Source organism: Electrona antarctica (genome assembly GCF_951216825.1).
Source record: "Electrona antarctica genome assembly, chromosome: 1".
Classification (NCBI taxonomy): Eukaryota; Metazoa; Chordata; class Actinopteri; order Myctophiformes; family Myctophidae; genus Electrona; species Electrona antarctica.
The window spans coordinates 34,924,630-35,046,525 of record NC_136806.1 but is presented as its reverse complement, the minus strand read 5'-3'; the positions used below and the strand labels follow the sequence as shown (position 1 = coordinate 35,046,525).

Genomic DNA, 121,896 nt, shown 5'->3' with positions numbered 1-121,896 from the left:
AATGTAGCCTACGGCGGGGGGGGGGTGGTTTTAGGTTTACAACATGCAGACGATTGTTTAAAAGAGCTCAGTGGGTGGTACCACGTGTTCGTATGTATTTGCGTCATTGTTCGCAGGGAATTATGGGTACTGTTACATTCGAGATGTTAACATTAAAGTATTGACTAAAAGAGTTTTCTTGTCAATGTGTTCACATTCACATTCAATGTGTGTTGTGTAAAGAGTAGCCATTTGAACCGTCCAAGTGTTCTTTCGTCCATTATTCATACCACCACTAGTAGCAACCGTTACTGCAAGCGACATTCACATGAATCACCTCTCGTTTGCACCCTCACTTTCATTAAGACTATACTTTCAGGGATCATTTCTATAGTTTTTAACTTGAGAGATGACTTTCTAAATTGTTTGGTCTCGCTAACCACGATGAAGAGTCGTGATATTCCCTTTTGAGCGCGAAGCGGGCGGCAAATAATGATTCAGTTCATACGTTTGCTGTCATTGATGACCGTTCTTTGCTTCCTAGTGGAGCATTGAGGAAGGGAATATTGTCAGAGTGGTTTTCTAAATTTGTCAAAAAATAAAAAGCTAGCGTTGACTGCTGAAATTCATTTTATCTCCTATGATGTTGTTGGTAAATCCCTTGGTAATGTTAAAGTAGGATCATCTAACAAAAAAGTATAATCCAAAACCGCATCAATCGATCCACTGGTTTTGAACAGAAGTTAGGTTGTTTTTCATCCTATTTTATGACGTGTATGTTTTAATCCTTATACTAGCTAATTGTCGTTATCATAAACTAGTTGTGACGTGGTTAAACGTGGAAAAGGCTGCTACTGAAGTAGCCTACAATAGTTGAGGCTCTCTGCTAGAGCTAGACTGTACATGTACAGTGTGATCAGAGCGTAGCGCTACTTTCTCATTACTATTCACGTTACCATGGCGACGGGGCAACGCGACGGCCCGGTTGGTCGAGCCGGCTGTGACGTGTGTCCGATCTGTGGGAATCCCGTCCCCTCGTGTGTGCTATAGGTGAATTGAGTTATCCACCAACTTAAACCAGAGGAGACACGTGAGACTGAAAGAGAGACCCCAAAGGCTCTGTTAGGGGAAGAAGAGGCTGTGTTGTGTTTCACTTCACACACACAGTCACACACACACACTGGCTGCTCAAAGTGTACAAGAGTGTAATGACAGAACTTGGGCGTGACGTGTCGCATTCTGACTCTCCTAAATAAGTCATCTAAAAGAAGTGAGGAGAGTAGGAGACAGACCAGACTGACAAGTTGACAACCCGAGCAGAGCACGCGCCGACGACCCGCATGTAAGTGACATTTGAATAAGTAAACATTGTAGTGAAGTTTATGGTAGACAGTGAGGGTGGACTATTGCAATTTGCAACTCCTGTTGTTGGCTGATGTACAAGATGTACTACTGCGCCGCCTGCGCGCATTACATGTCGAACGAAGAAAAATCATGTTTGTGGAGCTTTTCTTGACGGCCTATTCGCCCTACTGTGTTAAAGTGGACATGTAAAGTTACAGTAGGCCCATGTATGGAGATATACTGAGGTGGGACGATATTTAGTAAACAAACACATAGTGATGATTAATGACTCAAATATAAGCACTGCAGCTTTGTAGCCAAGCCGTAGAACAGGAAATGCATGTAATATCACAGCCAATAGCTTTGATACTTTTGGAGATATTAATTAGGCTAATACATGGTCAATGATGTACATACAATTACATACATTGTTACATTACATCCATTAATCCGTATTATTATTTTTGTTTTGTTTTGTTATTTCTTACCAGAAACACTGATAACAAGGTCAAAATGCAGGGTAAACAAACACTTTGTTTAATTTACCCAGGTGTGTGATCACCTAGTTTAAGTGTGCATAAGTGAAAATTATTAACTTAGTCTGCTCCAATTCAGCTCTCACAACTTTTGTTCAGTTATCTTATGTAATTATTTATTTCAAACCATGACCTACAATTTCTCTATGGACAGTGCATACAAACTGTCCAAGCCTGAACCACAGCCACTACTACTACTTTTCTTTCAGTGAATGGTGACTCAGGGTCCGTTTGCTTGAAGCATCTTGAGTTATGTTTTCCCTTTCTCAAGTTCCTCCCAATAAACGTCTGTCAGGTTTGCACAACCAGGTTGAAATATAGGCTGTAAATATGAAGTTGTGTTTAGAATGCAGTATACAGTATATTGACAGTCTGCTTTAGCTGAACAAGGGAACTTTAGCTATTTGCTAGTGTTCCCAAAAAGTGCACAAAACTCATGCATACCAGACTTCACATGACAAAGAGTGGTAGAAGAAAATATCATTCTAACTATTGGTGCCAGTAGCACGAAAGCCCTGCAACAATAACTGCTTGTTTCATTATTATGACACTCAGTCTGCAGAGTGCAGAGCATGTGATGTGTGCCAAATGTTCTTATATTCTTCTGTCCCAGATTTCCACTGGGCATTCTGGATTGCACTTTTGTCTCATTGTCAGAGGTCACATTCCTAGTACCTTTCAACCTGGCGTCCCTATTTCAGGCATGCCAACACATGTTATTTATTTAAAACCTTCCTCCGAAAATAGCAGATCTGTGTAAGCTTGTTCAAATTATACTTTAAAGTAGGTCCATAATTATCATTAAAAAAAACAGTGATCAATCTTCCGGTTTAAACTTTAAATAATAATAATAATAATAATAATAATTTATTTTACTATAATTTTATAACCTAGGTTTTAATGTTTTAAACTTATCATAAAGGACTTGTAAGGTAGTTATGAAAAAGGAATCGTAGCCTGCAAGTCATAATACACAATGATCCTTCCTGGCAAGTAAACACAATTTGTATCTTGTAGATGGGTTATCTTTTCCCCATTCATCAGGCCCGATGAACACATCTCTACACTGTCCTTGACCTGGACTGTATGAAGAAAAACGTGGAATGTCCGCACACGATCTGGGGCTTTCTCAAGTTCAGGGGCGAAACGTTGTTGTATTTAGGTTGAAATAAAAATGACGGGAGCAGAATTATATCGTGTGCGGACATTCCACTTTTTTCTTCATTTGGTCACTTTTTGGGTCCAGCACGGTATTCGGAAACTGGGATGTGCATATCGTTTTCCTTCTTTACACTTGACCTGGACTGTCCCACTCCCCCAGAAGAGATCAGTGACAATCAGTGTTGCCATGTCTGCTTATTATAAGTGACTTTGGCCTTGTTTTTATTGCAGGTTTTTGGGCTTGTTTGCAAAATGATTCTTATTTGGGCTTGTTTCCTAATGCTGTTGAAACCAGTGGTTCTCAAACATTTTCATGTCAAGGAATCCCCACATTAATATTTATTGGTGCCAGATAAAAAATATTTTGTGCCAGGGACCATCATACCAGATTTAGGTTGTAAAAAATATTCGAAACATTTTCAAAATGTTTAGCTTTAAAAAATAAAAAAGGTTTTTATGTTTTTATTTCAAGATCTACAAGCTCTACACGATTTAGATGTTCACAACGTGCCGTGATGCGATGTGTTGTGAGCTTGTAGATCTGCTATTTTCAAATAAGCAATGTATATGTTTAAACTTTAAAGTGCTCATGTGGCATATAGTTACTTCTTTTGGGCTTGTTTTCATAGATGTGGTTGCTTATTTCTCTAGCAAAATCTGGCAACACTGGTGACAATGCAAGGATACGGCGGCGACTCAAATGTCACCCAGCTCTAAAAAGCTTCCAAACAGTTTGAGGCCACAGACAGGCCGTCCTAAAATAGATAAGCACTTAGAGTTGTGTGTGCGATACGGAGGGGGCCGCGACCTCTGAACAGAGTTTACTTCAAATCCCTGAGCTCAGAGGGTGATTCAGCAAAAATGCAAGTGTTTGCTTAATGGAGACAAAAGGGGCAAATTGACTTCACATTCAGCTAGGGCTTAAAATTATAATAATAATGCTTGCTTATTGCTTTACACTGTTGAGTTGACACCATTGGTGGGCTGGTGGCACAATCTGTTCCTAATTGCCATGTAGCCTACATACTGTGGTATACTTGACAATACTTTGCAACTGTGTGTGTGTGTGTGTGTGTGTGTGTGTGTGTGTGTGTGTGTGTGTGTGTGTGTGTGTGTGTGTGTGTGTGTGTGTGTGTGTGTGTGTGTGTGTGTGTGTGTGTGTGTGTGTGCGCGTGTGCGTGTGTGCGCGTGCATGTTTTCTTGGTGACAGATTGGCGTAACTTTTCCAAAGTGCAGTCATGTACCCTGATGCTCTGGAAGCAGCTGGTCGGGTGGAGGGCCTGCCCTTGTCCTCCCCACAAATGCTGCCTTACCCAGAGGAAGAGGAGGGAGACACGGTGGCGGGCAGAGGAGCCAAGAGGAGAGGACGCTACCGGCATAGCCTGCAGCTACTGAAGCCCTTCAGAATAACCCACAAGTAAGGCTGCGGGCAATTAACGGGAAATATGTTGAAACAGATGTTTAGAACCAACAATAACCGCACGGTGGTGCTCTGTGGCTCGGTCAGACAGACACAGCTAGATATTACCAGTAAGACGCCTGAGGGCGAGAAGCAGTCGGGTATGGCAACCGGAAATGGATCAGTGCTCGATACATAAACCTGCTCTCCGTCGCAGCCCTTTCTACTACGGGAGAACCTACACTTACACGTAGTGTCTACAACACCATGGCATAACCATGTTTATTGAAATTATAGCTGTCATACATTTACACCAATTGCTCCATCACCTCTCCTATGCTGTGTAATGTGTTGGCATGCCCTGAATGAAGAAATAACACTAAAACCATATGTCATATTAACCATGTTTATTAAAACGGTTTTAGAACAACACAGATTGCTCCATGCAGCGCCTTCCTCTTTCCACTGCTGATCATGTCCAGCGCATGTAAGAATTAAGCAATATCGGCAAGTTAGCTGACGCGCGATGTGGTGTTTTTAAAAAAAAAGTTTGACACATGCTGCATAGACGCGTCACCATGGGAACCAATGTCGCCGGTGCCGACCGCTGCTTGCTTAACACTTTTGACAGCTACGGCGACGGCGTCACAGCTCCCGTACTTCCGCCTAGCGGAGCCGTCCTGAAAACAGTCGTTGCTTAAAGTCCCTATTCTCTTGAGTGTACAGCGTTTGATGAGGGCCCAGGTAGGGCTGGGCCTTCATTTTCGGGCCTGTTGAGAACTCTAGTTTTCGCCGGGTGCCGGGCACGGCTGCGACCTGCGGTCGCAATTATTATTATTATTAATAAGGGTAATAATAATACACTTTATTTTTATTGCAATTTCCAAAAACGGGTTTACAAAGTCAAATATCCCAAACGCAAACAAACTCACAACCATCTGTGTGTTGCCGCCATAAAACTCAGCCCCTGGCAAATGTCAACAGGTAAGCTGTGTGCACGCACGCACGCACGCACGCACGCACGCACACACACACACACACACACACACACACACACACACACACACACACACACACACACACACACACACACACACACACACACACACGTTTCTTTGCATTTAAAGCCAATGTTTGCTACTGTAGGTTACAGCAACCAACTTAAACCATGGGAGACATGCATGGAAAGGTCAACAACGTCTCTTTTGTTTGAGGCAGCTTGCCAAATTTCAGGTTAATAAATCCCTAATGAAACTATACTACAGTGCTTTTATTGAGTCAGTTATCTCCTCCGCCATCATTTGTTGGTATGGAAACCTAAACATAAATGACAAAAACCACCTTGGTAGGATTGTGAGAACGGCCTCAAAGATTGCCGGAGTTCATTTCAGTAGTCTAGACCAAGTTGTTACAAATCATATGTCTAGGGGTAAAATGAGTAGGCAACATAAGAAGGGGGAGCAGGAAACCATGATCAAATACGAGGTTTTATTATAAATATATATATATAATAAACCGTAAATACAATAACGGCTCATAAACAAATAAACAAAAATACAATAAAGAAACAACGCCTTTCCGAAGGGCGTTCGGAACAAATGGGTTAAACAATAAGGTAGTTTTCACAGTTAGCAGTTATACATAGTAGCGGGTCGGAGGAAGACCATAGTGATGTTCCCCGGCGAGCTGTCAGACACAGACTGACTATGTAGAGAACAGTGCACTCATGGCCATCGAGTGTGCGTGACCGGCAGCCAATCAGGAAGTCAGGCGTTGATCAGACGCCTGGCTAGAGCCGGCCCCTCGTTGATGTCACTGACAAGGTAAACACAGTCAATCCAACCTGAAGTGGAACAGAACACATATATAATAGAAGGCGCTCTCTATTCCAATATATGGTTCATAACAAGTCTACTAGATGTATAGTTATATATATATATATAATAAGAGATATCACAGATAGGTCTATATATATATAATATACCACAACAATACCACCAGTTACCTCATAAATATATACATAATATTAACCAATAAATATATATATATACTACATCATACTACTCATAACAAAACTAATCATAACAAATAATAAACACACACGTGACCGCAGTCCACGTCCAAGTATTTAAAAAACAGGTGCTTAAGAAAACCAAGTCCATTTGTACGGACAACTCTCATCCCCTCAGCTCTGAGTTCAGTCTGCTACTCTGCTTCCTTCTGGCCTTCGCCTAAAGGTTCTAGGGGCCACAAGCAACAGGTATAAGTTCTCCTTCGTGCCTGTGTCTATCCAGGCTTTAAATACAGATAGGAGGAGGAGGTAACTTGTCGCTTGACTCACAATTCCAGCAATGCACACATTGAATGACCTTTGCTATACAGTACAGTACAGTACAAGCAGTCTTGCAACTCCTGTTCTACAAGATGTACTACATTTATGGTAGAACGTCCTCGACTCGGTGTGAGGCTGCTAAAAGTGAGCTTGCAGTGAGAGTTAGTGTTAGACTGCTGGCGAGTGCTGGGTTGTTTTGTCATCAACAGTATTTTTGATTCTCCTAAATTAGTCATACAAGAAGGCAAGTGAGGCGGTTAGATGTGGTGGTGAGATGTGGTGGTTACTGTTGCGATTTCTGCGACTCCTATTCCGCCAGATCTACTACTGCACACTTTCGCAATTTAATATACTGAAGAAATGCAGAGAAAGAGGACTGTCACACAGACAGACGGACAAATGGATAAGCAGACAGCCAGATGGACACTCACACAGCAAAGATGACAGGTCTGTTTTGTTGCTCTTAAAGCCAATGTCCTGGCTGCTATGTACTGTAGCAGAAAGCCCAGATACGGGAAGGGAACGTATCCCTCACAGTCAGCTCCTGACCTGTGTTTGAGCAGCCTGATAAATTCACCCCTGAACTTCTTTTTCGCTGCTCCCTCAGATTTCTATGAAGCGGGTGCAAATGGCTGTTCAAACATTGACATTTGTGGGCTTGATTCGTCTTCCATCGACCTGGCCGAGGAGAGGCTCGCACTTCTCTCCCAGGGGCCGGCGTGTCCCACCTGTCCTAACATAGCACCTCTGTGTGTCTGTCTGCAGGTTTAGGCGATTCACGCTGTTTTTCCTATAACTCTTTTCTCATTCCTAGGCATCAGCACCCAGTTGATAATGCCGGCCTATTCTCCTTCATGACACTACACTGGCTCTCCCCGCTGGCAGTGAAGTCCTACAGGGCATCCAGTCTGTCTATAGACGATGTCTGGGGGGTGTCCTGCCATGAAGCCTCCGAACCTAACTGCCAAAGGTGAGGTCACTCATGGCGCCATTGGTACTGTAACTGTTAAAAGCACATGACCCCTATTACAGTCTTGCACCGGAGCACATGGTAACCTTGTAGATCAGCTATTTTTTGCAAATGTGTGTCTTTTTATAATAACACAATTATTATGTCAACAGTAGGGATATTTTTTTTAATTGAATCCCCTGGCAAATAAATCGAGTGGTACTTATGGTTGGAGGCAATATTGCAATATAAGTTCAGCAATCATATCTTCACACTTAGGTTCATTGTCTCCAGGCCACAACCTGCATGACCTGCCCTGGTGGAGACCTGTGCCCTGAGGGGCACTTTTTCTAGTTGGGGTTTTTCCGATAATCAAATAGTGAGTAACCTACTTTGTCTACACCAACCCTACACAAACGTGGTGATAACGCTGCTCTAACATAGACAGCAGTCTAGCAGCAGTAAAACAGGTGTCTGGCCAAGGTTGAACGTTTAGTATTTGGGGCACTAGTCAGTGTGGGAATTTGATATGCTTGGGTGGGATTATCTTGTGTCGGTCTGTGTGTGTGTGTGTGTGTGTGTGTGTGTGTGTGTGTGTGTGTGTGTGTGTGTGTGTGTGTGTGTGTGTGTGTGTGTGTGTGTGTGTGTGTGTGTGTGTGTGTGTGTGTGTGTGTGTGTGTGTGTGTGTGTGTGTGTGTGTGTGTGTGTGTGTGTGTGTGCGCGCGCACCTGTGACCTGTGACCACCTGTGGCCTGTGACCACTCCCTGGAAGGTAGATCACTTTAGCCCTTTGATCCACTTTCTCTTAGGTGGGAATGTCCTTTGGGTGTGTCACGCAGGAACTAAACTCAAACAAAAGGCACAGGCTACAAGCCATCACCCCAGGGGTCCCGAGCCAAGAGACTTGAAGTGAAGACAAGCTCTCGGATCGACACCTCTGACAGGATGCATGAGCAAACAACACACATTACTTAGAATTATGGATTTCCAGACACACGTGTGTGTGACACCTGCTTTTGTGTCTGCTAGTCTGTGTGTGCTGAATATTTAACCCTGTGATGATCTGGCGTGATTATCCTCTTCTGTTTCTTTTTGTTATCAATTATTTGTATTCATCACAGAAACAATACAATTATGTAGTATGGCATTGTTACAACCCAATATGTCTAGGGGTAATTAAGTGTAACATTTAATGGATCGACAGGAAACCAGCTTCAAAATGCGAATATTTATTTACATAAAGATGAATTAAAGAATGAAATAACGAATGTTTTACAGAACACAAATCAAACTAAAAAGAAAAGATACCTAGCAAACAGACACAAATTAACACTACAACTGAAGAGCAAAGAGTCCTTTCCGAAGGGACAAAACTAAATATCAAACAGAATGGCAATTGTCCACAGTCAGTGTGGCGGCTGGGAGAGAGAGGATTCCGGCCTGTCTCCCCACCGCCTTCCAGGAACAGACTGACTGATATAGCATAGGTGAGTAGGGAGAGCCATGATCAGGAGCACTCCCACTCTAGACCGACATCCAGTCAGGGCCGATCACTCCCTGACAGACGGGCCAGCTTCTCTAGGTGTCAATCATCACTCAGTCCACCTGCGGAGGATTAGGGAAAACACAGGCAACTGGTACTGTGTAGCCGATAACAATGTGAGAACTCTATAGTAAATATAAATATGCCCATACAAAGGCTATTCATAATATCTCACAACAATAACACTCATATATGATCCCCGATCATCACAGGCATCATGAATAAAATAAACTAAACAAAAACAAGATACATTACATAGACTACACAATGTAAAACTAACACAACAAAAGATCAAGAAAAGAAATAAGGAAAAACAAACTGACCCACCCCTCCCAGGACCATCAATGTCACGAAAAGCAGGGCATACACATGTGCAAAGTTCTTACCACTGTGTGCGCACAGCTTAAATCATATCTTTAAGTTTATCTGCAATGCTAGACCATACTTTAACATTCTCCTCACTCGCTCCATGTAATCTTGCCGTTCAGGTTGACATTTCTGGATATACTATCCAAAAAGTTTAGTTAAAGTACGAGGATGTTTATCCTCTAATGTTACCCAACTACGTGTTCTTCTTCTGTACTCTCTTCCTGATCCATACCTGTATCTTTGCTTCATCCTTACTGTACTGCTGCTATGGCAACTGAATCTCTCTCGGGATCAACACAGTTCTATCATTCAGTCTATCTTATTTATTTGTGTGTGTGTGTGTGTGTGTGTGTGTGTGTGTGTGTGTGTGTGTGTGTGTGTGTGTGTGTGTGTGTGTGTGTGTGTGTGTGTGTGTGTGGGTGTGTGTGGGTGTGGGTGTGTGTGTGTGTGTGTGTGTGTGTGTGTGTGTGTGTGTGTGTGTGTGTGTGTGTGTGTGTGTGTGTGTGTGTGTGTGTGTGTGTGTGTGTGCATCCATACATGTGCATGCATTAGAGCTAATTGATGAACATCTTGTCTTTATTTCCCAGTACAGTGGAGGTGTGACAGGACTGGAGGTGAGGCTGCTAAGAATAGCAGGGATTAAAGCTTACAGTGAGAGTTAGTGTTGGACTGCTGGGCGGTTATGTCATTAAAGCTCTTCTTACCTGGCTGGGACAGACAGTGACAGGGACATTCTCAGTCACACTCAGTGACCATGCATGTACCAGTGTGAGGCCACATCAAGCCACTATACTTAACGTCTTTGTGCCAGTCTACCACCATGAGAAACGTCATAGCTCATAACTCCCTGTGGAAAGGAGTCAAAGGACTTATATTAATTAATATTGTCAGAGAGGTGCTATGAGACAGTTTCCTGTGTTTCCGGTGCCTTTTCCATTACTCACGTGCTGCAAATTATACAGACCCATGACTCTACAGCCCGAGGGGGAGCGGCCCCACGTTGGGGGAAACTCGCTTTTGTACTTGCCGGTGGTGACAGAGTTGTGAATGATGCTCTGTTTCACATCTCTGGCGAGAGGCCATGATGATACGTGTGACCCATGAGGAGAGGGGAAGGGGGAAAGAACATTGAGGCACAAACCAGTCAGAGTGGCATGGCCCGGGAAAGTGATGGTATGCATGAACAACACTGCTGAGTAGCTGTGGTGGTGGAGTGGGGAGGGTTTTTGTGTTTACATAGCAGGGGACAGTTATGCAACCCCGATGCAAAGTAAAATGGGCAGATGGGGGAGGGAGGGAGGGACGGACGGACGGAGGGAGGGAGGGGGCGGTTTGAAAATCCTCCTGGGAGAGTTGACACTTGAGAGTGCACAGTGAGGTGCGAGGTAAGAATGCGATGTACCCGCCTGGCTATAGCACTCCCTTGAAAACACCGCTTCGAGTCCAAGTCAGAGGAATTTGCTGTTGTGAGACAGCTCAAACCGTGTTTGACAGTGAAGCATTTCTCGTTTGGCCTCATACTGTACACACACGTCACACAAACACTCACACACTGAGATTGTTTGTGCAGCTTGCCCACATGCCCTTGATTGTATCTCTTGTTCAATCCTTATTTGTGTCCTGTGTGCTCTCTCTGTAAACACTGGTTCTGACAAAAACCTGGTTGTTAAAATAGCTTCATAAATACATATTTAACAACTTGAAACCTAGCTTCCCTGTTCCCGGGCAAACAGTTGGTGAAACCAGCAGACACTACAACGTGATGTGTTGTTGTGAGCTTGTAAATGGGCTGTTTTCAGCAAAGATATTTAGTGTAGAGTAAAACCATAGGGGACCTAGCCTAGTATAGAGCCCTGAGGGACTCTGGCGGCAGGCCAAATGACGTTTTTCAGACCATAGGGTTTAAGTTGTTAACATCTTAGGACTTGAACATTAAAAAAAAGTCAAGTCACGTTGCTGTTACCTCCACCATGGAAATCTTGCACCATTTTGCAATGTCAGTTTCCTGTGATTCAAGCTGTGCACTCAGACATTGGGGAAGTGATGGAAAGTACTTAAGTAAAGTACTTAAGCTAACCTTGTTGAGGTACTTTTACGTCGAGTATTACGCCGAGACACTATACTACTTTACATTTTGTATGCCTACTTTTTACTCCACTTTTCTGGCTTTTTTTCTTCTTTTGTTTTTGCTTTTTCTGCCTTTATTGATGGATGCATACGCAGCCTATGTGCCCTAGAGCCACATATTTACACGAAACCCTAGTCTATACTTAAAGGGCATTACCACAAATTTTCAACATTTTACTATGTCATCCATACCTTTTGAGCTGTTGTGATTCACAGTTCTAGGAAACACAGCTCTACACTGTACTGTACACCTAAACTTGTAGATCCTCTATTCCTGGAAGATGTTTGCCTATTACGACATGCCCAGGCCCCAGGGTAGGGACGCTAGGATGTATGTACTGTAGTAGTAATAGTAAGCCTTCCCGAGCCATGTTAGGGCAAGGAGCCTATCTCCTGTTTCTGTAGCGTGAGGCAGCTTGATGTAAAAGTACATCTCCTGGACATGATATTTGTGGCACACTCCCCAAACCCTAACCTAACCCTAACGTCACAGGAAGCGACGGGTGATTTTTAACCCGCAGCACAGATTAGTTTTAACTCACCACGCATGTCGGGAGCCACAGGCGATTTTTAACCCGCAGCACGGGTGATTTCTAACCCGCAGCAAGGCTTTGTCTGACTAATGACTGTAAGACTGTTGGTATGTCTAACCAACATATGCACCCGATGCAGAGTGCCAGCCAGGGAAGCATTGGCTTCCATTTTTTGTATGACCCGGCCGGGGATCGAACCCTGACCTGCAGCTCAGGGTGGACACTCTGACCGCAAGGCCACTGAGCTGGTTTCACTGAGAAAGATTCATGTGGTTAATGCTGGCTAACTAAGAGTGATTTGGATGCTAAAGGGTTCCCCTTCTCTTCTCCTCTCTTGCTGATCTCTGTCATCCCGGGCTAGGCTGGAGTCTCTGTGGCACGACGAGCTAAAAAGACGAGGGCGAGAGGGGGCATCCCTGACCAGAGTCGTTCTGAGGTTCTGCCAAACCCGCTTGCTGGTGGCCATTTTCTCCCTCCTCCTCACCATGGTGGCAGGCTTTGTGGGGCCCGTGAGTAGCGCCCAAATCCTCCTCTCTTTTATTTATCTTTCTGCTGATTCGGCTAATGCGCCTTTTCAGCGCGGACGGCTGGCTCAGACTCTGAGTCCCAAGTCCAAGTGTGATTTCTGAAAATCGCTTTATCCCATTTCACGCTGGTCTGGAAATTGAAATGAAAACACAGCGTAGCATATTTCCCTCCTAAATTGCCCTCGTGCCACCTCAGACAGTCGAGAAATGAACAGAGCTTGAAAGTACCAATATGACTGATATACAATATGATATGATTTCTTTAATCAAATCAAAATTTAAGTTGATTGGTAATTATGTTTGGACTTCTCCTGTCGGAGCATTATTGGGTTAGTCCCATTGTTCCTCTCACCCCTGGCTGTTTATTTTGATGTGTGAGTGCTGCACGGTACGGGTGCGAGCAGCTTCCCAGATCTAATAGTATTAACTGGATTTACTTGTTACACAATTCAATGGGTACCGGTATGCTGACTGATAATTCCTGGTATAGATTGCTCTGTAATCTATTATATAGATTTAATCTAATCGTAATCCTACTGGACATTTTACACAAGTTGTCAACGTTTCTAGTGCTTTTGGTCTTTTTTCATAGGCCCTAATCTTACTTCAATCTTCACATGCCTCTGTTATTAATTCAGATCACATCTGATATGCTTCATCATCTCCCTGTCAGTGCCATCTTCCTTAACCCATTAAAACCGTTTAAGTGTCATTTTACATTTGCGGCCAAATTCATGTAATTTTGAGGGTCCTTAGTCGACATGTTAATCCTTCTCCTTTTCACCTCTTCATTTATCTCCTTCTACGAGTGTTCTTTCCCTACCTCCCGGTCCCCTTTCCCCTCCCTACCTCCCCCTTTCCCCTCCCTACCTCCCTTGCCACCATACTGCCTCATTGCACCTTCCCCATGCAGGCCCTGCTGATCCGGGCCCTGCTGGAGTATTCTCAGAGCACGGAGAGCTGGCTCCCGTACGGCCTGTCCCTGGTAGCGGGGATCTTCTCCACGGAGTTGATACGCTCCTGGTCGCTGGCCTTCATGTGGGCCATCAACTACCGCACGGCCGCGCGCATCCGTGGGGCCGCGCTCACCTTTGCCTTCCAGAAAATCCTCCGTCTGCGCAGCACCAAGGACGTCAATGTCGGAGAGGTGGGTGCAGAACAGCACTGAGTGCTCCAGAATCACACCGGATCATTCCATCCTCACCAGAGGGCCGGGGGTGCATGTATAGCTTTTTGTAATGGTAGAGCTTTCATTGCATATACTGTTAAACCACTTTCTAAGGTATATTAATGACATAGTAAAATGTTGAAAATTAGTGATATTCCCCTTTAAGTATAGTATACCTAATAAGTATATATTTGTGTAAATATGTGGCTCTAGGGCACATAGGCTGTGTATGCATTTGTATTTGAAAATAGCCAATCTATAAACTCAAAGCGTGTTGCATCGCGATGCATTGTGAGATTGTAGAACTGCTATTTTCAAAAAGATTTGACAACATTTGGAAGTACATTTACTTTTAACACATTAAGTACATTTTGATGCAAGTACTTTTGTGCTTTTACTCAAGCAAAATGTTTAATACAGGATTTTTACTTACATTTTCTACATTGTGGTTTTGCTTCTTTTACTTAAGTAGCAAATATGAGTACTTCTCTCACCACTGCATGGTGGTGCAGTGGATCTTGACTTCTCAGATTTAGTTTGAATGCAAGTAATAGTAAAATTATAAGTGTATGGGTGAATCTAGATGGTTTAATGTTCTTGCAATCTTTAATAGTTTTTTATTTATAAATCCATTATGGTGTAAATTAGTTTCTGCAGTTGCTCTATATGGAATCATTACCAATGATGCATTTGGCATAAAGATATTTTACCCTCTTTCTAGGGGCGTTATATAGTGCTAAAAGACAACATTAACAGATCTTTAGCATGATTGATAGTGTAATTATGTGATCATTTGTCAAAAAATGAAAGACACATGACCGTTGTTGGTCTCCCTTATGTAGAACTATTTACAACCATGTCGTTTTGCATAATAGGCATAGGCTAATTATGTAAATATCTTGCAATAGTGTGCTTTTGGTTTTCTTAGTTCAGTCCTGCTAGTTTCAGCTAGACTTACAGACTGTAAATCTGATTAGACCATCATCATGCATCTCCTAATTTAAAGGAAGGTAATAGTACAAACCATGCTGGTTTCACTTATGATAATTTTGCCCTTTGCAAATGCAAATCTCTCCGTACAGTTAATCGGTACCCCGACAGCAGGTTGCATAGAATTCATGTCTGAAAGAGGGTAGAAAAAAGTTTGACCGACTGTTAACTCTCATCATTCATTATAATGAAGTGAAATGCTGCTGTTAATGACTTTCATTTATACATGAATTTATACAGCTCATGAAGCTTAATCGTTCTCACGGTTCAACCAAAGATTTCTCTTTAGCTTTACAGCTGCAGTAATACTGCATGATATGTATACTGGCAGTGGCTGCATCTGAATTCAGAAAGTCAGAAATCTAAATGCATTAGGATTAATTGAGGAATTATTGTATGTTGCCTATTATGTATAATGCTGATTCACGCTACTATACACGTGTGTATAGTATAGCCTACCTTTGTAATGTTGCCTTAGTGATAATGTCATGGTGTTCCTGTAAACGTTTTAACCACTTACCCTCTACAGTAACCCATTAAGGCCGATTTTATAATAGCAGATGTTCCTGGGGTCCAAGACAACAATAATAAATAAATAAAATGTATTACACAAACTCAAAATGTCATTATTCAAATTAGGGAATTGATTTGAAAAAGAAAAAGTAAGTAAGGTACACCCACCATAAATCTATCATTTAATCTAAGATGCTATTAATGTCTTGTTAAAATGTCCTGAGTGTAAGACGTCGCAGCTTCCTTTTTAAAAACAGCCTTTCCTTTGCCCAGGGTTATAATGTGGTTACGGGGGGCTATATCCCTCTGGTTAACAGGGTTAATGGGGTTCCGGGGGCCATATCCCTCTGGTTAAGAGCAGATGTTTGCTACATATGTTGAGTAAATGGTGTGTGTCGCTGTGTGTCTTTTCCACCTAGTTGATCAACATCTGCTCCAGTGACGGCCAGCGGCTGTACGAGGCAGTGTCGGTGGGCTGCCTGCTGGCCGGGGGTCCGCTGGTGGGGATACTGGGCGTGTCCTACACCGCATACTTCCTAGGACCCACTGCCCTGGTGGGGTCAGCCATCTTTATCATCTTCTACCCGGTCATGGTGAGCACAAGGAGGAGGTGACCTGTGTTAACCCATTTAGACCATTTAGAGGTTTTCGGAAAAACGTACGTACTGTACGTACGTCTAATATTATTAAAGGACCACTTCACCACTTTTCAACGTATCTTCATATAATTGCCACAATTTTGTTCTACTCAGTTTGTGTCTCATAGGAGGGCCATGGGCAGTTCAGAAAACCCGTCCACCAGTGACATCATCAATGGGGAATCCAAGCTAATAGAAACGGCAGGCTTTCTATTCCTGAAAAGTTGAAATTCAATAATGGAAGCCATCTATCTATATTTAAAAAAAATCTTGTTAAAAAACACTGCCTACCGATGATGTCACTGGTGGACGGGTTTCTGAACTGCCCACAGCCCTCCTATGAGACACAGACTGAGTAGACAATAATTGTGGTATTTTATGATGGACATTAGTGAGGACCAATAATATGAAGATACGTACGTCTATAATCCACGTAACTCGAGAACCGTTCTCCCCACCGACTTCAAATTCGTCACAGGGAGTGCAGTGCCTGGTATCGAGTCCATCGGATACACCGTTGACCAGAACCAGCACAAAAGCCTCTGCCCGGGCTCAGGATCTGACATTTTGACATCTGCATAGACTGGGCATGCCTGGCTGACAAAGAACTTCATATATGGGCATAAAAGGGGCACAGATATATTAACTGGGTGGGCATGCATTTCCAACTTGCATCGTTCCAAGTAGGCCAGTGCCCACGGGCACCGCTCTAGTCTATCCTTAATTACCAGAGAAAATCATGTAGCCTTGTTTATGCTCTTTGTATTCTATTCTTAGTTAGTTACAGTATAGCTTTGAAATTTGGAAAGGCAGAATGTTGATCAAAACAGTCGTGTTTTGTCTTCAACTACTTTTGTCTTTGAGTACAAGTCTTTGCACTAGTCACCCTGATGAAGGCATTGTTGCCGCAACATGTTAGTGTATTTATTTTTCTTCTATTAAAGGCTATATAATTTGGCATGGTCTCTTCTCTCTTTTGCAAATCAATTGTATCACCCATTTGTATCAAAGAGCACTTTGTCAGGGATTTTTACTCCAGCCTCACAGATGCGCTCCTTTCTCTCTTTTTCCTACAAATCTTCATATTATTTTGAACTGTCTGAAAAGAAAAAATATATATATGTGAGTTTTAGAGGCAATCAATCTCGGCTCCTTTTAAATACCACCCAGAATCAGCCAGGGAGTGAGAGTCATAGACCTTGGTATTGATGAGAAAGGCATTCATCCCTCCTGGGCAGGTCAGAGACAGATTAGTTGATCTCACTGTGTCTGCTCTCATTTCCCCACCAGACACTTCATTTCTTTTGTGTCATCATTCCCCTTTTCTTTCTCGTCTGGACAGATGCTTGCGTCGCGGCTGACAGCGTATTTCCGCAAAAAGTGTGTGACGGTGACCGATCGGCGCGTGAGGCTGATGAACGAGATCCTGGGGTGTATAAAGTTCATCAAGATGTACTGCTGGGAGGACGCTTTCGCTCACAACATCCAAAGTGAGTGGCTGCTGTTTCGCTGCCAAGGCCATTGAACTCAGCAATATCATGACACACAGTGACACAATACTTGTTTCCTGTTTTGTGGTGCGGCCTGCAGTCATACCGCTTATTATTGCTTTTATTAAGTTCTCCATTGTTTGCATCCTCTGACTTGAGGGTCTGCTTTAATTTGGACCTCCTGTCATTGTAGCAATTTAGTGCTAAATCATCAATTTATCACATGAAATTAGACTTGTCCCCAGAGTGAGCCGACAATGCTCCCCTGACCCTAAATCCATTTGTATCTCTCACTGGTTAAGCCTTCCCGTTTTCCACAATCTTCCACTTTTTAAACATCTTTGAAATTAGCCAGGTGGCTCATTACACCACAGTTCTGGGATTACCAATTATTATGATATGATAATTAATTGATCATTTATCTTAAGGTCCAGCAACTCTGGAGAGTTACAGTGCCTTCTTCAATTATCTTTAATTGCTCAGATGACCATATTATACCCCTGCTGATTGAATGGACCGTGAGACTGTTGTGCACCGGCATCCAAGCAGTAATGCACATAGTCTTCAAAGGCGGTCTTATGTTGGAAACGTGTTAGGAAGGAGTCGGATAGTTCAAGTTCACATTGCTGCCATGTGGTGACTAAAACGATGCATTGAGTTTGGTCCGGTGAACTGGGGGAACAATAATAAAAATAATAAATAATAATAATAAATAATAATAATAATAATAATAATAAATAATAATAATAATAAAACTTTATTTGTATAGCACCTTTCATGACATGAAATGCAGCTCAAAGTGCTTTACACAAAAAAGAAAAGAAAGGCAGGGCATAAACAATACAGTGAGGACATGAATAACAATAATAATATTTTTTTTAAAAAGACAAATAAATCAATTAAAAGCAAGGGTGTAGAAGTGGGTCTTGAGCTGAGCTTTAAAAATGTCTACAGAGGCTGCCTGTCGAAGGTACAGTGGGAGTTTGTTCCACGCCGTCGGCCCGTAGAAGCAAAAAGCTGCTTCCCCGTATTTTTTAGTTGCCATTTTTTTTAGGCAAAGCGAGCAGGCCAGCAGTGGAAGACCTTAGGGGGCGGTTTGGGACATATTTCGGCAGGCAGTCATGTAGGTAGGAAGGTGCGAGACCATTGAGAGCTTTATGCAATGCAATGCAGCCAGCACAATGTATTTGGGACTAGGGCTGCAAAACGAATCGAATGATATCAACCAGTAAGACGCCTTAAAGGGGAAAACCACCCATTTTCAACATTTTACTATGTCATTAATATACCTTAGAGCTGTTGTGTGGAAATAATAAAAAAGTCCCCCCATTTTGTATTTCCTAGAACTGTAATTATGAAAAAAATGGTGAAAAATGGTGAAACACATCTTGATGACATCATCAAGATGTGTTTCACCATGTTAATGATTTTTTTCAGACCTCTAGTTCTAGGAAACACAGAATGGGGGAACTTTTTTTATTATTTCCACACAACAGCTCTAAGGTACATTAATGACATAGTAAAATGTTGAAAATGAGTGGAATGCCCCTTTAAAGCCAAGGCGAGAAGCGACACTCTACCGGAATAATGTCACTTCATTATGTCAGCACTACAGCGGAGCGGACAGACGGTGAAATCTCTACCGAAGTCCTGATGTCACTCGCTCATCCCCTGCCTGGTCCAGGGCCGTAGAAGTTTCATTTTAAATGATCTCATATAAGCATTGTTGTCCAAAAATAAATAAACTATCTCAGCGATATTAAATGTCCCGAAACATTTAACCAATATCGGCCGTGTGTGTGTGTGTGTAGTGGCGTGTCGCCCGTGTGTGTGTGTGTACACCAGCAGTGGTGTACATGTAGGAAGTGCACTTGAAAACGTGTGAAGTGGGACATTCTGCATAATGATAACTTTCTACTTTTGGTACTTTAGGTACATTTTGATAATGATAAAAAATGTGTCCGGTAAATTTTGAATTCCAGACTTTTTCTTGTAACTACATTGCACTACATTGCAGTATTGATACTTTTACTTAAGTAAAAAGAATATATATATATTTTTTCCATCACTGACCACCCAGACCAAGCCAGTCAAAGTCCCCTTCTCTTCACACCGTGAACAGCCTTCCCGGGTGCAACCTGCTGCTATTCCGTCCACTGTGTGTTTGTTGATGGTGGCTCTAATGTTGTTGCTGCTTGAAGAGAAGTGGGGAATGCTTACAGAGCCACTTAAGCTGCATTTTGCAAAAGTCTTGAAAATCACAAGGCCTGATCATTGATACAAGATTTGGGGGTCCAGTGCGAGTCCTAAAACGGCAATTACCAATGTTTTGAAATATATTTGGAAAAAGGTTATATTTCTATTTCTAAAAGAGAAAGCGAGAAGCAAATAAAAACATCACACTCGTGTGAAGTGATATGAGGTGTGATGAACATGTATGATGATTTGTGTATCCATAAACATGGCTACACACATGACGTCATGGCCGTAACACACAAAGCCAGGCATTGGAGGGGCTAGCGCCCCTCAATAAAATAATATATAAATATATGTATTGATCAGTGTGTGCTTGTGGTGGCCAGTATCGTATTTCCATTACGTAGGCAGGTCAGGAAGCCGTGGGTTGTTCTCCCATTTGTGCACGGAGGTAGGAGGCTCGCCAGACAGTGAAATGAAGTGAGAACAAAACAAACGCAGAACGTAGCAATCAGTCTGTATTCCAGGCTATTGTTTTCTCTGTCTTTGTACAGAATGTTGTTTTAAAGTCCATCTTTAAGCTCTTCCTATAAGACTTGGGGCTCCTGTCACTGTACCCTTGCCAGCATTATTTGGAAAAGTTTGATAATCCCTCTTTAAAATCTACCCCAAAGGGCCTAATCAAAGCAGTCTGCCTGCCAATAGTAGCTTGGTTGTTTGAGTTGTCTCAGCTGGTGCAATATTTTGTACAAATTGAAAAATCTTGAAATCAATTTGAAAAACTTAGATTTGATCAAAGTTTCTATTTGAGAACATTTAGCTTATGAGCAAACTGAACTGAAATAACCTTTTCATAGAATTAACCAAAACCAATATATCAGTAGGTCTCTAGAGAGGTGTCACAGTGGAGGGCAAGAGAGCCCTTGTTTAGAAATACAAAGGGCTTGTTGCGTAATTCTCCTTGTTATTTTCTCGGTGCCACCTATCGAACAATGCAGCTTTAAAACCTGTGTGGGTGCATTGTTAGGTCATTGTTTTTCCCAATCACGCATGAGGAGGGCAGTCCTTGCCAAAACGGTGGTAAAAAATATAACCCATTAAAACCGGGAAAGCATCTGTGTCATTTTAGATTTCAGCGTTGGCTATTCAAAGATAACACGTATACAAGCTCACAGCGAGTCACTTCGTGCCTCGCTGCAAGCTTGTACATCTGCAATTTTTTTGAAATTTTTGGACACATCTTGAAAGTGTGAGAAGTACTGATTTGTAGAAGTGTTTTTATTTTTTTAAAGCAGAAATAACATGCCTTTTAAAACTGTTTTGTAATATTTAATATCATATTGTCTATGTCCCTCAAACTTATTTCTAATGGTTTAAGCCTCAATCACCACTCTGATATAACCAGTCCTTGTCATTTCTTTCTGGACTTTGAAAGCAGTTTTAGCTGCAATACAATACAATGTCCTGAGGTGATGGGGGTGCTGATATGCAGATTATTTAATATTTGAGTCATTATAATACTGATGCTAGATAAAACCAGGCTTGTTTCCATTCCATGCCAGCTTGGAAAATCAACAATGGCGGACATTGTAAACAAAGTGGAAATGCGAATTTGGAACTGAAGACTGAAGAGAGGGATGAATTATACAAAGTAGGGTGACATTGATGACATCACAATGAGGCCAAAATCAGTTGAGCTGTTCCTGAGAGCAATTTCCATTAAAACACCCATATGAAAATTGGTTATTTGTGGGGATAGAAAACACATATGGGAGCCCCAAAAACACAAAAGAAAAATCGTATCGTGAACCTCATATCGTGATACGAATCGTATCGTGAGTTGAGTGAATCGTTGCATGCCTAATTATTACAAGACATACATTACCCACTTCAGCCCTATATACATTTTGGCCATTTGAAAATAGCAGATCTACAAGTGAGGACGCTGGCGTCGACTGTTCGCCGCTTCACCTCCCAATGTATGAATGAACGAACCATTGTAAAGCGCTTTGAGCACTTGGAAAGCGCTATGAAAATGCAATTCATTATTGATCCTTTTCCTTCTGTCTCTCCCCCATACCAGAGGTGCGTTCAGAAGAGAAGGGTGTACTGGAGAAGGCTAATGTGGTCCAGTATTGATCTATTTCCTCCTGTCTCTCCCCCAGAGGTGCGTTCAGAAGAGAAGGGTATACTGGAGAAGGCCAATGTGGTCCAGAGCCTCACAATTGGCGTGGCTCCAGTTGTCGTGGTGATAGCCAGCGTGTGCACCTTCACCTTACACATGGCCTTGGGCTATGACCTCACTGCAGCGCAGGTATTTTACATTTATATAAAGTATAAACCTAACGTTTTTTAAAGTTGAACACCCCTGCACTAGAGAGGAGCATAGCATTCAATTATTAATGGAAAAAAGAATCGTACGACTTTGACTTTGACTTTTGAAATATCGTTATTTTGATTTGTTGTAGAATGAAAAAAGAGCATACCCAAGTACAAGTAGGCTACAGAGGGTGTAAATTGTTAATCTGGCTTTCTCGCATATGTACCGTATATCCTGCTGTGTTGTATATTCATGTTTTTCGGACTCCATCCCAGGCTTTCACCGTGGTCGCAGTTTTCAACTCCATGACCTTTGCCCTCAAGATCACACCCTTGGCGGTCAGATCGCTGTCCGAAGGTGCAGTGGCGGTCAAGCGATTTCAGGTACGACGAGCAGATGAGTGCTGATACGGTCATTTCCTGGGTGTATAGCTGACATTTCGGTAAAGGTCGCATGTTAGTGTGAGACGTTTTTTTTTCATCCTGACGAGTCAGTCAGCCACAGCCATGAGTCAGCAAGCCTCTCTGCCAAGGTCAGAGCAGAGAACTCTCTGCATACCGCTACCGTGTGTGTGTGTGTTTGTGTGTGTGTGTGTGTGTGTGTGTGTGTGTGTGTGTGTGTGTGTGTGTGTGTGTGTGTGTGTGTGTGTGTGTGTGTGTGTGTGTGTGTGTGTGTGTGTGTGTGTGTGTGCGCGCTGTCAGGCAGTAACCTTGTATCTCCATATTTCAACTTGATATGTTTTTCTTAAATAAATGCCTCACTTTGTCATATAAGAGACAAGAGTGTTGCCCCAAAAGTAGCGAAATTAGCCGATCTACAAGCTCACAACACGTTGCATTGCAAGATCTGTCTAGATCTACTATTTTAGCTATTTCTGAAATATTTCAAGTCATAGTTTTTCCATAGCCTGACTGGCGTATAATATAATTATGCCTGTGTCTCCGCAGAGGCTCTTCATGATGGACGACCGGGAGGTCGTCACGGCCAAAACGGAGGACCCGTGCAACGCGCTGGAGTTTCGGGACGCCACGCTGGCGTGGGAGAAGTCCCGCCCACCTCCTGCGGCGGCGAAGGCCAACCCGCCACCCAAGAAGCCGTTCAAGGCGGGCGGCATGAAGCGGGTGCTGCGCAGGGAGAAGCTCAGCCTGTACATCAGCGCGGAGGAGGTCAAGGGCAGCGGCGAGGGCCCCAATGGCCAGAGCCTGCTCACCAACATGGAGCAGGAGAGTCCACAGAGCACCATCTCATCCACGCAGAGCATGCGGCCGCCTCTGCACAAGACGCTGCACCGCATCGACCTGCGCATCAAGAGGGTATTTATTGTAGTTGTACAATAAAGCAGAGGGGCATACATTTTCTGAAGCCATTAAGACCTGAGGCAGATTCTACAAAATGTCTTCTAAATCAGTTTCAAGATTTTTTGAAAATGTTCAAAAATGGCAGATGTACAAGCTTGCAGCTTCCACAAGTGACAAGCTGTTAGCTTGTACATCTGGTTTTTTTTAACATTGAATCTTGAAAGTGTTTAACTTTGAATCACGTGACATGCGATGAGCTTGTAGACTGACTATTTTCAGCATGCAAGGGTAAAATCAGTCATTACGGCACCATCAAGGCACCGGCAAAATACATTTTATTCGACTAAATCAATTGTATATTCAGTCAACTAAATGCTTATATTTAGTCGACTAAAACTCAAACATTTCATATGACTAAAATTTGACTAAAACTAAATGGAATTTTATTAAAAATACTAATCAAAATGTGCCGTCAAAATCAACACTACTGCACACTACCAAGGTACTGGCATTATAGCTGGACTTGGTCCCTGCATGAGCGTTGCACGGTGGCTGCTCACTGCTCCTCAGGGCATGTTAAATGCAGAGGACACATTTCTCCAAAGGGGACAGTAAAATAAAAATCTAATTAATTTAATCCAATCAGATCATTATGTACAAAAAAACACATCAGACAGTCTACATTTTCCCCAAAGCAAATGTATGTATTTAATTAAGTCTGGCCAGAAGCAAGGATAAATGACCAGATGAGGAGATATCAAAAGCAGATGCATAGATCCCCCTCAGAAAATGAAACCCTGCAGATAACCACAGTCCCATGCTAGGTGCACACCAAGCAGTGGGGGAAAAGTACTCTGATTTTTTACTTAAGACGGGAACCCCTTTTGGGGTTTTACCTTTCAAGACAGGAACCCCTATTGGGTATAGCAACATAATGTTTTTGTAATTTTTTGAATAAATACGTTTTTCAGAAAACTTTAGAAGGCACTTTTGGAATCAGCCTCAGGTCTAAATGGTAGTAAGTAAAAGTAGCTGTGTACATACAGTACATGATCATCTACTGACGCCTCTTGAAACATTGATGTTCCTGGAGTCATCTTTCGACATCACATGCCCTCTTCCAGTCTCTGTACTCTGTTACAAGTCCAGAACTTTTATTTGAGTAAAAGTACAAAAGTATAGGCATCGAAATGGACTTGAAGTGAAATTTATTTGAGAATAAAATGTATCGGGCTGAAGTGGTTATTGCATGTAACTAAAGTTTGAAATAATTGTAGTGGAGTAAAAGTACAATATTTGCCTCTGAGATGTAGTGAAGTATAGGTAGGCTAAAAGTACTGACAACTGGATATACCGGTACTCAGGTCCTCAAAAAATCCTCAAAATTGTACAGTATTTGAGTAAATGTACTTACTTACTTTACTTTACACCACTGTGCACAACAAGTACACTTTTTGCAGAAACACTGCTTCTGCCTCACTCTCTTAAGACAACTTCTGGGTTTCCTTTGCACAGGGAACGCTGGTTGGAATCTGTGGAAGTGTAGGAAGTGGAAAGAGCTCCCTTCTATCTGCCCTTCTGGGACAGGTAAGATTCCATGCTACTGCTACCTTTAAACGCATTTTAAATCTGAACCTTTTTTGTATAGTATTTCAATAGTTTTGAGACAAAATAGTGAAAATACTGCTAATGGTCCCAAAGGCACTGCAAAGGATGCCTACCATTACACACAGCGTTATACCCTGTATATACAGTATAACATGCATAACGACGTAATGTGACATAGCTCTGTTTACACAGTGCTGTACCCACTCCAATTATATATACTTTCCCCAACTGTTTTTATTATATTTTGACACATGCTTTTTCTCATTCCAATAAAACTCCCTTGAATTGAATAGAATTGAGTATACTACTGTCACTCTAGTCTAAAGGGTTTTAGAAAATATGAAATTGATCTTAATTCATCTGGAAATCAGTTATTTTCAGGCAACAACAAAGAATAAATGTAGCTTTATTCTGCTGTAGTCTGTCCTTAATTCTCCTTCTGGCTCTGGGAACGTGGTGGGAAAGAACCTGAAAAACCAGCAGCAAAAGTAGAAAATCCGAAAATCTGTTATTTGTGCACAAGCAAAGAAGCATAAATAAGGCTTTATTCTGTGTTGAAGGGGTTTGCACTCCTTGCCGATTACAGCTAGATTACAGAGTTCTGTACTCGGCCGTGTCTCTCTCCGTCTAACTTTCTCCGTCCGTTCCAGATGACCCTGCTGGCAGGAAACGTGGTGGCCAGCGGCACCTTCGCCTACGTCTCCCAGCAGGCCTGGATCCTCAACAACTCCCTGAGAGAGAACATCGTGTTTGGACGGAAGTACGACCAAGACAAGTAAGATGATGATGAGCCAGCATTATTAGCTTGTATTGAGGCAGAGTCGGTGTACTGGTCGCCTCATTAAAGTCGACGTCCGTGCTTCTTCCATCCCCAGATACAGTGCTGTCCTGGAGGCCTGCTGTCTCGTCCCTGATCTGGCAGAGCTACCGTACGGAGACATGACTGAGGTACCCTGAGGCTAATTGCACGTCAGTGGGGTTGTTGTTGTTGTGTGGAGCAAACACTTTGTTTCTCAGCATGCAGGTGCTGTTATTTAGTACAGCTTACAGTTTTACAATGAAAACAAAAATTAAACAAAAGATGATGAGCACAGGAGATTCGGCGTGCAAGAATTTGAATTGTCAGCTGAAGTGCAAAGTGAGGATTGTCTCTAGAGTTGTTCCAATACTGATACCAGTATCGGAAAAGCTGCCGATACTGACTAAAATGCTGGTATCGGCGAGTATGGGATTCTATGCCATACCACGTCATTTATCACATGATGATATTTAATTTACAGTCATATGATTGCCTCAGTTGATGTTGCGCAAGTGTTTTACAAGAGTAAGTAAGCCTTGCCGAGCCATGAGGCCCATAGGGCAGGAGCCTATCTCCTGTTTCTGTAGCATGAGGCAGCTTGATAAGTACACCCCCTGGACATGATTTAGCCCCAATCTGAAACCCTTGATGCTGAGTGCCAAGCAGGGAGGCACTGGGTCCCATTTTTCACAGTCTTTGGTATGAACCCCGACCTCCCAGTCTCAGGGCGGCCAAACCAGTGTTTTATAAAGTTTGATTTGTTCCTAGATCAGTGGACCAAGTTAAGGGTCCATTTGGTTCCATTTGTACACTCTCAGAGTTAGACACCTGTAACCAACTCGAGGAACGCAGATAGAACCTCTGCCCTAGATTTTTATAAATTACACAGTGGTATCGGATCAGTACTTGGTATACTATCGACCGATATGCAAGTTATGGGTATCGGAATCGGTATCAGGAAGGCGAAAATGGTATCGGTACATCTCTAATGGTCTCTTCCTTCTAACTCCCCAGATCGGAGAGAGAGGTGCCAACCTGAGTGGCGGGCAGCGTCAGAGGGTGAGCCTGGCACGCGCCCTGTACAGCGAGCGGCCCATACTGCTGCTGGACGACCCTCTCAGTGCCGTCGATACCCACGTGGGCTCCCACCTCTTCCACAACGCCATCCGTGGAGCCGCCAAGGGCAGGACGGTGCTGTTTGTAACACATCAGCTACAGGTGAATGGATGATCCTCTGAAATTAGCCCTTTAAGACCTGAGGCCGATTCTGCAAATGTCTTCTAAATCCTATAACAGTTTTCTGAAAGACTCATGTTGGCGCTCAACTACTTCATGTCAAGTAAACCCCAAAATTATATTTCTTGGCTGCTGCTCCCATCTCAAAATGTTGTTGTTTGTTCCAGGGACACCCAGGAAGCAAAGATTTGAGTTAAAAATGTTTGCTTTATAAAATATATATATTAAAGGATTTGCACACATTTTCATGCTTTAATTTTTTTTACAGATCTTAGTTCATATGTTGACATACTGTAGTTCATAAGTTGTTCATTCAGCATCTACCGCTTTATTCCCAGTATCTTTCGGAGTGCGATGACGTCATTCTGATGAAGGACGGGCAGATTGCCGAGCATGGCACCCATGCCCAGCTAATGGGCAAGGATCGTGACTACGCCACCCTATTCAACAGCATGCAACAGGAGGTAAGGCCAGGGGCACACCAGGCACCAGGCCAGCTCTTTGTGAATTAGCTTGCCAATCCACCCCCACCCCTTTCACAATAACATTGTACATTACAATGCTGAATAATTCATAAGCCTGGAGAGGCGAGGCCGATGGCTGGGAAATGTTAATGCATATGAGGCCTTTCATTATTTATGCGCTCATTGATTTACCGGTGTACCCGCTAAAGACCCTGTCACCGATATCTCTGTTCGAATGACTTAGTGGCCATTGTTAACGGACGTCCATGATTTGTGACTGGGGGTCCCCCCCTTTCTTGTGACACTGGCTCTGTTCCATCCTTCCTCCTCCTTCTGGCTCCTTCAGAACCTGGTGAGAAAGAACCTGAAAAACAAGCGGCAAAGGACAGAACAAGCAGAGACCAATCTGCCTGTTGCCACGGTCACAGGACCACAGGTGGAGAAGAAGAAAGGAGGTGAGAGCCACCCTGCCAACCACCCACATCCTGCTGTGAAGCATGTTTCCTTTTTTTTCGTGCCAAGGACCCCCACAATTATATGTATTATTTGACTGCGGACCTTCCACCTGAAAATATATATATATAGAATATTCAACACTTTCAAGCTTTTTAAAAAATGTTCAAAAATAGCACATGTAAGAAGTGGCATGAAGTGACGTGCTGTGAGCTTGTATATTTGCTATTTTTGAGAACCACTAGTTTTCTGAAAAAACATGACACAGACACTTTTCCGGTTTTAACGGGTTAAATTGCAAAGCATGTGTGGGGATTTTTTTGATGTACAATTAAAGATACAGTATAGTCCTACTAGAATAAACTAGAAATGTGTAACAAATAACAATCCTTTCTTTCTGTCTTGCGGTCTATCATTGCCTTCATGTAGATCAACTGATGAAAGCAGAGGAGAAAGGCTCTGGCGCTGTGGCCTGGTCAGTGTACGCTGCCTACATCAAAGCTGCCGGAGGCCCCGCGGTCTTCGCCGTCAACATCTTCTTCTTCCTCGCCACCACCGGAAGCATAGCCTTCAGTAACTGGTGGCTCAGCCACTGGATCAAGCAGGGCAGTGGGGTGAGTCAGGCTGCTTACACCAGTGCTTTGCCCAAAGGGCACACCCATGGGCCGTAGTCAGAATCTCAAAGCACGCCTGTATTCATAGCGAAAATGCCAGATCTACAAGCTCACACAAGCTTGTTGTTCAGTTATGTTTACAATGTATTTATTTTTTAATTAGTGGGCGACGACAGGTTGAAAGTAATTCAAATATATTGAAAAGAATTTCCCTCCCTGTACTATTTGGAAAAGAACATAGGCACTTAAAAACTTATCCCATCTAATTTCTCATGTTGCTTTAATGTTTCTTTTTGTTGTTCTAACATACACAAAGTACTTATATAGCACATTAAAACAATATTCATAATGTTTTGTATAGTATACAAAACAAGAAATTATATTATTATACAGTATATTGTAATATTAATAGTATGTAAGCTCTATTTGTATAGAACCTTTCAAGAACAGTGTCACAAAGTGCTTGACAGAAGAATCCACAACACAACGATAATAATGTGTGTTTGGCACAAACTCCCAAGGCACACCTGGGTTTGTTTCACCACACGACAGTGTGCCGACTGGGGTTACATACATTTTATTCTGTAAATGGCTCCAACAAGAAGAATAACGACTATGCGCCAGTGAGTCTGCGGCTACCAACTGAGCATTACTCTGAACATTGCATGATTAAAAAAAAGTAACGCATGCCACAGTAAACGTAATTAAAAACAAACGCGAGCAGCAGAGAGTCTGCTTTTTTTTTTTTTTTTGGAATGGCAAACCCGACTGACTGCTTTTTTCTGACGCTGTAGCATTGCTTTCTCTAGCTCATTAGAGACAGAAATCTTATTTGGAAAGTAGTGTATTGTTTGTTTAGTTTTCCTTTCTCCATCTACCCCCAGAACACATCATTAATCTTAGTGAATGAAACGGCGGCGTCAAGCAACAGCATGCGGCTCAACCCTCACATCCAGTACTATTCATGTGTTTACGTCCTATCCATGGGGGCTGCTCTAATCTTCAAGACCATAAGAGGGCTGGTGTTTGTTAAGGTAAGACGTTGTTCCCCCTCGCTGATGCTCCACCCAAACCCAGGCCTGGTCCTCCTATCTCTGTCCCTGTCTTGTCCTTTGTCGGCTTCGCACCACCATGTCCTCTTAATGAGAAATGGATCCACTGATGGACTCTGGCCTTTGTAGGGAAAATAAGAACAAGTTGATGTTGCTGTTGTTGTAAAGCCTTGCAGCACTGCTCCCTAATTGTCTGCTCTGTCATTTGTTCAGGTTCTGACAGTTTCAGTGTTATAATTGAAAGTGCCCGTGGGCCAAGTCCATTTATCTTTCCACTGCCCTGACTCACAGCTTTAGAGGGACACAGTGTGTGTGTTTGATGTGTTTGTGTGTGCGTGCGTGCGTGTGCGTGCATGTGCGCGTGAGTGGCCGGCGACAAACCAGCGACATGGTTTGTGAATGCACGTCGCTGCCCCTTTGGGTGCATGTCCCCTTTTCCCAGCTAACCCTTTGTGACAGCGCATTACAGAGGTTAGCTCCTAATGTTCTAGTGTGCCACTTGAAATAGCTATTTTTTTTAAAAGATGGCTCAACGTTTTCTCACCCCTAGCTGTGATGAGATCTATGGGCTTGTGTTGAATATTCCATTAATAGAATTAATGTGTTCTCTCCTGCCAAAAGTGATTTCTATCCAATTGGCGAGCTGTCTGTCGTGCATTAGCTTTATGACCTTTACATGTCAGCCTGCCTAAACCTCATTACTATGAAGATTTGACAGCTTGCCTGACACAAGAAACATTCTTCATTTTAACTTTAGCAAGATGGGAACTATTCATAGTGAAAAAAGTCTTGGTTGTGTGAGGTCAATGTAATATTATTGTATATGTATCGCTTAACCCATTTATTTAGACCTGGTTCCGATTTTAAAAAAGGCTTCTAAATCCCGACTGTATTCTGAAAAACCTATGTTTCTGGTTCTCAAACTATTTTTGCTATTATTTTTGCGAACCACTGCATTTGGCCGCTGACCCCCATCTGAAAATATGTAGTTCCAGGGACTCCCCAGAAGCAAAGATTTGAGTTATAAACGTTCACTCTGAAAGAATATATCTTCAAAGATTTGTGCCACATTTTCAAGATTTTTCAAAAATAGCTAAAGTAGGCCTATAACCTAATGCTTAAAACACCAAAAGGGGTTCCCGCCCAGAATGGGTTAAGTAATATCTAATCAAGCAATACATATTAATATTATGTTGACCTCACACAACAAACAACCTTTTCACTGTGAATAGTTCCCATGTTTAAAAGAATGTTTCTTGTGTCAGCGAAGGTGTTGCTGTTGGTCAGATACCTCCTATCTCCATATTCTAACTTTTTGTGTTGTTTCATAAATGAATGCCCTACTCATACTACAGCATCGCACAAATCCATCAAAGTAGCAGATCTACAAGCTCCAAACATGGCACAAAGTAACGTGGTTTTAGCTTGTAGATCTGCTACTTTTGCTATATTTGTACACACAGTTTTGGACACATGAGGTTTCCACCCGACAGAGATGATATTCCAAAGTATTAGTACGGTAATATCTGTGTAATCTATGCATGCATTGAACTTGTGAACTTGTGACGTGCGTTAACATTTATGACAGTCATTAAGTGGAATTGAGAGACATTCGTTTTACATCATGCAAAACGTAGAAGGAAGAGTGGCAGGAGTGAAGGGATCACATGGAAAAGGAACAGTGTATTTGACAGAGAGAGGCCCAGGGTATGGAATGTGTAAGCGGTCAGTCATATGGAGTCTACATGTACCTACTGTAGTCTCGCGTAGCCAGACAACTATTCCACAATCTCTGAATGCTATATAGTTTTGGCCGGAGTGAGGGGATGCGTCACATCCGTTTTATTGCTTACTCATGGAAAGAGCTTCCATTCTCCATATTCAGACCGCAGCCATCTTGCCAGCAAGGTGATACCTAGGTGACACTTCCCAGAGACAGCCCATTCATCCAAACAGAAAAGTCTTCTCTAATTGTATTAAACAACGTAAAAATCACCAACATTTCAGCTGTAGGGAAAGCTTGAATTATCCTCTTTCAATCTGTAAAGTGTTTGTTTCATAAAAATCCACCGTAGACATTTTATGAGCTACTTCCTCCTTGCAAATGATTCTTTTCTGTGCTGGAGTTTGGAAGTGCTCTTTAACTATCACTCAACGGCCCATGTGTACCACCTGTTTTGAATGTGAACATAATGCAGGAGGCAGCAGGAGATTGCTTTACTGATAATGAGCGCTTCCATACTCTGATACTTGTAATAATAAATAATCATCTGCAAGGAATTTCTTGACAGGAAGTAGCTCATAAAATGTCTACTGTGGATTTTCATTAAACAAAAACTTTACAGATTGAAAGAGGATGATTCAAGCTTTCCCTACAGCTGCAATGTTGGTGATTTTGACGTTGTTTAATATAATTAGAGAGGACTTTTCTGTTTGGATGAATGGGCTGTCTATGGGAAGTGTCACCTTGCTGGCAAGATGGCTGCGGTATGAATATGGAGAATTCTCCGGACTGTATGACGGAAACATTTGGAATTTGCGAGAGGCAACTGTACCTGACCATCTAAAGCAGGAACAATAGAGCACCAAAGTTTGACATTACTGCTACTAGAGGGCGCTATTGGAAATCCCACAGGGTAATCTTCATTCAGATCGTGTCATATAAGAACTGTGTTCCGCCTGGAGACTTTAAATATGGATATGAAGCAGTAAGAGTAGGAAAATATTTTTCTTTTTCAACAAACGCAGACGCTCTGAAATGTAACTCATTTCATAACGTCATGTGGTTTTGTCACATACCTGACAAAACCACATTTGTTTATTTTTGGAACACAGTTCTTATATGACGCAATCTGAGATTTGCCTGTGGGAAATCCAATACAAAAAATAACGCTGTGACTGCAGGGGTAGCGGGAGTGACGTCGGGACGTCGGGTACACAGTGAACTGAGTTAGTCATTTGGTGGCAGAGGTAAAGTCCCTATGTTGCAAGTACAAGTGAGTCTCAAGTCTCAAGTGCCATGTATCCTCTGTGTGGCTCCAAAATCAAACACTGCTCGTGGCTGTTGTCTGTGGTGACATTGCACAGTAAAGACTTGTTGCTCTTGGTGTGTGTGTGTGTGTGTGTGTGTGTGTGTGTGTGTGTGTGTGTACGTGCGTGCGTGCGTGCGTGCGTGCGTGCGTGCGTGCGTGCGTGCGTGCGTGCGTGCGTGCGTGCGTGCGTGATGTACAGTGCGCAGTGAAGGCTGCCTCTGTGCTCCATGACAAGCTGTTCCAGCGGCTCCTCCTCAGCCCCATGCATTTCTTCGAAACGACACCACTGGGCCGCATTCTGACCCGCTTCTCCAGAGACATGGATGAAGGTTAGTACAGACTGGTGCTCCTGGCCTGAACCCCACAGGTTTCTGAGTGAGCCAGTGAAGTCTGCATAGAAGGAGTCGTGTTGTAGCACACACAGTCACGGTGTGATTTGACAAAGGGCCTTTCCCCAAGAGAGCCATTCTGTTTTTTTGTTTGTTTTTTTACTCGTATATGTGTGTTTTTTTACTCACACATGTATGTGTGTTTCTGTCTATTGTTTACACGTTTTATGCGAGCAGACAACTCTTTGTGTACATCCTGCCCTACACAATGTGACTAAAGTAGCTTCATGAAGACTAAAGTAGCTTCATGTGGCTATTTAATTTAGGACTCAGGAGCCTATCTCGTGTTTCTGTATTGTGTGGCAGCTTGATGTACATATAGTCATGTACACCCCCTGGACATGACACTAGTATGTCACAGGGACTTAATTACCCCCAATCAAACCCTCGCCTGTCGCTGACCAGCCTGCGTGGGGGCCTACTGACGTCTAGTTACGCGGCTGAATCAATTCATTAATTTATACATTTAAAAAACACGCTTATTGAGTACTTAATTATCAAAAAAGTGATCAATAGAAATAATCACTCAGAAAACACCCGATAGTTTCAGCCCTAAACATCTGATACAACTCGATCACCTCTCCTCCCACAGTGGACGTGCGTTTGACCATGCAGTCTGAGATGCTGCTCCAGAACCTCACGATGGTCGCCTTCTGCCTGGGCATGTTGGGCATCGTCTTCCCTTGGTTCCTGCTCTCCATCGTGCCCCTGGGAGCCTTCCTCTGTATCGTCAACCGTGTCGCCAGGTCAGTCTTGAGCTCTTGTCAATAATGGGTGATGATGATAGTTTATGATATTGCTATTGATGAGTTTCATGCATCTATACTTTACATGGTGCTATTATATGGGCTGCATGAGCAGCCTATACTGACAGAAAAAAATACATTTTATACAGATATTTTATACTCAATCATGAACAGTCGTAGAATATTTATGCTTATTGCTTCTGTTTTTGTGAATAATTGGTTGTCATTATTTAGAGCCGTGTGGTAATATTGCATAATACCACTAATGTAAAGAGGAAGAACAGTGCACTGTATCTGAAGGTAGAGATAAATAAGTGCTTAACAGGTTGAATGCCGCCAATGTACGGTGGTGGTCTAATAGCCTCTAATAGACTAAGTGCAGAATTACCTTTGAACAACCACTGCACCAACCGCTGAGTTGCTTGTCATGAAAATCCACTTTAAAGCGGTGTAATCGCTTGTTGTAGTGTAGAAAAGTATTCCATAGCGGCGATCACAACAACAGCCCGCTCAGCGCACGGCTTGTTCCTCCGGCAAATTCGCCATTGTAAACAATGGGACTCAATTTCCTTTGCATGCCGGCACAACAGACCTTTTTGCGATGCCGTCATCAAAACGCGTCTCATATCCCATTTTGTCCGGTGACTATATGACTGATGCCCATATGACTGATTAAAAACGTGTACACACACACACACACACACACACACACACACCCCTGGCATCAATCACCCTCATGTCAATCGTCTTGACAGAGGATCAAATATCATGCAAAGTCACAAGGGCCCCTGGATTTTCGTGTGAAATCACCTTCTCCGAAAAGCGGCTTTAGTCAACGGTGAAGTGAAACTGCCTGGGGCATAAACAGTGCAACACAGCCTCAGAGTGAGGAAGAGTCATGTTCTCTCCTCTACTTTTATGAGAAAACGGGGATGATTCATGGAGCGATTGTTGGTCTCATTGCATCATCCATCCTATCTGTTGTGTCTAAAAGTAGAAAGCCACCACACCTTTTGTCAATAAGCCCCCCCCCCCTCCCTCTCTCTGTCCCTCTGTCCCTCTCTCACTTCCCTGTGGACCGGAGGTCTAGTGGCCTCTCTGGCTGTCCAGCGTATCGTGTGTCTGTGGGTGACGGTGCTCATAAGCTCGTAATATCACACATAAATCAGACGGTGCGCGGCGGAGGCCAGAAAATGGCTAGTGCTCTCTGCCAGGAAATGGCAGTTCTGTCCTCAACAGAATTACCTCCTGTCCCCCGCCTGCACCCCTGTCATCATTGTCCACTGGGCTGGCACACAACCACACCATCATTGGACTTAATGCCTTTTCCATGCCCTCATTCCTCTGCCCTTCAGCTAGAATGTCTGAACTCTTCCAAGAAAAGTAGAGATTGTGTAGTAGGAAGGAAGTAGTAATAGTTCATGTAATGTTTTTTTCTTTTTTGGCTTTTGGTAAAAATGAAATTGCTCCTAGAAAGGACAGAATTCTGGCCAAGTGGTTAGGGCGCAAAATGTCCTTGGTTCGATTAACGGACGGACGGACCATTTGCCGTATGTCATTGCCCTACTCTCTTGCTCTCCGCATTTCCTGTCTCTCTTCACTGCCTCTAATAAAACAACTTAAAATGCCCCCCAAAATAACTGTAAGAAATTGCATTTCTGACTAAATGTATAAAACATTGTTATGGCATGTAATGACAACTTTAAATACAAAGAATGCCATTTACTGTAACAGCTTAAAAAAAAGCGGTTAAAAATAAGTAAGTATTAGCGGCCGGCCTGTGTTGTCAGTGCAGGTAGGCAACAATGGAACATGAGCACACGTACATGTATGACTGTCATTGAGAATAAGACGCCTTGACAGCATTGCACGCTCACTGGCATCCTTAACGTACCCCATCCTGTGTGTGTCTCCACTTTTCAGGATTCTGATCCGAGAGCTAAAGCGCTTGGAGAACATCAGCCAATCCCCCTTCATCTCGCACATCACCAGCAGCCTGCAGGGGCTCTCTACCATCCATGCCTATGGAAGAGGAGATGACTTCCTCCAGAGGTCAGAACAACAAACCATTCACCCACAGATACACTGTTATCTACAGTATCTATTTCCTGTTTGTTGTCACAGAGACATAGTGAGATAGTGTGTTGTTAACCACTTAAACCCTTTAAACTTTGTTGACCAAAAACATATGCAGTAATCCTGGTCTCTAAACTGCCTCCCCCTGGCCACCCGGGGTGCCTGATGGAGGGGAAAGGAACTGGTTGGAATAACGTGTTCCTTCCACGTGCTATGTCCAACCAGGGAAACTCCCCCCTGTCAGGTGTAAAGGAGCAACTTGGACACTCAGGCATGAAGGAAGCATGAGTTCAAGTCCGTTGCTCTCCCCATGTCCCCCATATATGGGGACTAGGTTGGCGGAGGGTGTGTAGATCCCAGGATCACATTAGATAATTGACACAGGGGTGATTAAATGGGTTACAAATTTGTGGGATAAAAAAAAAAAAAAGACGTTGTTGACCAAGGGTCCCCCAGGGGTCTGTACACTTGGTCCCCCCCCCCCCTCGTTTTTCAAATATAACTGAATATTATAAACGACACTGCCAACTCCCTGACAGAATCGCTAGGCCACAACATTGTCGTGTCATTTCTATATTTTTTCCACCTACAGTGCCCAAAATAGGGATCCATTATTGTATAAAACTATCGATAACTTTCTTGATTATCAATTACTTTTTATAATGGATTAAGTGGATTGGTGTGATTCACTTTTTGCACCCCTATCTGTATCTATATCTGTATTTGTATCTTTCTGTCCAGGTACCAGGAACTATTGGACACCAACCAGGCGTCCCACTACCTCTTCAGCTGCGCTATGCGCTGGCTGGCCGTCCGCCTGGACCTCATCAGCATCACGCTCATCACGTCCGTAGCTCTTCTCATCGTCTGCATGCACAACCAGATCACCCCGGCCTACGCAGGCCTGGCCATATCATATGCTGTGCAGGTACACACTAAAACACACTACACATTACACCATATCATATTCTGTGCAGGTACACACTAATGCACTACAAACTACACCATATCATATGCTGTGCAGGTACACACTACTACAAACTACACCACATCATATGCTGTGCAGGTACACACTAAAACACACTACAAACTACACCACATCATATTCTGTGCAGGTACACACTACTACAAATTACACCATATCATATGCTGTGCAGGTACACACTAAAACACACTACAAACTACACCACATCATATTCTGTGCAGGTACACACTAAAACACACTACAAACTACACCATATCATATGCTGTGCAGGTTAGGCATCTAACGGTATTCCGTATTATGGTAATACCGCGGCAAAAACAGCCACGGTGTTGATACTGTGAAATTTCCGAGCTCACAGTAATTAATTATTTTTTTAATATGTGGCGCCGGTGCAAGTGCACGAGACGTGGCCTGGCAAACCATTTCACTTCACGCATGTACACAACATTAAGATGAGGTCAGTGGTCACCGGTCACTCGGTCTATAATTAAACATTTCACTTCACCTCCACATTAAGATAAGTGGTCAGTCACATAATCCAAATTCACAGTAACAGCCCTGTTTGGTTTTGATTTAAGAATCAGCTGCAGTAGATTGAATGGGAGTTTCCTACCCGTTTGCTGAAAAAAAGAAAACATTATTCCACTGCTGGCTGCCTTCTCTTGCTTTAGTCCAACCACCAGCACCCCCATTGAAAAAGGAAAGGTAACTACGAAAGATTCACACGGGTCTGGGTCCCTGTCTGTCAGAACAGCGCCCAGTCATTAGGTCCATACTTCATGGTACACACTAACACACTACAAACTACATTATATCATCTGCCGTGCAAGTACACACTAACCTTACTTTTACTAGATTTTAAAATATGTTTTCAATGTTGTTGTTTTTTTTTTAAATATATAAAATAGCTGATCTACAAGTCAAGCTTGCAACGTGGTGCAAAATGACGTGTTGTACGATTGTACATCTGCTATTTTCACTGGTTTGCGTCCCGGGCAAACGGTCTAGTCTTTCTTTTGGGTCTCGACCTGTAAGGTCTGGGAACCACTGAACTACACCATATGATAGGCCGTGCAGGTGCACACTACATTACATGCACTGTCGGGCGGAAACCTTATATGTCCAAAACCCAATACTTTTCAGTGAATGTTAAAAAAGAAACTGCGTTTCAATGAATCGTATTTATTATTTAGGTACAAATAGAAGTCCAATGCGCTTCAGTCAGTTAAAGGTAGAAGTGCTCAGTGCTCAGTGCTCAGCTCAGGGACAACTTGAATCAGGAAGAAAAATACCGTGGCACTTCAGAAGAGACTACCCAAATAGAATTCTGGAGCTCTCGACTGGTCTGCAGTATGTATTTATTATTTTGCAGGGCTGACTGACGTTTGGACTTGCGTCTTCCTCAAAGTCAAACAGGAGTTATTATTTAGTCACAGGTTCTTTGTTAATACTTTTCATTGGTTCAATATTTATAAAACTCATAGATAGACGTAAGCACTTTCAACCTGGCATCCCTATTTTGGGCATGGGAAAATGGTCAGACGTCAGAAGAATGCAACGTGTTCTGAGCTTGTAGATCAGCGTTTTGTTTTGCTACTTTTGCTACTTTTGCATCATATGATGATGTATAAAATTGGGCATGCCATTTATGAAGAAAAAAAACATAATATATGGAGATATACAGTACAAGGATTCTGGCAGTACATGCACGTATTCAAGTCAAGATGGGGGGGATGGGGGGGTGAAGTGTAAAGGTTACGGAAGAGGGCTTGTGACTGGAATGTATTTTGTGAGAAATCCCACATTAACTATTCCTAAGACAGAAGAAGAGAAGGACTTTCTACTCCCTCGATAATAACTTCCAAGGTGGCCTTGAATACGACATGTAACTGTACTCGTCAGGCAAACGGAACAGAAGGCTGTTGTTGTCGTTGTTGTGAGTGTAGCTGTACAAACACGAAGCAGGGCATTTCTGAAAAAGGAGTGAGCAAAACGAACGCTGCGTGCGTGCCAAGCAAAGACTTGTCCCTGCATAAATAAAGCTTTGAAGAACAGCATGCCCAGACCAGTGCTAAAAAGAATGCATCTTCCCTCTTTTGTTTGGCTCTTTGGGATTGGCTTTATTGTAGTTCTTGTAATGCTGTGTTTTGTTTATTATTTCATCCGTTGTTGAATTGCCGCGGGGTGCGGCATTGCCTTGAGAGCTGTGAATTGAAATTGATTGAATGCACGTTAAAAATGAGCCATGTCAGCAAATCTGCCCGTTGCGTTGTAAATTTTGATGGGTTTTACGGCTCGTTCATTGTGGGGCGTTACCGTGCACTTAGATGGAGAGTGTTTGGTAGTAATTGGGCTCGAGGGTGTTAATCATTAACCTCTCTCTCTCTGCCTGTCTCTCTTTCCTTTTCTATTGTTCTCTCCGGCTCTCTGTCACTGTCATTATAGTCAACAATTTTCAAGAATAGCAGATCTTTAAAGCTCACAACAACACAAGTCCCGATGCACTCATTGTAAGCTTGTAGATAGTGCTTTTTTCGCTATTTGTCGTACAACGAAGTGTACAGTATATAGGGCTTAACCACTCAATTTAAGTGGTTATACTCTATTGAGTCTCCTTGCTGGTCAGTTTGTTTGAGTGAACTTCTCGTTTAAAGGCAATGAAACAATGGGAATTAGTTAGGTACCGGTATAATAGTGGGAAAAAAACACACCTGTGTGAAGTGAGAGGCACTCTAATCGCCGTACATCATCATCAAGACTGGTGGTCCCTTATTGACCAAGGGTTCCCACCGACATACATAGGTAACAAGACAACTCACCCCTAAACTCACTTTTGGTGAGTTGTCCAGACAACTCACCCCTAAACGTGAAGACATCTCACCCCTGCTTTTTTAGGGGTGAGATGTCTTCACTTTCCGGGGTGAGATGTCTTCACTTTTGGCCACTTTCGGGGTGAGATGTCTTCACGTTTAGGGGTGAGTTGTCAGGACAACTCACCAAAAGTCTGACTGAATATGTAGCCTTTGAGCTATACTTTACTGAATATTTCACAAGAATATAACACAAGAGTCAAATGTACGGTCAAATGTAATGTAGTTTATTTAAAAGGTAAACATCAAAAGTTTAGAAAAACATCAGTTTGTACAAAAAAATATAGAAAAAAGTTAAGTATAGAAAAAATGTAAACTAAAAAATATAGTAAAAAGTTGTCATAAAAAAAAAAAAACATCAGTTTGCTACAAAAACACTAAAAAGTTGTCATATCTACAAAAAGAAAGAAAAAAGTTGTGCTGTGTGCAGTGCAGTGTGCGTGCTGTCCCATTTTGGTCAAAAGTTGTGCACTAAAAAGTTGTCATATCTACAAAAAGAAAGAAAAAAGTTGTGCTGTGTGCAGTGTGCTGTCCCATTTTGGTCAAAAGTTGTGCAGTGCAGTGTGCTCATCTCCACACTGGGGCATTCACTTCAGAAGCGAGAGTTAGCATGTCCATGATGTGTGTGTGTGTGTGTGTGTGTGTGTGTGTGAGTGAGAGAGAGAGAGAGAGAGGTCCCGCCCCCCATATCGGTGTGTGTGTGTGTGTGTGTGTGTGTGTGTGTGTGTGTGAGTGAGAGAGAGAGGTCCCGCCCCCCCATATCGGTGTGTGTGTGTGTGTGTGTGTGTGTGTGTGTGTGTGTGAGTGTGTGTGCATGACCAGCTCTCACTGCGGACTCGGCTACGCAACCGAATAGAACAGCGGTACATTAGACATGCACTGCGGGGATGAGAGCGCTCAGAGCGGGCAGAGGCAACAGCAGACAGTCCGTAGTCCCGCTGCGGGGCTCAGAGCGGGCAGAAGCAAGTTGGTGACCGGGGGAACGTGGGACTCGAGCCCGAAATTTGCGCTTGTGCTGCATTTCCCCTAAAAAAAACCCACGCAACCCTCAATTGCATTCTAACTAAGAGTTTCGATCGAAAAAATATTTTTTTGAATGACACTTTCGCCCAGTATGGAGCTAAACGTGACCTCAAAACTAGTAGCCTGAAGTGCGCTAGCCACCAAGAATGCTAAGTCGCAGCCTCGCAGGCAGTACCCGCGCCCCAGATACAAGATCAATTTTATTGGTCAGAAAGTGAAGACAGCTCACCCCGGAAAGTAAAGACATCTCACCGGGGTGAGATGTCTTCACTTTCCGGGGTGAGCTGTCTTCACTTTCCGGGGTGAGCTGTCTGGGGTGAGCTGTCCGGACAACTCACCCCGACATGTCAAAAAGTGAAGACAACTCACCGGGGTGAGATGTCTCGTATTCCATACATATGCCCGATTTGCTCAGACACATATGATGTAAATTCTCCATTCATTGTCAATAGCATTTAACCCATTTTGGGCGGGAACCCCTTTTGGTGTTTTAAGCGTAATGTTATACTTTAGCTATTGAAGAATCGTGAAAATGTAGTGCAAATCTTTGAATGTATGTGTTTCAGAGCCAACGTTTTTAACTCAAATCTTTGCTTCTGGGGTGTCCCTGGAACAACATATTTTCAGATGGGGGTCGGCGGCCAAATACATATAATCTTGGGGGTCCTTGACATGAAAATATTTGAGAACCACTGACATAGAAACATGGGTTTTTCAGAAAACTGCCAGGATTTAGAAGACATTTGTAGAATCGTCCTCGGGTCTAAATGGGTTTGTGTTCAGACAGAATCCACACTATAGCTGTTTATAGGAAGGGCTGGCTAGCACCCCTCAATAATTGGTACTGCCTGTCTTCCCCAGCTGACTGGCTTGTTCCAGTTCACCGTGAGGCTGCTGTCAGAGACGGAGGCTCGCTTCACGTCGGTCGAGCGGATCAATCATTATATAAAGGTAAGAGCAGCAGCGCGGCCAAATGTCATTCCGCCCTGTGGAATGAAACGCACCGTTGGCTATACCACAGGGATAGTATAGTTACTATAGTATATGGTCTCTGTCGGGTGGAAACCTCATGTGTCCAAAACTGTTACTTTTAAGGATTCAAATAAAAAAACGGCAGAAGTAGCAGATGGACGAGCTCAAACCGAGCTTGCGGCTCTGCTACTTTTGTGTGATGCTGTAGTGTGATCAAGTACGACGGTCATTTTACGAAAAAAAAGTTAGAATATTGAGATAGGAGGTTTCTGCCCGAACGATATGTACACACATATGCACACATGGCATGGAATAACACGCACGCACGCACGCACGCACGCACGCACGCACGCACGCACGCACGCACGCACGCACGCACGCACGCACGCACGCACGCACGCACGCACGCACGCACGCACGCACGCACGCACGCACGCACGCACGCACGCACGCACGCACGCACGCACGCACGCACGCACGCACGCACGCACGCACGCACGCACGCACGCACGCACGCACGCACGCACACACACACACACTGTACAGATTAAAGAAGGACTCAAGGAAGTCTCGGACAGCTGTGTGTGTGTGTGTGTGTGTGTGTGTGTGTGTGTGTGTGTGTGTGTGTGTGTGTGTGTGTGTGTGTGTGTGTGTGTGTGTGTGTGTGTGTGTGTGTGTGTGTGTGTGTGCGTGTGCGTGCGTGCGTGTGTGAGTGCGATAAGCCCAGCAGGAAGCAGATGGAGTCGAGTGTGTGCACACTTCACGGCACATGACAAGGCATTTTTCTCCTAACAGCCATCAGACCGGAAAAGTCGATCAATTTGTTCTTGCCAGGAGATGCTCCTCCTGGAAGGAGCAGATCTGTGAATTACTCTGTTAACACTGCAGGCAGTTGGAAGGGATATAAGGGGCCACTGTTCACTGCTAGGCCTGTCAAATTTATTAGATAATTGCCCGATGGTAATTATTGGAGATAATCACTTTCTCTTTCTTTCCTTCTTTCATTTTTTTTGCATAATCATCAGAATCCTTTTTCCATTCCTCTGTATAAATTCACCTGTTGAAAAATGTTCATCTTTCCACCTTTAAAAAAAGGCCATAGCCCAATGTAGATGCTCACGAGTCGACATTTGTTGTTTTGTTTCCACACTGTTTTCATCCGCAGCCTGACAGCGTGTCGCGTGTTTGAATCCCAATCACGACGACCTTTGCTGCGTGTCACTCCCCATCTCTCTCCCCATTTCCTGTCAGTCTACTGTCTATTACTCTAAATAAAGGCATAATCTTAAAAACGTGTATAATTATGAAATATAAGGACTGTATTTGGCCATTATTCATTCTGATTATTGGTACCGGTCATTATCAGTCATTGACTCATCTACAATCTACATTTAAATTAAAAGAGCAACTTTATTTGAACTAGTATGACAATGTTTCAATCCGCAGTGGAGGTTCTTCAGGTCAGTTTAGCCAGCATAAAAGGCAAAGACAAATTTAATTCGTATGCATGTGCTTCAATGTCCAATCCCAGAAAACACAATTCAATCATTAATCGCAGTTTCTTTTTGTATGACAATTGATTAATTGTCAAGTAAAATCTGCACGATTGTGACAGCCAGCCCCAAGTCCCAGCAGAGACCTCAGTCTGTCTCTCTCTCTTCTCCTCCCAGAGTTTGGAGAGCGAGGCTCCCAGACGGAGTCCAGAGCCGTCCGCTCCTGCCCCCTGCTGGCCTCACCAGGGAAGGATCTCCTTCCAGGACGTGGAGATGCGTTACCGTGACGACCTGCCTCTGGTGCTGAAGAAGCTTTCCTTTGACATCCAACCCGAGGAGATGGTCGGCATCGTGGGCCGCACCGGCTCAGGTGTGAATGAAGCGCCGCCACTAACGCCTTCCCATTCCTTCACGTTTTATGTTTCATGTCCAACTGGCCGCGTGAACTCTAGCATCCCTGTTCCAGGCATGTCACATTAGGCACGCATTCGCCGACAATGGCACATCCACAAACATGCGTCGTGAGCTTGTAGATCAGCTATTTTCGGCGAAGAGATACGATGTAGAGGGAAAAAAGGAGTATACAGTAAGTATTAGACCCTGATCAGCTGAAGTATATAGGGTTTAAGTGGTTAAGGTGAGCTTTATTTCTCACTGTATATGCAAAATAATACCAAGTACAGTAAAGAATAGTGCAAATCTTTTGTTTTCGTTCTTCAACATTGTAGCAGCGAACATAACAGTAAATAATAATATATTTATATAAATAAGTATGCACTATGCAATAAGTATGCACAGCGTAGTCATGGGTGGCACACCTTAATTGCGGTGGTGTTTCCCACTTCTAAAATATAATGCATTCTGTAAGAAAGGACTGTTTGTTTGTTTTTGTTTTTCTTTCCATTTTTTCCCTCACCATCTTCTCTAAATAAATGTAAAACTCTTCATCTCTGCATGGTGTTGACAGGGAAGTCATCTCTGGGCGTGGCTCTGTTCAGACTGGTGGAGCTGGCGGGCGGCTCCATTGTGGTGGATGGACTCAACATCGCCCACATGGGCCTAGAGGAGCTGCGCAGCAAGCTGGCCATCATTCCCCAGGAGCCCGTCCTCTTCATCGGCACCGTCAGGTTAGCACTCCACTGATGTGCACTGCTGGGAACTATACAAGTACATTTACTTAAGTACTTACATACAATTTTGAGGTCTTTGTACTTTACTTGAGTATGTCCAATTTCCACTAATTTTACTTCTACTCCATTACATCTTGTATGCAAATATTAGTGACTTTGTAGATTTTGATTATTATTACAAAACATACAGTACAATACATTAACCCTATACATTTCTGCCATTTATTACAAATAGCAGATCTACATGTTCACAATTGTGAACTTGTAGATTGGCTATTTTCAAAATATTTTTTTATACATTTTGAAATTGTAAAATGGGACATTCTGCAAATGACTACTTTTACTTTTGGTACTTTAAGCACATTTTGCTGCCAATTTTGTACTTTTACTCAAGTACATTCTTAATTCCGGACTTGATACTTTTACCTAATTAATAAATTGGAGTATTTTTTCCACCACTGCACTGATGACAACCACTGTGTGAAAAGAATTGATTGGCTAAGACGCCAGGAACGTGTGTCTGTAGGTTTTATGAATATTTAACATAAAACTAAATACTAACTACACTGGCTCCATTGGAAAACAGGTAAAAAAAATTCCAATTCCTGAAAAGTAGCAGCTTTGGATATACAAGGTTAGGTGTCCACCTGACAGAGATAATATTCTGTATATACAGCACATAATTCAAGATTTTGATTTGATTGATTTGATTTGAATGGTTCATAGACAGACCTTAAAATACAGCACTTGAGTAAACTGTACTTTGATACTTTCCACCATTGTTGTAACTTGTACATTGTTACTTAATTTACTTGGCACCAATTCCTATGTGTGCATTATTGATCCAGGTTAGCTGGATTAGCTGCTGTGGGAGAGCTAGGTGGGAGAGTTGTTGTTTTCTACAGATCATGATTCATGAATGTGAATTGTTTTCCAACAGGACCAATTTAGATCCATGGTCTCAATATTCTGATGCCCAGATATGGGAAGCACTGGAGAAGACCCATATTAAAGAGATGGTAGGTGGAATAATGGCTGAAAAATATCACATCTGCGTGATAATGTGATAATGTGTTTCCTTATAGGGTTGCGACACATTTTGGGTTGAGGTTGTGTGAAAATACCCGTTTTATTTAACCTTTCCTACAAACATTTATTTCTTTATTATTATTTTTCATATATATTTTTTCCAACATTTTTCTTTGGAAACTAGACAATTGACAAGCTCACAGTGCGTTGACGCGTTGTGAGCTTATTGATCGGCTATTTTCAGCTAAAGCTACAACAACAGACTATACACTTATATAGAGCCCTGAGGGACTCCAGTCAACCATAATAGTCTGGACCAGAAAGGGTTTGGGAACCCCTGGAGTAGTAGGAATGAGCACTGCTTGTTATAATAACCCCATTCACTCGTCTCCATGTCTCCACCATGCCACCCTCAGATCAGTCAGCTGCCACACTCCCTCCACTCCGAGGTGACAGAGAACGGAGAGAACTTTTCAGTTGGAGAGAGACAGTTGCTGTGCGTCGCCAGAGCCCTGCTGAGACACAGCAAGGTACCTGATGCTATTTGAACACATATGGATTCCACAAAACATCATTTTCAGATGTCTCACAATAACTTGGCTCCACCAAGAATTTGAGTTAAATTCTAGAACCCGGGAGAAGCAAAAAAATCACACGTGTGTGAAGTGAGGGGCGCTCTTATCATCATGCTGTACATCATCGTATATCATCACATTCCGGCCAATCACTTTTGGCGTCCTCACTTTTTTGTCCTCACTTTTTATCTTCACTTTTTAAGCCCTCAGCCAATCGAATCATCGCTATGAGGTACTACACAGACACACAAAGCTGGGCATAGGATCAAAAACATAGCCTAGTATCCACACAATTTAATGAATTCACATGGCACTGCTGTTCTAAGAGTCTGTGTGTGGCTTAACATTGCCACCCTATGGCTTACATTGTAACTTCACCTCAACTGGTTTGATAAGAGGCCAAATGTGGATCAATAATATGCATTATGGGCAGCCTGGGGTTGTTTTCCAATGTGTACAATACACTGTAATAGCATGATTGATCTTAAACAGGGCACGCGCGTGCACGTGTGTGTGTGTGTGTGTGTGTGTGTGCTGTTAAGTAGCTCTAGATTCGGACAGCAATCATTACTATAGTGTTTGTTCAGGGGTCTCCCCATCTCTCCAGCTCTTTAGCGAATACCAATTCTATCTGATCAGGAGAGAGAACAGGTTACACTAGGATAAACAAGTGACACTAAAAGTTATGCAACACAAAAGATGAGCATGCTAACATGGAACACACACACACACACACACACACACACACACACACACACACACACACACACACACACACACACACACACACACACACACACACACACACACACACACACACACACACACACACACACACACAATTATTTTAGTTCATTCATACCATGTACAGTAAGAACCCGCCCCCTCATTTCTAGATCCTGCTGTTGGATGAGGCGACAGCAGCCATTGACAATGAGACAGACCGCCTGATCCAGGAGACCATTCGTGATTCCTTTGGCAGCTGCACCACCCTCATCATCGCCCACCGCCTCAACACTGTGATGAGCTGCAACAGGGTCATGGTGCTGGACAACGGCCAGGTCTGTGTAAAAGTAACACTGGTTCCTAAATACAAGATACTCCCCTGTCGTACAAACTAATTCCCAAGTCAAATGGAACCCCCTCTGCTTTTCCATCCATCGCCTAAGTGATGGATCGAGTAAGACAGCACGTATTCAACTTCCATGGTCACTTGGCACTGGGGAGCAGAGCATTTGCAGTCTGAGTGAGGCTGAGGGCGAGTGTGGAACGTGAAGTGCATGCCAGTGACCTTGGTTAACATAAACTTGTCCAGGTTTTCTCTGCCATATACTTCAACATAGCCAGACACACCAAGGTCAATGTATTCCAGGCATTGAACCACTGCTGTTTACCACATGTTAACCACTTAACCACCTCCGATGCTTAGTTGATTATTGTCCCTCTACACCAAATCGCCGATCAGCTATTTTTTGGCGATTGTTCCCCAGAATAGGACTGCAAGGGTTCAAGTGGTTACGTCTTGTGCGTTGTTGCTTTTTTTGTTTTGTTTTTTATTATTTTTCAAAATGGGGATGCCATGTAGTTAAACTTCCAGTTGAATATTTGTTATAATTCAGATTCTTTATGCTGACATACATTTGTTTGATTGTCTTTATATCAACACAGATTTTGGAGTTTGACAGTCCTGCTGCGCTGCTGGCGGATGAAAATTCCAGATTCAGGGCCATGATAGAAGCGTCAGACACCGCACTGGAAACAAACCAGTGCTGAACCCGTGACAATATGGGAGAAAAATGGACGGCTACTGAGTTGCACAAACGTCCACCCAATCCTGCCATTGAGTGAAAGTGTCCTCTGGAAAAGAAAAAAACAATTATATATTTCTATAATACTGTATATGGCTACTGAGATTAATGATGTCTATTGATTTTAAAACCAAAGACTTTGTGGTGATCATGTTTCCAAGGCTGAAAAACGTGGTCGGACAAAACTAACTATGCAAAGAAGTACATGTTGGTCGTCTTTTCTTTGCAGCGGCATCACAATTTCACAAGTGTGTTTCTCGATTGCCAAAGGATTACCTTCAAGCAAGACAGAGCATTGGCTCTGACATCAGCACTTAATATTCTATGGATAATACATGGAAGTATGTTTGTTTACGGTGCTTCAAGGACTCCTACAGCAGCTATCTCCAGGATGTACTGTATGATAATCGACTCCCGTAGTCTCTGAATTTATTCATACAGTAGGTGTTTAACTGCTGGGACAGCGTGTGAATGTTGTGAGGTTATGACTTGGCCCGGTTTCCAAAGGACACCTCTTACACCATGGTGTAAGAGGTATGGTGTTGCACATGCTCAGTTGCCCTCTAGGCCGCACATGAAGCCTGTGAACATAGACATTCCGTGCATAGATGTGCCACGCAATGGTAGTAGGCCTCAGGTCTACCATTCTGAAATTTAATGTAATAATATTTGGACTGCTGGTCAGCTGACAGTAGGCTCTCTTCACTCTTAAAATGTTTTAATTTAATTTCTTTGATGCTGAAGTAGGCCTTAATATATATACGTTTTTATGTTTAAATGAGATGAAGAAAGTCACCACTCGCACCACACATTTCTCTGCGAATGGTTTTAATACTGCCACATGTCGACAGGTGTGTGTAGGCTAAAGAGGCTTTAGGGAAACAGGTTTGTGTATTCATGCAGGAGGCCTTACGTGCGCAATGAGGACAGGTATGGCTGTGCTCTAGTCTAGGTTGTTTATTTCTATGTTGTTGTGTTTGACAGTGTTTCCCAAAAAAGGACATAGTGTGTGATTGGCTGCCATGCAGCCGATTAGGCAACACACAGGCTTCATGTGCGGCCTAGAGGGCAACTGAGCATGTGCAACACCATACCTCTTACACCATGGTGTAAGAGGTGTCCTTTGGGAAACCGGGCCAATGGCTGGGTTTCCCAAACGCATATGGTGTAAGACTTGTAGTGCCGCACATGCTCAGATGCCCTCATAGGCCGCACACACAAGCCTGTGAACATAGACATTTCGTGCATAGATGTGCCACGCAATGGTAGGCCTCAGGCCTGAGGCCTGGTATGGTAGGCCTCAGGCCTGAGGTCTAACATTCTGAAATTTAATTTAATAATATTTGGACTGCTGGACAGCTCTCTTTACTCTTAAAAAATAATAATATATAATAAATATAATATATATTTATTATATTTCTGTGTGTATGTATATATATATATATAATATATATATATATATAAAAAATCACACCCGTGTGAACTGAGTGGTGTAATATAGCCTGTCTGACGTAATGAAATCATGTCTGACGTAATTAAATCACACCCGGGTGAACAGGGTGAACATAGCAACCATGCTCATTTTTTAAAATTAAATTTCAGAATGTTAGACCTGAGGCCTACCATACCAGGCCTCAGGCCTGAGGCCTACCATTGCGTGGCACATCTATGCACGAAATGTCTATGTTCACATGCTTCTGTGTGCGGCCTATGAGGGCATCTGAGCATGTGCGGCACTACAAGTCTTACACCTTATGCGAAACCCAGCCATTGGCAGTGCTGATCAATTATAGTTATACTCTATGGAAGTTTAGATTGGGGGTAAGTCCCTGGGACATACTAGTGTCATGTCCAGGGCGTGTTGTACATCAAGCTGCCTCACACTCCCAGAAACAGGAGATAGGCTCCTTATAGGCCTCATGGCTCAGCAAGGCTTACTTACTCTTACTCTATGGAGTAAGAGTAAATATGGAGCAGTGGCATTTAGAGTGTTGCAATGCTAACATTAATGATGAGTATCAGTCGAGAGAGACACAATACCTCCAAAACACCAGGTCATGGTACTAGTGAAGGTACCCATTCCACTGAGAATCAGTCTGAAATCACTGTCTGAAAACACTGAGTTTCCTCTTTTATACGCCTATTTGTTTGTTACATTAATGTGGTGTATTAATTTCTGCAGATGGAGTGTGTGACCAGCAGCCCTCCGCAGTTGCAAGTTGTTCTATTATAATGTAATGGAATGCATGTGTTTGTCATTTGAATGCAGTATTTCAAAATGGCACCTCTAAATATCAAATGCCGAAGTTTGAAATCTGCATATTTTTTTTAATCATGGCAATATCTGAAGTGTTCGAGTTCATGTTTTTATGTAGCAAAACAGTATCCTGCGGTGACATGATAACAGGTGAAATGATGGAACAAATGCTGTATATGGGGACCGTGAAGGAAATGGTACAGCTAAGCACCAAAGTTGAAATCCGCCTGGCCTGCCACAGTCTTCATAATATTGTTTAATAAAATGTAGGATTGTGAACACAGTAATATACTCAGTGATATTTTAGCCATGTGTAACTCTGAAACCGCACACATGTTAACCAAATGTTACATTTGTGTGCTTTCAGAGTTAAATTAATACTGAGGATTTTACCTGCCTTAGCCGATAATCCAACACTGATCAATCAAACAAAAATATGTGCAATATCTTTCTATTGCATCGATAGTCAAGATAGCTTTTGTACAAGACTTGAGATTGTAATTTCTGAATATATTTTTATTTGTAAATGTTTCATTTCTGTTTCAATAATTATTTTTCAATAAAGTATTTTTTATACAAGTCAATGCTCTAATGTTTGTGATCTTGTATATCATTTGTACAGTATAAAAGGGGAATGGAACTCTAGTGAGCAATCCTTTAATGTCATTTACAGGAAAACTAGGCTTGTATTCCCCTGTAAGAAAAGATTCAATTAAATGAAACAGGCTAGTCTCTCCCTTGGGCTAATAGATTTAGCAGTGTTTCTCAACCTTTTTTGGGCCAGTGGCCCCTATCCAATATCCAGGTACCTTACCTAGGCTACCGTGTCAGTATCATGGCCTGCCAGGGATGTCAGGCCCTGTCACATGATACTTAACCATTATTCTGACATAATCAGTATCATGGTCATTACCATGGGCCGGATATATTGTAGGCATGGGCACATCGGGGGGAAATGCCCTGACTGCCCCACCAAACATGATGGCATGCAAAAATCAAATTTTTTTAATATATTGCAAAGGGCTTATATGCCTATTTAAAACAATTTGAAACACTACGCTAGTACTAACCGCAACACCAGCAAAACCATTTCATCATCCAAAAAATAAAAAGTTCAGTCTGAACTCTGAATGTATTGTCACTGTCTGTATGTGACAATAAAGTTTATTCTGATTCCAACTAGCCCAGGGGTAACCAACCAGGGGTTCGGGAGCTACCAGTAGCTCGCACGAGCCATTCAAGTAGATCCCGGAGTGAGCGGGTGTCAGACTGACAGGCAGCCAGCCATCACTACCAATACACATAATGTGGATTTTGAATAGCTCACAGTGATGGCCCCAGACATGTGTATCGAGTCATCAACTGCAGAGTTTGTTTGTTCTCTTGTTTGATCGCTATCCGTTGTGAACTTGTGATGCACAACTAAAAACCCACAGAGCTAAACAGCCTCTCACTCACTACTATACCTACACAGGCAAGCAGTCTGACTATGGAAAAATACATTTGTCTTAATATTTTGGCATTGATTATCAGTATTTATTCTTATTTAAACTATAGTGTTTGTGTGCACATGCATTGAGCCTGTCAAAAAGTGTTTTTTTAAACATAGCCTATTTTAGTGGTAAATTATGGCTTACAATTGGGAATAAAATGGGCTCTTGTGCTTGAAAAGGTTGGTTACCACTGAACTAGCCTATATTGTTTACTTCAGGTAGGGAAACTCAGCTCTCAGAAAAATAAACACATCTCAATTAGCTTAACTAAGTATAGGCTACAGGTATATTTTAGAACCAACAGCAAGACATTGTGATGTGGAATGGATCAAGCACAATAATGAGAAAGGCAAGACTAAAAGTGTTCCTGGGAGCGTACCTAAAATACCCATCACTATGTTCCCCATGGTTCTATGTTCCCCACCCCACAAAAAAGGTTATTTGTTCCCCACTTAGAATAAACCTAAACCAGAAATATAACCTAGTAATTTTAGTAATTCTAGTAAGACAAAGTATTTTAGCAACTTAGTCTTACTTTTAGTAGCAAATTCAGATTTAAGCTCAGTCTTTGAACAATCCATTGAACTTTAGGCCTGCATAGGCTACTTAAACTATCTAGTCTTAGCCAACAAAAAATTAACACTGGCATAAACTAAAACATAATTGCTCAGACTCTTCTTCAACAAAGATTCTTCTTCTTCTGCAAACATTCTTTGTTCTGTACAAAACACTGAAGTCCTTAAAACCTAACGCTAACCCTAAACCCTAAGGTAAGTGGGGAACATAGAACCTGGGGAACATAGGGATGACCCTGTGTTCCTGCCTTGTGAAGATTGAACCTCATTGGCCATGAAACTTGATGAAAGCATTGTGCTCATTCACTCATATTTTGTAGCACATGTCCCATGGGATGGGTCCTGACTCCTGAGATAGCACAGATCTAGACAAATGCTCAAAGCATAGCGAATAACCTAGGCTGTGAGGTTTATGCCAAGTCTTACTTTACCTTCAGAGACAACACAGAATAACCTGTATTCCTAGATCAGGGGATCTCTCAAAGGGCACCTACGGACTAGCCTGGGTAAACCCACTCCCTCTGCAATGCAAATCTGGCGAGGGGGAGGGGTTTACCCAGGCTACCTATACGGACGGCTGCAATTCGAAACTGGCCCCCGTAAAATCTGAGTCCCCCCCCACCGCCCTCCCCCCCTTTTCCCCTCACTGTATAAGCTATGTCTCTTTTCCCTTTTTACCTCCTTTATGATGAATTCATGTTCTGTTCTTTGACTATATAGTAGTGTCTATCTGTACGTCTCTAAATGTTTTGATGAATTGAACATGGTGGACCCTCTTGTAAACAAGTGTAATGCTTAATTGGGTCGTCCACTCACAGTTAACAGTCTTTGTATTGAGTTTGTGCTTGAAATGTACTGTAATTCTGCAAACTGTTAATAAATATTTCAATCAATCAATCTGTGGTCCCTAGGGAGTTCGTGACCCCTAGGGGGTTCTCAGGGTTACTACAGGCGGTCCCCTAAAAATCTTTGTGTGATAGCTAGCCGAAACTTAGCCACAATTTGCAACTTTAGACTTTTTTTTAATAATGGGATGAATCTAGAGTTGCAATACCCATTGACTCCCAATTCATCCAATTTGCTTTTGCGATCTGCTTGTATTAAACGACGTTAAACTCATCAACATTGCAGCTCTAGCTATAGGGCCGGGCCACGCTTGAATGATCAATTATCAATTATCAATCTGCCAAGCTTTTGTTTCATAAAAATCCACCGTAGACAACATGTTATGAGCTACTTTCTGTCAAGACATTCTCTGCAGATGATTCTTTTTCTAATTGTAGGAGTTTGGAAGCACTCGTTTTTATTAACGGGTCGCGCTGCTGCCTCCTGCATTATGTGCAAATGCGAAACTTCCAATATCTCTCTCATATTAGGCTAAGGGGTCCTTTGACTGAAAAACGTTGAAGACCCCTAGTGTAGATTACTTCTGCAGCTAGGCCTGTATAGTGTATAATATATCCTGTGTGTTTGTGTGCGCGCCCGTGTGTGTGTGTGCGCGCGCACACCGTGTGTGTGTGTGCGCGCGCGCAATGGGCTGTGTGTTAACAACAACATTTTAATTTGTGTTAAATTGTTTATAAACGACAACAAAAAAATAACAGATTTTTGGCAACCGAGGTTCAATGTGGCTGTCTGTAGTGTACTCTGTAGCAGTGTGTAAAGTAAACTGTTTAAAACTCTTATTTTGAACGGAAGGGGCGTCCTGTCCGGAGCGGAAGCGGAAGCTGGATGGGTTGCTGGATGTGTTGCAGTAGCTCCTGCTTTGCTTTCTGGTAGTAGTAGTATAAGCTGTTCGGCTGTGATGCCGCTGGATGATGGCTGCTTTCGGGATCCTAAGTTACGAGCACCGGCCTCTCAAGCGGCCCCGTCTCGGTCCTCCGGACGTCTATCCTCAGGACCCGAAGCAGAAAGAGGTCAGAATGTACAGAATGTGTCGCCTAAAAAGGGCCTGGAAAGCGAGTTATTTAGCGACAGAACACATCGACTGTCTGTGTGGCACTCAGGCAGGCTGGGGCTGCGTAGCGAGAGGCCGTGCACAGAAGAAGAGCTAGCATTAAAATGCTAAGCTAGCCTGCATTACAACAACAATGAGCAGCACAGGCTGCTTGTCAGTCGGTGTGTAGCGTATTAGCATCGCGACATCACTTCCAAAACAACCACTTGGCTAGCTGTTTGTTTGCTGTGTTTGCTAGGTCTATCTAGGGGCTTTTAGCTGTGCCGTGTTGTTTAGTCGTGCGTGACTAACTAAGAGTAGTTTGATCTGTAAAAGGAAGATGCTATTAGTGAACTATCTATGGATTCTCTGCCACAGGTTTAAAGGGATCTTCGTGCTCTCGTGTTGTTAACCCTGATGTTAACTAGCTTAATGGAATCATCTAGATTAGAATGGACGCAAGTGTCCCTCTAGTCACAGTGTGGGGAAAAAAGGAAAACATTTAATACCCAACTTGAACTTAACCTTTGATACTGAGAGTTGGCGATTTTTCTTCTATTAGCATATATGTAAATGTGGTTGCTACCACGTAGTCATTTGCCATTTGGAGCGATACTTTGTCATAAATAGTCACTGGAAAGATCGCCCATACAAAAACAGAAATAGTTGCTATTACAGCTTCATTTCATTTGCCCAAACTAACTTGAAGAACCAGTAGAAAACCTCTAAAGAACCACACACAGGGGTTTGTGTGTTGTTAGATCAATATTGTTGTCACTGTCCATACTGGCGCTGGTACTGTGGTAGTACACAGAGCATTCAGTCATTTAAGGATAACAAATAAGACAACCACTTGGCTTTGTCAAACAAACTTGTGTTATAACAACAACACAACTTTCATTCTGACTTTCTTTGTTTGGAAATGGCTTGTTTGTGTTGGTGCGTTGTCGTCATGCATGGCTTACTGGCTTCATGGGCATCCGTTCTACAAAGCAGTGGTTCCCAAACTTTTTAGCCAAAGTGTTATAACAACACAACTTTAATTCGGACTTTCTTTGTTTGGAAATGGCTTGTTTGTGTTGGTGCGTTGTCGTCATGCATGGCTTACTGGCTTCATGGGCAAAACCAGTGATTCCCAAACTTTTTAGCCAAAGACCCAGAAGAGAAATGTGATGTTTACTAGTGAAAATAGCAGAAGCTCACAGTCACAACACGTTGCAAGCTTGCTGATATGCTATTTTCACTACTGCTTAGGGAATTTGTTCTTTATTTTGTTAATTAAATTATTATTTTTAAATGTTAATTCGTTTTCAACTCATGAAAATGCATGAAGTTTTGTGGAAATCTTTAGAACATCTTTTAAAATATAAATTAATGGTAAAATGTAGGAAATTGAAAATCCCACAAATGGGTCCCAGCCCAGTGTTTGGGAAACGGTGCTATAAACCAGTGACTCTTGTTGTTCCAGGATGAATTGACTGCTTTGAACGTGAAGCAAGGATTCAACAATCAACCGGCTGTATCTGGAGATGAACATGGCAGTGCAAAAAATGTCAACTTCAACCCTTCAAAGGTAAGCACTGAGCAGTGCTGTGCAGTCATACATGTTCCATTGCATGTTCTCTTTGCATGGCCTCTGGTTTTGTTTTGCCCCTAACACATCGCCTTGTTTACTCACATTGTTCCACAGATCAGTTCGAATTTCAGCAGCATCATTGCGGAAAAGCTGCGCTACAACACATTCCCAGACACAGGGAAACGGAAGCCACAGGTCAACCAAAAGGATAACTTCTGGCTCGTCACTGCAAGGTCACAGAGTTCCATCAACAACTGGTTCACAGACCTGGCTGGGACTAAACCCCTGACACAATTGGCAAAAAAGGTAAGGCCCCCAGCCCCTATTTACCAATCATGTGGCTTGGCTTTTGTCCACATGCACTTGCAATCTTATAGATTAGAAGTCAGGAAACAAGATCATGGGGGTATGCTGTGTACAACGCAGCTTTTGAATGATGCTTTCTATTGTTTTATGCTGTCCATGAAAAAATAATCATTAATTTTGACGTTGTGTATACGGTATATACAGTACATTGTGTCATTCATTGATTAACGTTAATCATTGCCATTGAAATCTATCTTTATGAAGGTGCCGATTTTCAGTAAAAAGGAGGAAGTGTTTGGCTACTTGGCCAAGTACATTGTTCCTGTGATGCGCTCAGCCTGGATGATCAAGATGACCTGTGCCTATCATGCTGCCATTACGGAAACAAAAGTCAAGAAAAGACATGTGATAGATCCCTGTATAGGTAAGCAACCACAGTTATTGGTACTACTGTTTTTAAGGAAACCTTGGATCAGTTTGTGGTGAAGTCTTGGTTAATAATGAGCCATTGTAAAACACTTGGGCTGTGTTCACTGCAATGGGGGGAGAGATAAGATTGTGTTAACTTAACTACACTGTGTGCACTGTGCAGCCATGCGCTAAAGTCCTATATACTCTACGCTTCCAAAATACATTTTGTGTGTGTGTGTGTGCGCGTGCGTGCATGGTGTCTGTCCACAGAATGGACCCAGATCATTACTAAGTACCTGTGGGAGCAGCTCCAGAAAGTGGCTGATTTCTACAGGCAGTCTCCCAGCCAGGGCTGCGGCTCCCCGCTGCCAGCCCCCCCTGCTGAGGTGGAGACGGCCATGAAGCAGTGGGAATACAACGAGAAGCTCGCTATGTTTATGTTTCAGGTCTGTTGAGTCGCTCCTGAGTCTATTATCTGTTTACTGGTGTAGCTTTATTATCCCTAAAACTCTCCCACGCCTACAGGTTTCAGAGCTACTCTGTGTCTTTTAAAAGAGAGCTTATCTTGTTTACATTTGTTGTTACAGGAAACAACAGGTGGTCCAGCAGTAAACACTGCAGGCAAAATATGCAGCTGACCAACTGGCCAACTGTATTTAACCGTTATTTCCCAAAGCCTAAGGGCAGCTAGCTACACACTAGCACTTGGTAAAGTGGTCAGGGAGTCGTCCAAACGTTAAGCATTTCACACTACACAAGTCTCTTTCTTGAAATCGGCAGTCATCATATCGCTGTGGTTTTCACACTATGATTGATCACCGGCAAGTGATCACACACTGCAAGATATTTCATAAGACTCATCGCCGAGAATAGAGCCCTGCAGTGGCAGCGGGGTACCGCGTTGTACCCACAGGTAACAATGCAAATCTTGGGGGCGCGGCCGGTATTTAAATAAGTTACTTGCGGTCAGGATTCGGGAACACTAAGGCCCCGCAAAATCCCGCACCGTGCTTTAGTAAGATATCAATATTATATTTACATTCAATCAGAGGGGACCATAATTTCCGTTACTGGGTAGCATACAGCATACAGGGTAGCATATAGCCTTGTGACTGTCTTTCTCTCCCCCCCTCTCCATCTCTCGTGTGTGCTCCACGTGTACAGCGCAGCATAAAGACAAACTATTTCTATGTCCAATTCCTCTCAAATACCCCCCCCCCCCCCTTGCATACACTCAATCACACTCTCATTCTGTTTTCTAATTTTATTTTTGGATCTCAATGGAAATAATGCAGGCTTATACAGGACTGGACGGTAATATTGGGGTAGCCTACTATGTGGGACTAAATGGCAAGATATGTTTTTGTTGTGGGCAGGAGCGACGGTCATGTCCAGCGACCCTCCCCTCGCCACCTGCTGTGTTCTCAATGGCTGTAGCACAGATTTGCTTGAGGCAGTGATTGCAAGCCCATTCATACTTCATGATGTCCAGTCGGCGACAAATGTCAAATCTGCTAGATATCTAGAAACGCTCGGGAAGGTATCACCGACCGCTATTGTCACGGCCGGACCTTCTCGCATTAAATCGAAACCTTGACAAGCAAAGTTTGATCTTGTGTCAGATCGGGGGTTTTGTCGGCGAGCGCCGAACAGCATAATCGGACCAAATATCTTGCAGTGTGTAGTAGCCATAACATAATATTAACTTGTGATTTATTTTCATTTCTTTGGCTTTGTTGTTACCAGGATGGTATGCTAGACAGACATGAGTTCCTGACATGGGTCTTGGAGTGTTTTGAGAAGGTCCGACCTGGCGAAGATGAACTTCTCCGGTTGCTACTGCCACTCCTGTTACAGGTATACAAATCGATTCATCCATCCATCACCTCCTCATCCATCACCTCCTCAACTGCTCACATAGTATGTGCCAGCATTTATTTATCCAGGGAATGTTAGCTCAGCAACTTCATCCTTTGGCTGCCTAAGCTGCCTTGCTCAAAGGTAGTGCTGAGCAAACCATGAAGGCAATTGAACAAGGAAGGAAAGTCACTGTCATGGCATTGGGGTTGGCCCCAAAGTCCATCGTGATGATCACATTTACTGCGAAACAACCTGATACTAATGGGCTGTAACGCTTGAAACCCACAGGGTGCACAAGCGCACTTTTAGGCTTTCCACATTGGAATCTGATTAGGTATATACAGTTTGTACAGCAAAAAAAACATGGAAACCGATTTTGGGGACTCAGATGTGAACCACATTGAAATGCGATTTCAAATCTGATTTCTAAAGGTGTGTCTCAGTCTGGATACGTGGAGACCGAAGCCTGATTTATACTTTATCGCAACAGTAACAGTGTTACTCACCCAAAAATGTCAGATCTACAAATTCCTGGTGTGGCAGCCACACTGTGAGCTAGTAGATCCTGGTGTGGCAGCCACACTGAGCTAGTAGATCCTGGTGTGGCAGCCACATTGTGAGCTAGTAGATGGACTATTGTTGCCATCTGAACAAAGCCTAACACGGATAGCCTTGTGACTGTCCCCCATTCCACAGTACTCGGGAGAGTTTGTTCAGTCGGCCTACCTGTCCAGGAGGCTGGCGTACTTCTGCACACGCCGTCTCAACCTGCTGCTTAGCGATGGGAGCATGGGCCCTGGCACGGGAGGACACCCAACCCACGGCATCTTGGCACAGCCGGGGAATGCCCTCCCGCCCACTCCGACCTCCCAGCCAGCGGGAGGGAACCAGCCCCAGACTCCATTCACTGACTTCTACATCTGCCCCCAGCACAGGCCTCTGGTGTTTGGACTCAGCTGCATGTTACAGGTATGACTCCTGCTTGAGACGTCCTCAGGGTTTAATATGTAAACAAGACTTACTGATAATGCAGGTGTCTGTTCCAGAATGATAAAATACTAGCAAGTCGAACGGTTCACGTTCGTCTGTCTGACTTGACACATCTAGTGCAGCGGTATGACCGAGAGAGTGCTATTGCTGTTTAGATCACTTTTCAGTGTGTTATGATAACCTGGTTAATAATGTTTTGTTTGGGATGTACATGAGACGAAAATTACGGAAATATTAACGCGATTCAGCTCGTAAAGCAATGGAGTATGGACATTACCGCGGGTGACTGCGAACAGATAAGTGCAAAAACTATTAACTTATTAGCTATATTGGCTACTTTGTCTTCCGGGCAGACGTGTGGCTATGCTTGACGTATCTGCCACGTGTGTGTATTCATAACGTATCTGCCATGTGAGCGGTCCTAGCCAATCAACACGATGAGGTTACAAAGTACACATATAGAGTTATATTATACAGTAATAGAGACGTCACCGGATTTCTCCTCCCATCCACTTGTATTGAGTTGCTCACCCAGGCCAGCGCATGAGGCGTTCTTCTGGGTTGGAACCAGTGCATTCTGGCAGCGGCGTCAACTGGGAGTGCCTGAGGGCTTGGGCACTCACTGAAAAAATAATAAGACAAATAGCACCCACTGAGATTAAGGCTGAAGATCCCCTCCCCCTGGTCATTTTGTCACGTAGGCACACACCTTTACGGTGTTCACAGAACAGGTATTCAAATGCTAATACGGTGGCTTTGTCCAGTGCCCGCACGGTTCATTCACACTCCGTCTCCTGCAGCAACACAACACTAGTGATGGGCCAAACGGATCATTTTAGTGAGTGAGCGATTCGATTCACGTTCACGGCAATGATCCGATTCAATGATTCGATCACGTTCACGTGTTCAGTGGCGCTTCCGGTCCCCTGCATTTTATTTTTGTTTTGAGACCTCCTTAAGTCATTGCCAAACACTGTACTGTATATGGGTCACGCAGATTGATTTGATTGAAGTATTTATTAACAGTTTGCAGAATTACAGTAGCCTACATTTCAAGCACAACTCAATACAAAAAAAACTGAGTGGACGACCAATAAAGGATTACACTTGTTTACAAGAGCGTCCACCTTGTTCAATTCATCGTAACATTTAGACATTACAAATATAGACTTCTATATAGCCAAATAACAGGAAATCATCATCATAAAGGAGGTAAAAAGGGAAAAGCAAGTAGTGTAGTGTACACTTCCATTTGTATACAAATACGTGGTTTTATGTTTTGCACTAGTAGGCTACTGTTGTGTGGTAAATGTTGGATGACTGTTTTGGACAAAAGACACACTTAGTAGCCACTCGATCGACTCCAATACAGTTAGCATACCAAATTACCAATTCGAGGCTACACCCAAGAATGTTGCATACTTGCATCTCGTTAGTCATAGCCTATTCATACTGTTGTTGGAGGCGGGGCGGGGGGCAGGTTCCGTTATAGGAACCTGCCGCCCCTGCATTCTGGGATTGATTATACCATACATGAACGCGCTGGGCCGTTCATAGCATTGTACGCGTTCACATATGGCCCATAGTGCCATGGCCCATGGTGTAATACCACTTTTGGCCACCATATCTTTCACGCTTCAGTGTTTCCTCTCGGTGACATCTTATATCTTATCTTATCTTATATATACTCTAAGAGTACACCACACAAATCCCCCCATTTGGTGGCATGGAATGATGCCAATTATATATAGATTAACTAGTAGGTATAGTCCTTATACCCGTTTGAATATATGAACAACACACACACGACCCGTCCGCAACCCGTCGCAAGACACACGGAAGCAATGTGTGTGCAGACGTTCGCTTCATCGTGGTCAGTACAGGAGAGTCCGTCGTTTTTTTTTTAGAGGTGAAATGGTTAATGGAGCAATGTAGACGTAGGCATCCAATAACATACGCCTGTGAGGCAGTGTTGTTATGAGGCTTGGAGTGTCCAGAGGCCCAGTAAAGCAACCACGCATGCGCAGTAAGGGTGAAGCTGTGGGAAAATGCAAATGAACGCAAATAAACAGCGTTCAGTTTGTTAATTTGGAAAAAGGGCTTTGTGGTGCCCTGCATAACATGATGGTCGATGCCTGTGTGCAAAATGCAGATGAACTGTGCAAGTGAAGGGGAGCAGGGGGGCTAGGACATACAGAGATACACACACACACACACACACACACACACACACACACACACACACACACACACACACACACACACACAGACAGATAATTGCTTTATATTGTTAGATGATAATACAAAATAAAATACCACTTTTCGGCCTGCTCTGTTTAGCACTCCCATCGCCCAGGACGAAGTTCTTTGTCCTTTCTATTAGTAACGCCAGACGCCCAGGACGAAGTATTGTCCAGAAGACGAAGTTTATTGATATGAGAACGGATCGCATGGCTCCATAGCCCAGGAGCGCCTGTTGGGCAATCCTCGGTGTTGCGCAAGAGTGAGATGTCATCGAAAAACTCCCTCCCCTGTTTAACTGATAAACGAAAATCTTAAAACGTTCATAACTCGCGATCTAAATCATCCCGTCTATTATGAAAAAATATCCTGTGTCCAGTCGCTAGTCGCGATCGATTTATTCTTACCTCCCGTTGTTGTCGATCGACTCTAGAGTGGTGTGGCTATTGTTATTGTTAACAACCGGTCCGTCCGGAAAAGGGGTCCGTGTTTACAAATCGAATGGGCGCTATAATGTAATGGATTAAATAACCCCTGGCAATTAAAGTGTTAACAGTAGGATTGTCCAAACAGACAGTATTTTAATAGAAACCAATTCTATCTGTTTTTTCTTTGCTGTTTTTTCCTGCAGAGCATAGTGCTGTGCTGCCCCAGTGCTTTGGTGTGGCACTACTCTCTCACAGACAGCAGGATCAAGACTGGCTCGCCTCTGGACCTTCTACCCATCGCCCCCTCCAACCTGCCTATGCCAGGGGGCAACACCACCTTCACACAGCAGGTAGCGTTGCCCTCAATCTTGATGTCACTCCCTTCAGAATGTTATTATAAAATTGATTGCTGAATCATTTTTTTGTTTGTTTTGCAATAACAAATTCCTCTTACACACCGTAGGTCCGTGCCAAGGTGCGAGAAATTGAAGAGCAGATAAAGGAGCGAGGACAAGCGGTGGAGTTCAGGTGGTCCTTTGATAAGTGCCAGGAGACCTCGGCGGGTAAGAAAACAATTCCCTCCACAGCCACCCTCGAGATGTCAGCAAATGATTGCAGCCCTTTCAGATTAAATGTGTGTACTATTATTACATTGCATTTTTAAACCGTTGTATTTTTTCCCCCTGACCTGTCCTCAGGTTTCACTATTGGGAGGGTTCTCCACACCCTGGAGGTTCTAGACAACCACAGCTTTGAGAAGTCTGACTTCAGCAACTCACTGGACTCTCTCTACAACCGGATATTTGGCTCTGGCCAGAGTAAAGATGGCCACGAGGTAAGGGTCAATAAAAGCATTCTCTGTGTCATAGCTGGAAAATGTGCATTTCAACTGGATAGGATAAAGACATGCTACATGTGCACAAAAGACCACCAAAAGCAAATGCACACCATCAATGTTGAAGACACCCTTTTCATTATTCGTTATATAACAGGGGTGTGAAACTAATTTTAGGTCACAAGCAAGAGTGGGCAAAATGTGACTTCATGTGGGCTGGGCTAGTTGTGCATTGCCCTTTTCTTTGTCAACCTGCTTGCATGGGGTACAGGCTTTAGTTCCGACACTATTATTGGTCCGACAACCTACCTCAAACCCTAACCTAACCGTAACCGCAAGCATGGGAGCAGCGCATGTTTGAGTGCTAGTCTGACCGGTGTTCCCGCATGTTGGACTAATGCTCCGTCAGAATTACCATCGGATCACTTGCATGTCCGTGTCTCAGTCTCTGCTAACTTCAAAATGTTTCACTTTTCTTTACTTTTTTTGTTTCTTATGAAGAACATTACCTAGCAAGCATTACCTTTATAATTATGAGAGATTGCAAATATGCTATTTGGGTTTTTTAGGTAGCCCCACCCTTTCCATTAATAAACCATTTGAAATCGAACATTAGCAGACAGAAATATAGAACTAATGAACAAATAAGTAAATGTAGGCTAAACAATTACATCTTTATTATGATAAAGAGTAGAAGAGCTAGCGCACACAGCTCCCAAATGAAAGAGGTTGTGACAATAATAAGTAACAAAACAAACAGAACACCAGCACTCACGGATCCCTCATCTATTGTGGGCAAAGTACACGTTTCAGCTATAAGCCATCATACTGATGATTGCACAGTTAGTTTTTTCTCGCAGTGAAGACTTGGAAACCATTCCACATCGGCTCAGGTCTCTGACATCACTAGAACAGCTGTCATTATGCGTAACCATTACTCAAAGCTGTGAATATTTATAGCATTACTTCTTCACCTGCATAATGTGCATATAGAGAAAAATGAACACTTGAAAATTATTCTGAAAATCCATTCTTTCCCTTGTCCCTGTTTAAGAAATTAGCTGGCTTGCTCCTGTTGCACTTCCCTCCAATCTATTTTAATATGAAAGACCCTGCTAGTATTCAGTAGCACATTTGTTGCAGCCCTGCATGTTAACATTAAGCACCTGGTCGAGACACTGGACCGACTGAAGGTTGACATTCATGCACAGAGGGTGGGTAATTGCCTTCTTATCGTTTGTCTAAGTACACGCATCAAGCTGCCAGCAGCTGGCTACAGACAGGGATAGGGATAGGAGATAGGATATGATAGGGGTAAGAGAGTGGCCTGAAAGCACAACACTGTTGTACCAACATGTATAAAATGGGGTTTAGCCAGCCGGGGCGCCTGATGGAGGGGAAAGGAACTGGTCTGAAAACGTGTTCCTTCCATGCGCTACGTCCGGCCGGGGGGGAACCCCCCCCACGTCAGGTGAAAAGAAGCAGCTTGGACTCCATGCATAGAAGGAAGCATGAGGTCAGTTCGCTGCCCTCCCCAGGTTGGCAGAGGAAGTGTAGCGCCCAGGATTACATTAGATAATAGACACAGGGTGAAAGAATGTGTTCCAACGCTCGGAAAAAGAAAGACTAGTCAATTTAGCTGATTATTTGTAGACACACACACACACACACACACACACACACACACACACACACACACACACATGTGCGTGGTGTTTGCATAAATCCATTGATACAAAATAATAAATGTATAAAAAACACTTCAATTAAATAGAAAAAGTAATCAATTGAATAATTGCTAAAAAAATAAACAAACTAATAAATGATCAATACCCTAGTACAGATATTTAATCTTAACTAAAATCATCCGCCAGTTGACGATAGCAATATAGCCCATGAAGAGTTCTGTAATTCACAATTTATTGCATTACAAAGATTACTTTTTAGTTCTCATCTTCAGATTTTTTTTTCATTCTGAAAGCATCAGCTTTGTGATGGATATATAGTGAATTGTAAGATCTCTGTTTTATCTTTTGAACTTTACTTCCACTGTTTTTTGCTGTTTTCTTTTAGCTCTCTTTTAGCAGTCTTCTTATCCATACAGTGTAGAACTAGAAAGGTTGCAATTTAAAAAAATTGCAAAGTGTGGTTGCCGCAGTGGCTTACATATGCCCCTCCCACTGATATTGCCAGCCAATTACAATGTTGCGTCACCCCTGCGATCATGCGTAAGTAATTCGGATGGGATTTATCCCCTCAAAAATCATTTTTCTGCAAGAAACTGTTACATTTTTCGCATTTGCGGCGCCCCCTATGGATGAAAATGGAATCGCTTTTGGCTTTTGGTTGATTAAACCACCCGCGACATCTGATTAAAATTTGGGATGTAAAATAGGCCCCTCCCACTAACTTCGGACGACGATTAAGGCCGAACGATAGGGACAAAAAAAATCTGAAAAAAAATTAAACGCGGTCCGATAGGTCCAGAGATCATGTGTACCGATTTCTGTGAGATTCGGACAAAATCTGTAGAATCAGAAAATAAAAGTGTGTTTTGAAGAAATTTCAAAATGGTGGAAAATCTATCCTGACGCAAATGGGCGTGGCCTATATGGGGAGATGCGTCATGATTTTACAACCTATGGTTCAAGAGTTATAAGCCAAAACATAAAGGGCTTCCCCATTATAAGTCTATGGAGAACTAATTAATTAATCATCAATTAAACTATACAACGGATCTCTTAGCAATGAGCAAGCACACGATTCCCGATGAAGCCGGTCGATTTGACATATGGCTCGAGTGTGTGCGGCAAAGTATCCAAATTTACAATAACAATAGTCTGGCAACCACACTAATTAGTTTGGAGTTTCCACTATCAATAGCTGTAAATTGGTCTTTGAGAACAACTGTCATCATGAGAACTTATACACTATGGTTTTGCATGAGGCATCCATCACGTAATTCATTCATACTGTCTCACAAATGGCACATTTAGGACTTCATCATAAAAATATTTTCAGCTGTGAAAATGTACTTTGCTTTGTGTGTGTGTCCAGATGTCCCCAGATGACGATGCTGTGGTGACCCTGCTGTGTGAGTGGGCGGTGTGCTGTAAGCGCTCGGGCAGACACAGGGCCATGGTGGTCGCCAAGCTGCTAGAGAAGAGACAGGCCGAGATAGAGGCAGAGGTGAGTCAGCCCCTGTCGCATCCTTCCGTCCACACCGGCTCGCTGTTTATTGCCAATCTACAAGCTCACAGGGTGTCGCGCCGCTTTGTGAGCTTGTATATCTAGTGGTTTTCGCTGTGCACAACCCAGATTTATACGTTACACAGACATACTGACTGAGATAGACGGTTTAGCAGCCGCCTCTGCAAACTGACTGCCCTATCTCCTGCTCATACAGCCCCAACACACACATACACAATCTCACCCCTTGCACAGTTTTCTGTTGGCCTGGGATTAATGACTACCACTGCTGTTCTGCTCTTAATGAGCCATTGTGCTCCCCGCTTGTAATGACTCTTAACAAGGGCTGCTACCACATGTAGGTAGAAACAGCTCTCGTTTATAAGCCCTACCTTTGTGGCTTCTGCGCCCTAGTAGTAAAACCAAATTCAGGTAAGACACGCCGCCGTGACATGTTCTCACCTATGGTTTGTTGTGTGTGTGTGTGTGTTTGCATTTGCAGAGGTGTGGTGAGTCGGAGGTAGTGGATGAGAAGGGCTCAGTGTCTTCAGGCTCACTATCAGCAGCTACGCTACCAGTATTTCAGGATGTTCTGCTGCAGTTTCTGGATACTCAGGCCCCCACACTCAGTGAGTTTTCATCTCTTTTTGAGTGGTGCAGCCACTCCAAAGAGAGAGTGTGTGTGTGTGTGTGTGTGTGTGTGTGTGTGTGTGTGTGTGTGTGTGTGTGTGTGTGTGTGTGTGTGTGTGTGTGTGTGTGTGTGTGTGTGTGTGTGTGTGTGTGTGTGTGTGTGTGTGTGTGTGTGTGTGTGTGTGTGTGTGTGTGTGTGTGACAAAGTTGAGGTTCACACTGTGCACCGCTGCATGATGGGATGCTGAGTTTCTAGCAGCCATTACGTGATTTCGGGTGTGACAGTACAGTAGAGGGACCCCCTGGGGACCCCCACACGGTAACTGTCATTTCTCAACTGTTTCGGACGCGGGGCTGCTCGCCGGAACCGGCCCGGCCCCCTGTGTGCGTTCCTGGGGGTCTGGATGTTCCGTGGACCCCCACACGGTAACTGTTATTTCTTGACCGTTTCGTAAGTGGGCGGCCCCCTGGAACCGGGCCGGCACTCAGTTCACACAGTGATTTTATATACTGAACACTTAAGATCACTTTTATTTTTGTTATTCTCTGTGTCACAGACGCCTCACTTACTCTTCTCGTCTTTCTCATCTTACTTGCTGAGTTCTAGACTGCAATAAACCAAAGTACTTTGTATTAGTTGTTAAAGGGGTGAGGATGAGGCTGTAAACAACGTGTGTGTGTCTGTGTCCTTTTAGCCGAGCCAGGAAATGAGAGTGAGCGGGTGGAGTTCTCCAACCTGGTGCTGCTGTTCTGCGAGCTGATCCGTCACGACGTCTTCTCCCACAACATCTACATGTGCACGCTCATCTCCCGCGGCGACCTGGCCTCCGACGCCCACTTCCCCCGCCCCCGTTCCCCCAGTGACGAGCCCTCTGACGAATCGGAGCGCAAGGAGCAGGACACGGGCAGCAGCGTCAAGATGGAGGCACGTCGGAAGCACCCCGTTGTTTTTGTTTGTGTTGTGTGATGAGTCATAGTGAAGGGGTGTTTGTACACTGTGGGAACCCGCTGGATGTGGGAGAATAACGTGAGCTCTCTGTGTTTATGCAACAGGACACTGGGCTGTCGGAGTCCATGGAGATCGATCACAACTCCAGCGCCAACTTTGACGAGGTAGGTACAGCGTTCAGTTTTTTCTGCTTATTAACTTTGACGAGGTAGGCACAGCGTTCAGTGTTTTCTGCTTATTAACTTTGACGAGGTAGGCACAGCGTTCAGTTTTTTCTGCTAATTTTAAAACACACGCCTGGAGCCCAAAGTCGTATTTAGTTAACCCATTAAAATCAGGAAAGCATCTGTGCCATTTTGTGTGTGTGTGTGTGTGTGTTCTGACAGATATGCCCATATATGTTTTTAAAATAAATTATAAAATGGGCATCAGCAGCCTGAGCATCAGGGAAAGAAAAAATATAATAAATAAATGAATGAAAAAAGAAGTAAAGAAAAAACACAGGCACCTCACGTATTAGGAGGGCAGTATCGGTCACCAGAAAAAAGGTTTTTGTTAAAATGGAGGTTGAAGTTACAATGGGTTTGTATAGGAAGGGGGCGGGCAGCTACAATTTATATCAAATATCTAAATACTGAATCAAGCAACTTAAAAACTGTCCGGGGTCTTCACAAAAGCCTGAGTAGACGATAAAATTTCATTTAAAAAAAAAAGGTGAAATATCCCTTTAACCACATGAACTTGCGTCCCTGCCCTGGCCATGTCGTCATAGGTGAACATTCAGACAATAGGCAAAGGTATTTGATCTACAAGCTCACAAGTGGCAACGTGCTTTGGAGATCAGCTGTTTGATGTAGTCACAATATGGACTATTGGGGGACCACAGTCAATAAAGTGTATATAGGGTTTAAGTCAAGGAAGCTCCTCCCAGGAAAAGAAAAAACGTATGCGTTCTTGTGCCCGTTGCATCATTTGAGCCACCTTTCTCCTTGCAGATGTTTTCTCCGCCTATGCACTGTGAGTCCAAGGGCAGCCCCTCGCCCGAGAAGCCCACCCCGGATCAGGACAGCAAGGCCGCCTGTAAAGACAAGGGCATGGACCCTGCTTTCCCACAGGTGTACGAGCAGCCGCGCCACATTCAGTACGCCACCCACTTCCCAATACCTCAGGTAAGCACAGTCACTCACAGGCAGGTTTTTGTGTGTTGTTTCTGATATTGATTCGCTCAGCATCTCATTCATTCACAGTTTAACATAAACATATTGGATATTTTAATTTATATTGGCACAGAAGAATGTCAGTCAGTATGATTTCTACCTTTCTACCATGTCAGGCTGTCTAATTCCATGTTGTCCTCAGATTGTATCTCCTCTCCTGCAAACTCTGAACTCATTACACAAAACAAACAAATGTTAGCTTTTTTGAGATGATAGACGCTGTTTACAAACCCCCGTTGAGATCAGTCAGCGCCAGCGGGGTAATGAGGTTGGGGTTGGCTGAGCTTTATGTATCGCATAGCCGGTCTTATCAGTGTTTTGTCTCATCGCAGCGGCATGCTTATCGAGTGCATCCGGCTTATGGGGATTGCGTTCTAATCTCTCTCTACCCAGGAGGAGAGCGCCAGCCATGAGTGCAACCAGCGTCTGGTGGTGCTCTATGGCGTCGGCAAGCAGCGAGATGAGGCGAGACATGCCATCAAGAAAATCACCAAAGACATCCTGAAGGTGCTCAATCGCAAGAGCACGGCGGAGACGGGTAATTGCAATTGTCGACACTTGTCTCTCACATGACCGTTTCTGTGTTGCGTCGATTTGTTTATATAAAAATATCAAAAACAAAGGGCTTCTCAATTTTTTTAGTAATCGATAGAATTACCACTAAGAAAATAGTCGATAGCTGCAGCCCTGCCATGCTTGTGTGCGTAAACCCCTGCTCTGATGTCAAGAAACCACTTGCTATCCCACTTTGACTGCTGGTCCACCTGTGATCTGATGATAACTCTCCAAAGTTACGTACTCATTAGTCTTCATTAAAATACGTTTCCTTTTCCCCTTTTTAACATATACATTTTTATTTTCCCTCTTACTTCTGCCCTTCCTCACACGCTTCCATTCTCTACTTCATCAACCCCCTCTGGGGAGGATGCATCGTTCAATATTCATCCCATCCAATTTCTATGCTAATGGCAGTCATCTGCTTGCAGGCATTTTATCTAGGATGCGTGTGACCTTATTAAGGTGATTTAAGATTTTCCAACTAAGTTATAGTTGCGTAGATTTAAGTGCTCTGGTGTCGCTGCAGCACATTCCCTATGTGAGCCGATGACCTTCAGGCAAGTAACACTTGACCACGTTTCCCTTTCCGATTATTTTGAATGCCATCCCTTTCAGATGAAGCTCCACAGTAGCAGGGTGTATGGAAATATGCCAACAGGTCATAAATTGGCTTATTAAACTCAATTTTAAAGATGGCTCATTTGACAGACTGAAAGAAAAAACAACCTTAAACAATTCACCATCTTTTTCTTGCCTCTCCGTCTTCTTTTTTAGGAGGCGAAGAAGGGCAGAAGAGGAAGAGGAGTAAGCCTGAAGCCTTTCCCACTGCAGAGGATATCTTCTCCAAATTCCAGCATCTCTCCCACTTTGACCAGCACCAAGTCACCTCTCAGGTAAGACCAGACATCTGTAGTCACAAAACTAGTTAAACCATTTGAATATAAATATGATTGTGTTGCTGACTGACTAGTCTGCCCTGCAGTATTTAAATGTAGTTCTGGGACTTTTAGCCCTCGGACCATATAAACAGAATTAAATTGTCTTAGCAAGATGCACTGAATACTGGACGATATTTAACTGATGATGCCATTGTGTAAATGGCAGTTAAAATGATTTCCATTAGCCTAAATTTGGCTAAAGGTGGTGAATAGTGAAGATAATAGAGCCTGTAGTTTTCAAAAATATTGAAGTAAGTTTTGGAAATATTCTGAAGATTTTCATCTATAATGACATTCCCAAAACAGGGACACCAGGTTGAAAGTGGTTTAAGGGTCTCAGATGTCAGAAAGAAATCCAGTTTTAACATTTTATATGTAAGAAAAGGATATCCATCCAGTAACATTGTGGTGACAACCGTGACATGCAAAAATCTTTCTATTAACATGCTATAAAAAAGTGTTGATGCCAAGGACCTTTTTTGTACACGGTCAAGTGTGTTTATTTTGTGATAACCAAAGCAAAAAAACCATCATGTTTGTGCAGGTGTCCAGGAATGTGCTGGAACAGATCACCAGCTTTGCCTTAGGGATGTCCTATCACCTGCCCCTTGTCCAGCACATACAGTTCATCTTTGACCTCATGGAATACTCCCTCAACATTAGTGGCCTCATCGACTTTGCCATTCAGGTATAAACACGCATCGGTGCACCGCTCTTGGGACTGGAAAGGGACCTGTTTTTTCCCCTAAGAAACGGCGCTAGTGTGGGTGGGCGGGGGTCTCCTTTCAACACACAAATCGCACATTAGGACTTGGCCATGCAAAACGATTTCAGTCATGACGAGATTTTATTTTTGCTTCAATCCATGATGTGTTGTGTGTGTTTGTTAGCTGCTGAACGAGCTGAGCTTGGTAGAGGCGGAGCTGCTGCTGAAGTCATCCAGCCTGGTGGGCAGCTACACCACTGGCCTGTGTCTGTGCATCGTGGCCGTGCTGCGGAGGTACCACTCCTGCCTCATCCTCAACCCTGAGCAGACGGCACAGGTGTTTGACGGGTACGTACGTCCGCCACAACCCTCCCAACATTTTATATCGGTGGTTCTCAAACCTTTTCATGTCAAGGACCTCCAATCTGCTGTTTTGGAATAGCCAACCTATAAGTGGATATAGTGGTTAAAGTAATTGTGATGCTATGTTAACTACTTTTGCTGGGGAGCTCCTGGAATTACAGTTACAATGTCCTGATGTAAAAGAAAATAATTCAAAAGAAACAAATGAGGCTGTATGTATATGGACAATCTAAATCTGTTGGAAATCGTTTTTATTTTGATGAAATTAAAGTATGGCAAACTGACTATGGAGAAAATAAAAACATGGCATTTTGATGTCAAAGTTTTCTGACCCCTGATTTAGTCGCAAGCTCTTATGCTTTCCATTGGTTAAATATTTATGAAACCCGCAGACTTTAACCACTTTCAAGAGGTTTCTGGTGTTCTCGAGTATCACGGTTGAAGTGGTTACGGATGGCGCATGCCGTGTGGAATCCATGAGCATTGTTGAATGTTTTCTCAGGCTGCGTATCGTGGTGAAGTCAGGCGTGAACCCGGCAGACTGTTCCTCAGCAGAGCGCTGTATCTTGGCCTACTTGTACGACCTCTACACCTCCTGCAGTCACCTCAAGAGCAAGTTCGGAGAAATCTTCAGGTAGAGAGAGAAAAAAAGTTAAAACCAAAAAACACTTCAGTAATCCACATAATGGTGTATCGTCCCGTAATGGGTTCTAAGTGTCCTCCTTTTCCCCTTGTGTCGCCCCCAGTGAGTTCTGCTCCAAGGTAAAGAACTCCATCTACTGCAACATCGACCCATCGGACTCCAACATGCTGTGGGACCCTGGGTTCATGATGGAGGCCATCGCCAACCCCTCGGCACACAACTTCAACCACTCCATGGTGGGCAAGATCCTCAACGACAGCCCCGCCAACCGCTACAGTTTTGTCTGCAACGTGCTCATGGATGTGTGCGTGGACCACCGAGACCCTGAAAGGTGCGTCGGTATTGTTTTTTGTGTCACAGAGACGATTTGTTTTGGGGGAGCGTTTAATGCACACCGCGTTGCACCCATTGCACAACTCGAGGTCAGAATTACTTATAGCTTCTTTAAAGTGAAGCATCACCGGCTTGGAACCTAAATACCTAACATATTGTTTTAAGCCCTAACCACACCAAAGGGTCACCATGCAACTCCTTGGGTCCAAACGGTTGCAAGGAGTTAACGCTAAAACCGTCTTGACCGTTTGGTGTGTTTTGGGCCATTGAATTCCATGCGTTGAATCACTAGGGTCAATGTGCAACAAGACATCACACCGCAGGGACAACGCTAAAACCGTCTTGACCCTTTGGTGTGGTTAGGTGTAGTTTTCTGAGATTTAAGTAAAAAAATTATCTGTGTATTTCACATTATTTTACAAAAATGTAAAATAATGATAAGTTAATAGCATTTTCCTTATTTATTTTTTGTCCAGTTAGTTTATCGTTAACACTTTGCAAGTGTGATTTTACTCTCACTAAGTCTTCAGGGCCATGCCAATGAAACTCGAATCCAAACAAAATGGTCCCTTTAGTTTCATGTCATACAACACCACAGACTAATTTGACTTTGTGTCTCCAGAGTGAACGACATTGGGATCCTGTGTGCAGAGCTGACGGCTTACTGTCGCTCTCTCAGTGCCGAGTGGCTGGGAATCCTCAAAGCCCTCTGCTGTTCCTCCAACAACGGAAACTGTGGCTTCAACGACTTGCTGTGTAATGTAGATGTAAGTGTGCCCTAGAGAAATACAAAAGAAAACCTTACACCTTATACCTGGCTCACGTTGTGTGTATAATTATTATGGAGGACTTGTACTTGGGGGTATTATTATTATGTTTTGTTTTTTTTACATTTTCCGTTTTGAGTGGCTGGGACTTCCGTTTTGAGTGGCTGGGACACTCCTTACTATTGGTTGAATTTAATGTTTATAGAGCATATCTACCATCGTATAATACAATTTTGGATAAACTAAATCCCTTTTTTTTTAAATTAAGTCTTTGCCGTGTTCGCAGCTCACTAGCTTAGCCGTCCGTCTCTATTTGAGTTCTTCCGATGTTTGTTAATTTTAGGGGTGCAACGGTTTACGGTTTAAAACCGAACCGTTCGGTACAGCCTACACGGTTCAATACGCCCTAATGTACCGCAGTCTTTCGGTTTGAAACTAGAAGTCTAGCACTCTATCGGTCACACACCACCCTACTTAGAAGTCTAGCACTCTATCGGTCACACACCGCCCTACTTAGAAGTCTAGCACTATCGGTCACACACCGCCCTACTTAGAAGTCTAGCACTCCTTCTGTCACAGAAGCGACAGTGTAGGCTGTGTAGCACTCTGTCGGCTCCCCCCCCCCCCCCCCCCACACACAGCACAGCACAGCGCACACACTAGAGAGAGACGCATGATGAGAACCCAGCCCAACCCAGGCTTCTAAGCACCGTCTTTGTAAGTTTGTTCAGATCTGCTTCTGCACTCACTCGCTGTTGACTTGAGTGCAAGTTGTGCAAGTAGCCCTGAAACATGACTGTCATAACGAGCGTCATGTGTTGTGTTGTGCACCATGGCTAGCTTGAAACATGTCCCGTTCGCATATTGATCAGCCTACCTAACGTTGTTGTGCTCTCTCCACTCGTAACAGGAGCTTAAAAGAAATTTCGGTCAGAAAAGTCCCAACAAAATAATCCATGACTGTAGATAGGAACCCTTCTTGTAATAATATAAGCACAATATCCTTAAATCCTCATGCAGAGATCTTTACTAAACTTTAGTACACGGACACACACACTCCGTCTCCCCCTGAATCCCTCCCCTAAATCACTCTTCTCTCCTGTCTTCCCTGCACGTGTGAGTGCATAGGTGCATTTTTTCCCTTAAGTATAATAATGATGGGGCACATTAAATAGTGATAAAAGGTTTTTTTCCCTTGAAAATAATGAAAAGGCAGAAAATACTGGAATGTGTTTGGATAGGGAAAAAAACAATTTTTCATTTATTGCTAATAAAAATAAAAATAAAAATAAAATATATATACATATATATATATATATTTTTTTTAACTGTACCGAAACTGAACCGAAACCGTGGACCCCATACCGAGGTACGAACCGAACCGTGGGCTAACTGAACCGTTGCACCCCTAGTTAATTTGTGGACAACATAAACACTGTGGGTTATGCACCAAGGTACTACATACAAGTAGGAAGTAAACGTGATATTGTTTATTTATGTTGTTGGTGTCTTATAATCCCGTAAGGGATGGGTCTTAACGACAAGACACAAAAATAAAAATTCATTCATTCATTCATACAAGGCATTTTGTAAAGCTGATCTGTTGTCTCCCTGCCGTTCTGAAGGTGAGTGATCTGTCCTTCCATGACTCGCTGGCAACCTTCGTCGCCATCCTCATCGCTAGACAGTGCCTGCTCTTGGAGGACTTGGTTCGGTGTGTAGCTATCCCCTCCCTGCTGAATGCCGGTAAGTCGCAGGGTCTCTCGGGTCTCCATTATGAGTCAACAAAACAAGTTGAGTAATAATGAGAAAGCTTTGTGCTGCTGCTCCCGTCTTGAGGGACGATCACAGCGAGGTGTCGCTACAGGAGCAGACGCTTCAGAAAGCCCTTGGCAAACGGGGGCTGTGTTGTTGTTGCAGCGCTACCGCTGTACTTGGCACTCGTGGTTAAAGTACTGTACTACTGACTGGTGGTACAATTCCATGCTGAAAGTATTGACACTTTCATGTGTCTCTATAAAACACTTGAAAGACAAGCCACAAGGGAGGAGAGCACTAATGTATGGAAAACAAAACAATTATTTGGCTGACCACCTGTTTCTAGTGATGCATTCTAAAGGAATGTGTTTCTAGCTACTCGTCGTGGCGCATTGCGAGCTTCATCAGCTATTGTTGCTATTTGCCGTGTGCTTTAGTAGCTAAACAGTCCACAGTAACACCCGCATTACAGTTTTGACTTAGTCGGTTAACTTCACAACATCTATATTTATACTTTCCCAGTCACCAGCATGTTATAAATGAGTTAACAGTCTGCCGCAGCCTGTCTGCTAGCCCTTTGAAGGAATACCCGGCTATGTAATGCATTACCTTCATATGAGAAGAGAGTAAACACAACCCTGTTTGATGTGGGTCCACGGTGACTATGTGTACTTTGTGTGTGCTGGCCACAAACCTGCCTTTCCCCCCCCTCCTCTCTCCCAACCCACCATTACTGTAGCGTTTCCCAGCTTGGAGACAAAGCCCCGATTCAGCCACGCTGTTTGGTTGAGGTCTGCCCGATTTTATTGCGCCATTACCGCATACCAAATGTCACAAGTGCTGTTATATGGCAGATGCTTTTGTTATGCCTCCCGCTTTCATATTGGTTCTGTGAAAAATGCCACTTGGTTTTGGTCTAAATTTAGCTATTCGATTTGCCTTGCCTGCTTGAGAAAGGAGGAGTGAATTTGGGCCATGTGCACTGACAACACTCACAACTCTAATGTCTGTTTGTTTATGTGCTATGTCACCCCATGCAGCCTGCAGTGAACAGGACTCTGAGCCAGGAGCCAGGCTCACCTGCAGGATCTTGCTGCACCTTTTCAAGACGCCCCAGCGCAACCCAGTCCCCCAAGACGGTGCCAAGTCAGGTAGCAAAACACAACCTGTTGTTGTGCACATTTGCACACATAACCATCGCTGTCGGTCGGGAAGAAACCTTGTATCTCAATATTTCAACGTTTAATGACTCGAGGACGATTCTCGCACCTTCACGATTTTTCAAAAAATGTAAAAAAAAAAAAGAATAGCAGATTTACCGTGCCGCGCTGCCAGCTTGTAAATCTGCTATTTATGAATAACCAACGCTAAAATCTAAAATGACACGGATTCCCAGTTTTGATGGGTTAATACTTTAAATAGCTGATCTACAAGCTCACAGTGAGGTTCTAGATCTGTTATAAAAAATAAATTACCGTAAGTGGAAGTGGTTAAGTCTGTTTGTTTTCTAAACATTTAACCAATGAAAAGTAGTAACGAGTTTGTGGCTAAATACCAACTACATTGGAGCCTTTGGAACACAGAACATATTTTCTTTTCCATGTCCTTAAAAGTAACGGGGATTGGACGTTGTATAAGGTTTCCTGGCCAGCAACGACGATATACGCCACATGTCCACTTGTTTGTGTAGCCACCTGGAAGAAAACTGTGTCATGTAATTTTGCCCCTTCACACTGCTGTGCTGATTTATGGCTGATTTCGGTTGCAGAGAAATCTCCAGTCGGCATCCGGTCGTCGTGTGATCGCCACCTGCTGGCTGCCTCCCAGAACAGCATCGTTGTGGGAGCAGTGTTTGCAGTCCTCAAGGCTGTCTTCATGTTGGGTACGGCTCTTCTTTTCTACTGTTGTATTATTGAGCATGTCGCTGGAAGAACTACTTTGTTTACTTGGGTAAAAGTGGGAATCAGAATCAGGCCTGTCACAATTATTACATAATATAGTGTCAATTACTTGAGAAAATCACAAATTATTTTGCATAATCGTTCCCATGTAGAAAAATATCATATATAAAACAAAAATAGTGGAAATAGCAGATCTACAAGCTCACAACGCATCACGATCGCGACGTGTTGTGAGCTTGCATTGTTTTGTTTTTTTACTTTTTAGTTTAAACAGGAATGGCATTTGTATTCCTATGTTCCAGTGTTCAACGACAATTCTAAGTTGGCTGGTAGTTTATAACATCATTTCTGTGGTCTTGACAAACAAATGAATACATAGTACTGTTTAATATTATATAGTCCCACTCATACTGGGTTAGGGCACTTCCTGTTTTCGGTGTCTTTAAGTACTGTATTACCACCACTGCATATTGTTCCATCACATGGTATACAGAACAGGACGTTCCATGTGTTCTCTATATTGTCGTAGGTGATGCAGAGCTGAGGGGATCAGGGCTGTCTCATCCCGCTTGCCTCGATGACATATCCGGAGGACGCACCGTCTCCATAGAGACTGCTAGCCTGGATGTGTACGCAAAGTATGTTCTGAAGAGCATCTGCCAGCAGGTGAGGAGGATACACACACACACACACACACACACACACACACCCCCCCCTACCTAGTGGGATTTATTATTGGGATGGATGTAGGTCAGGCAGGCTTTTGTCGGTATCAGCCAAGAACGTGGGAGTCTATCCCTGTTACGATGTCCTCCACTTCTGGGAGATGGATTGCCGAGGTGTAGCGCCACACCTACCATCAGCTCACAGTACTTAACCGCACGACTTGCCACATCATCCCAAGCCGTGCTACTCCTATGCTGAGTTATCGAATGCATGACCTTGTGGTCTGAAGGCGAGAGCTTTACAGACCGATCTACCTGGATACATTGGGAAATTGGGATTCAAGTCTCTAGATAGTACCTGATGTGGAAATCCTTGCTAATAATTTATGGAGTCCAATCTAATATTCTAGTGAAATTGAAACTCTCAAAAGATCGGATAATACCTTGACTCGGACGCAATATTAAATGATAATGGAAATATTTATTTACAGCGCTGTAACATTCACACAACATCCACTTGTAATAAATAATTAACTAGTTTCTCATAGTCTCAAAACAAAAGCTGTCTCTTACTCCTGCAGCAGTGACCCTATAGCCAGGATACTCCTTGAATACCAGACTTATCTAAGCAGATAGCAGTCTAGGCCCCGTTTCTCAGCTCACAGCTTTTTAGGAAAACAAGCGCATCAATGCTAACCAATACACGTATATACTTTTGCTTCATCATAGTGTTGGATATTGCGTTCCACGTGGTTGTAGATCAACCTAGTGGGATTTGTTTTTGGGATGCAACTAAGTCTCTAGCATTCTCGTGAATCGGCAGGTTTTCTTAAGTTTGCCTGCTTTAGCTATCAGGCGTTTTGGATTTACTGGAGGATGTAATAAGGAATTGTTGTGGATTTACTGGAGGATGTAATAAGGAATTGTTGTAAGTTGTTTTGACAAGCAATACAATTATTTTATAAAGGCAGATATCACTGACGATGTGACGTACAGATTAGTACCAACACCAGAGATATGCAAATGTCCTAGAGGTCTGATGTGGCAAAATCATGATCTGTATTACAGTGAGTTTCTTGTCCTGACGGATATCACGCTGCAGGCATGCAAGGTTCTATTTGTAGTGCGAGGCACAAGTCACCCCTGGCCTGTGTTGTTTTTATCACAACTCAACTGTGGTTGGCTTGTTTGGCATGAGTCACGAGTTTTCATTATACTTTGGCTCAGGCTTAACTTGGGAGCCGCGATGCATGAAATTAAATAAGATTCCTTAACTCAGTTCCTAGAGCCAGGAACAAATCTGAAATTTTACTCACTGACTACTTGCTCACCTCCCCACTTTTCTACATGGATTAAAGTTCTCAGTTGCCATGACTGATTTCAGTCATTTGGATTCCATAGAAGCCAGTATGTCGTCTATGGAAGCATGTTGGGCAGCGAAAATAGCCAATCTACAAGCTCCCAATGAGCTTGTAGATCATCTCGTGTGTTTCATATTAAAGCAACGATTACAGCCTCGTTGGAACAGCAGGAACTACTGTATGGTACTAAAAACATCATTTTACATATTGTGTTAATTAAGTGGATAGGTTGGAGGCTCCTTTCAACACTTATTCTTTCAACGCCTCTCTCTCTCTCTCTCTCTCTCTCTCTGTCCTCCAGGAGTGGGTGGGTGAGCGCTGTCTGAAGTCCCTGGCCGAGGACAGCAGTGCCCTGCAGGACCCCGTTCTGAACAACATCCAGGCCCAGCGACTGCTGCAGCTCATCTGCTACCCGCACCGCCAGCTGGACAGCGACGACGGGGACAACCCTCAGAGGCAACGCATCAAACGCATCTTACAGGTGTGGGAAGGAAGAGTCACTTCTGGGGGGGGGGGGGGGGGAGGGGAGTCCCTTATTATAATAATAATAATAAGCAGACTTGGAAGACTTGGTCGACAGATGTGTTGGAGAAGACCATGAACGGACCAGTATAAAATAAAGGACTGCCGCTCACTGTCTACTTTAAAAAAAGATCACACCCGTGTGAACTGAGTGGTGTAAGGTCTTATATAGACTGATCAGCTGTGGTCTGACATAATGTCTGACGTAATGAAATCACACCCGTGTGAACTGGGTGACCATAGCAACCATGCTCATTTTTTGGTACGAACAGACAGACATACAAACTAACAAAGCCAGTTGTAGGAGTGGTTTACACCACTCAAAAATATAAGTGAGGGGCGCTCTTATCATCGTACCTCATCATACATCATCTCATTCCAGCCAATTACAATTTGCGTCCTCACCTTTGTCATCAATGTTTGTGTTAAGCAATATTTGTGTTTACACAAACACTCAAAATTGTCCAGTCAATGGCATTTTAATGTTTGTTGGACAAAGTTTGTGCGCACACACTCCTAAGCTGGACATAGGAGGGGCTAGTGCCCCTCAAACATCTGTCGGGGGAGAAGCAAACCACGGCCACTTAGGAGACCATTTGTGATTGATTGAAAATTGTATTAACAGTTTGTAGAATGGGTACAGTTCAACGAAAGTACAGGTCAATACAAAATCTGCTAAGAGGATATGCTGACCCAGAAAAAGCACTAAGAGTTGTTTACATCAGGGTCCTCCATTAAAGACATACAGATATACACTTCTATGCAAAAAAGTAAATCATTACATACATGGTTAGAAAATAAGGGAAACTATGTACAGTATATAGAATAAGAAATCACACCCCACCGTGTGACGTGAGGGGTGCTCTTATCGTACATCATCATGACGTAAAATAGACAGTCTATTATTTGCTTTATATTATCTGTCAGTAAAATTGTCCATTCATTGTCAATGGGAATTTTTATGTTTGTAGGGCAAAGTTTGTGCACACACATCACAAGCTGTATATAGGAGGGGCCCTCAAAAATCACACCTGTGTGAAGTGAGGGGCGCTCTTATAATCATACATCATCTCATTCTCAACCAATGGCGCATCTCCCACCCAATCACACCGGCCAATCGCAATTTGTGTCCTCACTTTTGTCTTCAATGTTTTGTTGACACATTTTTGTCTTCAATGTTTGTGTTTACACAAACACCCAAAGCTGGGCATAGCTACTGTAGCGCCCCTCAAAAATGAAACATGGTTTGCTGTAGTCAAAATGATGTTTAATTGGATCCTTGAATCCTTTCTTTGATGTTAATGCTACTATGCTAGGAAATGGTCTGTTTAGGCTTGAGCACTGGGTCTTTTCTTTGTCCTTTTTTAAAGTTTCGCCCTATAATGACATGCCCAAAATAGGGCTACCAGGTTGAAAAGGATTAAGACAAGGACCTGTAAAGTTCAGTAAAGATTGTCATGCTTTGACCATTTCCCATCATGATCTCTCTCTTGTTTTTTTTAAAGGATTATTATTTTTCAGACGGGAGACTGTAGAGAGAGAGATGGAGAGCTCACTAGGAGCATATGTTCTGTTAACTAACTCGCTGAGTCACCAGGCAACCCAGTGAGCCTCTCATCACACTCTCATTAAGCGACAACTCACACATGCATTCTGTCACGGTTATTGAAATGTCTTTGTCGATTGTATGATCTTGTGAAGTACTGCTGCCCTCTCCTGGTGGGGACACAGCAGTGTTGTTGATAGCTGCTGTGTACAGACTGTTGCGTGATGATGGCGCTACAAAACCGTTGCTTATTTTACGGCTTCTATAAATCAAAAAGAAACTGAACGCAGCATGAGAGATTGTGAGTCTAACGTTAATCCTCTGTTTCCTTGATGTAGAACATGGACCAATGGACGATGAGACAGTCGTCCCTGGAGCTGCAGCTGATGATCAAGCAGAGCACTACCAATGTAAGTCCCAACCTACTTGTCATGTATCTAACCATCATTTATTTTGTGTATGAATTTAAGGCTGTATATATAACAGTGTTGTCTTTTTGAACTGCAATACACTGTATGTATACACTGTAGATATTTGGTAAAATATGTTGTTTGATTGGTGTCACTTGAGTCCAAGGATCTCTTTTTCGAACAATATCTGGCCGAAAGGGCAGCATTTACAAATACAAACCTACAAGGAGTGCAAAGACATGAATGGAATACTGTGTGATTGTAATATGGTCATTGTTTGTGTGTGCGTATTTCCTTGGACAGGAGCTGTACTCTCTTCTAGAGAACATAGCCAAGGCCACCATCGAGGTGTTCCAGAAATCAGCTGAGATGAACTCCAGCAACCCCTCAGGGAACGGAGCCACGGGCACAGCCGGCTCCGCATCCAACAATAACAACGGCACCAAGATGAAGCCTATCTTGAGGTCTGTTTCTTTCTTATGTGTGTCATTCTATACCTGTCTCAAGTCACTATGGATCTTAATTTGATTTATTTTCCATCCATTTCACATCCCATGAAGCCCATGAATTCATGGAGATTCTTTTTTTGTTTTTGTTTGCGGCATACTGAGTATGCCGCAAAATTTAAATTATTACTGGTTCAGGAATGCCACAAAAACAAACAAATCTCCATGAATTCAAGGCTTCTTGGAGTGTGTAAGTTCTTTTTTGGGCGAACTACTCCTTAAACCATATAGCCTCTTGGTGCAAATGTTCGCAGACAGATTTTCAAGATTTACTTCTGGATGTATTTTTTCCAGCAAAGAGATTTGGTGTAGAGGGGGGGAAAAAAGGAGGGAACCACCAAGTATAGACCCCATGGAACCCGGTCAACTAACTATATAGGGTCAACTTAAAAGTGGCTAACTGAACTTAAATCCTGTCTGCTTGGGTTTGCTTCTACTGTACCGTTAGTAAGACTTTTCATTTGTGGTGCAGTTCGTCAGAGCGCTCTGGTGTGTGGCTGGTGGCTCCACTGATAGCCAAACTGCCCACCTCGGTGCAAGGCCATGTGCTGAAGGCAGCCGGGGAGGAGCTGGAGAAGGGACAACACCTGGGTTCGTCCACACGCAAGGAGAGGGACCGGCAGAAACAGAAGAGGTGCGTTGCATCTTCCACCCGATCCTTGTTTTATCATATCATGTTTGTATTTTCCATAATACACTTGGAGCCCCATTTTGAACGTCATATGATATGACATATAATATGACAGATTTTAAGAGATGGAGGCGTGGCCAATGTCATTTTGCAATTATGAGCACGGTAAGATGCGCTCTCCGACACCCGTGGCATGCGCAAAACGGCCTTGAATTAGTCATGGGTGTGTTTAGGGCGTCTCCTCCTTCCAGCCAATCAGGGATTCCAGCCAATCTATCTCTGGGACCCCAATGTATATTGCAAAATCAAAGTTAATTTAACTCTGAGTGTACAAATGTACAGGGAAATTGGTATACCCATAGTATGTACACTCTCAGAGTTACAGACCCATAAGGGTCCATTTGGTTCCTAACCAGCATTTAGCTCAAGGACCCCTTTGAGACCCACTTTGGGAACCACTGGCCTACAAGCCAGTTGGTATGAGAGATGCTGAAGTGCCAATAAACCATTTGAAAATAGAATAATTAAATTCTAAATACTGTCTGCTATAATTTCTGGATTTGTAAATGGCTACAAAACCCTTTGTTTTATGCAGGCCTGCTTTATTATTGAAGTAATAAACAATAAATGGTGAACAGTGAACAATAACTGATGCTTAAAAAAAGCGATGGATAAAAGCGATGTGATGAAAAAAGCGATGAAAAAGCGATAGAAATGAAAAAAGCGATGCGATGAAAAAAGCGATGCGATGAAAAAAGCGATGCGATGAAAAAAGCAATGGAAAAAGCGATGCGATGGAAAAAAGCGATGCGATGAAAAAAGCGATGGGAAAAGCGATGCGATGAAAAAAGCAATGGAAAAAGCGATGGAAAAAGCGATGCGATGAAAAAAGCAATGGAAAAAGCGATGGAAAAAGCGATGCGATGAAAAAAGCGATGCGATGAAAAAAGCGATGGAAAAAGCGATGCGATGAAAAAAGCGATGGAAAAAGCGATGCGATGAAAAAAGCGATGCGATGAAAAAAGCGATGCGATGAAAAAAGCACATGATTACCACTTAGCAGTGGTACTACAGTATGAAGTAATTCAGTAGCTTTATTGCATTGATTTATTCCACACAGTGGGGAATATATTAGATGGACTAACTAACTATATATATATATATATATATATATATATATATATATATATATATATATATATATATATATATATATAGTTAGTTCGTTTTTAAATGGGTAGCCATGGCCAGCATTTCATCTCTGTCTTGTTTTCACTTGCTGCTTCCAGATGCATGCATGCAGGGACCAGTTTCATAACAACATTAATTTGCATGTCTAACATGTGTAGAAAAAAGTTAGTGTGTGTGTGTGTGTGTGTGTGTGTGTGTGTGGAGAGACGCGTCAGACATTACATTCAATAGGGCATGCAAACCTCACACCTTTGGTATGCAAACTTGGGGCGTGCGCCATTGTGATGAGTCACTACTATACCTGGCCAACGGATAGGCATATATATATATATATATATATATATATATATATATATATATATATATATATATATATATATATATATATATATATATATAGTTAGTTTTTAAATGGGTAGCCATGGCCAGCATGGAATTTCATCTCTGTCTTGTTTTCACTTGCTGCTTCCAGATGCATGCATGCAGGGACCAGTTTCTGACAAGTTATTTTCATAACATGTCTAAAAAACATGTAGGAAAAAGATAGAGTGTGTGTGTGTGTGTGTGTGGAGAGACGCGTCAGACATTCCATTCAATAGGGCATGCAAACCTCACACCTTTGGTATGCAAACTTGGGGGGTGTGCCATTGTGATGAGTCACTACTATACCTGGCCAACGGATAGGCATATATATATATATATATATATATATATCAGAACAACAGTGCATCAAAAGTATTAAGCCAACAATGTTACGAGCAAGCTTCAAAAATATTTGAAAGTGTCTTATTTGAAAACATTTTGGCGAACTGAAAGAACTCTAGCACTGTGCACTCAACCACCAACTTTTTACACTTGATGCAGATCTAATATGTAGGCCATCACAATCAAAATGGCACCGGTAGATGTGACAGCTTACCGTGACGTCAGCCTTGCATTCCCTATTGAACTCTTTTGTTTCTCACAGCTGAGGTGACCGCTTTGGTCGCGATCGTTTTGGTCGCTCTACAGCAATGATTTGCAGTGGCACTGGTGCTCCCAATTATATTTTTAGATCGCACAGATTAAAATTCAGGCGCATTTGCGACCAAAACGGTCGCAATTTCGAGCCCTTATCCCCATGCATGCAGTCAGAGTTCATAGTTTTAATGAATGTATAGAATGTGCTGTGTAGAATGTTATTTGACTATAGATGTTTAAACCGACAAGTTCTCACCCTCCTTTGTGCCAATGTGGCACTGGTGCCCATTTACAAGCTCACAACACGTCGCAATGTGATGCATTGTGAGCTGGTAGATCTGCTGGTAGATCTGCTATTTTCAAAAGGAATGTTGGACAAAAGTGACAATTGTGGAATATTTTTGAAACATTTTATTGAAACATTTAAAAACACAAAACTGTCATGGGGGTCACTGGCCCACAATACTTTTGGATTAGGATCCTTAGTTGGGCAAATGCATTCATCTGGGGGTCCTTGACATGGTAATGTCACCGTGTGAGGATCACTGGTTTAAACAACATTAGTATTCTGGGCCCATGGACTATAGAAAAACTCTGTTTTGAGAGATTAAATGCCAGCTAACTAGGCACATAGTGAGTGAACTAACTAGTGAATTTAATAAAGTTAGATTATTTTCAGTCACACAAATGCTCCCAATCATATATTTTGACTTCATACAGGTTAAATCCCAGGATATGAACCCTGTCCAGATCTTGTTAATCGTTGCACTGGATTATTCCTCCTCGCTGATGCAGGGTGATGCACAGTGATCATCCTAGTTTTTGTCGAGCGTTGAGGGTTTGTGTAAACACAAACATTGAATGCCATTGACAATGAATGAATGAGCTTTGAGTGTTAAGAAGAAGGTGGGTACGCAAATTGTGATTGGCCCGAATGAGATGATGTATGATTATGTATGATAAGAGCACCCCTCACTTCACACGGGTGTGATTATTATTATTTTTTGATGGGTGCTAGCCCCTCCTATATACAGCTTTTCGTCCCGTCACGTCTCACATTTGCCATTGACAATGAAAAGAGAAGTTCTCATATGTGCCTGAAATATGACGTTAAAAATGCCATTGACAATGAAAGGAAACTTTACGTCATATGTAGACGAGCAAATCGGCTAACCAATCACATACATTCAGTTGTTCATGAGATGATGTATGATGATGTATAATAAGAGAGCCCCTCAATTTACTAAGCATATGCTGTGACCATTCATTCATCCTTCAGTTCACTTCTGTGTGTGTGCTCATCATGTGCTCTCTCCCCGTCCCCTCAGTATGTCTCTGCTGAGCCAGCAGCCGTTCCTGTCCCTGGTGCTGACGTGTCTGAAGGGCCAGGACGAGCAGAGGGAGGGCCTCCTCACTTCGCTCTACAGCCAAGTGCAGCAGATTGTCACCAACTGGCGCGAGGACCAGTACCAGGACGACTGCAAGGCCAAGCAGATGATGCACGAGGCTCTCAAGCTGAGACTCAATCTGGTAACGACAGTCTGCTTATTATAAGCGACTTTGGGGCTTGTTCTTGAATTAATTATCGTCCATAACGGCATCGCGATGAATCTAATAATAGCACCTCTAGCTTATATACTGTAGGCCTATCTGGGTCCTAAATGTTGTTTAAACCAGTGATTCTCAAACGTTTTCATATCAAGGACCCTCATGTATTTGTCCATGGCCCCATCTAAAAGTATTTTGTGCCAGGGGTGAGGGACTTTTCTCCCATTTTACATGATATTTATGAAAATTGGAGATCTACAAGCTTAGCTGTAGATCGGCTATTTTTAAATAGCCAATGCATGCGGTATATAGACTATAAACATATAGGTTTAAAGTGCTCATGTGGCCTGTAGTCGCTTCTTTTGGGCTTGTTTTCATATACCCAGTTATTATTTCTCTCACAAAATCTGGCAACACTGGTAAGGAGCATCCAGTTGGATGACTGGATAATGTGTCGACCACAAGAGGGCAGCACCATCCCTCTGTTATTCTCTGGTCGTAGGCCTGTGTTACATTGCATGTCGTTCTCCCTCTTCATGGTGGGAGGCCTGTGTTACATTGCATGTCGTTCTCCCTCTTCATGGTGGGAGGCCTGTGTTACATTGCATGTCGTTCTCCCTCTTCATGGTGGGAGGCCTGTGTTACATTGCATGTTGTTCTCTTCTCACATAATATATATTGTGTGTTATCCAGGTGGGTGGGATGTTTGACACTGTGCAGCGCAGCACCCAGCAGACCACTGAATGGGCCGTTCTGCTCCTTGACATCATCAGTAGCGGCACAGTGGACATGCAGTCCAATAAGTACGTGTCATTTGTTCTTAAAACAAGAGAAATTGATTTTGTCTGGGTTTTATTTTGCCCTGTGAATATACAGTTGGATAGAAGACGAGTACATTCAAAGCCAAATCTGTAATGTAACCATTCGCTGACAGTCGCCACAAATGTCATCAAGAAAATCTTAATTTTCTCACTTGGCCCAATTGACATTGTGGTCATTTCTCACTTGGCCCATGAATGTGTTCAATTTGATACCAAAATGAGTTTGTTTTAATCTGTGGTCTGTACTAATGGTTGTGATGGAGTCATCTAGCATATAACTGGGTGCCAATTGGATGTGTTCGCTTCAGGTTCTTGGCTTGGCTGTCTTGTTTCTAGATTACAGAAATAGCGTTCTGATTTGGTTGGATTGTCTTTGACCCTTTCTCAACAGATTGGATCCGTAGACTAGAGTAATATGCCTGCAACTCAAGTGTTAAGTGTCAAGCTCTAGATTGTCTGTTCATCACGTGACATGGTGGTCCTTGACTTTTGTTTAATGCTAATTTGCCCTTTTCTGGTTGTGTGTGTGTCTGTCAGTGAGCTCTTTACCACAGTACTGGACATGCTGAGTGTGTTGATTAATGGCACACTGGCTGCTGACATGTCCAGCATCTCTCAGGGCAGCATGGAGGAGAATAAAAAGGCCTACATGAACCTGGTCAAGAAGCTTAGGGTAAGAACTCAACAATGTCTTGTCTGTATATTATATATTACAGTAGGAACTCCTAATTGTAAGCTTTGAAGCTACTCCTGTGCACTTCTAACATTCAGTTTATATTTTCATTCATATTTCACCCAAGTTTAATTGTTAACCATGCATGCCATAGCATTCTCTAAGTGGGGAGAAAGGAGGGGGAACCCTGGGTGATCCCGGTCAACAACATATATCGTTTTATTTTAAGTGGCTAAGAATGATAAAACACATTGAAAACTAGGGCCCATATATTTGCATTTCAATATATGGACATATATTGACATGACATCAGGGATCTCCATTTATGGGCATAAGAGGGACAAGGACTGACGGATACAGATATCTCCATATGTGGCCACAAAAGGGACAGACAGATAGATGGGTATAACAGGTACTCATTTTGCGCTTCACAGAAAGAGCTGGGTGACCGACAGTCGGAGAGCTTGGAGAAGGTTCGACAGCTACTGCCACTGCCCAAACAGACGCGTGACGTCATCACCTGCGAACCCCAGGGCTCACTCATAGACACCAAGGGCAACAAGATAGCTGGCTTTGAGAAGGAGGTGAGATCTTATACACACACACATTGTGTTAACGGGCGGCGGTGGCTCAGGGGTAGAGTTTCCGGATGGTAACCGCAAGGTCGCCAGTTCGAACCCGGGCTCCCCCAGAGTTAGTGTCGAAGTGTCCTTGAGCAAGACACTGAACCCCTAATTGCTCCTGATGTGCTGGTTGGTACCTTGCATGGTTTCCACTGCCATCAGTGTATGAATGTGTGTGTGAATGGGTGAATGTAATGCACAATCTATGTAAAGCGCCTTGGATAAAGGCGCTATATAAATGCACCATTTACCATTTATTTTAACCCATTAAGACCCAAAAGCCGATTCTACAAATGTTTTCTAACAGTTTTGAAAACGTATGTAGCACTAGCTATGTCAAGGTGCTCAAACCTTTTCATGCCAAGGACACTCAAAATGATATGTATTTGGCCGCCGACCCCCATCTCAAAATATTTTCTTTCATGGACCCCCCAGAAGCAAAGATTTGAGTTAAACATCTTTGCTTTGATTTGCACACATTCTTACGATTTTTATAAAATAACAGATCTACAAGCTTGTGGTGCGGCACAAGAGTTTATATATGCTATTTTGGAGTATAAATGTATAAAGTTATGCTTTTTAGCTCAAATCTAAAACGACACAGATTTCCTGGTTTTAATTGGGTTAATCGAAGCGCCCAGCTGAGCCGGAGACACCAAGGAGCAGTGGAAGGCTTCCCCGTGGCCGGGAGGAACTTTACCCCTGCACTACCTGGATGCTCCAGTTCACAATACCGTTGTGGCTCGGTTAATAAACACTTTGTCTCCTGTCAGGGCCTCCAAGTGTCGACCAAGCAGAAGATCTCTCCCTGGGACGTGTTTGAGGGTCTGAAGCACTCTGCCCCTCTCTCCTGGGGTTGGTTCGGGACGGTGCGCGTAGACCGCAAAGTCACCAAGTTCGAGGAGCAGCAACGCTTCCTGCTGTACCACACCCACCTGAAGCCCAAGCCTCGCAGCTACTACCTGGAGCCCCTGCCCCTCCCACCGGAGGAGGAGGAGCCCCCGACGCCTGTCTCCCAGGAGCCCGAGAAGAAGATGGTGGAGGCGGTGAAGCCGGAGAAGAACGTGGCCGCGGGGCCCACAGACTCCAGCAAGAAGAAGTCCAACAAGAAGAAGAAAGCCCAGTCTGCCAGCAAGACCGAGGTCAGTTCATGGTATCCACAAGTTATGCTTTGTAATTGACCAGGAGTGGCCTTCTTAATAGGACTCGAGCTCCTGCCTTGAACAATGAATCAATCGTTAAATGACTCTGTGTCTCTGTTTATAATTAGGACTACGTGAACCGTACGCCAAGTGGAGTGGGCTATGGTGGACCAGGAATGCCGCCCGACCTGATGATGGGGCAGCAGAACCACGCATACGGGAGGGTGCCCTACGGCCAACAGCCAATCGGCATGTACGCACAGAACCAGCCACTGCCTCCAGGTCAGCTTTCATAGCATATACACATATCATCACGAACAATATCACACAATTGTCATAAAGACGCAACATTGTATCATCTCCTTTGTTTAAATTTGATAAAAACATTTATTTACACTCTTCTCCTTCAACAGGAGGTCCCGGGTTAGAAACTCCTTACAGACCCAACCGGAACCCACAGATGAACAAGATGATGCCCACGCGGCCCACCTACCCAGCCATGATGCCTGGCATGCCTGGCATGATGGGACTGGACAAGCAGTACCAAATGGGCTACAAGCCCCAGCCTAGCATACCACAGGGCCAGATACTGCGCCAGCAGCTACAGGTCAGACTGGTGAGTCAGTCTGCACAGAGTAGACTTGACCATATGGAGTGCTAGCTAGTCTGAAATCTGCATGAGCACCTCACCTGTTTTGAGGTGACATCCTGGCTTGTGATTCTTAGCACACTGGTTTCCAAACTGAGGGCCACTACTGGGCAGCCTGGGGGGCCAATTAGAAAGGAGACAAAAATGAAATGAAGGAGACAATAACATGCATATATAAAATATTTAAATAAAAGTTAAATTCATACAATTTATTGAGTCGGTTTAACCACTTTCAAACTGACATCCATGTCATTGTCAATATCTTTCAAAACATAGTAGCAAAAATAGCTGCTCTACAAGCTCACAACCTAGTTTGAGCTTATAGAATAGTTATTTTAGCTTATACTTATTTTGCAATGGGGGCCTGAGTCTATGGCTGTTTGGGGTCTGGTTCTTGGCATGGACAGTTTCGGGAACCCCTGTGTTTGCAGGCAAGGACGGCAGTGCTTCATTTTAAAATGTCTTTCCCATTCCTAGGGAGGGCAGTGAATCAATCGAAAATGTAATACTGACTTGTGATGTTTCTGTTTTACAGAACCATCCCATGATGGGACAGCAGATGAGACAGATGACACCCAACCAGCCATATACTCCCATGCAGCCATCTCAGGCAAGCGCTCCAATTTAAGTTGTTCTTGTTTGAATTCAAATCAACCTTTCAAAGTGCCATACATTTTCCCATGTATGATCTGCTTCTACATTTGTATCTCATCTCTCTCTCTCTCTCAATTCCTTCAGAACATATCTCAGGGCTATACCACATATGCCTCCCACATGGGCATGCAGCAGCACCCCTCCCAAGGAGGCGGTATAGTCCCTTCGTCCTACGGGAACCAGAACTTCCAGGGATCCCATCCGGGAGCCAGCCCGGCCGTGGTGGACCCTCTGAGGCAGATGCAGCAGAGGCCCAGTGGCTATGTCCACCAGCAGGCTCCAGGATACGTACACAGCATGCAGAATACACAGAGGTCAGCAGCACTGCAAAGCAACCCATTCCTCGTGCATTTTGTTTGGCTCGTAATGTGCAAGAGCAGTGTTGCCGCTAACAAAGCTTTGAAAACCAATCCTGATAGTGTCCCAATTCGGTCTGTCGCGATTAAAAGTTTACTATTAATTGTTATACGTTGCGATTAATGATTTAATTGTGTTTTTGACATTGAACATATGATTATTATTCTTTTGCCTTACCTGTTTGCATTTTAGGCTTTGTAAACAACAATTGCACAAGGCAAATCTTTGCGCCACGATTCAAGCTTGTGGATCTGCTACTTGACTGTAGTATGATGAAGTAGGGCATTCATGTACACAAAGGTTAATGTGGATATAGGAGGTTTCTGCAATGATATATAATTCATTCCATTGCTGTCTTCTGTGTCCGTCCCCACCCTGTCCCCCCTTCCTCTATTCCTGGATCGCCAGGTTTGCCCACCAGCCTATCCAGCAGAACCCTATCATGCATGGTCTGAGTCACATGGGGGGCCAGGGGGTGCACCCAGGCATGAGGCCCAACCAGCTACTGGCAGAACAGCAGCAACAAGCACAACAACAGCAGCAGCAACAGCAGCAGCAGCAGTACCTCAGACAACAAGCACTCAGAGTAGGCTACAGCACTTCTTTACCAGCAATGCATTCATCATTTTATTATTTAACCCCTTAACCCTCTTCTATTCAACTATGCACAGTTCACCTAGGAGGCAGTTTATCCCCATGAATTATTGTTGATAGTTGTCGGCCACAAAGTCATGCTACAAAATGGCAGCACTGGAACTGGCACTTTAACTCTTCCGCACAACTCTCAGGCAACACCACACACACACACACACACACACACACACACACACACACACACACACACACACACACACACACACACACACACACACACACACACACATGATGATGTACAATGATAAGAGCACCCCATCCCACTTCACACGGTTGTGAACGTTGGCCAGCATAATGTTGACTTGACAATTTACATAAGTCGTGCAACTGAAGACAAGCCTTCTGACACAAACAAGGACATCAATCATCTGTAAAATCAATAGTCTTGCCTACTTTGATGTATTAACCCATTTAGATCTGAGGCCAATTTCGAAAAGGTCTTCTAAAACCTACGGCAGTAGATGACACACATTGTGTGTCATCTCTTTGGCTAACGGTGCACAGAGTTGTGTGCCAATTGTGTGGCTTTCACTATGTGCATACTGGCACGATGCAACGCTTCTTGTGCTTTGGCTAAGAGTGGTTTAATCGTAGACTTGGACTTTTTCAATTCGACTCATTGTGGTCACGGATGTATGCGTGTTGACTAGGTAATAAACGTATCACAGTGGTACACATACCATAGTTTGAGAACCAATGATGTGAATATATATATATATATATATATATATATATATATATATATATATATATATATATATTCACAATTTATTTATTTTCCATTTGTTTTTCCAGCAACAACAGCAGGCCCAGCAAGTCCAACAACAGCAGCAGCAGCAGCAGCAACAACAACAACAACAACAACAACAACAACAGCAGCAGCAGCAGCAGCAGCAACAGCAGCAGCAACAGCAGCAGCAGCAGCAGCAGCAGCAGCAACAGCAGCAGCAGCAGCAACAGCAGCAGGTCCCACAGCAACAACAGGTTCAGCAGCAGCAGCAGGTAGCGTCGGCCCAGCCTCCAGCCCAGGCTCAGAACCAGGCCCTGGGCATGCAGCCACTGCCTCCACAGCAACCCATGGTACGTCCCATCCTGATGATAAGAACTTTAGAAATTAAGTGACCATGACCTGAGGGCAAGTACAACATGACCTGTACTACTTGCCCGATGGGCAAGTGCCTCTGAGACCAGACTCGGTACACCTCAATATATATACGCTACATCAATAATATGTATCTATTAAATCTACCCACACTGTATAATTTGGTGTATATATTCCAACTGGTAAGGACTAGTACAAACAACATAGGATGTATTTTATGCCTGTGTATTGTGTGTGTATATACAGTACACAAGCAACTAAACATGTTGCTTCTCCAGAAGCCAATGATCTTAACTAAGCAATGATTGTGTTGATATGATAAGCTTAAATGTTTTATCACACAATGTATGCACTCCTGTAACCTTCTCCATGAAATAGAATGAAAATAATGTTATTTTTTATAATCAATAAGTTCAATTAACTGTTGCAGCTCTAATGTAGCACAGCTCAAGCGAAGAACTTTATGTACAGTACATGAACAATGGTGGAGAGAAAAAAGAGAGAAACTGTTGTATGGCCATAAGCCAAGTGGGTTTGTCTGCCCCTCAAAACCAAAAGTAGACCATGGAACCAGCTTTGGCTACGAAGCTTGAACGGAAGTAGGAGAGCAGATTAAACTTCCGATTAGGCTATATTGGGCGTAGACTGTCACCACACAAGGACATGTATACACCTGTATATTGTGGCTTTGTCACTGAACTCTGACTGACTGCACTGTGGCTTTGTTCATAAACTGCACAAAGTAACTTAACATTGATAATAAAGGCCACACAGGGAGGCCATGCCGTTATTGGATTGTCTTGTAAAGCTTTGGCACCCACTAGCCCACTTTTTTAAATGACTATAATAATGGCTAATATTGTATGTGTGTGTCATTCATTGTTTCAGTTCCCTCGCCAGGGCATGCAACAGACTCAACAGCAGCAGCAGACTGCTGCTTTGGTCCGGCAGCTGCAACAGCAACTTTCAAGTAAGACCACAACCCCTTTTTCATTTTCAATTAATTTTGAAATGCATATATTTGTATATTCTGCCATCATTGTTTCAAGGTGAATTGAACTTGTTACTTCCCCCGACGCCCCCATCTCCCCTCCTCTCTTTCTCCAGATACACAGCCTGGACAGAACACCAATTCGTATTTCGGATAGTGCTTGTTCATAGTAGTGTGCAGAGACACTAGAGTCCCTCAGTGTGTGGCAGTGTTCCCCAGTCTGTAGATTGGCAAATGGTTGTGTCCAATGCCACGCAGGCCCTGTTTGTAGAGGTGTAGGCTCCTAGAAGGGGAAGACTGTTGAAGACGCATTGTGGGCAACCAGATGGGAGAAACCACCCATCTTGACCACAGAGGCAACATGTTTAAAATGAAATCTCAACTTTGTTGCATAATTATGGAGAATCCAAGGAGGGATTGAGCTGTGAAATATACGGATCAGTGGATGTGAAATGAATTGAAAAGTTTATGTAAAAAAGTAACAGAAATTATAAGAATGCAATTTTTTATTTTATTTCAATTTGTACAATTTTTTCAGTTTCGTGTATTTCTCATTAAAAAAAATCATGTCAGTTTGTATGTCTGCTGCATTTATATTAATTGTTAAAATTCTCACTGAGGATAAATGCATTCAAAACTCGAAGCCTAGGATTAGTGGGATATTTGCTTCTATCACATACAAACTCTGACTTGAGTCCAGTCTGTATTTTTTTTGTTCCCTCATTTGGATTTAATATTTAAATGTTACATTTGATAATCCAAAGACTAGCACACAAGGCTGTTTGCTAGCCCCAAAAAATGTCATGTCATTTAATGTAAGTCCAACGAAGCAGCAATATAAAGTTGTGGACTTTCCCTCTACCCTAGCTCTGGTCCTGGTGTGCTCTACACTTCTAGGAATTTCAACTTATTCTACTACATGTTCATTTGAAAATGAGGAAGAACAGCTAAAAGCCTAATTTAAGTATGGACTGGATACTGAGTAGAACAAGCCAGTTTGTAAGAAGTTATTCACTATCTGATTATACACCAGAGGGCATTTGAACTAAGAAAGCCAACTCTGCTCCATGATGACAGTAATGGTAATGTACCTGATTTCTTTATTGGTAAGTATTGTGCTTCCATCATTTTTCGACCGCAGTCGAGATCATGGATTCCACAATGCTACGCCAGACTTCCCGGTCCTTCATTGCCACCCCCAGTTCCTGCCTACTGAAGCATGTGTCCCTAGCGATGACATCAGGGAACGACAGCTTTCTACCTCTGGTCCGCCCTGAGGCAGGACTCCAGAGAAGGGAAGATATAACCTCATTGTCAGCTCTGTAGCAGTGGCCGGCAAACTGCGCTCTTCTGGATCGGACCAGTGAAGAAACACAGGGAAGGTTGCCATATATTAGATTAGTCGATGGGTGGCCAAGAAAGTGTCCATGTCTGAGCCATAGAGCAGAATCGGCTCAACGGTCGTCCTAAATATTTTTTACTTTTAACATCTTAAGCTGGGATGACCAGATCTTATGCATGTCATTGCAGGCTGACCAGGCCATACCCTTCCTAGTTTGAAAGTCCTTTTGGGAAGAAGAGAGCGAGATATATATATACACAAATCCGTTTCAGGAGTGTTAAGTGTTTTTATAATGTGGTTATTGTTGGATTTGCATATGTTTACGTATTCAGTTTGTCTGTGCTTCCAAGGAAGCACAATATTGTGGAAGGAAGAAAGCCCAGCCCATATGGACTTACAGGACACTTTACTTTCATTTTACATAACCAATGAACCAACATGAGTTCACAAACAATGATCAAATGAATAACAAACTAAAAACCCTCAAGCTTCATACATGGCAGATTACATTACATAATTATACAGCATGAAATATTTTCTTGAGGCTGGTCTGCAGGTGCAAGGATGAACTAACCAAAACGAATTGCTCCCAGAGGGAAATGCTAGACGGTTCAGGGCTTACAAAACAGACAGCACTATCTGAAATGACTGCTACACAGAGCACAGGGTTTCAACCTTCTATCCATCTGAAGTTCACACTGACATGACAATGACAACAATGGAACAGAAACATGATTCATAAACATAGTATTTATAAAGCTATCATAGCAACATGTTTTTAATGGTAACATGATTTTTTTTGTAATTTTTGGATAAATTTGTTTAGTTTAGTTTTTCAGAAAACTTAGGTCAGGATTTAGAAGCCGTTCTTAGAATCTGCCTCAGATCTAAATGGGTTAAGTAGTAATAGCCTACATCAGAATTTATGATAACAGTCTTTAACAATGGTTGTGATATCATTTTGAAACATGATATACACCAGTATCATGATTTATACCTAGACTTCTACTTCCTTAAGTGGAGTGGATGCAGGAGGAGAACTATGTTGTCTGTCTGATTTCCTCTCCCAGCTGCTAAACTGGCTGAATGTAAACCCCAGATAGACCATTCTAAATAGTATAGTCATAACACTTTACAATGGTTTTTCAGCCTTATTAGCTTTTCTTAGATTTCTCGTTTTCTGTGTGCGTGGTCTCTCCAATCGCCTAAACAACACTCCTGTGTCAGGACCTAATGGTCTCCCTTCAAAGGGACAGTCCATACTGCGATATTTTGGCAGAAAGTTCAGAGTAGCCCAGCTCCTCTCTTCCGTTCCTACGCCTAGTCTGGACAGCAGCTTGTTGGCAGTCTTGGGCACTATGGGCTGCAGGAGAACACCGTACATCCGCAAGCACTCAAAGGTTACGTGGATGACGGTGTCCAACCAACGCTGGTCTTCGATCTTGTCTTTGTCCAACTTCCATGGTGTGTGGCGCTGAATGAAGCCATGGGTCAGCCTCACGCAGCTACTGATTGCCTCCAGAGCTTTGTACACATGCATGCTTTCATAGTACTGCTCCACGACAGCTGGGAGAGCCTTCACAGCATCAAGCATGTTGTAGTCCTCTGCCACAGCCCTGCATGTGGCCCCAGTGTACTGTTGACTGGGGAACGCATCAGAGCAGAAGGGGGGGTAAAGCTGAGCTGGGTTGAGAAAGGGAGCCGTGCAGCGGTTCAGAAGACCACCCAGAGAGTCCGCGAGCTCTGCATTGAGCAGCTTGACCACTTTTTCATCGTAATAGTCACAGTCCGAGTCTGGGACACCCTGACGAAGAAGAAAGTACCTGATTCCATCAGTTGTGAATCTCTGTGACCTTTCAAGGGGGTCTACAACATTCCCCACACTTTTAGACATCTTCTTGCCCCCTACTGTCCAATGGGAGTGCACATATATAGTCTGTGGCAGAGGCAGACCAGCACCAAGAAGTAAAGCTGGCCAGTAAATGGCATGGAATTTTAGGATGTCCTTTCCTACAACATGGTGGGCAGCGTTCCACCACTGTTCATATTGGTCTGGAAAACCAGCTACTGTGAGGTAATTGACCAGAGCATCCAGCCACACATAGATGGTGTGATCCGGGTCGCCCGGGACCGGGATACCCCACTGTAGACGGTCTCTCTGGCGGGACACAGACAGGTCAGGAAGGTCCTCCTGGAGCCACTGGACGACTGTGCGGTGGAAGCGTTCAGGCTGCACGGCACGGGGGTTCCCATTCAGCCAGTTTAGCAGCTGGGAGCGGAAATCAGACAGACGAAACATATAGTTCTCCTCCTGCATCCACTCCACCTGTAACAAAGTAGAAGTCTGATTGGATGGTATAGGTCTAAGTTTTGTTAACACTGGGGCTGGGCGATATAATGTTAGCGAGAAATAATGAATGGCACATGCCACTAGTCTCATGTGAAGTCTGGCTCATTATCTACGCCTGCATCACATTCATTAGTCTCAAAATAATATCACAACCATTCCTGGAATCTGACATTACGGTATTTACCTTGTGTCCGGTCTCCAGGGATATCTTGATCTTTTCCCCTGACGAGTCCAAAGCGTCTCCAACCTGCAGCGGCGTGAGGAAGCTCTCATCCTGCGTGGAGTACCAGCCTTCATAGCTCCCCTTGTAGATGAGTCCTTTGCTCTTCAGCAGCGACCAAAAGTGCTCCACGGCACGCCGGTGCCTCTGCTCGGTAGTCCGTATGTAGTCTGTGTACTGGATGTCACAACACCTGAACAGGTGTTTGAATCTCTCTGAGACATCTGTGCAGAAGCTCAGGGGGTCTTCCCCTGCAGCATCAGCTGCTTGCTGGATTTTCAGGCCGTGTTCATCTGTGCCTGAAACATTTCCACACACAGCGTGAGTAGAATAGTATTTTAAAGAATATTTTAATAATGTAAGACTATTAGTCACTAGCCTTGGATTAAGACTATCAATCTATAGTCATAGATGTATTTGATCAATTTTTATATTCACATATCTATATCAAAATCGATAAAGTACATATGATTTGATCCAAGGCTTAGCTAATAGTCACCAACTTTAGATGCACAAGGCACGAAACATCAAAGTAATAATTAAGGAGTGCAAAGATCAAGATCATTCCAATGTGGCAAACATACCATTTGCATGAACAAAAGAAAATAAACAAATATTTACCAGTGGCAAACTTGGAGTCGAAGCCCTTCAGTAGTTTATACCTATGTAAGCAGTCAGCCGTCACAGCTGAATACAGATGTCCTATATGAGGGGACGCGTTGACATAAAAGATAGGAGTGGTGATGTAGTAATAATGGCTCCTTCCATCTCTTCTCGTCGGGCGTGTGTCACTGCTAATGCATCTCATCGTTGAAAAGAATGCACACGTCTGCAATCTCTGTAAAGTCTTGAGTTGCTTGATGATGATGCAAAGACCTGGAATCCTCATCGCTTGGCTGTTAAATGAGCACCGTTTTAATCCAGTCATTCATTTCACATGCCGGTTACAAGATGATGTCATAGCACGTCTCTGGTCGTCACCAACTTGGTCGACGTGATCAACTGTCTGTAACTGATTTCTGATTTGTTTTAATTTAAAGAATTTAAAGAAAAGAAAATACACCGCAAGCACATGTGATGTGTTTTCATCTCAAGGTTGGTCAGTCAGGGCTTCTTCTTCCGGGTTGGCTACTAGGGGTTGGCTATTTAAAGAAGTTGCGTCGCAGTCCCGCCCCCTCGAGAGACCCGGAAAATAAATCCCCGTTCATTTTCCTTAATTCAGCTTTCTGTGGAGACACATGCTGGAACTTTTTACTTTGAAATGTTTTGTAGTTTCTGAGTTATTTAACTTAAACGCCCAATGCATTCCCAATGGCAATAGCACAAACTTTGGCATGCTATTGCTACTAGTCCTACATACTTACACCTAGAAACCCCATTCAAACCTATTTAGGTTCATCTCACGGTGGACATGTTTGCCTGAAAAGGAATATTTGAAATGTTTCATAGTTTTAGAAATATAGTGCTTTTAAATTTGAGAAATTCAGAATGGGGGTCAATGGCAGATTTTGGCAAGTAAAGATTTGAGTGGGGTTTGAACTTTGAACCCACAATCTCCAGATCATGCAGCCAGTGAGTGGGATAAGTCACTGATCTACTTGCTACCTGCCACAATGCAGTCTGCTGTTCCCTATGAGTACAACATTGATACAAAAAATAAAATAACAGGAGATTTGTCTATTGTTTCTTTTGCTGTTGTTTATCTCTAGACGTTCGAATGTTTATGAACCACAATGTAAACAAGTCTCTGGCTCTTCTGTCATTATCTATTCGGCCTTTTAAGAACAGCATGCACAGTGGCTCACTGGGTGCAGAGCCTGCCTGGGAATCAGGAGGGTGCAGGTTCAAGTCCTGGCTCTGACATAGTGTCCCAAAATCATGAAAATATGACATGATGATATATTATGCCGTCCCAAACCATGGACTATAGTATGTCATTTTTTCATGATTTTCATCTTTTTTTCAAATCCTCCAAAATCACGAAAAACGACATGCTATAGTATTTTCTTGCCTGAAAAGGAATCTTTGAAATGATTCATCGTTATATAGTGCTTGAGACATTTACAATGGGGCTCAATGGCAGATATTGGCACGTCAAAAAAGCACTTTCACCTAGAAACTCCATTCACACTTTTTATAATTCAGCTTTCTGTGGAGACACATGCTGGAACTTTTTACTTTGAAATGTAGAAGAGAACTGGAAAGAGATGGAAAGCTGAGGAGATTCTCAGAGAGCATGGTGGCACTCTGTGATAAGCTGCTTTCTATGTGAGCCACAGGTCGTGGGTTCAAGTTCAGCCCATGGCCTCAGACGGCATACTATAGCATGCCATTTTTCATCATTTGTGAGGATTTGAAAAAAAGACGAAAATCACTCAGAGACCATGGGCTATAGCCCATGGCCTCGGACGGCATACTATAGCATGCCGTTTTTCATCATTTTTGAGGATTTGAAAAAATAACTCCGATTTTCGTCTTTTTTCTAGGTGTAAGTATGTAGGACTAGTAGCGTGACGACGAGTATAATAAACTGGAAGAAAAGTAACGAGTGTGTGTTCTGGTCCTGTTGATTGAGCAGAGCAGGACCTATAAACCTTGAAGTTTTATAGGTGAGGATTTGAAAAAAAAAGACAAAAATCACTCCGAGACCATTCCAAATCCTCAAAAATGATGAAAAACGGCATGCTATAGTATGCCGTCCGATATGGGCTATAGCCCATGGTCATAAATGATGAAAAACGAGGATTTGAAAAAAAGACGAAAATGACTCCGAGACGATGGGCTATAGCCCATCGTCTCGGAGTGATTTTCGTCTTTTTTTCAAATCCTCAAAAATGATGCAAAACGGCATGCTATAGTATGCCGTTCGATACCATGGGCTATAGCCCATCGTCTCGGAGTGATTTTCGTCTTTTTTTCAAATCCTCGTTTTCGTCTTTTTTTCAAATCCTCAAAAATGATGAAAAGGCATGCTAAAACTATGAAACATTTCAAAGATTCCTTTTCAGGCAAACATGTCCACCGTAAGATGAACCTAAATAGGTTTGAATGGGGTTTCTAGGTGTAAGTATGTAGGACTAGTAGCATGCCAAAGTTTGTGCTATTGCCTTCGAGAATGCATTGGGCGTTTAAGTTAAATAACTCAGAAACTACAAAACATTTCAAAGTAAAAAGTTCCAGCATGTGTCTCCACAGTAAGCTGAATTTGAAACAGTGTGAATGATTGCATTTTTGAGGATTTGAAAAAAAGACGAAAATCACTCCGAGACGAGCCCATGGTCTCGAACGGCATACTATAGCATGCCGTTTTCCATCATTTTTGAGGATTTGAAAAAAAGACGAAAATCACTCCGAGACCATGGGCTATAGCCCATCGTCTCGGAGTGATTTTCGTCTTTTTTTCAAAAACTCAAAAATGATGAAAAACGGCATGCTATAGTATGCCGTCCAATATGGGCTGTAGCCCATGGTCATAAATGATGAAAAACAAGGATTTGAAAAAAAGACGAAAATCACTCCGAGACGATGGGCTATAGACCATGGTCTCGGAGTGATTTTCGTCTTTTCTTTCAAATCCTAAAAAATGATGGAAAACGGCATGCTATAGTATGCCGTTCGAGACCATGGGCTATAGCCCATTGTCTCGGAGTGATTTTCGTCTTTTTTTCAAATCCTCGTTTTTCATCATTTATGACCATGGGCTACAGCCCATATTGGACGGCATACTATAGCATGCCGTTTTTCATCATTTTTGAGGATTTGAAAAAAAGACGAAAATCACTCCGAGACGATGGGCTATAGCCCATGGTCTCGAACGGCATACTATAGCATGCCGTTTTCCATCATTTTTGAGGATTTGAAAAAAAGACGAAAATCACTCCGAGACCATGGTCTATAGCCCATGGTCTCGAACGGCATACTATAGCATGCCGTTTTCCATCATTTTTGAGGATTTGAAAAAAAGACGAAAATCACTCCGAGACGATGGTCTATAGCCCATCGTCTCGGAGTCATTTTCGTCTTTTTTTTCAAATCCTAGTTTTTCATCATTTATGACCATGGGCTATAGCCCATATTGGACGGCATACTATAGCATGCCGTTTTTCATCATTTTTAAGGATTTGAAAAAAAGACGAAAATGACTCCGAGACGATGGGCTATAGCCCATGGTCTCGAACGGCATACTATAGCATGCCGTTTTGCATCATTTTTGAGGATTTGAAAAAAAGACGAAAATCACTCCGAGACGATGGGCTATAGCCCATGGTCTCGAACGGCATACTATAGCATGCCGTTTTGCATCATTTTTGAGGATTTGAAAAAAAGACGAAAATCACTCCGAGACGATGGGCTATAGCCCATGGTCTCGAACGGCATACTATAGCATGCCGTTTTCCATCATTTTTGAGGATTTGAAAAAAAGACGAAAATCACTCCGAGACCATGGGCTATAGCCCATCGTCACGGAGTGATTTTCGTCTTTTTTTCAAATCCTCGTTTTTCATCATTTATGACCATGGGCTACAGCCCATATTGGACGGCATACTATAGCATGCCGTTTTTCATCATTTTTGAGGATTTGAAAAAAAGACGAAAATCACTCCGAGACGATGGGCTATAGCCCATGGTCTCGAACGGCATACTATAGCATGCCGTTTTCCATCATTTTTGAGGATTTGAAAAAAAGACGAAAATCACTCCGAGACCATGGGCTATAGCCCATCGTCTCGGAGTGATTTTCGTCTTTTTTTCAAATTCTCGTTTTTCATCATTTATGACCATGGACTACAGCCCATATTGGACGGCATACTATAGCATGCCGTTTTTCATCATTTTTGAGGATTTGAAAAAAAGACGAAAATCACTCCGAGACGATGGGCTATAGCCCATGGTCTCGAACGGCATACTATAGCATGCCGTTTTGCATCATTTTTGAGGATTTGAAAAAAACCCGAAAATCACTCCTAACAGCATACTATAGCCGTTTTCCATCATTTTTGAGGATTTGAAAAAAAGACGAAAATGACTCCGAGACCATGGGCTATAGCCCATCGTCTCGGAGTCATTTTCGTCTTTTTTTCAAATCATCGTTTTCATCATTTATGACCATGGGCTATAGCTCATATCGGAAGGCATACTATAGCATGCCGTTTTCCATCATTTTTGCGGATTTGAAAAAAAGACGAAAATCACTCCGAGACGATGGGCTATAGCCCATGGTCTCGAACGGCATACTATAGCATGCCGTTTTCCATCATTTTTGAGGATTTGAAAAAAAGACGAAAATCACTCCGAGACCATGGGCTATAGCCCATGGTCTCGAACGGCATACTATAGCATGCCGTTTTGCATTATTTTTGAGGATTTGAAAAAAAGACGAAAATCACTCCAAGACGATGGGCTATAGCCCATGGTATCGAACGGCATACTATAGCATGCCGTTTTGCATCATTTTTGAGGATTTGAAAAAAAGACGAAAATCACTCCGAGACGATGGGCTATAGCCCATTGTCTCGGAGTGATTTTCGTCTTTTTTTCAAATCCTCGTTTTTCATCATTTATGACCATGGGCTACAGCCCATATTGGACGGCATACTATAGCATGCCGTTTTTCATCATTTTTGAGGATTTGAAAAAAAGACGAAAATCACTCCGAGACGATGGGCTATAGCCCATGGTCTCGAACGGCATACTATAGCATGCCGTTTTCCATCATTTTTGAGGATTTGAAAAAAAGACGAAAATCACTCCGAGACCATGGTCTATAGCCCATGGTCTCGAACGGCATACTATAGCATGCCGTTTTCCATCATTTTTGAGGATTTGAAAAAAAGACGAAAATCACTCCGAGACGATGGTCTATAGCCCATCGTCTCGGAGTCATTTTCGTCTTTTTTTTCAAATCCTAGTTTTTCATCATTTATGACCATGGGCTATAGCCCATATTGGACGGCATACTATAGCATGCCGTTTTTCATCATTTTTAAGGATTTGAAAAAAAGACGAAAATGACTCCGAGACGATGGGCTATAGCCCATGGTCTCGAACGGCATACTATAGCATGCCGTTTTGCATCATTTTTGAGGATTTGAAAAAAAGACGAAAATCACTCCGAGACGATGGGCTATAGCCCATGGTCTCGAACGGCATACTATAGCATGCCGTTTTGCATCATTTTTGAGGATTTGAAAAAAAGACGAAAATCACTCCGAGACGATGGGCTATAGCCCATGGTCTCGAACGGCATACTATAGCATGCCGTTTTCCATCATTTTTGAGGATTTGAAAAAAAGACGAAAATCACTCCGAGACCATGGGCTATAGCCCATCGTCACGGAGTGATTTTCGTCTTTTTTTCAAATCCTCGTTTTTCATCATTTATGACCATGGGCTACAGCCCATATTGGACGGCATACTATAGCATGCCGTTTTTCATCATTTTTGAGGATTTGAAAAAAAGACGAAAATCACTCCGAGACGATGGGCTATAGCCCATGGTCTCGAACGGCATACTATAGCATGCCGTTTTCCATCATTTTTGAGGATTTGAAAAAAAGACGAAAATCACTCCGAGACCATGGTCTATAGCCCATCGTCTCGGAGTCATTTTCGTCTTTTTTTTCAAATCCTAGTTTTTCATCATTTATGACCATGGGCTATAGCCCATATTGGACGGCATACTATAGCATGCCGTTTTTCATCATTTTTAAGGATTTGAAAAAAATACGAAAATCACTCCGAGACGATGGGCTATAGCCCATGGTCTCGAACGGCATACTATAGCATGCCGTTTTGCATCATTTTTGAGGATTTGAAAAAAAGACGAAAATCACTCCGAGACGATGGGCTATAGCCCATGGTCTCGAACGGCATACTATAGCATGCCGTTTTCCATCATTTTTGAGAATTTGAAAAAAAGACGAAAATCACTCCGAGACCATGGGCTATAGCCCATCGTCTCGGAGTGATTTTCGTCTTTTTTTCAAATCCTCGTTTTTCATCATTTATGACCATGGGCTACAGCCCATATTGGACGGCATACTATAGCATGCCGTTTTTCATCATTTTTGAGGATTTGAAAAAAAGACGAAAATCACTCCGAGACGATGGGCTATAGCCCATGGTCTCGAACGGCATACTATAGCATGCCGTTTTGCATCATTTTTGAGGATTTGAAAAAAAGACGAAAATCACTCCGAGACGATGGGCTATAGCCCATGGTCTCGAACGGCATACTATAGCATGCCGTTTTCCATCATTTTTGAGGATTTGAAAAAAAGACGAAAATCACTCCGAGACCATGGCCTATAGCCCATTGTCTCGGAGTGATTTTCGTCTTTTTTTCAAATCCTCGTTTTTCATCATTTATGACCATGGGCTACAGCCCATATTGGACGGCATACTATAGCATGCCGTTTTTCATCATTTTTGAGGATTTGAAAAAAAGACGAAAATCACTCCGAGACGATGGGCTATAGCCCATGGTCTCGAACGGCATACTATAGCATGCCGTTTTCCATAATTTTTGAGGATTTGAAAAAAAGACGAAAATCACTCCGAGACCATGGTCTATAGCCCATCGTCTCGGAGTCATTTTCGTCTTTTTTTTCAAATCCTAGTTTTTCATCATTTATGACCATGGGCTATAGCCCATATTGGACGGCATACTATAGCATGCCGTTTTTCATAATTTTTAAGGATTTGAAAAAAATACGAAAATCACTCCGAGACGATGGGCTATAGCCCATGGTCTCGAACGGCATACTATAGCATGCCGTTTTGCATCATTTTTGAGGATTTGAAAAAAAGACGAAAATCACTCCGAGACGATGGGCTATAGCCCATGGTCTCGAACGGCATACTATAGCATGCCGTTTTGCATCATTTTTGAGGATTTGAAAAAAAGACGAAAATCACTCCGAGACGATGGGCTATAGCCCATGGTCTCGAACGGCATACTATAGCATGCCGTTTTCCATCATTTTTGAGGATTTGAAAAAAAGACGAAAATCACTCCGAGACCATGGGCTATAGCCCATCGTCTCGGAGTGATTTTCGTCTTTTTTTCAAATTCTCGTTTTTCATCATTTATGACCATGGACTACAGCCCATATTGGACGGCATACTATAGCATGCCGTTTTTCATCATTTTTGAGGATTTGAAAAAAAGACGAAAATCACTCCGAGACGATGGGCTATAGCCCATGGTCTCGAACGGCATACTATAGCATGCCGTTTTGCATCATTTTTGAGGATTTGAAAAAAACCCGAAAATCACTCCTAACGGCATACTATAGCCGTTTTCCATCATTTTTGAGGATTTGAAAAAAAGACGAAAATGACTCCGAGACCATGGGCTATAGCCCATCGTCTCGGAGTCATTTTCGTCTTTTTTTCAAATCATCGTTTTCATCATTTATGACCATGGGCTATAGCTCATATCGGAAGGCATACTATAGCATGCCGTTTTCCATCATTTTTGCGGATTTGAAAAAAAGACGAAAATCACTCCGAGACGATGGGCTATAGCCCATGGTCTCGAACGGCATACTATAGCATGCCGTTTTCCATCATTTTTGAGGATTTGAAAAAAAGACGAAAATCACTCCGAGACCATGGGCTATAGCCCATGGTCTCGAACGGCATACTATAGCATGCCGTTTTGCTTTATTTTTGAGGATTTGAAAAAAAGACGAAAATAACTCCAAGACGATGGGCTATAGCCCATGGTATCGAACGGCATACTATAGCATGCCGTTTTGCATCATTTTTGAGGATTTGAAAAAAAGACGAAAATCACTCCGAGACGATGGGCTATAGCCCATTGTCTCGGAGTGATTTTCGTCTTTTTTTCAAATCCTCGTTTTTCATCATTTATGACCATGGGCTACAGCCCATATTGGACGGCATACTATAGCATGCCGTTTTGCATCATTTTTGAGGATTTGAAAAAAAGACGAAAATCACTCCGAGACGATGGGCTATAGCCCATGGTCTCGAACGGCATACTATAGCATGCCGTTTTCCATCATTTTTGAGGATTTGAAAAAAAGACGAAAATCACTCCGAGACCATGGCCTATAGCCCATTGTCTCGGAGTGATTTTCGTCTTTTTTTCAAATCCTCGTTTTTCATCATTTATGACCATGGGCTACAGCCCATATTGGACGGCATACTATAGCATGCCGTTTTTCATCATTTTTGAGGATTTGAAAAAAAGACGAAAATCACTCCGAGACGATGGGCTATAGCCCATGGTCTCGAACGGCATACTATAGCATGCCGTTTTCCATAATTTTTGAGGATTTGAAAAAAAGACGAAAATCACTCCGAGACCATGGTCTATAGCCCATCGTCTCGGAGTCATTTTCGTCTTTTTTTTCAAATCCTAGTTTTTCATCATTTATGACCATGGGCTATAGCCCATATTGGACGGCATACTATAGCATGCCGTTTTTCATAATTTTTAAGGATTTGAAAAAAATACGAAAATCACTCCGAGACGATGGGCTATAGCCCATGGTCTCGAACGGCATACTATAGCATGCCGTTTTGCATCATTTTTGAGGATTTGAAAAAAAGACGAAAATCACTCCGAGACGATGGGCTATAGCCCATGGTCTCGAACGGCATACTATAGCATGCCGTTTTGCATCATTTTTGAGGATTTGAAAAAAAGACGAAAATCACTCCGAGACGATGGGCTATAGCCCATGGTCTCGAACGGCATACTATAGCATGCCGTTTTCCATCATTTTTGAGGATTTGAAAAAAAGACGAAAATCACTCCGAGACCATGGGCTATAGCCCATCGTCTCGGAGTGATTTTCGTCTTTTTTTCAAATTCTCGTTTTTCATCATTTATGACCATGGACTACAGCCCATATTGGACGGCATACTATAGCATGCCGTTTTTCATCATTTTTGAGGATTTGAAAAAAAGACGAAAATCACTCCGAGACGATGGGCTATAGCCCATGGTCTCGAACGGCATACTATAGCATGCCGTTTTGCATCATTTTTGAGGATTTGAAAAAAACCCGAAAATCACTCCTAACGGCATACTATAGCCGTTTTCCATCATTTTTGAGGATTTGAAAAAAAGACGAAAATGACTCCGAGACCATGGGCTATAGCCCATCGTCTCGGAGTCATTTTCGTCTTTTTTTCAAATCATCGTTTTCATCATTTATGACCATGGGCTATAGCTCATATCGGAAGGCATACTATAGCATGCCGTTTTCCATCATTTTTGCGGATTTGAAAAAAAGACGAAAATCACTCCGAGACGATGGGCTATAGCCCATGGTCTCGAACGGCATACTATAGCATGCCGTTTTCCATCATTTTTGAGGATTTGAAAAAAAGACGAAAATCACTCCGAGACCATGGGCTATAGCCCATGGTCTCGAACGGCATACTATAGCATGCCGTTTTGCTTTATTTTTGAGGATTTGAAAAAAAGACGAAAATAACTCCAAGACGATGGGCTATAGCCCATGGTATCGAACGGCATACTATAGCATGCCGTTTTGCATCATTTTTGAGGATTTGAAAAAAAGACGAAAATCACTCCGAGACGATGGGCTATAGCCCATTGTCTCGGAGTGATTTTCGTCTTTTTTTCAAATCCTCGTTTTTCATCATTTATGACCATGGGCTACAGCCCATATTGGACGGCATACTATAGCATGCCGTTTTTCATCATTTTTGAGGATTTGAAAAAAAGACGAAAATCACTCCGAGACGATGGGCTATAGCCCATGGTCTCGAACGGCATACTATAGCATGCCGTTTTCCATCATTTTTGAGGATTTGAAAAAAAGACGAAAATCACTCCGAGACCATGGTCTATAGCCCATCGTCTCGGAGTCATTTTCGTCTTTTTTTTCAAATCCTAGTTTTTCATCATTTATGACCATGGGCTATAGCCCATATTGGACGGCATACTATAGCATGCCGTTTTTCATCATTTTTAAGGATTTGAAAAAAATACGAAAATCACTCCGAGACGATGGGCTATAGCCCATGGTCTCGAACGGCATACTATAGCATGCCGTTTTGCATCATTTTTGAAGGATTTGAAAAAAAGACGAAAATCACTCCGAGACGATGGGCTATAGCCCATGGTCTCGAACGGCATACTATAGCACGCCGTTTTGCATCATTTTTGAGGATTTGAAAAAAAGACGAAAATCACTCCGAGACGATGGGCTATAGCCCATGGTCTCGAACGGCATACTATAGCATGCCGTTTTCCATCATTTTTGAGGATTTGAAAAAAAGACGAAAATCACTCCGAGACCATGGGCTATAGCCCATCGTCTCGGAGTGATTTTCGTCTTTTTTTCAAATCCTCGTTTTTCATCATTTATGACCATGGGCTACAGCCCATATTGGACGGCATACTATAGCATGCCGTTTTTCATCATTTTTGAGGATTTGAAAAAAAGACGAAAATCACTCCGAGACGATGGGCTATAGCCCATGGTCTCGAACGGCATACTATAGCATGCCGTTTTGCATCATTTTTGAGGATTTGAAAAAAAGACGAAAATCACTCCGAGACGATGGGCTATAGCCCATGGTCTCGAACGGCATACTATAGCATGCCGTTTTCCATCATTTTTGAGGATTTGAAAAAAAGACGAAAATCACTCCGAGACCATGGGCTATAGCCCATTGTCTCGGAGTGATTTTCGTCTTTTTTTCAAATCCTCGTTTTTCATCATTTATGACCATGGGCTACAGCCCATATTGAACGGCATACTATAGCATGCCGTTTTCCATCATTTTTGAGGATTTGAAAAAAAGACGAAAATCACTCCGAGACGATGGTCTATAGCCCATCGTCTCGGAGTCATTTTCGTCTTTTTTTTCAAATCCTAGTTTTTCATCATTTATGACCATGGGCTATAGCCCATATTGGACGGCATACTATAGCATGCCGTTTTTCATCATTTTTAAGGATTTACAAAAAAGACGAAAATGACTCCGAGACGATGGGCTATAGCCCATGGTCTCGAACGGCATACTATAGCATGCCGTTTTGCATCATTTTTGAGGATTTGAAAAAAAGACGAAAATCACTCCGAGACCATGGGCTATAGCCCATGGTCTCGAACGGCATACTATAGCATGCCGTTTTCCATCATTTTTGAGGATTTGAAAAAAAGACGAAAATCACTCCGAGACGATGGGCTATAGCCCATGGTCTCGAACGGCATACTATAGCATGCCGTTTTTCATCATTTTTGAGGATTTGAAAAAAAGACGAAAATCACTCCGAGACGATGGGCTATAGCCCATGGTCTCGAACGGCATACTATAGCATGCCGTTTTGCATCATTTTTGAGGATTTGAAAAAAAGACGAAAATCACTCCGAGACGATGGGCTATAGCCCATGGTCTCGAACGGCATACTATAGCATGCCGTTTTGCATCATTTTTGAGGATTTGAAAAAAAGATGAAAATCACTCCGAGACGATGGGCTATAGCCCATGGTCTCGAACGGCATACTATAGCATGCCGTTTTGCATCATTTTTGAGGATTTGAAAAAAAGACGAAAATCACTCCGAGACGATGGGCTATAGCCCATGGTCTCGAACGGCATACTATAGCATGCCGTTTTTCATCATTTTTGAGGATTTGAAAAAAAGACGAAAATCACTCCGAGACGATGGGCTATAGCCCATGGTCTCGAACGGCATACTATAGCATGCCGTTTTGCATCATTTTTGAGGATTTGAAAAAAAGACGAAAATCACTCCGAGACGATGGGCTATAGCCCATGGTCTCGAACGGCATACTATAGCATGCCGTTTTGCATCATTTTTGAGGATTTGAAAAAAGACTAAAATCACTCCGAGACGATGGGCTATAGCCCATGGTCTCGAACGGCATACTATAGCATGCCGTTTTCCATCATTTTTGAGGATTTGAAAAAAAAACGAAAATCACTCCGAGTCTCGAACGGCATACTATAGCATGCCGTTTTCCATCATTTTTGAGGATTTGAAAAAAAGACGAAAATCACTCCGAGACCATGGGCTATAGCCCATCGTCTCGGAGTCATTTTCGTCTTTTTTTCAAATCCTCGTTTTTCATCATTTATGACCATGGGCTATAGCCCATATTGGACGGCATACTATAGCATGCCGTTTTTCATCATTTTTGAGGATTTGAAAAAAAGACGAAAATCACTCAGACGATGGGCTATAGCCCATGGTCTCGAACGGCATACTATAGCATGCCGTTTTGCATCATTTTTGAGGATTTGAAAAAAAGACAAAAATGACTCCGAGACGATGGGCTATAGCCCATGGTCTCGAACGGCATACTATAGCATGCCGTTTTGCATCATTTTTGAGGATTTGAAAAAAGACTAAAATCACTCCGAGACGATGGGCTATAGCCCATGGTCTCGAACGGCATACTATAGCATGCCGTTTTCCATCATTTTTGAGGATTTGAAAAAAAGACGAAAATCACTCCGAGTCTCGAACGGCATACTATAGCATGCCGTTTTGCATCATTTTTGAGGATTTGAAAAAAAGACAAAAATCACTCCGAGACGATGGGCTATAGCCCATGGTCTCGAACGGCATACTATAGCATGCCGTCTTCCATCATTTTTGAGGATTTGAAAAAAAGACGAAAATCACTCCGAGACCATGGGCTATAGCCCATCGTCTCGGAGTGATTTTCGTCTTTTTTTCAAATCCTCGTTTTTCATCATTTATGACCATGGGCTACAGCCCATATTGGACGGCATACTATAGCATGCCGTTTTTCATCATTTTTGAGGATTTGAAAAAAAGACGAAAATCACTCCGAGACGATGGGCTATAGCCCATGGTCTCGAACGGCATACTATAGCATGCCGTTTTGCATCATTTTTGAGGATTTGAAAAAAAGACGAAAATCACTCCGAGTCTCGAACGGCATACTATAGCATGCCGTTTTCCATCATTTTTGAGGATTTGAAAAAAAGACGAAAATCACTCCGAGACCATGGGCTATAGCCCATCGTCTCGGAGTCATTTTCGTCTTTTTTTCAAATCCTCGTTTTTCATCATTTATGACCATGGGCTATAGCCCATTTTGGACGGCATACTATAGCATGCCGTTTTTCATCATTTTTGAGGATTTGAAAAAAAGACGAAAATCACTCCGAGACGATGGGCTATAGCCCATGGTCTCGAACGGCATACTATAGCATGCCGTTTTGCATCATTTTTGAGGATTTGAAAAAAAGACGAAAATCACTCCGAGACGATGGGCTATAGCCCATGGTCTCGAACGGCATACTATAGCATGCCGTTTTGCATCATTTTTGAGGATTTGAAAAAAGACTAAAATCACTCCGAGACGATGGGCTATAGCCCATGGTCTCGAACGGCATACTATAGCATGCCGTTTTCCATCATTTTTGAGGATTTGAAAAAAAGACGAAAATCACTCCGAGACAATGGGCTATAGCCCATGGTCTCGGAGTGATTTTCGTCTTTTTTTCAAATCCTCGTTTTTCATCATTTATGACCATGGGCTACAGCCCATATTGGACGGCATACTATAGCATGCCGTTTTTCATCATTTTTGAGGATTTGAAAAAAAGACGAAAATCACTCCGAGACGATGGGCTATAGCCCATGGTCTCGAACGGCATACTATAGCATGCCGTTTTCCATCATTTTTGAGGATTTGAAAAAAAGACGAAAATCACTCCGAGACCATGGTCTATAGCCCATCGTCTCGGAGTCATTTTCGTCTTTTTTTTCAAATCCTAGTTTTTCATCATTTATGACCATGGGCTATAGCCCATATTGGACGGCATACTATAGCATGCCGTTTTTCATCATTTTTAAGGATTTGAAAAAAAGACGAAAATCACTCCGAGACGATGGGCTATAGCCCATGGTCTCGAACGGCATACTATAGCATGCCGTTTTGCATCATTTTTGAGGATTTGAAAAAAAGACGAAAATCACTCCGAGACCATGGGCTATAGCCCATGGTCTCGAACGGCATACTATAGCATGCCGTTTTCCATCATTTTTGAGGATTTGAAAAAAAGACGAAAATCACTCCGAGACCATGGGCTATAGCCCATCGTCTCGGAGTGATTTTCAAATCCTCGTTTTTCATCATTTATGACCATGGGCTACAGCCCATATTGGACGGCATACTATAGCATGCCGTTTTTCATCATTTTTGAGGATTTGAAAAAAATACGAAAATCACTCCGAGTCGATGGGCTATAGCCCATGGTCTCGAACGGCATACTATAGCATGCCGTTTTGCATCATTTTTGAGGATTTGAAAAAAAGACGAAAATCACTCCGAGACGATGGGCTATAGCCCATGGTCTCGAACGGCATACTATAGCATGCCGTTTTTCATAATTTTTGAGGATTTGAAAAAAAGACGAAAATCACTCCGAGACGATGGGCTATAGCCCATGGTCTCGAACGGCATACTATAGCATGCCGTTTTGCATCATTTTTGAGGATTTGAAAAAAAGACGAAAATCACTCCGAGACGATGGGCTATAGCCCATGGTCTCGAACGGCATACTATAGCATGCCGTTTTGCATCATTTTTGAGGATTTGAAAAAAGACTAAAATCACTCCGAGACGATGGGCTATAGCCCATGGTCTCGAACGGCATACTATAGCATGCCGTTTTCCATCATTTTTGAGGATTTGAAAAAAAGACGAAAATCACTCCGAGTCTCGAACGGCATACTATAGCATGCCGTTTTCCATCATTTTTGAGGATTTGAAAAAAAGACGAAAATCACTCCGAGACCATGGGCTATAGCCCATCGTCTCGGAGTCATTTTCGTCTTTTTTTCAAATCCTCGTTTTTCATCATTTATGACCATGGGCTATAGCCCATATTGGACGGCATACTATAGCATGCCGTTTTTCATCATTTTTGAGGATTTGAAAAAAAGACGAAAATCACTCAGACGATGGGCTATAGCCCATGGTCTCGAACGGCATACTATAGCATGCCGTTTTGCATCATTTTTGAGGATTTGAAAAAAAGACAAAAATGACTCCGAGACGATGGGCTATAGCCCATGGTCTCGAACGGCATACTATAGCATGCCGTTTTGCATCATTTTTGAGGATTTGAAAAAAGACTAAAATCACTCCGAGACGATGGGCTATAGCCCATGGTCTCGAACGGCATACTATAGCATGCCGTTTTCCATCATTTTTGAGGATTTGAAAAAAAGACGAAAATCACTCCGAGTCTCGAACGGCATACTATAGCATGCCGTTTTGCATCATTTTTGAGGATTTGAAAAAAAGACAAAAATCACTCCGAGACGATGGGCTATAGCCCATGGTCTCGAACGGCATACTATAGCATGCCGTCTTCCATCATTTTTGAGGATTTGAAAAAAAGACGAAAATCACTCCGAGACCATGGGCTATAGCCCATCGTCTCGGAGTGATTTTCGTCTTTTTTTCAAATCCTCGTTTTTCATCATTTATGACCATGGGCTACAGCCCATATTGGACGGCATACTATAGCATGCCGTTTTTCATCATTTTTGAGGATTTGAAAAAAAGACGAAAATCACTCCGAGACGATGGGCTATAGCCCATGGTCTCGAACGGCATACTATAGCATGCCGTTTTGCATCATTTTTGAGGATTTGAAAAAAAGACGAAAATCACTCCGAGTCTCGAACGGCATACTATAGCATGCCGTTTTCCATCATTTTTGAGGATTTGAAAAAAAGACGAAAATCACTCCGAGACCATGGGCTATAGCCCATCGTCTCGGAGTCATTTTCGTCTTTTTTTCAAATCCTCGTTTTTCATCATTTATGACCATGGGCTATAGCCCATTTTGGACGGCATACTATAGCATGCCGTTTTTCATCATTTTTGAGGATTTGAAAAAAAGACGAAAATCACTCAGACGATGGGCTATAGCCCATGGTCTCGAACGGCATACTATAGCATGCCGTTTTGCATCATTTTTGAGGATTTGAAAAAAAGACAAAAATGACTCCGAGACGATGGGCTATAGCCCATGGTCTCGAACGGCATACTATAGCATGCCGTTTTGCATCATTTTTGAGGATTTGAAAAAAGACTAAAATCACTCCGAGACGATGGGCTATAGCCCATGGTCTCGAACGGCATACTATAGCATGCCGTTTTCCATCATTTTTGAGGATTTGAAAAAAAGACGAAAATCACTCCGAGTCTCGAACGGCATACTATAGCATGCCGTTTTGCATCATTTTTGAGGATTTGAAAAAAAGACAAAAATCACTCCGAGACGATGGGCTATAGCCCATGGTCTCGAACGGCATACTATAGCATGCCGTCTTCCATCATTTTTGAGGATTTGAAAAAAAGACGAAAATCACTCCGAGACCATGGGCTATAGCCCATCGTCTCGGAGTGATTTTCGTCTTTTTTTCAAATCCTCGTTTTTCATCATTTATGACCATGGGCTACAGCCCATATTGGACGGCATACTATAGCATGCCGTTTTTCATCATTTTTGAGGATTTGAAAAAAAGACGAAAATCACTCCGAGACGATGGGCTATAGCCCATGGTCTCGAACGGCATACTATAGCATGCCGTTTTGCATCATTTTTGAGGATTTGAAAAAAAGACGAAAATCACTCCGAGTCTCGAACGGCATACTATAGCATGCCGTTTTCCATCATTTTTGAGGATTTGAAAAAAAGACGAAAATCACTCCGAGACCATGGGCTATAGCCCATCGTCTCGGAGTCATTTTCGTCTTTTTTTCAAATCCTCGTTTTTCATCATTTATGACCATGGGCTATAGCCCATTTTGGACGGCATACTATAGCATGCCGTTTTTCATCATTTTTGAGGATTTGAAAAAAAGACGAAAATCACTCCGAGACGATGGGCTATAGCCCATGGTCTCGAACGGCATACTATAGCATGCCGTTTTGCATCATTTTTGAGGATTTGAAAAAAAGACGAAAATCACTCCGAGACGATGGGCTATAGCCCATGGTCTCGAACGGCATACTATAGCATGCCGTTTTGCATCATTTTTGAGGATTTGAAAAAAGACTAAAATCACTCCGAGACGATGGGCTATAGCCCATGGTCTCGAACGGCATACTATAGCATGCCGTTTTCCATCATTTTTGAGGATTTGAAAAAAAGACGAAAATCACTCCGAGTCTCGAACGGCATACTATAGCATGCCGTTTTGCATCATTTTTGAGGATTTGAAAAAAAGACAAAAATCACTCCGAGACGATGGGCTATAGCCCATGGTCTCGAACGGCATACTATAGCATGCCGTCTTCCATCATTTTTGAGGATTTGAAAAAAAGACGAAAATCACTCCGAGACCATGGGCTATAGCCCATCGTCTCGGAGTGATTTTCGTCTTTTTTTCAAATCCTCGTTTTTCATCATTTATGACCATGGGCTACAGCCCATATTGGACGGCATACTATAGCATGCCGTTTTTCATCATTTTTGAGGATTTGAAAAAAAGACGAAAATCACTCCGAGACGATGGGCTATAGCCCATGGTCTCGAACGGCATACTATAGCATGCCGTTTTGCATCATTTTTGAGGATTTGAAAAAAAGACGAAAATCACTCCGAGTCTCGAACGGCATACTATAGCATGCCGTTTTCCATCATTTTTGAGGATTTGAAAAAAAGACGAAAATCACTCCGAGACCATGGGCTATAGCCCATCGTCTCGGAGTCATTTTCGTCTTTTTTTCAAATCCTCGTTTTTCATCATTTATGACCATGGGCTATAGCCCATTTTGGACGGCATACTATAGCATGCCGTTTTTCATCATTTTTGAGGATTTGAAAAAAAGACGAAAATCACTCCGAGACGATGGGCTATAGCCCATGGTCTCGAACGGCATACTATAGCATGCCGTTTTGCATCATTTTTGAGGATTTGAAAAAAAGACGAAAATCACTCCGAGACGATGGGCTATAGCCCATGGTCTCGAACGGCATACTATAGCATGCCGTTTTGCATCATTTTTGAGGATTTGAAAAAAGACTAAAATCACTCCGAGACGATGGGCTATAGCCCATGGTCTCGAACGGCATACTATAGCATGCCGTTTTCCATCATTTTTGAGGATTTGAAAAAAAGACGAAAATCACTCCGAGTCTCGAACGGCATACTATAGCATGCCGTTTTGCATCATTTTTAGAGGATATGAAAAAAAGATGAAAATCACTCCGAGACGATGGGCTATAGCCCATGGTCTCGAACGGCATACTATAGCATGCCGTTTTCCTACATTTTTGAGGATTTGAAAAAAAGACGAAAATCACTCCGAGACCATGGGCTATAGCCCATCGTCTCGAACGGCATACTATAGCATGCCGTTTTGCATCATTTTTGAGGATTTGAAAAAAAGACGAAAATCACTCCGAGTCTCGAACGGCATGCTATAGCATGCCGTTTTCCATCATTTTTGAGGATTTGAAAAAAAGACGAAAATCACTCCGAGACCATGGGCTATAGCCCATGGTCTCGAACGGCATACTATAGCATGCCGTCTTCCATCATTTTTGAGGATTTGAAAAAAGACTAAAATCACTCCGAGACCATGGGCTATAGCCCATCGTCTCGGAGTGATTTTCGTCTTTTTTTCAAATCCTCGTTTTTCATCATTTATGACCATGGGCTACAGCCCATATTGGACGGCATACTATAGCATGCCGTTTTTCATCATTTTTGAGGATTTGAAAAAAAGACGAAAATCACTCCGAGACGATGGGCTATAGCCCATGGTCTCGAACGGCATACTATAGCATGCCGTTTTGCATCATTTTTGAGGATTTGAAAAAAAGACGAAAATCACTCCGAGACGATGGGCTATAGCCCATGGTCTCGAACGGCATACTATAGCATGCCGTTTTCCATCATTTTTGAGGATTTGAAAAAAAGACGAAAATCACTCCGAGACCATGGGCTATAGCCCATCGTCTCGGAGTGATTTTCGTCTTTTTTTCAAATCCTCGTTTTTCATCATTTATGACCATGGGCTACAGCCCATATTGGACGGCATACTATAGCATGCCGTTTTTCATCATTTTTGAGGATTTGAAAAAAAGACGAAAATCACTCCGAGACGATGGGCTATAGCCCATGGTCTCGAACGGCATACTATAGCATGCCGTTTTCCATCATTTTTGAGGATTTGAAAAAAAGACGAAAATCACTCCGAGACCATGGGCTATAGCCCATCGTCTCGGAGTGATTTTCAAATCCTCGTTTTTCATCATTTATGACCATGGGCTACAGCCCATATTGGACGGCATACTATAGCATGCCGTTTTTCATCATTTTTGAGGATTTGAAAAAAATACGAAAATCACTCCGAGACGATGGGCTATAGCCCATGGTCTCGAACGGCATACTATAGCATGCCGTTTTGCATCATTTTTGAGGATTTGAAAAAAAGACGAAAATCACTCCGAGACGATGGGCTATAGCCCATGGTCTCGAACGGCATACTATAGCATGCCGTTTTTCATAATTTTTGAGGATTTGAAAAAAAGACGAAAATCACTCCGAGACGATGGGCTATAGCCCATGGTCTCGAACGGCATACTATAGCATGCCGTTTTGCATCATTTTTGAGGATTTGAAAAAAAGACGAAAATCACTCCGAGACGATGGGCTATAGCCCATGGTCTCGAACGGCATACTATAGCATGCCGTTTTGCATCATTTTTGAGGATTTGAAAAAAGACTAAAATCACTCCGAGACGATGGGCTATAGCCCATGGTCTCGAACGGCATACTATAGCATGCCGTTTTCCATCATTTTTGAGGATTTGAAAAAAAGACGAAAATCACTCCGAGTCTCGAACGGCATACTATAGCATGCCGTTTTCCATCATTTTTGAGGATTTGAAAAAAAGACGAAAATCACTCCGAGACCATGGGCTATAGCCCATCGTCTCGGAGTCATTTTCGTCTTTTTTTCAAATCCTCGTTTTTCATCATTTATGACCATGGGCTATAGCCCATATTGGACGGCATACTATAGCATGCCGTTTTTCATCATTTTTGAGGATTTGAAAAAAAGACGAAAATCACTCAGACGATGGGCTATAGCCCATGGTCTCGAACGGCATACTATAGCATGCCGTTTTGCATCATTTTTGAGGATTTGAAAAAAAGACAAAAATGACTCCGAGACGATGGGCTATAGCCCATGGTCTCGAACGGCATACTATAGCATGCCGTTTTGCATCATTTTTGAGGATTTGAAAAAAGACTAAAATCACTCCGAGACGATGGGCTATAGCCCATGGTCTCGAACGGCATACTATAGCATGCCGTTTTCCATCATTTTTGAGGATTTGAAAAAAAGACGAAAATCACTCCGAGTCTCGAACGGCATACTATAGCATGCCGTTTTGCATCATTTTTGAGGATTTGAAAAAAGACAAAAATCACTCCGAGACGATGGGCTATAGCCCATGGTCTCGAACGGCATACTATAGCATGCCGTCTTCCATCATTTTTGAGGATTTGAAAAAAAGACGAAAATCACTCCGAGACCATGGGCTATAGCCCATCGTCTCGGAGTGATTTTCGTCTTTTTTTCAAATCCTCGTTTTTCATCATTTATGACCATGGGCTACAGCCCATATTGGACGGCATACTATAGCATGCCGTTTTTCATCATTTTTGAGGATTTGAAAAAAAGACGAAAATCACTCCGAGACGATGGGCTATAGCCCATGGTCTCGAACGGCATACTATAGCATGCCGTTTTGCATCATTTTTGAGGATTTGAAAAAAAGACGAAAATCACTCCGAGTCTCGAACGGCATACTATAGCATGCCGTTTTCCATCATTTTTGAGGATTTGAAAAAAAGACGAAAATCACTCCGAGACCATGGGCTATAGCCCATCGTCTCGGAGTCATTTTCGTCTTTTTTTCAAATCCTCGTTTTTCATCATTTATGACCATGGGCTATAGCCCATTTTGGACGGCATACTATAGCATGCCGTTTTTCATCATTTTTGAGGATTTGAAAAAAAGACGAAAATCACTCCGAGACGATGGGCTATAGCCCATGGTCTCGAACGGCATACTATAGCATGCCGTTTTGCATCATTTTTGAGGATTTGAAAAAAAGACGAAAATCACTCCGAGACGATGGGCTATAGCCCATGGTCTCGAACGGCATACTATAGCATGCCGTTTTGCATCATTTTTGAGGATTTGAAAAAAGACTAAAATCACTCCGAGACGATGGGCTATAGCCCATGGTCTCGAACGGCATACTATAGCATGCCGTTTTCCATCATTTTTGAGGATTTGAAAAAAAGACGAAAATCACTCCGAGTCTCGAACGGCATACTATAGCATGCCGTTTTGCATCATTTTTGAGGATTTGAAAAAAAGACGAAAATCACTCCGAGACCATGGGCTATAGCCCATCGTCTCGGAGTCATTTTCGTCTTTTTTTCAAATCCTCGTTTTTCATCATTTATGACCATGGGCTATAGCCCATTTTGGACGGCATACTATAGCATGCCGTTTTTCATCATTTTTGAGGATATGAAAAAAAGATGAAAATCACTCCGAGACGATGGGCTATAGCCCATGGTCTCGAACGGCATACTATAGCATGCCGTTTTCCTACATTTTTGAGGATTTGAAAAAAAGACGAAAATCACTCCGAGACCATGGGCTATAGCCCATCGTCTCGAACGGCATACTATAGCATGCCGTTTTGCATCATTTTTGAGGATTTGAAAAAAAGACGAAAATCACTCCGAGTCTCGAACGGCATACTATAGCATGCCGTTTTCCATCATTTTTGAGGATTTGAAAAAAAGACGAAAATCACTCCGAGACCATGGGCTATAGCCCATCGTCTCGGAGTCATTTTCGTCTTTTTTTCAAATCCTCGTTTTTCATCATTTATGACCATGGGCTATAGCCCATATTGGACGGCATACTATAGCATGCCGTTTTTCATCATTTTTGAGGATTTGAAAAAAAGACGAAAATCACTCAGACGATGGGCTATAGCCCATGGTCTCGAACGGCATACTATAGCATGCCGTTTTGCATCATTTTTGAGGATTTGAAAAAAAGACAAAAATGACTCCGAGACGATGGGCTATAGCCCATGGTCTCGAACGGCATACTATAGCATGCCGTTTTGCATCATTTTTGAGGATTTGAAAAAAGACTAAAATCACTCCGAGACGATGGGCTATAGCCCATGGTCTCGAACGGCATACTATAGCATGCCGTTTTCCATCATTTTTGAGGATTTGAAAAAAAGACGAAAATCACTCCGAGTCTCGAACGGCATACTATAGCATGCCGTTTTGCATCATTTTTGAGGATTTGAAAAAAAGACAAAAATCACTCCGAGACGATGGGCTATAGCCCATGGTCTCGAACGGCATACTATAGCATGCCGTCTTCCATCATTTTTGAGGATTTGAAAAAAAGACGAAAATCACTCCGAGACCATGGGCTATAGCCCATCGTCTCGGAGTGATTTTCGTCTTTTTTTCAAATCCTCGTTTTTCATCATTTATGACCATGGGCTACAGCCCATATTGGACGGCATACTATAGCATGCCGTTTTTCATCATTTTTGAGGATTTGAAAAAAAGACGAAAATCACTCCGAGACGATGGGCTATAGCCCATGGTCTCGAACGGCATACTATAGCATGCCGTTTTGCATCATTTTTGAGGATTTGAAAAAAAGACGAAAATCACTCCGAGTCTCGAACGGCATACTATAGCATGCCGTTTTCCATCATTTTTGAGGATTTGAAAAAAAGACGAAAATCACTCCGAGACCATGGGCTATAGCCCATCGTCTCGGAGTCATTTTCGTCTTTTTTTCAAATCCTCGTTTTTCATCATTTATGACCATGGGCTATAGCCCATTTTGGACGGCATACTATAGCATGCCGTTTTTCATCATTTTTGAGGATTTGAAAAAAAGACGAAAATCACTCCGAGACGATGGGCTATAGCCCATGGTCTCGAACGGCATACTATAGCATGCCGTTTTGCATCATTTTTGAGGATTTGAAAAAAAGACGAAAATCACTCCGAGACGATGGGCTATAGCCCATGGTCTCGAACGGCATACTATAGCATGCCGTTTTGCATCATTTTTGAGGATTTGAAAAAAGACTAAAATCACTCCGAGACGATGGGCTATAGCCCATGGTCTCGAACGGCATACTATAGCATGCCGTTTTCCATCATTTTTGAGGATTTGAAAAAAAGACGAAAATCACTCCGAGTCTCGAACGGCATACTATAGCATGCCGTTTTG

At 42.8% G+C, this 121,896-nt stretch overlaps 3 protein-coding genes across 4 annotated transcripts; 2 read left to right on the top strand and 1 right to left on the bottom strand.

Annotated features, from left to right (window-relative positions):
* The first annotated feature begins 1,075 nt into the window (after nt 1-1,075).
* On the top strand, nt 1,076-48,762 carry LOC306922571 (ATP-binding cassette sub-family C member 5). Its single transcript, XM_079500260.1, has 29 exons — nt 1,076-1,321; nt 4,231-4,437; nt 7,566-7,721; nt 12,634-12,781; nt 13,713-13,946; nt 15,890-16,063; nt 17,451-17,598; nt 21,960-22,108; nt 22,390-22,497; nt 23,062-23,427; nt 24,928-24,999; nt 25,671-25,795; nt 25,896-25,968; nt 26,834-27,037; nt 27,394-27,519; nt 27,866-27,974; nt 28,402-28,586; nt 29,471-29,620; nt 32,870-32,999; nt 33,652-33,805; nt 35,729-35,857; nt 36,623-36,809; nt 41,621-41,710; nt 43,402-43,594; nt 44,192-44,351; nt 45,295-45,373; nt 45,800-45,913; nt 46,855-47,019; nt 47,627-48,762. Exons 2-29 carry the CDS (start codon nt 4,259-4,261, stop codon nt 47,729-47,731), a joined length of 4,212 nt encoding a protein of 1,403 aa, XP_079356386.1. The 5' UTR covers nt 1,076-1,321; nt 4,231-4,258; the 3' UTR covers nt 47,732-48,762.
* Nucleotides 48,763-53,819: 5,057 nt separating this feature from the next.
* On the top strand, nt 53,820-94,207 carry med12 (mediator complex subunit 12). Of its 2 annotated transcripts, none has more exons than XM_079508078.1 (43): nt 53,820-54,007; nt 55,496-55,600; nt 55,718-55,909; nt 56,174-56,333; nt 56,591-56,766; nt 58,067-58,177; nt 58,877-59,149; nt 62,043-62,189; nt 62,303-62,402; nt 62,538-62,674; nt 65,732-65,863; nt 66,366-66,492; nt 67,189-67,418; nt 67,547-67,606; nt 68,438-68,611; nt 69,053-69,197; nt 69,992-70,110; nt 70,700-70,843; nt 71,046-71,209; nt 71,727-71,858; nt 71,971-72,198; nt 72,823-72,967; nt 74,593-74,713; nt 75,766-75,876; nt 76,494-76,607; nt 77,156-77,292; nt 78,954-79,133; nt 81,059-81,130; nt 81,434-81,594; nt 82,109-82,270; nt 85,747-85,948; nt 86,660-86,769; nt 87,325-87,460; nt 87,895-88,044; nt 88,857-89,225; nt 89,354-89,507; nt 89,639-89,832; nt 90,410-90,484; nt 90,613-90,842; nt 91,294-91,471; nt 92,335-92,619; nt 93,530-93,611; nt 93,749-94,207. In XM_079508078.1, the coding sequence occupies exons 1-43, from the start codon at nt 53,906-53,908 to the stop codon at nt 93,787-93,789; spliced, it is 6,567 nt and encodes a 2,188-aa protein (XP_079364204.1). In that variant the 5' UTR covers nt 53,820-53,905; the 3' UTR covers nt 93,790-94,207. The 2 variants fall into 2 exon arrangements, with proteins under 2 accessions (XP_079364204.1, XP_079364203.1); XM_079508077.1 differs by having other exon boundaries at nt 53,821-54,007; nt 89,639-89,841.
* A 1,346-nt stretch (nt 94,208-95,553) lies between these two features.
* On the bottom strand, nt 95,554-98,648 carry mars2 (methionyl-tRNA synthetase 2, mitochondrial). The gene is made up of 3 exons (XM_079508093.1): nt 98,166-98,648; nt 97,509-97,843; nt 95,554-97,300 (listed from the first exon to the last, which is right to left on the bottom strand). The coding sequence occupies exons 1-3, from the start codon at nt 98,470-98,472 to the stop codon at nt 96,107-96,109; spliced, it is 1,836 nt and encodes a 611-aa protein (XP_079364219.1). The 5' UTR covers nt 98,473-98,648; the 3' UTR covers nt 95,554-96,106.
* Between the last annotated feature and the right edge of the window lie 23,248 nt (nt 98,649-121,896).

Bases quoted from the DNA above. Each gene is read 5' to 3' on its own strand.
- mars2 (XM_079508093.1), bottom strand. From the start codon at position 98,472: ATGACTGGATTAAAACGGTGCTCATTTAACAGCCAAGCGATGAGGATT. The intron at 97,844-98,165 runs GTAAATATTTGT...GAAATGTTTCAG, and splicing joins CGACTCCAAGTTTGCCACTG to GCACAGATGAACACGGCCTG. The intron at 97,301-97,508 runs GTAAATACCGTA...ACTTTGTTACAG, and splicing joins CCCTGGAGACCGGACACAAG to GTGGAGTGGATGCAGGAGGA.
- LOC306922571 (XM_079500260.1), top strand. From the start codon at position 4,259: ATGTACCCTGATGCTCTGGAAGCAGCTGGTCGGGTGGAGGGCCTGCCC. The intron at 25,796-25,895 runs GTAAGATGATGA...TTCCATCCCCAG, and splicing joins CGGAAGTACGACCAAGACAA to ATACAGTGCTGTCCTGGAGG. The intron at 45,374-45,799 runs GTAGGTGGAATA...TGCCACCCTCAG, and splicing joins AGACCCATATTAAAGAGATG to ATCAGTCAGCTGCCACACTC.
- med12 (XM_079508077.1), top strand. From the start codon at position 53,906: ATGATGGCTGCTTTCGGGATCCTAAGTTACGAGCACCGGCCTCTCAAG. The intron at 62,675-65,731 runs GTAAGGGTCAAT...GTGTGTGTCCAG, and splicing joins AGAGTAAAGATGGCCACGAG to ATGTCCCCAGATGACGATGC. The intron at 90,843-91,293 runs GTCAGCAGCACT...CTGGATCGCCAG, and splicing joins AGCATGCAGAATACACAGAG to GTTTGCCCACCAGCCTATCC.